The sequence below is a fragment of the Onychostruthus taczanowskii genome, unplaced genomic scaffold, assembly GCF_017590055.1.
Source record: "Onychostruthus taczanowskii isolate IOZ18803 unplaced genomic scaffold, ASM1759005v1 scaffold51, whole genome shotgun sequence".
NCBI classification, from domain to species: Eukaryota; Metazoa; Chordata; class Aves; order Passeriformes; family Passeridae; genus Onychostruthus; species Onychostruthus taczanowskii.
Genome location: NW_024502680.1, coordinates 4,720,265 through 4,840,264, shown reverse-complemented (window position 1 = coordinate 4,840,264; position 120,000 = coordinate 4,720,265). Strand labels below are relative to the sequence as shown.

The following is a 120,000-nucleotide window of genomic DNA, read 5'->3' as shown; positions in this document are numbered from 1 at the left end:
GCTCCCAAACCACACCATCACTGGTGTGCAGTGATACATCTCAGCCATAACTAGACAAACATCTGGTGGGTTCTTTGCCAGCAAACATCTATTGAAAGGAGCCATTCCCCAGACACCACTGAATATTTTGGTTCCATCTCCATGAACTATAAAAAGGGGGTCCAGAGGGAGCAGCTGAGATGCAGACACCAATAGGTTGCTCACTTAGAAGAGTGAAATGATCTACTCTAGATCCCAGGATCTCAGGACAAAAAGGCAAGTCCAAATCCTCAGGTGATATAAATTATCATCATACCCATTAAGTCAACACAATTTATGACAGCTGAGCATCAGGCCTTCATGGAATTTACTGCCACCCTGACATTGTGTTTCTTCTATTTTTACCCAACTTCACTTCTGGCAAATAAGGAATTAATCAGATTTGTGATCCAGAAATTTCTATTGAAATTACCTAAATTTGATGTTCATGCATTCTTAAATTTGTCCAGTCAAAACTAGGAGCAAAGCAAAGAGAAATAAAATTAAAGAACAATGTTTTTAAATAACTTGGACACTCCCTGGGATGGGGCAGCCATAGCTTCTCTGGGCAACAGTGCCAGGGTCTCTTCACCCTCACAGGGAAGAATTCCTTCCTAACATCTGATCTAACCTTCTTCTCTCTTATTTTAAAACCATTCCCCATTGTCCTATTGCAATCTGCCCATGCAAAATACTCTCTACCTCTTTTTTATAAGCTCCTTTAGGCACTGGAAGGGGCTCTAAGGTCTCCCCAGAGCCCTCTCTTTTTTAGGCTGGACACCCCCAGCTCTCCCAGCCTGGCTCCAGAGCTGCTCCAGCCCCTAGAGCATCTTCATGGCCTCCTCTGCACTTGCTCCAACAGCTCCATGTCTTTTCAGTGCTGAGTACTCCAGACCTGGACACACTGCTCCAGGTGGGCTCTCACAAGGGTGAAGCAGAGGGGGATCTTAAAATTTATATAAATCGGAGCCGAAGGAGCTGCAAACCTACACACACCAAAGGTGTTCCCCATGTGGAACCATTCCCTCAGGGAACTCTCAAGCATCCTGCAATTGCCTACCAGCATAAATCTCCACATGGATGAACAGCAGCATAGGCAGGATTACACACATAAACAAGGTGAGATGTAGACAAATGGATGCTCTAAAGAATTAGAGTTGCTCATAAAGCGTGGTTTCATTTCCCCTCTTCGTGTACCTGATGCTCCTGGCTTAGATGCAAATAGTTTTTTGCCAGGGGTCTGTGCCTCACCCAGCACACTCAACACTGGTCCTTCCATCAGCAGCTCCTGGATATTCTTTTAGGTTTTAGCATCATCACAGGTGCAATCATCATCTGTGCTTGCACCATGTTAAGATCCTGCACTGTCTAAACCCCAGTCATTTCCAGTGAAGTGCTTCTGTTTGCAGAGCTGAACCAAACCAAAACATCTAAACCAGGTGACAATTTTTGACACTACAGCCAAAACAGTTCAGCAAATTTGTCACAACTTGATGTGCTTTGGGACAGAAAAGATTCAGAGGGAAGATCTCCCCAGCCTTGGAGACAGGGTAAAAATTATGCTTGTAATGATGGTTCCTGAAAGTTCCCACTCTCAGGACTCGCCTCAACTCACCTCTGATCCCAGGGAAGGAGGTGTAGGCACAAAGGGCTATGGACTGCTCCTGCAGCCAGTTGGGATGGGCATACTGGAAGCTGTAAGACCTTCTAAGGATTTACACACCTCACTGTATAGACAGTCACCCTTTCCTCATTCATCTCCTTGGATGACCCATTCTGCATTCCCCTCCCACCTCTGCTCAGAAATCCTTGTCCTACACAATCAGTGTGTTTGCATCCCTATCCTGTGAGAAATGCTTTGGCTGTAGAAAATCCACGCTGCATTCTCATTATTCCAGGGCCAAACCACATACCAGGGTGCCAGCCTGCCCTGGGAAGGAGGAATCCTCCTTCCTTGCTGAAGCCCTGGGCTGCACAGACACCAGACAAACTTCAGGGCAAACCTTCTCTTCTCAGCACATCTGCAGAGGCATCTGTCTTGGCCAAAACCAGGGACTTTGAAAGAGTTAAAAGTCACAGATTGGTCCCAAAGCCAAATTTCAAGCCCATGTGAAAATAAAAATAAAGCATGAAAGCAACAGAATTTCTCAGCAATGTGGGTGTTGGATTTTTTTCCCTTAAATAGCTGTAAAACAATGCCTTTTCCCTGTATCACACTCTTGGATCTGGTTAAACTCTATTTCCCTCCTGTTTCCTCACACACACACACATATTCATATACACAAAGCCCAGCCCAAGCCAACGGCCTGCAACTGAAAATTTCAGCCTGAACTGTTCCATGTTGGCAAGGATTTAGCATTGGAAAAGAGAATCTTTTAATGGGAAATGTTTGGCAACCTGAATTGCAGGCAGCACTGCCAGCTTCACCAATAATTATAGCTCAGTTTAGCGATCATCTGTGTGCTAAACAATATATTTAACAACAAGAGCATTTGCCAGTGATACTCAACTTCCAACTGACTAGGAGACAGCCATGGGATGCAGGAATGACCTTGCCCTCCCTGTTTGCCTCCACACCTCTGCCTGAGCCACAGGGAGCTGTTCCGTTGGGTATTTTGGACAAGTCTCCAGGATGCTTTGTCTCCCTTCCATCTCTAACCTGCCCCAGGCAGAAAGAGAACATCTTATCTTTATATATAAGGTGATGCCTTATTCCCCATGGACAACCAGCAAGAAAATCTCTTGAATCTTCCTGAAATTTGGAATGGATTCAGAGAAGGCAAACAACAGTCTCTCTGTGCTGCACAGCTTTCCAGTGGAGCGAGGCAGCTTAAAAAAATTTTCTGTCTGTGCACAAATTTCAACAACTCCATCCAAACTCTGCCGGTTTCTGCACATGACAACCATTCTCCCACTGGAAGGCTCTGGCTGAGAGCTGAACCTGTCCCTGTCTGGCTCTTTACCACTTTTCCAGCTGCCAGGTGTCTCTGGATTCATGGAGCACCAGCCACTGGAAGCCAATTCTGGTAATTCTGATGGCCCTGGTGGGTCTCCATCAGCCACCTCAGCAGCCTCAGCCCGAAATACCACAGTGCACAGAGCCATGAAGGCATGTTGGAGTTCTCACCATCTGGAGGAACCTGGATGAGGCAGTTGTAAATTAGATAGTGGGGAGAAATTCTTCCCTGTGAGGGTGCTGAGGCCCTGGCACAGCATGCCCAGAGCAGCTGTGGCTGCCCCTGGATCCCTGGAAGTGTCCAAGGCCAGGTTGGACAGGACTTGGAGCCACCTGGGATAGTGGAAGGTGTCCCTGCCCCTGGCAGGGAGCAGCACTGCATGGGCTTTAAGGTCCTTTCCAACCCTTTATGGGATTCTATGAACCTCAAAGAAGAAAATGCCGAACAGTGAATATCTCCAAAGAATTAAATTCTCCCAGACCTCTGTCCCTGTCCCAGCACCTTCCATTTGTTCTGGGCTCCAACCACACAACCATTTTATTGGTCTCCATTGCTCTTGCTCCAGTCTGGCAGCATCTTTTGAACTGGGGTCCCCAAACTGCCCACCGTATTCCAGATGTGTCGTCACACTGTTGAAGAAATATCCCTTCTCTTGACCTACTGGCCATGGCAAGGTCCTGGGACCCACCCAGCTTTTGTGCCTTAACAATTAAACTGTGGCCAAGGGCCAGACCTGTATGTGAGGCCATCAGCATCCAGGCAAGCCTAGGATACACCTCTATCCTGCTCAAGTTTCTAATTTTACCACTACATCAGTGGTTAAAAACCAAACAAACAAACAAACAAATGCAAACAAAGGGAAAGCCTTTGATAACTGTAAAAACATTCACAGCTAACTCACATTCAGAACATAGTGAGTAGGGAATACTATGCTTTGAAAATGTTTATTTTTTGAGATTAAATAATAGCTCCTCTATGCCTTTCCTGGTTAGAAACCAGACAGACAATAAAAAGTTTTACCATGGTTAAAAATTCCTTATTCAACACTGAGATTTTCCTTTCAAAAGTTTCCTATTCTCACTTGAATTTGGCTTTTCCCTTGAGGCACAAGGATTCATATTCTTTCCAAAGGATATTTATGCAGGGATTTAATCCTGTCCCTTGTCATTTGAGTGGCTCTTATGATTTGGACTAACACACAGCACCCTGCCCTCCCAGCTCCAGGAAGGCCCTGGCACAAGGGAACACATTATGAGATGTCTGAAATCAAGTTATTATCTCTTCCATGAATTGAAACCTTCTCAGAGACAATGTTTTACAGATAAACCTTATTTTTAGGTTTCAGCTAATATTCTAATACTATTTTAAACCCAAACATTCTTAATTCTTCCTTTTCTTGTCGATATTAGCAACTCCTTTGTCCTTAATTCCACTTTAATAACATCCTTTTTTTAGAATTTCCATGGGGTTTAAATATTGTCTTTAGCATTTTAAGCCAATCTCCAACACTTGCCAAAGTTTTATAGTCCCTGGCAAACCTCCTGGGAATCTTGTAGAGTCAGAAACCCGGGTGTGATTGTGTCTCACTCACCCTCCCCATCCATCCCAGCTGGACATGGGTGTTCATTGTTCAGCCCAGGGAAGTTGGTGTCACCAGTTAGAGAGGGGTTTTTGGCTCATGATTTGGGCACAAATTGGCCAAGCCAAACTGCAACCACCTGTCCTGGGCATCTGGAGCTGGGTGCCTCTGGAATTGCCCAGCTCAGAAGTTGGCAAAAGCAGCTCAGCAGGGAGGTACAAGCAGAGCCTCTCTGCCCATGTGCAGGTGCAGGGGACTGAGGGGTGGAATCCTCTTTGAGGAGCACTGGACCAGGATGTGGGAGGGCAAAGGAGGTGTCCAAACCATACAACTCTTTGGGATGGAAATGACCTCCAGGATCAGAGTCCAACCATTCCCCCAGCACTGCCAAGGCCCCACTGGCCCATGTCCCCAAGTGTCACATCCACACAGCTTTACAGTTCCTCCAGGGATGGGGACTCCAGATGACCCTGGACAATGTTCCCAGGGAGGTGTCATGAGATGCCCAGTAGAGCTTAGCATATGGACACAGCATTTTCATTACTGGGAAGGGTGAGAGCATTTTTCCCTGCCTGTGGACCTGCAGGAGACACCTCTGCAAGGACACAGAGGTGCCCTTTGATGCTCAGGTGAAGCCACTGTCACTGCAACTCAATTTCTTCATCTGTAATTAACAGTCTCAAAAATTTTCCAACCCCTCTCCCACCTTCTTGGTACCTGGTGATGTATAACAGGTGTCAGTGCAGGACAAGACTCTCTGGAGCCTCCTGAGCCTGTAATGCACGTTCCTTGTCACCCTGGTCCCATTTTGCATGATGTTGTGATATGTAAATCAAACAAAAGCAGCCCTGCTTTTCAGGAGCACTTTAAATTTAGTATCTCAGGAGCATTGCATTTAGGCTTAATGAAAGTTATGATATGTTGATTAAATACTAACTGAGGGCTGAAAGAGCACTTCCTGAGCTTTAGAGGGCTGCAGGCAATAAATTGAGTTGCCACCTAATTATTCTGGCTGACTGGGATCTCCACAATGGATCACAAGGTATATTTGTCACAACGCTGGGGAAGTAGGGCACTGGCCCTTTTAAACTTTAAATTTTTAGGACCTGGGCTCAATCCTACTTCTGCACAGGCCATAAAGCACAGAGACCTGCCTGCTCTACCAGGTTCCCAGCATATGCACTGCAGAGTCACCACATCTTGCACAAGTTCCCTGGGAGATTTATTCAGCCCATGAATTTCCCACCCTGAACCAAAAACAGGACAAATTTTGTCCGTAACAGAACAAATTTGAGCCCTGTGTATGATGGAGACCAACGAGGTGTGTGTATCATCCACCAGCCTTCTGAGAGAAGACAATAAACCTTCTCCACTGCAGACAACTGGTGCAGCAAACCTCCCCCAAAGCCCTAGCTCAGGGCTGGACAAGGATGAGCATCCTCACACACTGACATTACACCCGTAACACAGCCAGGAGCTCTCCTGGGAACAGGGAAGTTCTGTAAAAGGAAAAGCCCTTAATCAATCTGGATTATCAAAACAGCTTTCTGTGATCACTCACAATCCAAATCCATCTGCCTCAGACCCCGAGGAGGACATTTCTTTGTGGGAAGGACCATGTTCAGCAGGGATGGGAAAACATCTTGGAATAAAACTTTAGGACACTAAAAACAGGTCCCAGGCGCAACTCAGACTCACTCTTGCACTTGGCAAGCCATTTATTCTTCTGAGTCCAAACTTTCACCAACAAACCTGTTTCTATTCCTTAATATATTCACAGGATATCATTCCTCAGCATATTCAGCCTCAGAGTTGGAGTTTTTCTGCATGTGCAGCCCCTGGGACAACACAGACCCAACCTGTTATCCCTGTCATCAGGAAAACAATTTATCCTGGGCATGCAAGATGATAGAAAGAGCTCTTTAAACAGGGATACAAAGAGTTGATTCATCCTGAATGAACCAATCCTTTCTTTATTTGGATACAGCTGTAATCCTCTCGTTCCATGTCAGAAATCTGCTGCACACTGGTGAGTGCCAACATCAGCTCTCAAAGTACTTAAAGACAGTTTTTGCCTCTCCATGGGGAATGTGCCTCCAGGCACATGGATCCAGCCTCTTTTCCACACAGAGCAACCCATTAATGCCCAGCAAGAGAGGACTCAGCATCCTGCTTGGGAAGCTTTTGGGATCAGCCCATGCCCAATGAAGCAACAGTTACAATGGGGCTTCTTCCCATCTCGCTCATTCAGGGCTGGGAGCAGTGAGAGGGGAGAATGGCATTGGTTTGGGCTTTTAACACCCTGTAATAACTTCCACATTCCATGTGTCATTTCCAGATCAGGTAAGTGGGAGTCTTTACCCATTGGCTGCCAAATCATTCAATCCCTGAAATGCTGAATTAAAACAATGCCACAAAATGCCATCCTGGAATCACACATAACATTATCCTGGATTTTCAAGTGCACTCTAGCAAGGGTGAAAAGTGTAAGGTGATCCAGAGCTGGGTGTCAAGCTCTGCCACAATAGAATTCAAAATAATTGTGCTGTTGTTTGACAGGCAGTAAAATTCATGGTGGTCTATTAAATCAATGGCAATGTAATGTGGAACACTGCAGATTAAAAAGAAAAAAAAAGGCAGAGTTCACAAAGGGAGGCCATTGGAAAGAATCCCTTTGGAGCTTCTAATAGGGTTGATTTGTGGCAGGAAAGGCTGATACATGCATGACAGAATAGAGGGAATGGAAAACGAGACTGGGAGAGAGAAGCAGAAAGAGAAAAAGCAAAATAAATGTAAAAGAGGAGATGAGTGAGGGGAAGAGGGGAACGAAATAATTGTAAAGAAAGTACTAACAAGTTGTTATCATATATAGATGCCTCATTCTTGGCACCTCTCACGCCTTGTGCCTGTTTTGTCATGGCCAAGGGTTCCTTCGGCCAGCTCCTGAGTACAACCTGCTCCAGCTGCCAGGAAGAGACAGAAGGATTAAGGTCAGAAAGTGAAATCTGCTTCTATTATCTTCAGCAGAATTCATCCCAAAGGCAGGAAAACCCCTCCAATTTTAGAAAAGGAACTTCAAACTTGTCTTAAAGCCAGGCTGAGGCACAGTGGGTGTAAAAGTAGTGTTGGAAGAGTATGACTTCCCATGGCTGGGTGTATCTTCTCCTGGCTGGAGACAAGTTTCCAATCCCAATAAACACCCCAGGGTGTTCACACTCTCAGGGCCAGTCAGGCATTACAGCCCCCTTGTGTTATTCCTGTTTTAAAATGCAGCAGAGACACCTTGTGCCCAGGCATTCTGGTGGATCTAGGATCTGGGAAATCCTTTTTCATTAGATCACAGTGGCTTCATGAGACTTTCCTTCCTGGTTCCAGGGAAGCAGCTGTGCCAAAGGCATTTGTGAAGAGGGGTGTGGGTTTGTGCCTGAATGCATTACCTGAAGTAAGTGGGAACCAAGCCTGCAGAAGGCTGTGCTGGCCATGGGGACTACAGAGTTTCACCTCCCAAGTGTAGCAGTAGAAGGATTTCCACTTCCTTCAGAGAGCTGGAGCCTGTTCCATGGCAGTGGCTGAACAGGAGGGAACCTTTCAGAGAGCACTTTTGTCATGAATAAAGAGGCAAACAGTCCAGAGGGATTCAGGAGAGGCTGCTCCAGCAGTTAATTGCTCTCACTGTCAGCATCTTATTTTCCTTGGGAATTTACCATACTTCAGCCCCACCAAGTGCTCCCGTTAGGAGTCTCTGTTTTAGGAGTTCAATGGGAAGTGCTGGGTCTATCAGAGCAAAGATACTTCAAGCACCTGATGCAGGTCTTGACATTGAGATACCACAGTCAAATTACCCTCTAGAGCTTACTTTTGTTCTCCTGACTCCATTTCATTTGCAGGTGTTTGCTGAACCCACAGCTTTTGATGCACTTACGCTCCCTCACAGTGTGTGTAGGCCATATCTGAGTCCTGCCTCCCAACAAGGACCATCCCAGCTCCATTAGCGGAGATAATGTCCCTTATTTGCTCCAAATCACTCTGCCAGGTGTCACAAAACTCTCCATGTCTGGGAACAGCAAAAGGAAGGACACAAAAAATCCCTTCAAATTCAAAAATCCCTTCAAATTCACTGCTTCCTTTCAGAAAGATATATCTAAATTATAACCTCCTGGAGCCCATCATTGCTTCCTAATCTTTCTTGCTATTTGTTCTTGCATTTGATGGCATTGAAAAGTACCTTGTTTGATTTGGGTCATTTTGGATCAATCAATACATTTTACTAATTCATACAGCCTGGACGAATTCTATAAACCCATTTTTTTATCTCCAACCAGAAAGACCCACAGCAGTAACACAGCAGATTCCAGCCTTCCCATTCAAATATTTTCTCTTTCTCTAAATTACAAGATGATTTCACCAAATGGTTTTTAGGGGAGACCTTTTTTCCTCATAGCAATGTTTCCTTTTTGTTAAAAATTCCATGCAGGAATACAAAAAAGTCTTTAAGATATAATTTGGATTAGTCTCACTGGTCTCTACCAGCCCATATGCTGCCAGTATAATAAAACTGTAAATGAATTGCATCTTTATTGATAGCAACAATCTTTGTCTTGTCAAGTAAAACTTAGATCCTTTTAGCCTTCACTTAAGCTCTGCTGAAACCTGGAACACTTGGTTTAGTGAAGTTTTCAATGGTTCATCCAATTCTGCCTCAGAACAAGCTCCATCCTTGTTAAGGTAGATCCTCAACAAAGAAACAGCTTCTCAACATTTTCCCTAATATATTAAAAATAACTGGTGTTTCATTTTGACCTTAACCCCTGAAATTCCACGCTCTGTTTCCTTGTGATTTAACTGAACAGCACTAACACAGTCACTGGTTTTCCCTCTCCATTCACCAAGTAGCTCTAGAACATCCCACTCCATCATTCCTGCTTAGAACATCCTGCACCATCATTCCCACTTATCCAAGGCTCTTCATCTCAAGGGTGTTTTAGTGTCAAAGTTCATCCACTTGACACAAACTGTGCCAGCTCTCACATTTCCCTGGGTCAGAGAGAATCCAGAATCTGATGTCGTGAAAGAGCTGTTTTCCCAAAGCAATAAACCATGTGCCAATTATGGCATCATTTAGGAATTAGTGAATTCCACCATGGTTCCTGATGGGGCACAGCAATGCTGGGAGCACTGGGAGAGATGAGGGAGAAGAGATGGAGAGAAACATCCCACTCCTGACACAGCATAGCCAAGATCAACCAAGGCTTTGGGTCATGTCCCCAGTATAAAAATTCAGCAATAATTATAAATCCCACTCAGTTTTAACAATCACAGCAAAATACATATCCCTTCTTTCCCACCACAAAAATCACTGAGGTTGGAAAAGACTTCCAAGACCATTGAGTCCAACCTCTGACTGATCCCCACCTTGTCAGCAACCCAGAGCACTGAGTGCCACATCCAGTCATTCCTTGGACACTTCCAGCCCTGGAAGCTCCACCACTCCCTGGGCAGCTCCTTCCAGTACCCGACAAGTTTTTCCATGCAGAAATTCCTTCTGATGTGGGGCCCTAACCCAGGACACTGAGACAATCAAGGTTTGTCCCTTTTTCTGGGACAAACAGTCAAGGCAACAAAGATGAAAGAGATTTCTACAGCCTCTCTCAAAGAGTTAAAACCCTGGGCTGAAAGAGAAAGGCACCACTGGAGCTGCACAATGGTGTGAGCAAACCCTTCTTTGAACAGGCCTGAGTGTGTTCTCATCTCCAGTCTTGAACTAAAACCAGGTGAAAGGCTGGGAGAGTCGGGATTGTTCTGCCTGGAGGAGAGAAGCTTCAGGATGACCTAATTGTGGCCTTCCAGTGCCTGAAGGAGCCAAAAAGAAACATGGAGAGAGACTATTTCCAAGGGCCTGGAGTGGCAGGACAAGGGGGAATGGCTTCCCACTGCCAGAGGGCTGGGTTAGATGGGATATTGGGAAGGAAATTCTTCCCTGTGAGGGTGGTGAGGCCCTGGCACAGGGTGCCCGGAGAAGCTGTGGCTACCCCTGGATCCCTGGAAGTGTCAAAGGCCAGGTTGGACAGGTCTTGGACCAACGTGGGACAGTGGAAGGTATCCCTGCCCATGGCAGAGGGTGGAATGGGATGGGCTTAAGAGTCATTCCAACCCAAACCAGTAATTCTATGACTCATTATCCTTTCAGCACAGGACTTCCAAAGAAACAGTTTAATTTTAATTGTTACACCCCCATGATTTCAAAGAAAATTTGGTTTGCAACACGTTCTTTTAGACTTCTGCTGAAAGCAATCACCATGCTTCAAATCTCTTTTGCCCTTTTACCAAATTCCCTACAGATGAACCTTAAATTCTTCCAAAATTATAATTAACTTACCTGTGGGGACACGTCCAAAGAGGTCTCAACACAGAAGATGCTTTGTCCTTCCACAAACCTCCCTCCCATAGGTTCAAAAAAATCAGGATTCCTGTCAAATCCACACTATGCTTCTGCCCAAGGGCTCTCAGGATCTCATGGCTCATTCAGCTATGAATTCACTCTTCACCTCTTATTTCTTTTCACTCTGAAGGGCAAATCTCAAAGTTGTTCAGGTGAGTTTCCTTGTTTTTAGAGATGTGTAAGGCTTGTTGTATAAAAATTTATGCAAGTCTCAACATTACTCCCAAATAGACATATTTTGAATAAATACACTTGAAACGCATTATTTGACTGCTGCTATTTCCTTTGACCACCAATGAAAATGGAAATCTAGAGTTTCCAGCTTGTCAAAAAAAAAATTAGAAGCAGTTCAAGGAAAGATTTTTTTTTTCTTCTGCAATTGTTCAATCAGGACATCATGGACAAGGAAATACAGCTGGGCTGAAAAAAGATTTTTAGGATTAATAAATAGATGTAGAATGAGGATTTGCCTATTTTGTAGTCCTGAAAATCAGTGGAATAACCCTCGTGGCAAAGCAGACAGAAGATGTATGGATCAAGGTATTAAAGATAACCAGATAGGAGCCAAACAGCTCTGGTAACTGAATCACTGTGTGAAGAGTCACTTGGGATTAGGTATTAGGACTGTGCTGTGTCACCCCGACTAAAGCAGCAGTGTAACTATCCAAGGAATTTTGAAGAGACTTAACACTGTGGATTATAAAGTACTTCTACTTTTGTGTCTCTTTTTTTTTTTTTCTTTTTTTTGTAAATGCATTTTCAGGCGTGCTTAATTATATCATGTTTAAAAGTCAGCCAAGTCCTGAAGTTACATTCCACAACAAAAAAAATTAGGAGTTTAGCAAATGAATGTGCTGTCCTTTGGATCCCACTGCAAAGAATTCCTTTGGTTTAACAGAGCTGTTGTCAGCTGAGAATCTGTCACTCGCTAGCGGTGTCCTTTCAGCACCTATAAAACACAATTCATACAATAAACCCAGGTATTGCAGTGGTAATTAAAATCCAAAAGCAATTAGCCTTTTGTTTATTTCACTTGGGAATCTGACTAAAACCTAAATGAGAAAACCAAAATAAAAAAATCTCCAGCTTAGGCATAGTCCCAGATGCCTGAGTGATGTCCTAATTAAGCTGTATTACAGCATCACAACATAAGCCTGCCCACGTATGAATGTATAGATGTACGTGTGTGCACTTCATTATGTGCTGCACAGCCCTGACAGCCTCAACAACTCATTCCCACCGTCCCAGCAAGTGGCAATTGAGGATTGAAGCACCAGAGGGGAAAAAAAAACAAAACCAAGTAACCTACCTAAGGCTTTCCTAGAAGGACTTGGAAATGTGCACATTCATCTGTGAGAATGTGCACATTCCAAAGGCTCTGGAGGCTCCTCTTGAGGGAGATTCCTGCAGGATTGCAGGTGTTGAGGTTAGAGGCAGCCAGGTTGTGCAGAATGAGGGGATGATGCGTCCAAGCTTGAGCAGGGAATCACCCACACAACCTTCTTCAATTGGTAATGGTCTCTCCTTGCCTGAGATTTCTCCCTCCTGACCCACAAAGGAAGGTGGGAAATCCTCTCTTCAGACCCTCAGAGGTGACCCCACCAATGGAATTTTCATCCTAGTGTGGCCTGGGTTGGAAGGGACCTTAGAGCTCATCTCGTTCCAACCCCTGCTGTGGGCAGGGACACCTTCCACTAGCCCAGGTTGTTCCAAGCCCTGGTCTTGGACACTTCCCAGGGATCCAGGGGCAGCCACAGCTCTGGGCAGCCTGCGCCAGGGCCCCCACCCTCAGAGGGAAGTGGGTTCAAAAGTCATTGGACATCATCATATGAATGAACTCCAGTATTTTGGAGTCTACTCCCAAAGAGCATTGGTTTCACTCTTCCAGAACCTTTTGAAGTTGGAGCAGACCAGGCTCTTGGCAGGAGTTGGAGACATCCACGACTAGGTTCTGGCCGTGGGTGCAATGTCTAAATAGAAACAAGATAGGAGAAGGGCTGTTTCCAGCTGCAGCTGTGCAGACCTGGAAGCAGCAAAAAAGGGAAATTAATTATTTCTGAAGGACACCAGGCCCAAAAACCCCTCTGGAAATGCTGTACTCAGCCTCAGACTAAATAATACATCGATGACATCAACTGCTTGACTATGGAATTCAAAGTCACACACAGAAATATTCCCATGCATAAAAATAACACCCAGCCTGTTCCTTGTGCATTATTAATACCAACCCCTCGATCTGCATAACTGCACAGTCCACACGTGTATGTCCACAAATTCACCTGCAAATGTCTCCAGGAAAATGGCAGGATCAGTGTTTGCTGTCAGTCTGGAGTGAGGAGTAGCACCCAAATCCAGCAGCCAAAAGAAGAATAAAACTGGGGATTGTTAACCCTAACAGAAGCATTCAGGGTTTATATTTGTTTTTACAATGCTATTTAAATAGTTCAGCTGCAGTTAATAAGTCACAAGTAAAGGGAACACCTTCAGCTTACATCATTCTTTCAGGACTTTCACAGATGCCAAGCAAGGAAGGCACCAGTGATAAACCAGTTGTCCCATGGGAGAGGTGGGAAGTTCTCACTCCTTCCTGTTATGGCTGGGAAAGAAAGGGAGAGGGATAAAGTGTTGGACTCACCTGATTAACCCTCCCCAAAGGGCCACTAATGACCCTTTTAAAGGAGCTGCCTCCTCACACAGCAGTTTGGTGACAGATTTTTTTGTGTGCTGGATCCACCCAACCACAAGCGATGACAGTGTCACCTGTGCCACACTGGTGACTCCTCCAACACTCCACTCGGGTGTCACTGTGCAGAACAGACATTGCTGGCAAAAGCACATTGTGTTATCAGCTCCAAGCCACTCTCAGATCCCCCAGCCAGGAGTCTGGCCCTCGTGCTCCAGCCCTCTCCATTCCCCAGCACCCTCTGCCTGTGGCAGGCATCCAAAACCGGCAGCAGCATTCCAGAGGGAGAGCATCCATCTGGCTTTTCTGAGAGGGGTTTAAACTGCTCAGATGCTTTCCAAGAAGTCTTTAGCAGCCCAAACAAGCTTGACTCCCTGATTTTTATAGATGTGCCCCAGTTACAGTTCCCACTTCCAGCCATTTTCCCCTCTCTGAGAGTACCAAAGGAGCCTTCCTCATAACTCCATTCTCATACAATTACTTCAATGCTTGTAATTTGTGTTGAAAGCAATCAACTCTTTGTCCTGTTTGTTACAATCCCTCCTGACACATCCTTCCGCCTCTTTTCCTGTTTTCTTCCTGAACTGGCCTTAAGCAGAGGTTTGGGATGCAGGAGCCAGCCCAGCTCTGATCAGGACACACACATATGGCACCACAGAAGTCCTTTGCACCCCGAATTATTTTATGACTGGTTTTAAATAAGCCTCAATCTCCATGTAGCACCATCCAATGAGAAAAAATAAAGGCATTTTCCCTGCAAGGCCACACACTCTGTGTTTTCCCTGCCTCTCCTCAGTGATCAATCCTCCTTTTCTAATGCCAGGAGCATTTCAAGGCACAGGAGAAGCCACCAGCTATAACGAGAACATGCCTGGTGAAGCTTCCCCACCTCCCAGCCAGCTGGGAGCCCATGCAGCAGCTAAGCCCTATGCAGGGGTTTATGTGAGCCTTTGTGCTCCATTTAGCTCACAGTGAACCTCCCAAAGGACATTTTCAGGGAGTAAATGCACCAAGAGGTTCGTGTTTGCAATTCCATGAAGCCCAGTCTCGGGGATCTCACAGCACTACCTGCTACTCCCCATCCAGAGCTTTATTTTCACACCCTCTAAAAAGTCAAATTAGCTTGAGCTTCCACCACCCATGAAAGAATTAATCCAAATCACCTGGATGTGAGCAAAAAAATCCACCAAACTCCAAAAAGATCCCAGATATTATTGCAGCTTTTCCCTCTTCTGTTTCCTCCATCTTCCTCCACCTCCAAAACATTCATTTTGCTCTTCTCTTTGATGGAAGAATGAGCTCAAGCTGAGAAAGGGATAAAATAAACCCAAATAAAAAAAAATAAAGAAAATAAAAATAAATCCATAACAAACCCCTCTCAAATACTCACCCTTCAAAAGGATAAAATGGTTTCAATTTTGGGCTGTCTCGTTCACTTCCCTCCCCCCTCCCTCCCTAGGTGTATATCCATATCTGTAGATTTAGAGAGGGGGTTTTTTTTAGTATTATTATTTAGTTAATATGAATTACAGGCCTCAAGCTGCCTCCCCTCTAAACCCAAAATGAAGCAGCTCTCTTTTTTCTCCCTCTTTTTTTTCCCCCTCTTCTTTCCCCCTCACCAACACGATTTACATTCTCAATGTAATGTATTAAAAAGTTGACAGGGCCGAAAGGATTCACATGATGTCGGCTAAGAAACCCAATTTCCATGATGAATTGCCCGGAGCCCCTGAATCACAAACCATTTTTTCCGCTGCTCAGAAGTTGATTTTTTTTTTTTTTAAATCTTCTTAAAGCTTCTCTCCTAATCTTCGGCTAGAAGAGATGGGTGAAAGGATTTTTTTTTCTAAACTAAGGAAAGTATTAGCATCTTGGTTGTTGTGCATCAAATTTGAAAATGCAAGGTTAGTAATATTTCAAATCGGCTACGGTCCAAGCCACTTGATAAGTGTGCTTGCTGTCTCTGCCTGGCTCTCCCCCCTTCCCAAGTTTCTCTTGGCAGGAGCACAGCGCTACGGCAGCGGCCGCGTGCGCAAGTGTGTGCTGGGCGTGGGGAGGGGTGCTGGGAAAGGACAACCACCCCAACTCCACCTCTCCCTCCTCTTGCTTCCCACTTTTTCCAGCACGGGAGACCCGTCCCCACAATCTGAGATGTGGCAGATCAAGCAGCACCCAAAAAAATGCTCCTAAATGAGGTTTTCCTTTCGAAAAAGAGCGCTGAGCTCTTCCCTGGGTGCTGGGATTGAATCCCGTGCTGGAGAAGTGTGTCCTGCAGGCACGCTGCTGTGAATATTTGTTTTTAAATGAACTCCTTCCCTCCACGGAGTTCCTGGGAAAAAAAACCTGCAGAGAGGAAACTAGTCATTTTGCCCACTCTAATGAGCTATCCAGCCATTCCCAACAGCAAGGTCTTTAATGAGATTTCCCTCCCTGCTCCCTGCCTTCACCAGCATATGAAAAACAGGAGGTGATCAAGGACTGAGTCTGTGGATGAAGGGAAGGACAGTTTCTTCCCTCGGTGCTGCTGCTTCCAAACTGCAGCGTTCCTATCTCTGTCATTTCTAGAGTGCTCCTGCTGCTTCCCCATGCAGGGGGAAAACCTTGGCAGCCAGAGGATGGAAATGCTGCCCAAATGCTTGAGGCTCTCGGGAAATGGCTCACGCCCCTCGTGCCAGATCCAAACCCTGGGAAGATGAAGAAGCACAAACATTAAGGACTCCCAGCAACAAGTTCTGCATACAAAGAGTGGGGTCAGGGACAGGGCTGGCAGAGTAAGGCTTTTCCAGGGAATGCATTGCATTTCCTCTTTATGGTCCAAGAAAAAAGGGATTTGAGGGACACCCAGAATACTGTTGGGATCTAGTAGCGGCCATCCCCTCATACCTGGCTTACCAGAACAGTAGCTCACACAGGTAGCCCAGGAATATATCCCACTGCATCCCAGCACAGACACGGGGTGGCCATCCAGGGCCATTAGAGCCAGCAGCTTAAATACACTCAAAGTAGCACATCCAGCTCTCCACTATCAATCTGCTCCCTTTTTAGAGTCTCCTTGCATCAGCAGCGATCCCAAATTCCCCTGCCTTTGGGATACAAAGATATTGTAAACCTGCTCCTGCAGTGCTGTCTCATTTTGGCCACAGCTCTCCACACCTTCCTCCCTCTGCACTCACAACCTCTTTTAGCTCTTCCCCTACATGCCTAAAGGCAGGGAGTCAATTGTATCCGTCATTTTGCATATAAATTTCTCCCCATGTGGAATAAAAAACACCTCTGCTCTGCCAGAAGAGAAGCTGCCTCAAATGCCAGTTTTTTTCTTATGGGGAGTGGTTCTGCTATGGCGTTATTGGCAGGAAGGTGCTGGAATGGGCTGAGTCTCATGACCTTGGTAGAGCTGCCACATGAGCCTCTACTACCTCTGGGCCCCAATTAGTCTTTCTAGAACTGATTGCAGCAGCCTATTTTATTTTTACTCATAAAATCCCTCCCTGGTCACCTCCAAGTTGGGATCAGCTCTGGGAGCAAAGCCAGAACCTCAGGCAGTCACCATCAGTGCACAGAGACCTCAGGGCATCACAGATTTGCTACAGGTATTGGAAACAAGTCTGAGGACACGAGAGAGGCCACAGTGGCCTCTGGGATCCATCTGCAGTTGAACAGGAGGAACTGGAATCAATGACCTTGGAGACCTCTGCTCATCCCATGTTGAGTCAAGGTGCTGGAGAGGGAATGTGCAGCCACTCCTGTGTGCCAAGAGCATAGCCTCAGACCCTGCACTTCCTCATCAGCTGTTCTCCCACTTACTCTGTGGATTTACTTTCCAAGGTGCTCCTCTCCCTTCAAATACCTGCCTTCTTAATGAGGAAAACATCTCCTTTTCTCCCAAATCCAGGTTCTGTATTTCAGCACCCATTTCTACCCTTCAGCACCCAAATGCCTGGGTTTTGGAGGTTCATTCCGAGGGTATTGACAAGACTCTGGACTGAGGCTTCCTGGAACCTCAAGCAAAGCCAGTTTTCTTTTCCAGGGCCAAAGGTTGGACTCAATGATCTTGGAGGGGGTTTCCAATCTCTGTGGCTCTGTGTCTGTTGGTCTTATGTAGATCCATAAGATCTGTGCCCAGCAATCAGCTTCTTTCCCTGGTGCCAACATCACAAGGAGGTGATTCTGAGGATGAGGTCCAAAAGATAACCCTGATATTCCTTTTTTCCAGGGGCAGAAGCTGATTTGAATGCACAGCTGTCCATGTGTTGGGCAGCTCTTAAACTCAGGAGCATCATGAGCAATTCCAGCCCTTACAGGTTTAGGAAAACACAGGAATTCAGCAGCCAGGCTTGGGAACTGATCAAGCTGAGCTCCACTCCTGCAATCATGACACTTCTCTGGATTTAGCACCAGGAGCATGCTTATGAAGCAGCAGCAGGAGAGTGATGACCCCCTAGGCATCTCGAGGAGCTAATCCAGTCTCCTCGGGCTGCTGAAGGCCCCCTCCTGTGCCCTGAGCTCTCAATCCTGCATGGTTCTGCCTCACAGAGGGCTTGGGACAGACTCCATATCCCACTGCCCCTCCCGCTCCCAGCACAGAACTCACAGCCACCCCCACACCCAGACAAGGGCATGAGAGAGCTGATGCACATCACACGAAGATGATGCAGAGGCTGAGCTTGAGAGGATGGTCAGGACACCTAGAGAAGGTGAGAAACACCACCTGTGATTGCTGGAGCTCGGCAGACCCCACACACTGAAAGCATTTCATCATGAGACTTGTGTAACTTAAGGAATTTTCCTGTATTCCAAGGGCTTGAGCAAATTACTACAGGCAAAAAAAAAGCCCAGAGAACTGACTCAATTGAAGTCACCAAAACTCCATTTATAGCAGGGAGAAGTATGGAAGAGTTTTTCTTAAATGTAGTGTGTGTACTGCCATCTTTCAGGGAAACTGTGCCTCCCACTATCCCAAGAGCCAAGCAGGTAAATGCACATTCCCAGCACCCTGACAAGCTACAGAATCTTTTCAGGACATTTTTTCCTCTATGGCTGAAACATATCCTCTGATTTTTATTATTTGCCTGCTCTGCACTCACCAAATCCTTGCAAGCTCTTAAAAAACAGCACAGCAGGAGTCATCCTTCTCCAGACAACACCATGGAACTTAAATGGCCTCTGTTCCCCATGGGATTCGCCAAAAGTATCACATTTTACATAATACATTCACAAAAAGCAGCTGGATCATGAAAGCATAAGTGACATCATGTCCATGAGAGAAATGAGGTCTCTCCATGTTTTAAACTAAGTAAGAGATATTTGGATTGGATGTTTGCAAGAAATTCCTCCCTGTGAAGGTGCTGAGGCCCTGGCACAGGTTCCCCATAGAAGCTGCCCTGTCCCTTCAAGTGTCCAAGGCCACGTTGGAGGGGTTTGGAGCAACCTGGGATAGTGGAAGCTGTCCCTGCCCTTGGCATGGGGTGGAACTGGATAGGATGATTTTTAAGGTCCCTTCCAACCCAAACCATTCCATGATTTTATGGCTGGATGTCCAACTTAGAATTTGCTTCACACCCAAGCTTTAAATTTAGTTGGATTCAGAGCATGTCCCATCTGAGTTATGTTTTTCATCCATAAATTTCAAAGTAGTGGGAAGCCCTTAGCTTGACAACCAGCAAGTCACACACAGCAGGGTCATTCCAATGAGGTTGCACCTGCACCACACAGCAGGAAGCTCCACTACTGTCCAAGGTGGGATGAGCTGAGAGCCAAGGGTGATCCAGAACAAACAGTGCCCTCACCAACCTTGGCACAGCCCCTCAGCACCACAGAGCCCACCCAGTGCTGGCAATGGACTCCTGACACGAGGGGCTGGAGCAGCCCAAGGCCCACCCCAAGAGACCCCTCAAAAGATGGGACAAAGACAAGCTAAACCCAACAGACATTCCAGCCCTACCCAGGAGAAAGGCAAGGCTGGAGACAAGCAGAATGCAGCAGGGCCTACACCAGGTGCAAACACCCAGGTCTGGGCTTACATGGAGTTCCTGAGGCCATGGGCAGCTGGGTGTGTGTAGGGCAGGGTCCCAGGGGAACCTGCTCAGGGCAGTCAAGAGGCATCAGCACACTCAGGGCTCTGGCTGTCCACAATACCAGGGCTGGCTCCCTTTTAAACAGCTTCTAAATCTGTGAAAATGCACAGAGAGCATTGAAAAGACTGTATTTCATATTAAAAACATGCCTGGGCACTGAGAGGTTGGAAGATCATCCTTCTTCAAAGTGTGGCACAGAAATGCCTCTTCCTTCCCAGGAACCCAGGATCCCTACCCTTGCCCTCTTTCCTATGAAGGACAGAAAGGCAAGGAAGGAGAATGTTTCCCAGCTCAGCCTCGGGCTGCTGGGGGAGAACCAGGAGCCTCAGTCTCCTGTCCAGCCGAGCTGGCCGGGCAGAGCTCCGTGGGCGCTCCGGGCCGCAGGCAGCTGCCGGTGACTACAAAGACAGCAGCAGCCTCCAGTGGCCAGCTGGCAAACAGCACCAGCGTGGCAGCGTGGCCAATGTGCCACACAAATGCCAGTGTGGCCTCATGGACAGTGTCCCACAGTCAGCACCAGTGTGGCCTCGTGCCAGCGTGGCCTCATGGCCAGTGTACCACGGTAAGCACCAGCATGGTTTCATCCCCAGCTTCCCACAGCCAACACCACTGTGGCCTTGTGTCCAGTGTCCTGCAGCCAGCGCCAGAGTGGCCTTATGGCCAGCATGGTTTCATCCTCAACACCCCACAGCCAGCACCAGTGTGGTCTTGTGTCCTGCTGTCTCACAGCAAAGACCGGTGTGGCCTGACACCGAACACTCGTGTTGAAGGCCCCGCGGCCAAAGCCAATGTGGCCTTGTGTCCAGGGTCCTATGGCCAACACCAGCGTGGTTTCATCCTCAGTGTCCCACTGCCAGCACCACTGTGGCCTCATGTCCAATGTCCAATGGCCAATGCCAGTGTGGCCTCACTCCTGATGTCCCACAGCCATCACCACCATGGTCTCATGTTCAGCATGCCATGAAAATGCCTGTGTGGCCTCACGCAGCAAACACCACATCAATGTGGTTTCATCCCCAGTGTCCCAAGGTGAATTCCAGTTTGGCCTCACACCCAACAGCCCAAGGCCACTATCAATGTGGCCCTGTGTCCACCATTCCCTGGTGAACACCAGCGTGGCCCCGTTCCTGACATCCCAAAGCAAACACCAACAGGGCCTCGCACCCCAAGCCCCACGGCAAACACAGGCGTGATTGTGCACCCTGTGTCCTCCACGTGGCATGTCCCCACCATCCCTCCCATCACATCTAAGCCCTCAGGGGCTCACAGTTGGCCCAAAGCCAGCAAGGTCTCTCATTGAATCATGGAATCACTAAGGTTGGAAAAACCCTTTGAGATCATCGTGTCCAACTGTTCCTTCAGCACCGCCAAAGCCACCACTGATCCATGTCCCCAGGTGCCACATCCACACAACTTTTAAACCCCTCCAGGGATGGGAACTCCACCACTGCCCTGTGCTAATGTGCCAGGGCTGGACAACACTTCTGGGGATGAATTTTCCCAGCTAACCAATCCAAACCTCCCCTGGAGCAACCTGAGGCCTTTTCCTCTTGTCCTGTAATTTTTCTGGGAGAAGAGACCAACACCCCGATGAAACCCTTTTTACCAAAAAGGCAGCTTTTTATGGTGAAAGATGACTCTCAGTCCTCAGTGCCACTGTCTCACCAAGGCCCTCTGTGATCTCATGACACTGCTGTGCCTGCTCCAGGTCCCCAGGTCTTCACCCTGGTTTTCCCTCTCTGCTGCACAGGGAACACCTTGCAGAGAAAGAGCCCACCCAGGTGCCTGGACAAGCTGCAAAAGAGGAGTGGATGAGCTGTTTTCTTGTTGTCTGCTTTCCCCGAGTCCTTTGAAATAATCACAAACACAGCAATTATTGCAAAGATAAAATGCCAAGGATTACAGAATCCTCACAGGCAAAGCTCCCCATCAATTAACTAAACCAAGGCTTGCTGTAAAATATAATCCACTACAAGAAGCCACAGCAAGAGAGAATTAATTTTTTTTTTAAAGGCACAACAAATAAATATTTGTGGAAGAAATTGATGGGAAGGATAGAGGAGGGATTTTTGTTAGAGATCAGTATCATTTTGGGTGATTGTATGTCACAAACAGGCATCAAAAATATCTCAGCATGGAGCAAGCCAAGGCACAGTTTGAGGTTTCAGATGTAACTGAGGAACCTGAGGGTGTAGTGAGTTTTGGGATAGCACACACAAAAAAGATGGATCACGGTTTTTAAAGGTAGTGCATAAAATTGGGGTACTCGGTCCAGTTTAGGGACACAGAGCTGGAATAACTCTCTGGGATAATCAAGTCCATCCTCCCTCATCCTGTTGTTTCATCCTCTCCTTATTCCCCATGTCAACACAAACTTTGCTTCTCTCCAGGGAGGGATGAGTCTGGGGGATGATGGAGGGACTCCTCCCCAGGCCCCTGCTCTGCTCTCAGGAATTGGTTGAAGGAACTGAAGCTGAAGTTTCCGCCCAGTTCAGCCCCATTTCTCCCAGCATCATCATCCTCTTGGATCCAAGTGAGCCACCAACCACTCCAGTGCACTCTGTCTGGGAGTAGAGGAAGCAGCACCCAAACCTCCTGCTGCAACTACAGGCTGAGTGAATAATTACTATTTCAGTTAAAGTTTTGCCTTGTAATTCTAGTCATGAATCAAACATCAATATCATGGAAGCAGAGAATCATGGAATGGTTTGGAAGAAACATTAAAGCCCAACTCATCCCACCCCCTGCCATGGGCAGGGACACCTTCCTCTATTCCAGGTTGCTCCCAGCCCTGTCCAACCTGGCCTGGAGCACTTCCAGGGGGAGATGTTGACCTAAAGTGAACACATGTCCTTCTGGAGAACCCAAAAGCAGCACACCTGGCAGTGGTGGGCACTGATGAGCACCACAAGGCTTTGGAGACACATCCACTAAAAGCTGTGGGCTCCTGTGACACTTGGGATTGCACCTGTATGGAAGCCTGTATGGAAGTTGGGGTGGATTTGCCACACAACCTCAGCACCAGGCTGGTACCTGGAATAAGGATAACTGGTCCATGTGTGGCCAGATTTGGGGTTATGGCTCAGATGATCCTCCCACTTCTCTTTCTTTTCCATTTCTTTGTCATCTGCCAGTGCTGAGCACAAGAGCCCTCAGTACTGGGAGAGCTCTGGGCCCTCCGGGCAGTTACAGCCACATCCCAAACCTCCTCTTTTGCTTTGTCTTCCGCTGGAAACCCCAAGCTCTGCTGCTGCAGCGGAGACAAACCATAAGAGACAATCAAATAGGTGAACAAAAAAGTTGGAAACAGTCTTAAATGACAGCTCAGGCTGGAAATGTGAGTGTTCAGTTTGTTTTTCTTTGTAGCCCGCCCTGAATATCCCTGCTAATTTTCTGACTATTGCTGGCATGTACAGAAGAATTGCTGATGACACATTTTCCTAACACACACATTACACAAAAGGAGATTATATTTTAGCCTCTTTTAGGGACTATAAAATCAGATTCATCCTAACGAAACAGCAAATAAAAAGGGGTTTCCCTTTTCTTCCTCAATCTCTTGGCATTTTTCCTCCTGTGGTTTTATTCCTCTCCTCCCCCCCTCCTCTTTCTCCCCCGTTATCTGTGTTTCCTGCTCATTCCAACTTGATGACATGTTGCTGGGACAACTAAGTCTCGTAACCTTCTTAACTTTGCCATTGTTACTGCCTGGAGTGTATTTAGGAGGAGTGTTTTAATTTCTTTTCGAATGCAGAGCGCCTGCCCCGTCGGAAGATATTAGAAATGGGGAAAGTGGGGGGGGAAGCTTTTCTTCTCTAAATGTCTGCTATTCAAATCATCTCTTTTTTTATTTCCTTTAAACCCATCATTTGTATGCTGTAGGTCGCTACTTTAAAACCCAGCTCGCTGTTGCTGAAAGGATCACCCGTATAATGATGTCATCCATATTCAGCTGGAATCTTGGCTCTGCTGGAGCCCAGCGCTTCCCTCCTCTCCCGCTGGAAGCTCAGCCACAGGCTCCCCGCTGCTCCGCGCTCACCTGAAATTTCCCAGTGGGAATGAGCGGGCTCGGATGGGGATGGGGATGGGGATGGGGGAGGAAGGGGGTCCTGGAGGGAGGGGCATCAGGAACACAGAAAAACGCCGTGATGTACAGATTATAGAGCAGGAAGCAGTAAAAACACCTGGCTTGGAGACCATCCTGGTGGAAGGTCCTTCCTTGGGGTCATCCCACACAGGAGAAGCACCTGCTGTCACTGACATCACAGGAGAGACAGAGATGGGGGTGTTCCCCTGGAGAAGAGAGGACTCCAAGGAGACCTTAGAGCCCCTTCCAGTGGCTAAAGGGCCTCCAGAAGAGCTGGAGAGGGATATTGGACAAGGTCCTGGAGTGACAGGACAAGGGGGAATGGCTTCCCACTGCCAGGTGCTAGGGTTAGATGGGGTATTGGGAAGGAATTCCTGGCTGTTAGGGTGGTGAGGCCCTGGAAAAGGTTGCCCAGAGAAGCTGTGGCTGCCCCTGCATCCCTGGAAGTGTCCAAGGCCAAGCTGGATGGGACTTGGAGCAACCTGGGATAGTGGAAGTTGTCCTTGCCCATGGCAGGACATGGAACGGGATGAGCTTTAGGGTCCCAACACAAAGCATTCTGGGATTCTCTGTCTGGGTCTGTCCTGGCCATGCCAGCCCTGCCAGCCTGGGAAGAGCAGGTTTCACACATGGAGCAATATCTCAAGCCTACCTTGGATGCCTCCTGCCCACTCTAGCTTTTCTTTATTAAAATCCTAATTGTACACATGTCGTGCACAAAATCCCCCAGCCCCTTCCGTGTCAGCCCTGACACACTCATTGTACCTGGATCAATGCTCTGTTAGCAACTAATTGATCTTTTATTAACATATAATAACTTACTTATTAAATAGAAATTAAAGACTTAATTGCAACACTTAATCTAGAGTGGCTCAGTATATCACCCTCATAAGCATAATGTATAATTTAATTAATTGACAGAGCTGATAATAGCATGTCATCTGTCACCAGCTCTCCTGACCTGGGAGCTGGTTGCAGCCAGAGGTGTTTGCCACAGATGCAAATACAGGGCTCTCCCAGGAATGGTACCATGGGATTTGGGATATTCTGGCTCATTATGCCCAGCGCAGACACCTGCAGGTGATCCTCATCGTGCCAAAATGCACTCAGAGAATGTGGCCACTGGCCAGGGTCATAAGTCCATTCTGAAGTTTATCTGTGGAGAAGGAGAAGGCTGATGGGATGGACCAGCTCATCCCAGTGCTCCCCAGTGCTGGTGGGGGAGAATGCAAGGACATGGCTGTGCTGCCTCTCTCCTCCCTCCAAGCAGAGATTACTTTCCAAAAACAGGATTTGGGCAGCATCCCCAAGTGGGGAGGTGGCCCCACATTCCTTGGACCAACGAAACAGGGATTTATTTTCCCACTGGTCACTATTCCCTCTGTGCCAGCTAAAATTTGGGTCCATGCACCATTTTTCACAGCCAGGCACTTACATCTACTCCCCCTTACCCATCACCATCTCCCAGCAATAAAGAATTTCATTTTAAAAACTGAAAGATTTAATTTAAAAATACAAAATGGCAAAGGGAGGGTTTTTTAAATAAAAAAATAAAGGTAAAGAGATGATGGTTGGAACAAAATGTTCTAGAAGAAAGCTGTTCCCTTGGGGTTTCTTTTCTTTAAGCTTTGCATATTACAATTTGAAATTTTTGTAAAGAGATCCCCATTTTATATTCACACTGGTAGCCTGAATTTAAATATCTCTCTCACCTGAGATTAATACAGGCTTCACCCTGAATTACTTCCCAGCTCTGAAGTACAGCTCTGGAGAGCTCAACTCTCCACAAATTCACTTCTCTTTTAGAAGCATAAAAGCTTATGAAATATATGAAATATTAAAATAGCATGTGTGCCAGGGCAGAGAGGGGGAAGGGAAGACTGGGTCAGTGCAGGGGGGCTCCTTTGATATGAAAACACACTTTTCCCTCAAATGAAACCACGGATCTGTTAGCGCAGGACGAGAGCCCCATTAAACACTGGAGGCAAAGATTTGAGCCCACAGGATGATCCTTTTCTTTATTTTATTTAATTATTAAGCCTTGCAATCCACGTTGTGTGAGACAGAAATCATCGTTCCCTTCCACAATAGAAAATATCAATTTTCCCTGGAGCAAAACAAAGTATTCCCTGCAAAACAGGTTATAAACAAACTTGTAAATGCTGACTCCTTGTCAGGCCAACTCAATAATAACCAAATCCACCTGAAGGAGGGAAAATACCTTGTTTAGATGCTGAGTACCCATTAGCTGATTGCCAAAGAAATCCAGCAGTTTATAAAAGGATTTAAGCCCTGAGGAGCTGTCAGGCTGGTGGGAGAGGCTGGCTGGCACAGCAGCAGGGTGGGCAGGGCAGGAGGACATCCTGGTACACCCACATGGATCTCCTCTCCTCCTGGGCTGTGGATTCCCTGTCTGCTATCCTGGTTTTATGGACTGGAGGATCGTGGTGCTGTAAAAACCAGCCCCTGCTCACCCTGGGTTTCCTTTCATCCTCTGTATCTACAAAGAAATCAACTCCATCAAATTCAGAGGGAGGTGATCTTTTAAGTCCCTTCTAACCCAAACTAAGCTGTTTTCTTCTCAAACACGTGCTGCTCCCTGGTAGCTCCTTTCACTGTCCCCATCTCTCCTTTTCCCCTCCTTGGTGTCTTTCCATGTCCTTTCCCCCCACCAGCCTGCACAGCCTAAAGCAGGAGCCCTGTCTCCAGCTGGCAGGGAGGACAAGAGCCAAGACAGGTAGGGTGATGCAAGGTGGGACCTCCTGGAGACCCAACACTGCTCAAATAAATTCTCAGGAGCTGGAAGTCATGCAAATCCCTGTTTCCTCATGAGCCTTGAGTGGAAGATGGTAGAATCACAGTCACAGAATGGTTTGGGTTGGGAGGGATTTAAACTTTATCCTCTCCTACCCCTGCCATGGGCAGGGACACCTTCCACTATCCCAGGTTGCTCCAAGCTGTGTCCAACCTGGCCTTGGACACTTCCCGAGATCCAGGGGCAGCCACAGCTTCCCTGGGAGCTTCTCTGTGTATTTGCAGTGAGCACCAAGCCCAGGAAATGGTGGCCCATCTCCAGCTTGGGACATTCTGGATGTCCCTAAAGTAAACATGGTGGCTGCCAAAGTCAACTGGACAGGCACATCTTGGGAGATGTCATGATGTCAACACAAGGTTTGCTCTTGAGAGGACGAGAAGAAATAGTTTCAAGCTGAATCAGGAAAGGTTCAAGTTGGATGTTGGGAAAGGTTCTTCGTTGAAAGGGCTGTCCAGCCCTGGCACAGCTGCCCAGGGCAGTGGTGGAATCCCCATCCCCGGAGGGATTTAAAAGCCATGTGGATGTGGCACTTGGGGACATGGGTTAAAGGTGGCTTTGGCAGCGCTGGGGGAGCAGCTGGACTCAGTGATCTCGCTGACCTTTTCCAAGCTAAACCTCTCTATGATTCCATGATTCTACAGTGGTTTCTCTTCGCTTCAGCATTTCCCAGGTGCCCGATGATCCATGTGAGCTGTTCCTTGGGAATGTCCCCAGTGCTGCAGCACAACAACTTCAGTGCAGCTGCTCCATTCTGCCAGCTGCAATAAATTCCTTTGCTGGCGCTGTTCGTCTGAATCGAATATAGTTTATTTCATTTTAAGAAGTCCTTTTTCTTTTTTTTTTTTTCATTTCAGGAAAATGAATGTTAGAGCCAGATAAGAAACTATAGTCTGCTTTCAAGAAGGTTACAAGAAAACTGCATCTTGCATTACTAATCCTTTATCTTTCATGTTAACAAAAAGATTACTGACATATTTTTGAATGAAAGAAAATAAAATAGCAAACGCATCTAAAGAACTGTGTAACTTTCATGCAACACACAAATCGGTTGTTAAACGGGGCAAAAAAAAGGAGGAGAATGAAGGGAAAATTCATAATACATTTCCCTTTGTAAAGTGAGCAAATCAACTTTCTATAATAAGAGAAAACTAGTGGAGGACTAGAAGATGCTCCTTTCATGAGCAGAAAACCATGCTATTTTTGCCAGAGGCTGGATTCAGGCAGCAGAGGAGGAAATCTCCCTTGCCCAGGTTTTCCAGGGAGGGGATCAGGAGATGCCAGCCCTGGTACAGCCATTCTGCTGCATCCCACAGCTCCTTCCAGCAGCTCTGCCTCCAAAGAGCTGTAGATCTGCCCAATCTCAGAGGTGGGGGGAACATGTCCCACCACAGGGGCATGTCCAGGACAGACAGCCATCAAAGAGAGCCTGGATGGTGGCAGATGGAGCTCAGAGCAACCCAGCCTAGTGGAAGGTGCCCCTGCCCATGGCACGTTGGAATGAGATGAGATTTAAGGTCCTTTCCAACCCAAACCGTTCTGAGATTCCATGATTCAATGATCTCTGTCCCCCCTGCACCAAATCGACCCGGAAGGAGCTCTCTGGTGCTTCTCTCCCAGTCCTAGCCCTGATCCTCGGCCCGGCTTTTCCAGAAGAAAACATCCCCCTGCCTTGGCACAGAGTGGTTCATTAGGAAACCCATAATTGAATTCCCTGACCATTCAGTTCTAAAACCCCTTTGATCGAGAATTAGTTAATTACATTGGGCCCGGTCTATTCCTTGTCACAAATTTTGCCCATGTCCCCCAGATATGCGGCGGCAGGATCCGCTCCGCATTGTGTCCTTTGAAATGCATTTAGGAGCCTTTGAAGCTCTCCCCCCTTAATGACGCATTGTTCGCTAATAAGTTGCCTGTAACGTTTCCCCATTAGGAAATAGCTGTCTGCGGCTCACTTGGGCTTCAATGAGGAATAATAATCCAAATGTAATTGATAATGTTGGAGAATAAACGGGGAGAGGCTCTGCCTGGGGAATGGGCTGGAGCGGGGCGCAGGGGGAGAGCGGGGTCCCCGCAGCCTCCCCGCCACCGCCCGACCTTGGGCGCGCTCGCCCCGCCGGAAAAATCCGTTTGACTTTGAGACAGGGGCTCGATCAGGACTCACGGAGCCTGATAAGAGCCAGGGAGATCACAGGTGGGGAGTCTGGGCAGCCGGCCCTGCCCCCAGCACGCTGGCTCTCCGGGAAGGTGAGAGGAGATAAGGAGCATCTGGAAGCGTGGCAGGAGGGGAGGCAGATCGGGAGATAACGCTGAGATGGGCAGATCGCGCCGCGCTCGTCTCGGCAAGGACGGGTTTAATGAGGCGGGTGGGGGGCTCCGCACAGGAAGGTGGGGACGACCCTTCCTTCTTCTCCTCTAAGAACAGAGCCCAGTTGTGCTTTCTCCAAGCAGAGGCAGCTTAACACAAAAACCTATGCCAGACTCCCAAAAAAACATCAATTTTTTCCTGAGGTCGCACCCCGCGGCAGCAGCACCGTGGTGGGGCTCTGTCCAAAAAACCCCCAGAGCTGCTTCCTGGGGTGCTCGGCCCTCCTCGGCATCCTGCCTGTTCCGGCCACCTGCAGCTCCCAGCCACAGGGATTTGACCCTTCCTTTTGAAATAATTTTTGTTCCCTTCCCGCTCCCCCCCCCCCAAAAAAAAAAAGAAAAAAAAGAAAAAAAAGAAAAAAAAGAAAAAAAAGAAAAAAAAGAAAAAAAAGAAAAAAAAAGAAAAAAAAAGACGAGGTCTGAAGCGGGAATCTTCCAGGAGTGACTTCCCCCTGTGGCTACGCTGATGCCCTGTCCTGCCTGTGAGGGCAGCTGTAGGATCACACTCCTGTCATGGAACACTTTCCTTATTAAACGTCCCTGTGTGACTCCAAAGAGTTTGCACCAAAAAAAAAGCTTTAAAACCCTAGGGAGGTGACCTGGATATGTAGGAAATCCATTTGGGAATACCTGCATAGCCAGGCAGGAGTGTGCAGGGAGCTGGAACAGAGGGCAGGAGAGGAGCTCCTACCCAAGCTCTGTCCCAGCTGGTCCAGCAGCAGGAAGGTGGAAGGGGATGCTGTTCCCAAATCTTCCCTGCACCAAGGACAAATGATCCAAATTTCAGACCCAAGAGCATGAACAACAGCGGAATGAAGAGAGAAAAACAAGAGGGATGGAACTTCATAACCTAAAGCTGTAACTGGACAATTAACTTCAATATGAAAACGGACCACAAATTATAAAAGTGTGAGACCTCATGACGTGGTTGCCCATTCTGTGACCATTTTGGGTTCATCTAGGGTGTAGCCCTGGCTGGGCTCTTGCACTGCCCAAATTGGATCCATGGAGGCCTTTTAATAAAACCCTACTTTGTTTTTTAGTTCTGTCTAGGCTCTGTTCTAGGTCAGCCTTCACAAGGCATCACCTACAGGCTCAGAGCAGGATGGAAGGAGCATCCTGAAACCACAGCTGAGCCAGGGCCAACAGGGAAGGCACAGGGTGGGTCACATATAAAACAGAGGAAAAACAACATCTGGAAAGCGTTTTTGCCAAAATCAAAGTGGGGGCTGCACTCATTGGGGAGGACCTTCAGACTGCCCAGGCAAGATTTGAGGAGAATCCCTCATTCAGGGACTTGGGCTTCAGTGAGCAGATGGTGGGAAATGCAGGATCTGAAGAGGCAGGGCTGCAAGGGATGGCAATGCAGTGCTGCCCCGAGTCACAGAATCATGGAAGCACAGAATCATAGACCATAGAATCATGGAATTATAGAATCATGGAACTGTGAAATCACAGAATTATTGAATTGCTTAAGTTGGAAAAGTCCCCTAAAAGCACCAATTGTTCCCCCAGGACTGCCAAGCCCACCCCTAAACCAGAAATCAAGAACTGAAATCAAGAAAGTTTAAACAAAAGGATTAAACATCTCCTTTGTCCATCCAACACCAAAACCATTAATTTTGCAGTTTTGAAAACATTGGTTTTCTTTAACTCCTACCAAAGTGGCCTTGAATTTCTCTGGTGTGCCACATCTCTGTCCCTAAGTGCCACATCCACACACTTTTTGAGCCCTCCCAGGGATGGGAGGGAAGGGACAGTGGCTCTCATTCAGGAGTGATCTTTGCTGGCAGAACAAAGATGCATCAAGGTGCTGACACCTTGAGACCAAGGAGAATCAGCAACACCAGGGGAAGACCCACAAAGCCCTGAGGACCTCGGGAAGAGGAGGGAAAATGGGAGCATGGGCTGGTTGGGGTGGCTGTGTCCCACTGTCAGGGCCTGGGAGCAGTTTGGGGGGGGAGCAGAGCTGAGTTAATCATGGAAGCACAGAATCATAGACCATAGAATCATGGAATTATAGAATCATGGAACTGTGAAATCACAGAATTATTGAATTGCTTAAGTTGGAAAAGTCCCCTAAAAGCACCAATTGTTCCCCCAGGACTGCCAAGCCCACCCCTAAACCAGAAATCAAGAACTGAAATCAAGAAAGTTTAAACAAAAGGATTAAACATCTCCTTTGTCCATCCAACACCAAAACCATTAATTTTGCAGTTTTGAAAACATTGGTTTTCTTTAACTCCTACCAAAGTGGCCTTGAATTTCTCTGGTGTGCCACATCTCTGTCCCTAAGTGCCACATCCACACACTTTTTGAGCCCTCCCAGGGATGGGAGGGAAGGGACAGTGGCTCTCATTCAGGAGTGATCTTTGCTGGCAGAACAAAGATGCATCAAGGTGCTGACACCTTGAGACCAAGGAGAATCAGCAACACCAGGGGAAGACCCACAAAGCCCTGAGGACCTCGGGAAGAGGAGGGAAAATGGGAGCATGGGCTGGTTGGGGTGGCTGTGTCCCACTGTCAGGGCCTGGGAGCAGTTTGGTGAGGGAGCAGAGCTGAGTGTCCCACTGGGGCTGTGCAGTAAATTCCAGGCCAGATCCCAGAGAAGTGCTGCTCCATCACAGTGGCATCCTTGCCACATGCTGGGCCACCACCAGCCAGCTCAGGAAAAGAACAAATTGGCAGCATTCAGAGGAATATTCTGTAGGCACACAGTTTGTGGTGATTGGGATGGGGCCCAGCCTCATCCCCAGTGGCACAGCTGTGAGCAGCAGGTGAGCAGCACTGACAGCAATGAGCCATGGAGTGCCCAGGGGCACTGACCAACATCAAAGGGAGCAGAGGGCACACAGGGGCAGGGCATCAGCATGAGGGGATAAAAGGCTGGGACAAAGAACAGGAAGGGCAGACACAGCTTTCTGAAGTGGTGTGGTGTTACTCTGTATGGGTTGAGGCTTTCTGAAATTGTGTGGTGACATTCTGTGTATCGTGGCCATCTCTACTGCAACAACATTTTTCATTTCCAAGCACATAATTTCTGCCCTCTGGCAAAATAACATCCCCCTCTGCTTTTGCATTGTGTCAAGCTGAACCCAAGGTGGAAAAGGGAAGAAACTGGAGACCATTGGCCTTTGACAGCTGGGGAGATCTCTGCAGCAGAGGTGCTGTGGGGGCAGATTGAGGCTCCCCTGTCTGCCTCCAGAGCTGGAGGGAAGGGATGGGCCAGCAAGGACAGGTCAAGGAGCCGGAGAAAGGACCAGGATGGGATGACCAGCTCTGAGGGGGGTGTTCTTTCCTCCTTCAACACAGTGCCACTTCCCACCATTGCCCTATCCCATCCAGGCCTTCTTTCCCCAGCAGCTGGAGAAAAATTTTGGAGGAGAGAGGCACAGGAAGGAAAAGAGGTGAAAATTACAGCAGGTCCTTGGGCACCAAGGGGATGGAAATGAAGGTGACTTCAAAATTTCCAAACCAGCCGGTGCTGGGCAGGCTGAGGAGGGGGGACAGAAAGACAGCCACCTCTGCTTCTAGGAGTCCTCACACACCCACCAGATTACGGATGATGGAGGAGAGGAATGCCTCATACCAATTAATTCCCAAAGTGTAATTAACATCTGGGCCTGCTCCATGTGATCCCCAGCTGTTAATGAAGCATGGCACTGCTTTAATTCCTGCTACGCCGCACCATCTTCTCATTAAATCCAGGAGCAGGTTCCATCACATTTCCCTTAGAGGAAAAAAGGGAAAGACAGAGAAATGGAGCAGGATTTGTCTCAATGAAATATGATAGATTAGAGTTTGCTGGATAAAGAAAGTAGGGATGGGGGGAGGGCATGGAATGGGAAATTTCGTAGGTGTGTGCACATGGGCATGTGGAAATTCTCTCTCCCCATGACCTCCTTACACCCCATCCATCAGCCTGGGGTTGGCTTATTCCAAGCAGCAGAGCCTTTGCTCGTGTCTAACAGGCCCACCGGACACAATCTGCATGCCAATTACTGGAGCAGACCCCCTGATACTGGGGAATGGAAATTAGCTGTCAAGGAAAACCCGGCATCAGCACGGCTGTGCTCACGTTGCTGTGCTCCCCGCTCATCTCCACGGGCACCCTGCTCCACTGTGGCAGGGGAAAAATGGAAAAAGTCATCTGGAATCACAATAAAATAAAAACTAATGGTAAAAAACCACCCAAGTAGCAGTTTATTGTTATCTGTGTCAGTTGCAAGTGTTGAGGACACAATGTTCACCCAAGGGCAAGAGCCTGGAGGACAAGGAAAAGGAGGGAAGACTTGGGGTAATTGGGTTTTAAAAGTGGGGAGATCAGCAGTGAAAGGGGAGGACATGGGAAAATGTTACCTTGAGGACAAACCAGATCCATGTCTGGCTCCTCCAATGCTCCAGGGTGGATGCATACCAGCAGCCACAGAGCTGGAGCATCCCAAACCCATCCAGTGCAGGGCATGGGGAGAGGGGGACATTGCCCAAAATCAGGGTGGGAGGTGGCTAGAAATGCACTGGGTGGAGCTCACCTACCTACAGATTTTTCATCCACAAGAGAGACAGCAACAGGCTCACTGTCACAAAAACTCAGGAGCCAGGCTGTGCTCAAGCTGCTGTCCTTGGAGAGCTTTGCCAGGAGCCAGGGGGGAAAGGGGAGCTGGAGTTGAGGGCTGGTTGGTCCTGGAGAAATATTGTGGGGAAAAACACAGTGAAACCCAGCCATGTTGCTGGATCATCTGCATCCTGTTGATCTGTGATGGAGAGGAGTGAGGAGGGATGGCAGTGAGTGAAGATGCATCACTGTTTACAGGGGAAGGCTGGAATAGGGCAGGGTGCTAAGGGAGGGGGTGACAGCAGGGAGAGGAGGAAGAGGAAGAAGCAGAAGGCGATTTTCAGCTCATCTTTGTGCCGGGGGAAGTCCAGGGGGCTGGACTTGGCAGCTCTTTCTCATTCCCCACCTGCAGCAGCTTTCCCAGGAGGTGGCAGCCCTGTGGCTTGACGAACATCCCTTCCCCTGGCTCCCTGCTCTGTAATAACCTCATACATCAATGGGAAGAGACTGCAGAGCATGGCTGGGAGGGCTCTGCTGCCACCTCCAGCCTCATTGTCCCAAAGCCCCTCGGCTCTGTGTGCAAACAGGCTGCAGCTTCCCAGGGTTCCCAGGGGAAGAGTGCCCAGCCATCAGTTATTCCTGCCCAGGAGGCTGTGCCTGGGACCTGCCCCTCCTCTGGCAGCACAGGGTAAAATGGGATGTTCCTGGTGGCAAACTGGGCTAACTGGGAGCCCCCTTTACTCCCTGCACATCTCAGGTGTCCAGGGAGCTCTTCCTGCCCTTCAGCAGCCATCTCCCAGGGGAACTCACTGCCTCTATTCCACATCCAGTCTGCTCTCCTGCTTCCAGCTCCTGGCTCATTGTGGTGCCCAGCCCCAGTTTAAGCAGCTGAATCCCTTGGCCCACACCTCCAGGGGACATCCTGTACCTGACACGCTGGGCTGCCAGTGTCCCCACCATTCCCCAGGGAGATTATGGCTGTCCCACTCCTGCTCCATCTGGGATCTCCATTTTGTCCCAGTCCTGTCACCCTATGCATCATGAGAAGCACAAACTCATCCAGTACCAGGACAGCAGCTGCCTGCTCAGGGTGTCCAGGAGGACACATGGCACAGACAAAAACCTCATCCCTTCTCCCAAGCCACCATGGAGCAGCAACAGAGCAGGCAGGGACTCCACAGGGACATGACAGACCGAGCCACTCACAGCCACCACCGAAAACTGGAACCCAGGGATGTGTGGCCCCACCACTCCAGTGGGATGGCCAAACACTGGAGCATGCCTCCAGAGCTGGAGGGAAGGGATGGGCCAGCAAGGACAGGTCAAGGAGCCGGAGAAAGGACCAGGATGGGATGACCAGCTCTGAGGGGGGCAGCCACCACCGAAAACTGGAACCCAGGGATGTGTGGCCCCACCACTCCAGTGGGATGGCCAAACACTGGAGCACAAACTCCAGCTTCAGGATGGCTTTTTCCTAAAGGATCAGTGGGACAGAGGACAGGGAATGGGGAAGGGAGTGACAACGAGGCAGAGAAGGCTCCGCTCCACCCCAGCTCCCCAGAGGCAGGACACGTCGCATGCAAATCCCGGGAATAAGGAGGACAAGGCGGAGCTGAGCGACTCAGTTGCTTTATTGGGGGGGTGTGGCAGCCCTCCGCGGGGCTGGCTCACTCGGAGATGCTGCGGAAGGACTGGACGGCGGGGCTGGCCGCGCCCCACTCCACGGGCTTGCGGTACTCCCCCTTGGGCAGCACGTACTGCCGGCCCCGGTAGTTGGGATGCTCGTAGAACACCCAGACGCCCTCCAGCACCCTGCAGGCGTGCACCTCACGCATGTGCCACTCCTCCATGATGGAGGGGCAGTCTTCGGTGGCTTCGAACATCTGCCCGCCAAAATCTCCCTTCTCAAACACCTGGATGTGGGTTCGGCCTCCACTTGGCTAGGGGGGAAAAAAAAAAAAAAAAGAGAGAGAGAAAATCGAAAATCATAGAGTCATGGAAAGGAAGAGATTTAAAGATGATCCAGTTCTACCTCCCTGCCGTGGGTGGGCACACCTCCCACTATCCCAGGTTCCTCCAAGCCCCATCCAACCTGGCCTTGGGCACTTCCAGGGATGGGGCAGCCACAGCTGCTCTGGGTGACTTCATTGGCAACCAGAGCATCAGATGGAGGCACTGACACATCCCGACTCTGACACTGGGGCAGAGTTTGGGCACAGCCAGACTCCAATCAGGTACCAGCCACCCCAGCACACCAGAACAGGGCTGAAATCTTACCTCAGCCTCCAAAAGCACAGTGGGAAACAGCCGGGTAAATTTTAACAGAGCATCACATGCAGAACAGGGATAAGCTTGAGTCAGCAGTGCTGGTCTCACTATCCCGGGCAGCCTTGAACCCCTCAATGCTCCTTATGTGCATCAGAGAGCCAGACCCCCTCCAGTCCCCTCTCCTCCGGGCAGAGAGGAGTTTAATGAGCTGCTGACCCTGGCGGGGCCGTGTTGCTGCGGAGGCAGCGCTGGTTCCCACCGGGATTGGAAGCGCTCCTTGCCCGAAGGCTCCATGGCAGCGCCTGATGTGAGCTGCCTGGACACCTCTTCCCTGCCTCCCCAGCCCACGCCCTCCTTGCCAGCCCCAAGGCGAGCTCTGCAGGATCTCGGGGTCTCCCCAGGGCAGGGGAAAGCCAGGATCAGGTGGATATGAAGGATAAGGCTCCCACATTTCATCCTGGTGGAGGAAGCTGTGCTGCTCTTGTGTCTCGCACGTGTTTTGGCTCCATGTGCTGCTCTTGTGTCTCGCACATGTTTTGGCTCCATGTCTTAAGCCAGATCAGTGCTCTGAATGGGCTGAAAACTCTCCTTGCCCCATGAAAAGGGATTTAGACCCAGCTCAAAGCCAGAACAAGCTCAGAGGGCTCCCAGGCAGAAAAGCAAAACACTTTCTCAGTTGTGAGACCTGCCCCATGCAGTGGGAATTCACAGCCGTGCTCCAAGTCAGCAACCCGTGGATCGCCAGAGCCTGCCCCACTACTGGAAAACCTCAGCAGCAGCAGCACCAGTCCACACATCCACAATCCCAGTTTTAAAGGATGCCCCTCCCCACAGGCTTCCCAAAAGGATCATTCCCTCTGTTCCTTGCTCCCATCATCAGTTAGGAGGAGATGAGCACACCTTCTGTGCTCTCCTCACACCAGGAGGAACCAGGCTGCTCCAAGCATGGCCAAGGAGGGCTCCAGGAATCCCTCCTGTTCCTGGGCACTCCAGGCTGCTACTGGGCTTGGTCCCTCCACACCCAGAGGAGTTTGATGACACTGATTCTGTTCCCTGTATTGGAAGGGAGCCCTGGCTTGCTAGAGAGGAAACTGCCCCTCATTCCAAATGTTCCTGCAAAGTCTGCATTCCACTGTTACAGGCCTTGAGCCTGTTGGATCAGTTGGTTACACATCAGGGAAAAGGTGAGAGGCAAACTTTGGAGCAAACTGCCTGGACACTGAAATCCCTAAAGGAACATCCTGATGAAACTACACTGCTTTTCTTACGAAAACTCACCCACACTCAAAGGGATCTACCTTTTCCCACTGCAATCCAGAGTGGGAGACATTCACCTCTTCCCCACACCAAACACCTTGCTACTTCCAGAGTGGGACTGTGGGAGCAAACCCCCTGCAGCCACCCCCTGTGTGACTCCCCAGAAGATGGACACCACATTCCCCCAGGTGAAATCCTCCCACGGTGGGAGTAAACGGCACATGCCCTGGGAAGGGGCGACACCTACGATCTGGATGTACTTGCAGGAGCCCAGGCGGTCGTTGAGGCCCATCCAGTGGTGGTAGTCGGGGTACTCCCCGTGGGTCAGCACATACATGTTCCCAGCATAGTTGGGCCTCTCGTAGGCCACCCAGGTGCCTCCATCCACACGGATGGAGTTGCAGCGGTTCAGGTAGCTGTGGAAATCGGGGCAGTCGCTGTCGCACTCGTAGTAACGGCCCAGGAAGTTCTTGTCTTCATAGAAGGTGACCTGAAATGAGCAGAGGGGGCAGAGTGGGGAGGTTCCTCATCCAGAACATCTCTATATTCCAGCCACATCACGGCAGGAAATACCTGAAAGCAGAATCCTTGAGATATCAGAAATCATCAAGCCCAGCCATGGAATGGGACCAACTGCAGTCAGTCAGACTAATTCACCTGTCTGACCCCAATGCCTCCAGCTGCCACCAGTGTTCTGCCCTTCCCAGACCTTTGTTCTGTCCCAGTCCAACACAACACTCCCACAGAGAAGTCTCTGTCCTTTTTCCAACAAAACACTATCAAAGCAATTGTCTCCCACCTTCTCTAGATCAGGAGTTACTAAATTATGGCCAGAGAGCTGTGAGAAGTCAATGGAATGTACAAAGCAGGTTTCTGGGGAGATGGGTGGGTCTGGCAGCACTGGGTTAGCAGCTGGACTTGATGCCTTTAGAGGGCTTTTCCAGCCTTGACAATTCCATTATTTATGTTGACTTACTGAGTGTTTGCAGCGAGATCTTTACTGATTAGGAGGTGGAGAAGTCTCTTTCCTCCCAGCTCATGTCTTCAAGCCCATCCTTGTTCCCACTAGAACAACCCAAAACTTCCTTTCTCAAAACTCACTGCCCAAAGCTGGACACCACACAAGCTTTGCCCATGCCAGAGAAACTAAGGGAGCATTCCATGTGCGTGGTGGGGAGCAGTTTTATGGATATCCAAGGATTGTATTTGCAGTTCTGCTTTGGTTGCTGCAAGTCCATGAAACCTCTGACAAATTCACCATCCATCCCCACATTTCTTTCCCAAGAGCTGCTCTGTAGCCAGGCTGCTGACCCCAAAGCACTTTATCCTTGGTCATAGCCTGGCTTGAAATGGTCTTGGGAGCTGATTAGTGAATCCCATTCCTCCCACCTGAGGCATCCCCCACCCAGCCAGCCCTGCAGAGGAGACCCAGTTTTCCTCAAAAATCCTTTCATGAAAATATTGCCAAGCCCTAGAGCAGACCAGTCTTTTCTCCAGCCCCATTTTTAGATCCTTCCAGGTGACAATTACTCATCAAACGTTGCTCTTCTCCAAGACAATTCCCAAACCATCACATCTATCTTGACTACATCCCTTGCATGCTCACGACACCAGATGGTCTAGAGAGAATCTTTCTGGCCACACCCAACACGCAGTGGTCCACAATCCATTTTTCCCATGTTTTTTTTCCATACTTTGAGTATTAAGATACACCTCCACCTGCTATACTTCACCTACAGTGCTTCGGCTACTGGTATTGATGTAACCTCCCTGCTCTTAAAAAATCATTCTTTGTCAGTGTTTCAACCCAAATCCAGGACAACTCTCTCACTTTTTATTTTTAATCATTTGTTTTGTGCTAAAAATTAAATTAGCCGGAGTTTTCCTGGAGCTGGTTGGACAGCGTGTCCCACCAGCCTGACCAAGGGATCTAGGGAGTCAGACTGATCATGCCAGAGGATTCATGCTCTTGATTTTGTGGCCTGTTACTTGACATTTATTAGGATAATGCTATTTTCCTCTTAATTTCAGGGACTGATTTGCCAGCACAAAGCAGTTGGTGCACACAAAACAACCTGTCCCCTAACATCCTGAGAAAGCTCTTCCCACCTTCAGTGGAGAGCTGGGAACCACTCTGACCTTTCCAGCAGTGAATAAAGGCTGGAAAGGAGAGCACTGAATGCCCAGTTCCTGTTTTCCCACTCTTGGGCAGTTAACCACACAGGCCAGGTCTTCCCAGCCACAACCCACTGCCTTTTCCAGATCCTGCTTCTGGATCATTGTCCCTAAAGATATCACTCAAAAAATCTGCCAGCCTGACCCAAAGGCAACACTGAAAGCTCTGCTCACTGGGTTTGGCAGTCATGCATCACCACTCACCCTCTTCTTGAAGCCAGTGGTGAAGGAAGCCACAGCACCCCTGGAAAACCCTCTGCAGGGATTCATTTATTCCCAGTGTAGCATTATCCTCTGCTGGGATGGCTAATCCCTCTCTCCAGCATCTGTCCCCAAGCTCTGATCCTGTCCCACTCCTGTCCAACGTGGCTGATGATGAACTCTGCCCAGTGTGGATCTGCTTTCTGGGCAGAGAGAGCCTGGAAGGGCTCAAGGCCAGGTTGGATGTGGCTTGCAGCAACCTGAGATAGTGGAAGGTATCCCTGCCCTTGGCAGGGTGGAACTGGATGGACTTTAAGGTCCCTTCCAACTCAAACCATTCTGGAATTCAGTGATGTTCCTTCCCCACCCAGCCTAACACAACCAAACTGGAGCCTGGCAAAGCTTCCTAATGTTTCCAGGGGGGCATTTTCCCTATAAAACTACAAAGCCAAAGAAATCCAAAGGCAAGTTAAGGATATGGCTGTTCCTACAGAACTGTGTCCAAACTAAGTGCTGCTCCTTGGTTTAATTTCAGAATTCAAGGGGTCCTCCCCACCTGTTCTCCAGCACAGCCCTTCAGACACACCCTCAGCTCCTTTCAGACCTTTGCTTCCCAGCTTTCCTGCATGGATTCAGGCACCAACAGAGCAGGTTGATGTCTTCACCCAAGAATAATTACAGATTCCAATTCCAGATTTGCAGCTTTGTTTCTGTCCCCTCTCACTTGCAGGGAAATCGCTTTCCTTCAGCCAAACCCTGCAGGAGCTCTGCTCCCAGCACTCCCCTGTTAACCTCTCCATGCCCAGACCTTGCCTTTTGGGGGTTACCAGGCACATACCACATTTGCCAGAGCAGATCTTCCTTGCAGGAATGTAAAACTCTCACTTTGGTTACCTCACCTGAGTTATCACGTATTTCTTTTCAACAGTAGATTAGGTAGAAGAAAACTCATAAAAAAATATACAGTAGTGCCTCCTCTGTCAGCAGTGATCCCTTTCCAGGGCAGATCACTCACCAGGGTTGTGAGCAATGGTGTTTAATTCCCTACTTTGCCCTTTTCTTCTCCCTGGAATGTGCTAAACAAAAGCACAGCATAGAGAAATAGGAGATAGCTCCTCCTGGCCATCTTGCTACCCCCCAGCAGCACATATTCCATTAATTCCCCATGCCACACTCCAAGGGGACACGGCTTTCAGCAGGGGAAAGGCAGAATGTGCTCAAGGATTTCCAAGCTAACAGGAGACTCAAGGATGGAGCAGTTGCAGTTCCTCAGCACCTTTTTTAGGTTCAGGTAGAAAAAATTTGCACCCCAGGATCCAGGAGCCACCAGCACACCCTCCAACAGCCCAAGTCCTGAGAGCCACAGAGCAGAAGGACATGGAAAAGCCAGGACCAGATCTCCCATGGCATTGCCCAGTGCCTCCAAACCCACTGTGCTTCCAAAGCCCCTTGGGTCTCACAGCCTCCACAGGCTAAAAGGAACCCAGCCCAAAAGCTAAACTCAGATGAAGCTCTTCCTGCAGCCTCCTAACAGTGTTTGGCATTCCACAGGGGACACTGACCCAAGTCCTCACCCTCCTTTCCTTTCCCAGCTGTTTCTCCCTGCCCAGTCCCAGACCCAGTACGAGTTCTGTGGGATCAGCGATCCAGGAGCCACCAGCACACCCTCCAACAGCCCAAGTCCTGAGAGCCACAGAGCAGAAGGACATGGAAAAGCCAGGACCAGATCTCCCATGGCATTGCCCAGTGCCTCCAAACCCACTGTGCTTCCAAAGCCCCTTGGGTCTCACAGCCTCCACAGGCTAAAAGGAACCCAGCCCAAAAGCTAAACTCAGATGAAGCTCTTCCTGCAGCCTCCTAACAGTGTTTGGCATTCCACAGGGGACACTGACCCAAGTCCTCACCCTCCTTTCCTTTCCCAGCTGTTTCTCCCTGCCCAGTCCCAAGTTCTGTGGGATCAGACAGCTCAGCTCTGCTAAACCCAAGCCTGAGGAGCTGGATCCCACCTGAGATGTCACTCCAGCTGAAGCTGAGCTTCCCAACCTACCTCCTTCTCCGATTTCAGTTCATCCCTGCCGATTGCACCGAATCCCAAGGCCAGTGTGCATCCCTCAGGAAATACTATTCCCTTCGGTGCCGTGGCCATCCATGGAGCCCTGCTGTCACAGCACACCCTCTGCTCCACCATGGAAAAGGGATGTGGCAGCTCTGCTGGTGCTGGCAGTCAGGCTCTCTCCAAGGGAGCCTTCCATGAGACCCCGCTCTGCAGGCGCAGCGATTCCCAGCTGGCACACGGGGCCCCTCCACCCCCAATTCCCAAGGCACCAGACCCTGCTGGTTTAGAACCATTTCAAAATGCCTCCTCACCACTCACTGTGCTTGACTCCATCCTCTGGCAGAGCCACACCTAGAGGAACCAGCCAAAATCTGGGAAAATACTTGGGAGGGCTCAGCTCCAGCTTCCCTCCACGTGAGGAGGGATTTCAAGCATCTCCCCCTGCCCACACACTGACAGAGGAGGAAGCTGTCAGCAGAACAAAGAAAACAAAGTTTCTCCACAATTCATCCCTGCAAAATTCTGCACTTTTAGCCAAAATCATGAATACACTGCAAACAAGCTTACCTTGGTTCCAGCTCTGGACATTTTCCGTTCCAGCCAAGCTCCCCTGTGCCGGAGGAACGTCAGCAGCTGTTACAAACAGCCAGGATCCGAGGTGCCCTTTTTATAACGGGCTTGTTTTAAACCAGACAGCCGCTTTGTCATGAGAATAGGATCCAAAAATTGAGTCAGTGATTCTGAGGCTATAGCCGATTTCCAGAAAAGCAAACAGGATTATGGAATAAAGGAAGGCTTCGCCATCCTCCCTTTGTTACCATTTGCTGAGTCAGAACACCAAAACTCTGCCAAATGCACTCAAAACACGCAGCCCCCTGCCAAGGACGGGCGGTAATTTGGCTGCTCCCTCCCTTCCAAGCTTGTTAAACAAGAAGGAATCCTCGTTGGCTCTTGGAGACCCACCCCATTTGTAAGGAGGGCACATGGTATTCATCAGGGAATGTTCTGTGCAGTGAAGGATGCAGTTAAGGAATGACAAACGTGCTCAGAGCAGACATCAGAGGCTTGCAAAGGCCAGCTCTGCATTGAAAGCTCTCAATGGAGACATCTGTGCAGCAAAGAGGCTGCAGATTTTCCTGGGACACCCTCAGCTGGAGCCACACTACTCCAAACACCTCCTGACGTAGCGGGTAAGGAGGATGTGTGGCCACCTCCCCACCCCCCACAGAGTGATTTCACACATCAAACAATGCCCAAATTTCTGTTGTCTCTGCAAGTGTCACAAATTCAACCCCAACTCTCAGCCCAGCACCTGAGGTTGGAGCAGAGGACTTTTCCCTTCAGCCACACTCCGGCCCTGGGAGCGGGGAGGCCGAGGATCACTGGCTTCCACAGCCACCCCCCCCGCCAGTGCATTATGAAAAACCACCTCTGCAGCTATTCAGTGCCCCAGCCCAAAGGCTTAGTGAGACAAAGGGACACGAATTTGGCACAGCAGTGCCCGAAACACGCAGCCCCTCTTTCAAATCTGTCAGGACAAGCACTCTCGCAACAGCAGCTCTGTAAATGCAGGCAGATGGGAGAGCCTGGGGCACACACAATCAGCAGCTGCTCCTCTTCCCATTTTAGGAGCCTTGAATCACCCAGAGCTGTTGCTCTCACTGAGGCCACTTGGATTGATTTAGTTTTTAACTCCTGAAGATCACAGATCAAGCACAAGCTGGGTTCTGTTACCAGGTTCACAGCTCAAAGCTGTGATCATTTTTTGCACATCCCTTTCTTTAGAGGTTGGTTAAACACAATAAACTTAGATTACATAAATAGAATAAATACAACAAACTCACCTCACCTGCCTGCCCAGGAGCCAAGGGAGACCTTCAGAGGAATTCTGAGGCTGTGCACTCAAGAGCACTGTGCCTTCCCCTCACTCTCAGCTTGGATTGCTCTTCCCAAGGCACCACCAGCTGCTGCCTCCACTCATCCATGCAATGCCTTTGCCTATTTTCCATGCTTATTTAAGTGCTCAGCTATGAGCACATCTCCCCAAAACACATCCCACCAGCACATGAGAATGGTGCTTATTCAAGCTGATAATCTTTATGAAAATTATGAGAGATAGGAATAGGGCTTGTATCAAAACATTGTGCCAGGGCAGCCTTCAAAACCTTCAGCTGCATGGCTGAAGCTTACAGGAGTTTTACTTTCAGCCTGGCAGAACTACATTCCTTTTTTTGCTCCACTTTCCCCATAAATTAGCAGTGTCTCTCTCTGACAGGTTCACATCTCGTTAAGATAAAAGATGCTGTGTCCCCCTAAGACCAACTGTACAGGTAAAACCCCTTCCCCAGGACACGTGCCAGGTTTATCCAACAAATCTGGTTTATTGACATTTGTCAAAACGATGCAACCATATACAAAAATTAATCCTCAAAAAGTGCCACCTTCATATTAAAAAAAAACCTGTTTGATTTCTCTCATTAAAAATTTAAACATTTCTTTTTCACATTTATAAAAACAGCACCACTGGTTTGTACCATGAGGATGCAGGTGATGCCCAGGGCCTGCATCCAGCTTTGTCCCAGGAAACCTGGTGTGCTGGACACCATGGACACTAACTGCTGTGACAGCTCTGCAACAAGGCACACTTCATCTTCCCCCAGTGCCAGGCACCTCTCAGTCACCAACAGGATGGCTACAGCACATTCCTGGGAAAGCAGCAATGCTCAGGAATCCCACAGCAGCCAGGCAGTCCCATCCACACCAGGGCTGGGCGTCAGATCCAGTGGGTGCAGGTGGGATGGCACAAAGTCTTAATGAGAACTGGGCTGAGTGGATCACTGGCTGGTCCCAGAGCTCTGGAACAAAATAAAAGGAGACAATTTTACTTCTAACACCAGGAAAAAAAAAAAAAAAGGAATTCAAAGGCTAAATCAAAAATAAAACAATTTTCTAATGGTTTGAAACATGCCATGGCAGAAGAGCCCAATAAGGGCAGGTCTCCAGCCCCTAAACCACTTCTGCTTGGGAAGAATAATTGAGAATTATCTAAAGTCTTATTGTAAGAATTACCCAAAGTCTCACTCAACTCTCTTCAGCAAAAAGTGAGATGGGTAGACATCAATACAGAGTTTCTTTGAAAGAGCAGCTATTCCAATCAGTTTTATATCACATTATGTGCAATTTGCCCATCTGCCTTACAGATGCCTCCAACAAATCAAACTTTGCAACAAGCCCATGCTGAGGACACAGATTTCAGCTGAGAATGGGTTTTGTCAGGAAAGTAAGAACTAAACCCAAATGCCAGGCTCTTGTGAGAACATTCACTCAGACTGAATACCTCTGCCTTGGCTGTGCACACCAGCATGGGACAATGGGACAATTCTTGGAAGAAGCAAGAGAAAGAGGCCTTTTACTCACCTCCCTTTCCTTCTGCTGCTCAGGAATGTTATCCTGCTGCCTGCTTGGAGCCCAGGGCAGGAGGGACCAGGCTGTCCAGCTGCTGCAGGTTCCCTGTCTGAACCAGCCACTCATAGAATTTGTTTTCTACCACAGTCTGGAACTGTTTCCTCTGATCCCTGGAACAGACACATCAGCAGGGAAATACAGAAAAATCACATTTATTCACAGTATTATACTTCTACCAGGTCTTCACTATCCAAACAAGCCTCCAGATGTATCAGGAAGAGCCAGGCTTGGCTCCTGAACATTGCAGAGACAACCAGAAAAGGTTTTCACTGAGTGAATGTGATGCTAATGAACACCAAAGGCAGAACCTGGTGGAGTTGGAGAAGTCATACAAAATTCCCCATCCCACCACCACAACCACCCTGCTCCAGGGCTGCCTCCACTTTCCCCTCAGGGCACAGCTGAAAAACTGTCTGAAAAGGGAGAAAACTAAGATTAGCAAGCAGTGCTTAAACACTAAGGACACGAAATTCTGTTCTGACAGCACCAGAGAGGATGGAGATCAGGGAAAAAAATGCACCTATAAACACATCTCACATAATTTCTGTTGCTCAAATGAACATTTGAGGTGTTTTTGGCAAGCCTAACAGGGTGGGCCACTCAGCTCAGGCTAACAGGCACTGGTCAGATGCCCAAAAGTATCTCCAGAACAGCATCCCAGCCCTCTGGGATCAGCTCACATTGCAATTTCTTAAGCCAAAGGTGGCACAGGTGTTGAGTAGCTCCTGATGGACTTTTCCAAGGAGTTTACACAATTAATTTCTGAACACCAATGAAATGTGAACATTTTTCAATATTCTGGAGGTTTGATGTGGGTTTGCTTTGAACCCATTCCTAATTTGATGTGCTGACCCCATTCTGTACTGGGAAAAGCAGAAAACCAGCTCCAGAGGAGACCACAAAGGGGAACAGAGGGATGGAGCACCCCTCCTCTAAGGAAAGGCTGGGAGATTTGGAATTGTTCAGCCTGGAGAAGAGAAACTTCAGGGTAAAATCACTGTGGCCTTCCAGTGCCTGAAGGAGCTACAAGAAACATGGAGACTCTTTGAAAGAGCCTGAAGTGACAAGGGAGAATGGCTTCCCACTGCCAGGACAGGGTCAGATGGGGAATTCCTCCCTGTGAGGGTGCTGAGGCCCTGGCACAGGGTGCCCAGGGAAGCTGTGGCTGTCCCTGGATCCCTGGAAGTGTCCAAGGCCAGGTTGGACAGGGCTTGGAGCAACCTGGGACAGTGGAAGCTGTCCCTGCCCATGGCAGAGGGTGGAACCTGGTTGGGTTTTTAAGATCCTTTCCAATTCAGGCCATTCTATTCAGTTTTGCCCTACTCACCCCCAGATAGGCTCCATGTATCCACACTCTTTTTTCAAGTTAAGGCTGCTGTCTGTATGTTCTATTCCATTTGAGCCATTCCCCAAAAAGCAGGGGTTTGGAACACAAACTAACCCAAATTCCTCCCCAGTGAACACAAAGGCAGTCACTTCTTTCTTCCCTTGTGGATTTATCTTCTCCAAGAGCTTTTTCTCTACCTTGATCTGCTACTGACCCTGAAAGACTTTCTGTCTGATACGCTCAGAAAAATGAATAAACAGGATTTTATGCTTTTGCAAGTTGTTCCTCAAGCTGTCTTCTTGGTCCTGTCTTACTGAGGTTTTACTTTCAGCCTGGCAGGATTTACATTCTTTTTTTGCCCCAGTTTCCTCAATCAGACAACATCAACTTCTTGAAAGATGTCTTCTTATTTCTAACACTCTCTTTCACCTCCCCGCTCGAGCACAGCAGCTTTTTTCTTTCTACAAGCCTGATATCCTGTTTGCTCTAAGCTTCCTACTTGTCTCCCTTCTTGTTTCCCTGCCTGCAGGAGACAACAGACATTTTCCACTGTCAGCTGCCCAGTTTCTTTTCAACAAGCCTCTAAACTTGCCAGAGTTTCCCCCCTTTTACAGAATAAGCAGCGAGTTCTTGCCTCCTGTGACTACAGCAGATGACAGCAAATCTAAGCACATCATCCCTATTTCCTCACATTTCTTTCACAGGAAAGTTCTGACAGGCCAAACTCCTTCCCAAAACTGTGGAGGGAAGCAGCAGCCCAGGGAGAACAAGAGATGTTTGAAATGGGGTTTTATCCCCATTCTGTGCTTGCCAAGGAAGCTGGGCAGAGGATTCCATGTGATTACTCCAGAGGAATTTCAAAGTTACTGCCCAAAGGTGATCTGCTGCAATGATGCACATGCACATTCCCAGCTCACCTCAGCAAGGGCTGGGACAGCCATTTACAGCTTCAATCCCAAGGTGAAGGCTGGGCTAAGAGGGACCCCAGGCAGCCCAGGGTGCACACCCAGCCCTGACCCAATCTACTGCCAGGGTGGATCCCTCACCTCAGCAGCACCTGGGAGTGCTTTTCCTGGAGTCACACAAGCTGGGAAAATACAGCCATGAGAAAGCCCCTCCTCAGGAGCAGCGTGGGGGAGGGAGGGGATTGTCCCCCTTCACTCCACTTGGTGAGGCCCCATCTGCAGAGCTGCCTTCAGCTCTGGGATACCCAGCATAACAAGGATGTGCTGCTGTTGGAATCCAGAGGAGGCCAAGGAGGTGTTCCAGGGGCTGCAGCACCTCTGCTCTGGAGACAGGCTGGGAGACCTGGGGGTGCTCAGCTGGAGAAGGGAAGGCTCCAGGGAGACATCACAGCACCTTCCATTGTCCAAAGGGGCTCCAGGAGAGCTGGAGAGGGACTTGGGACAAGGGACAGGACATAGGGGAATGGCTTCCCACTGCCAGAGGGCAGATTTAGATCAGATATTGGGAATAAATCCTTCCCTGTGAGGGTAGTGAGGCCCTGGCACAGGTTGCCCAGCGAAGCTGTGGCTGCCCCATCCCTGAACTGTTCAAGGCCAGGCTGAACAGGGCTTGGAGCAACCTGGGATAGTGGAAGGTGGCCCACAGCAGGGGGTGGAACAGGATGAGCTTTAAAGTCCCTTCCAACTCAAAGCATTTTGGGATTCTACAACCCTGAGCTATGCCTGTGAGCATTAGTCTTCCCACCTTACCAAACAGAATCCCAGGATTGCTAATTACTAATGCTCTAGGACTGGCCTGTAAGACATGGCTCACACAACCCAAGCCATCCTTCAAGGATTTCTGTGGAACCCCATCAAACAACCCTCTGTCCACGTGGCTGAGCTCTGCCCTTCCTGGGGGACACTCACCTGCTCAGCCCTGCCTCCTTCACCATGCGCTGCCACACCTGCACCTTCTGCTCCCGCTGGTTCAGCACCTCCTGGTACTCCTGGGGAAGCCCCCCGGGGGTCTCTGTGGTGTCTCCTTCCATCTCAAAGGGAATCACAAAGGTGTAGAAGTCTGAGGGGGGCAGGAGCCGGAAGAAGCTGGTGTCACCGCTGTCCCTGCACACCAGCATGGGGCTGTCCCAGTAGTTTGGCAGAGTGGCCAAGCCCACCTGAGCCATGTGGTCTTCCAGCATGGGATAATGGGTGTGGAAAGGGGCAAAGCTGACTGCCCTGTTCCCCGAGAGGATGAGGGGCTGCGTGGGGGTGAGAGTGTGGAAGGTACAGCCCGTGGTGGACGAGAGGGACAAGCGATGGCAAACCGCGATGACCTTGACGTTGTCACAGCTCTGGACGTGCACCGATGTCCCCACGGGGCCCAGGACAAAGGTGCTATTCCGGCACTTCTCGATGGTCACGGATCTGCCAGGGAAATACAGGACCATTAGGGTTGGAAGGAGCCTCCATCCAGTCCAAGGCAGGGTGACCTGCAGCAGGTGACACAGGAATGTCCCCAGGTGGGAATTGGGCTTGGAATGTCTCCAGAGAGGGAGACTCCACCTCTCCCCTGGGCAGCTGTTGCATTGCTCTGCCATCTCAATGGAAGGAAGTTCTTTCTCATGTTGAGGTGAAACTTGTTGTGTTTATGGCCATTGCTCCTTATCCTGTCTCTGGCACACCTGGAGATCCGTGTATGGATTGATGGGATCCCCTCTCAGTCTGGTTTTCTCCAGACTAACCAGCTCCCAAACCCTTTCCTTTCCTTGTCAGGGAGATGCTCCAGCCCCTTCATCATCTCCATACCATCCACTGGACCCTCTCAGGAGCTCCTTGCCCCTCCTGGGGAGCCCAGACCTGAACACAGCACCCCAGCTGTGCCTCACAGGGCTGAGCAGAGGGGCAGGATCACCCCCTGACCTACAGGGAACGCTCTTCCTAACACCCCCCAGGATCCCACTGGCCTCCTGGCCCCCAGGACACACTCATGGTCAGCCAGGAGTGCAGCTGTGTCCCAGGAGAGCCCAAACTCACCGCAGAGGGGACAGCAGGTAAATGAAGGACTCGTTGCAGCGATGGATTCTGACGTGAGCGCCCACCAGAGTGTCTGAGCTCTTGGCCAGGGTCTGCCTGTACACCTGGCTCATGATCACCATGGGGGACATCTCTGGCACCAGCCGGGCACTGCAGGCAATCTTGGCTCTCCTGGTTGTTCCTTCCACTGCAAAACAAAGCCCACAGAAGTTCTGGGTCCAGCAATCCCTCAGGAAAATAATCAGCCTCAAAGTTCAAGGATGGTACATCCCACAGCAGTCACACCATCCCTGATGCCTCCTGGGCAGGTCAGCAGCACGAGGCACCAGAAATTTCAGAAACTGAGAGACACTGAAGGATCAAAACCACTTCAAGATTACTTAGGAGCAGTCAAAGCCTCCCACAAGCAAAGAATCTCCAGTTCCACTGGAGATGAACGCAAGACTCACCTTAGCAAGAAGATCCTAAGGGTAGGTTTTAAGCAGGAATTGTGTGTTTTAAAATGGGAAATGGACCCTCTGGGACACAATCCTTAAGCCCTTCCCCATCCTCCCTAACCCACAGCCCCTTCTGGGATCCCACAGTCAGGGAAGCAAAACATTGAGTTAAATTCCTTATCCTAAGGGGGAAAGTGCCTTGGCTCCACTGCCATATCCCTGAAGAAGAGGGGCTGGATTGGAGACAAGGAAACTTAGACCAGATCCCTGGTCAGCAACAAGAGCTGAGTTCCCATTTCTGGGGTTATTTTTCCTTAAATTTTTATTTACACTATTTATCTAGATTTATTTTTCTGTATTTCTAAATTTATTTCTGTATTTCTAATTCTACTTCTATTTTTTTGATTTCTCTATACTTTTGTATTTCGATTTCTATACATTTATGAACAATTCTGCTTCTACTTTTCCATACTCCTACTTTCTGTAATTCTGCATATTTCCATATATTTCTATTTTGCTCACATATTCCCATTTCCCCCCACACCCCAATGTCTCCCCACATCCCCATTTCCCCTCATATTTCTGTCTTTCTAAGAACACCCTCCCAGCGGTTTTACCCACCTTGCTGCGCCCACGCCAGCTTCTTGCCAGCCTTGATGCAGACAGACACTCCCAAGGGATTGGCAGTGAGGGAGGAGCGCAGCCAGCTCTCCAGCTTGGGCAGGGAGAAGGTTCTGGAGCCCTTGGAGTACCCATTGAGGCTGTGGCAGGGCTGCCTGAGGGCCAGCTCGTGCAGGGGCCGGACGATGCCCGAATTGCTGACCGTGCCCTCCAGCAGGAAGCTGAGGGCACGCACGGCTTCAAAGGACACCAGGCTGCTGCAGCTGGAATGGGAAGAGGCTGAGAGCTGCTCTGGCTCCAGCAGCAGCTCCAAGATATCCAAGAGGTGGCTCTGAACAAAGGCAAGGTGCTCCTGGTCGTTCCAGTTCTGGAGAGGCAGGAAAACACACAAGGGGGTGAGTTCTCCAAGCTGAGAAGCTCCATGGCCATCACACCATATCATACATACATATCACACATCATATCACATCATATCCTTCCAGAAGAAGGAAAGCCAGTCAGGCACAGTGCTCACTCCTGCTGCTCTGCTCTCCCAAAGCTGGAAAGACACATCCTCCCAAAAACTCAAAATAAAGCATTTCATTCCAACTCAAGCACCAAGTATTCATTCCAGTTCTGGAGGGGAAGGAAACACATGACGGGGTGAGTTCTCCAAGCCGAGAAGCTCCATGGCCATCACACCATATCATATCATACATACATATCACACATCATATCACATCATACAAATCCTTGCTCAGAACCCTTCCAGAAGAAGGAAAGCCAGTCAGGCACAGTGCTCACTCCTGCTGCTCTGCTCCCCCAAATCTGGAAAGACACCTCCTCCCAAAAACTCAAAGCATTTCATTCCAACTCAAGCACCAAGTATTTCTTTCTAGAGAGCAGCACCAGGCTCTTCTACATCCCACAGAAACCCTGGCCACTGCTGCTGGCATTCAAAGGGAGGACACAGATCAATAACTGACACTCAAGGTCTTGGAGCTGCTCCACTGGAAAATCCCTGCAGCTGGGCCAGACCTGCAGCCAGGATTCAGTGCCAGGATAAAAAGCAGAGGGTCATTTCTCCAATAAACCAAACCCTCTGAAAGAATCCTTATTTCAAATTCTAAAGGGCTCCAGCCCAAAAAAGCACGAAACTGCAATTGTGGCAGAGCTTCATAAAGCTGAGTTTTGCTGAAGGAACACAGGCCTGTGATTGCACCTTGTCCTCACCACTTTTGTTCAACATTTCAGGATAAAGTTATCCAGCTCCTATTTTTAATCACTCCAGCTTGCCCCAAGCTACATTTCACCAGCTCATCCTGCTCACAGCAGCACATCTGTGCCAGAATTCCAGAGGTTGGCATGGCCTTACACAGGGCTGCAAATTATAATGCATTCTCCCACACAGAGCTGCCCACAGGACACATCCAACTCACTCCTTTCTAAATATTTGGCAGTATCTTAAAAGGAAACAGCGTTTCCACATGGTTCATCTACCTCTGAACAATCAACTCCCCTCTCAGAAACAGAGTGTGGCACCCCAGAATCCAAAATTCCACACTGGATCACGGGAAAGGCACTACGAGCATGAGGAGAGCTGCCTGCTTGACTAACAAAGCAAAAAGGTTGTTCATTCTCAAAAAGGAGACTTGCCAAGACTCTCAGGGAACATCCAGTGGGCTTTGGACTCCAGAAAAGCCTCGTGGAAAACTTTGAAAAACCTTTTTGTCAACTGTAGAGACCAAAACAGCTTCACTTCGCTACTACGGAACAGGAATTCTGCAACTGGACCCTTGCTCACAGGAGAAACCCTCCCAGGAACAAACCAGCCCCTCTGCAAGCCCCCTGAGGGCAGTTCCTCCTGCACGGGGAGAATCCCGGAGGCACGAGTACCTTATTGCTGCTGGCCGACTTCCCCGGCAGCCTGGGAGACTTGGTCCTGGGGCTGGGCCACTCGTCGCCGAGCAGAGAGCGCCGCAGGGACACATTGTGCAGCTGCTGCACGTACAGGAAGAGCAGGAACTGCAGCGTGTCCACGGAGAGCTGGAGAGCACGGGAGAGAGAGAGCTGTCAGGCCGGGCCGGGCTGCCTTGCACTCGGGGCTCGGGGCCGGCCCGGCCTCTTGCCTTGCTCCGCTCCCGCTCCAGCTCCTCGGCGCTGGCGCAGGCCGCCTCAGCCTCGGCCCAGCGCAGGCGGAGCGGCGGGGCGGACCCGAGGAGGCTGCGGAAGAGCTCGAAGTAGAGCCAGGCGATGTCGAGGCTCAGCTGCAGCTTCCCGCAGGCGATGTGCCGCCAGCAGGGCCAGCGCAGCCGCGGGAAGCAGCCCTGGTCCGCCCGCGCGCGGGCGTAGGCGGCCGCCTTGCGCAGGTAGTGCGGGGTGAGGCGGGCGGGCGGCGGGGCCGGCAGCGCTCCCACCAGGAACGGCTCCGTGCGCACCCACAGCCGCACCGGCCCCGCCGCCGCCATCGCCGCCGCCACTTCCGGGTTCCGCCGCGGGCACCATAGAGACGGCTCTTCCCGCCTGCCGGGAGCCGCTGCCCATTGGCTGAGAGTGCCGGAGCGGGGGAGGGAAGAAGCTGTGCGCTCGCTGATTGGCTGTTAGAGAGGAAGTCACCCTGGAGAGACGGCGGGGCGTGGCCGGCGCGCTCGGCGGCGACGCTCCGGCAGGCGATTGGCCGGCGGCGGTGAAGTGTGAGCAGCCCATTGGCTGGTGGGGCGCGGCGGCGCGCTCGGATTGGCTGGCGTGGAACCCCCCGCGCCGCCATTGGCTGGCGGCGGCCGCCGGGGCGCTGCGGTGCCGCCAGGACGCGCCGCTCCCGCCGCTCCCCCTCAGCCGGCAGGGCCGGGCCCGCCATGGCCCCCGCCTGGATCGGCCGCCTCTGCCTCCTCCTGCTCTGCCTCTGCGGGGAGGCCGCCGCGGGGTGAGTGCGCCGCGCCCACGGGCCTCGGGGGTCCGCCTCAGCCCAGGCCTTCCCCTGCTCGGGGTCGGCGGCCGCGGTGCTGACGGGACCCCGCTTGCTTCCCCTCATCGCTCTGCTTCCTCTCACCCTTCCCGTCTCCCTCCCATGCCCTCTCCCTCCCCTCTCTCCCATCCCCGTTCTCCTACACGCTCTCCCCGTTCCTCTTCCCTCACCTTCTCTCTCCCCCCACAGGAGAGACTTCTACAAGATCCTGGGGGTGTCCCGCGGCGCCTCCATCAAGGACATCAAGAAGGCCTATCGCAAACTGGCGCTGCAGCTCCATCCCGACAGGAACCCCGACGATCCCCGGGCGCAGGAGAAGTTCCAGGACCTGGGCGCTGCCTACGAGGTGAGGCCGGGAGCCGGGAATGTCCTCCCCGGGCTGGGAAGGGTGGATGAGGCTCACAGTAAAACAGGCTGGAGCTTGGCCTTTGAGACTCGTGAGGATTCATCCTGGAGCGTTCAGGGGGTGGGAATGGAGGTTTGTGGGGAGTTAAAGGCTCTTCCCATAGGATGCAGCTAGAATCCGGCTTTTCCCTGTTACTGTGTGAAATTCCATCTTCCCCCTGTTAATATATTGAATTCCATCCCACATCTCTTATTATCACAGAATCCCAGGATGGTTTAGGTTGGAAGGGGTCTCATTCCATCCCTTTGCCATAGGCAGGGATCAAATTCCCTTTCTTCCTTCTCCTTCTCATCAATTTCCATCCTCCCCCTATTACTACACCAAATTCCATCCTGCCCCTGTTAATACATCCAGTTCCTCTCCCACATGAAAAACAAGGATCCAGAGCATACCAAGTTGCTTTATAAGGGACACTCAATTCTGGTTCCATTTCACCCAAAACAACCAAATCAACTCACTGTGTCCCACAGCTAACTCAGCAGAAGGATTTCCAAGCTCTCCTGGCTAAACACAAACACCTTGGAAGGTAGGACAGGTTGCTTTCCATCCTCTCCCTGTAAAGCCAACCTGCCATCTCTGGCTTTTCCAAATATGATCAATGGGGGAGGAAGGGCAAGGAAGACTAAATGTGACCAGAGACTTCTGGATCTCTGAGGCAGGAAAGAGCAAAGATCAAAACTTAGGAAATAAATTTGATGCTTAAAAGTCATGGCTGAGACATAGAAATGGTGGTATGTAATGGTTTGCCTCAGCATGTCCTACTTTGTAGAATTTGAGTTTTCCTTCTGATTCTTTTTTTAATATTTAAGATAAACTCAATGTTTATGTTTTCCAGGCTTCTCCTGCTTTTTTTAATGAATGAAATATACTTGTTGTGTGCTTAACTTTTCCAGACAGCACAGCAAGCAGGGCTCCTGTAGAGTCCCCAGGGAAAAGTGCTGGGGGCCCTCAGAGCCTTGTCCAACACCTCCCCTCAGCTCCAGATGAGCCTTTCCTCCATCCCTGCCTTTTCCAGGTGCTGTCAGACGAGGAGAAGAGGAAGCAGTACGATGCCTATGGAGAGGAGGGCCTGAAGGATGGGCACCAGAGCTCCCACGGAGACATCTTCTCCCAGTAAGGAGTTTTAACCCTTTTGGGCTGTCCTGCAGCTGCTGCTCTGATTCTGTGATGCTCAAGCACCCTTTTGATGGGGTTTTTACCTGGCCCAGGGTCTCTGATGTGCAAGTTGAGAATTTGAAAAAATACATTTACAGTGGGTATCCCACATGCAATTTCCAGTTTTGGTGTGCCCCACTCCTTGCTGCAAACAGGAACCAATAAATACTGCCCACGTGGGCACCTCTGGCCACTGTGGGTGATTTTTCAGGTGCAGCACCTGCTTCAAACATGTGGAAGCTTTCTCAGGTTATCTCCGTGTGTGACTGGGGCTTAACCTGTTGTCACTCATCACTTTGGGGACACTTTTCCTTCTGCAAAGTAATGCTGTGGTTACTTGCACAGCCCCTGTAGAATTTGGAGCATTAAAAACCAAAGGCACTTGCACATTGCTTGGACAGAGCCTGATTTTCTGCCCCTTTGGATAATGCCCTGTAATCCTGGGTGAGGACTTGCACTGCTGCTCTGCTCTGTTCTGAGGGACCATGTGCAGGATTCCTAGGGAGTTTTCCTCATCCTTCTTCTCCTCAAACTGCTGTAAACCATCCTGCTAGCAGTGACTTGTAGTGCTACTCAGAGAGTTTACAGCTTTTGGTGGTGGCAGCTGAGCAGCAGTGCAGTGTGGAGAGGTCAGATTTTGAGTGTTCTGCTCCAAATTTTGGTGGTTTTAGTGCAGAAAACTCCTCCAAAATGGCTGCTGTGTTTGAAGACTTCAGTTGTGTTCTGTAGGAGCAAGAAGAGGTTCTTGGGTTTACTCTGGAGCTTTAGGACTCTGAGGAGGCTGCTTTTTAGTGGAGTAGAAGCATTTGCCCAGAATTTCTTCCTGACCTAACCAGTGTGTTTAACTCCAGTTTCTTTGGGGACTTTGGATTCATGTTTGGAGGGAACCCTCGCCAGCAAGACAGGAATATTCCCCGAGGAAGTGACATCATTGTGGACCTGGAGGTCACACTGGAGGAGGTGTATTCAGGAAACTTTGTAGAAGTAAGTTCACCTCTTGTTCCCAGGTTTGAGGTGCCTGACCAGAGTTCAGAATATCTTATCCCAAAAATTAGAGCTGAAATAGATGCTCCTCTTCTGTGTCTGGCAGTGGAGGATGTTGTGGTGCTATTTCCTGTAGTTTATTGAAGAAAACACCCATTTATTCACCTTTTGCATCTGGCAGTGTCTCCATAAAGTGTGATAATACTGATTTGTTGGTTGTCAGTCACCAGCTCAGCTTGATTAGTGCAGCAGCCCAGTTGGAAGAGGTGTAAATTGTCCCTCTGTAGAATGTAGGGATATTTGAGGGGCTGCTCATAAGCTTCAAATTCACTTTGCAATTCTTGTAAAACCACATTGAGGATTTTTCAGTCTCCTTCTAAGGCCAAACATGTCACTGCAAGTTTCCAGATTATATAACTGAGAAAAGTATGTGGAAAATTATTATCTTCTTTCAAGCAAGCTCCATCTCTGGTGCTGACAATCCCTCCTGTCTGCATGTTGGCTTCCCCTTGGTTGATTTTATGCTGTGGCTGTTGGGGGAACTCCAGATAATTTACTCATTGTGTGGGACAAGGAAGTGTCATAACCAAAGTGTGGGGTGTTCCATCCCAGTGTTACCTTTCCTGTGTGGAAAAGTGTGGAAAGAGAATGGCAATAGTGATGTCAGAGAGAGTTTTTTTGGTGTTTAACATGTGATCACAAGGTGAAAACTTGTCATTGTTTTGCCAAGGCCACATTTGCAGCTGTTGTGGCAGCACCACACGAACAACATGTCCCTGCCCATGGCACAAGGCTGGAATTAGGTGATCTTTAAGGTCCCTTCCAACCCAAACCATTCTCTGTTCAGAGAAATCCAGACCCTTATGGAGGCCCAGGAACACTGACATCAGCCTCTCCCTCTTCCCTGCAGGTTGTCAGGAACAAGCCAGTGGCAAGACAGGCACCTGGCAAACGGAAATGCAACTGCAGGCAGGAGATGAGAACCACCCAGCTGGGGCCTGGGCGCTTCCAGATGACTCAGGAAGTTGTTTGTGATGAATGTCCCAACGTCAAGTGAGTTTGGTGCTCGTTCCTGCTCCACAGAATCCTAAATTCCGTGATTTTATGTGGTGACATCAATATAGGGATGTGTATTCCAAAACCCACCGCTAGGTGGGGGAACGCGCCTGTGTTCCCAGGGAGAGCCGGGGACTTTGGGAAGGTTTAACACCGGCTTCTCACTTCCCGGGAGCCGCTCTTGATTCTTGCATCTGTTGGATGTAGAGCTCCCCAGTTTCCTCTTCCAGCCTTTTATTCCTTGCACAGTCACACTGCAGTGGAAGTTCCACAGCTGAATCTGAGTGGGAAGCACGCAGCTGGGAACAGCTGGATATGGAATGCCATGCTGTAGTCACACCCCCTGATGCTGACTGTGTATTTGGGAGCTTACAACTTCACCTTCTCTACTGCCTGAGTCTGAGCTCAGCAGAAAGGCAGCTCTGACTCTCTTGCTTTAGATGTGAGCAAGGAGAGCATGTGTGAGCTTGTGGGGGTGTTCTCATTGCCCCAGGGACACAAATTAAAAATTGAGATGAAGTTGACATAAATAAATAAAGCTGAAAACTGAGTGCTGGGCTGCTCTTCCCATTTTCAGGCTGGTGAATGAGGAGCGGACGCTGGAAGTGGAGATAGAGCCGGGGGTGAGGGATGGCATGGAGTATCCCTTCATTGGGGAAGGTGAGTGTGTGCTCAGCTCTGAGCTGCTCCTCCTCCGTGGTTCTCTGGCACTGGCAGTGCCAAGCCCCCCATGTGGCTGGAAGTGCTGTGTTCTCTGCATGTGCTGAAATCCAGGAGCACGTTCCTAGTCTGGATAACACAGTTCCACTCCCTTAGCTGGGAGTGGGGACATGCACAACACCTGAGCATCTGCTCCAGGCTTGAGCCTTTGAAAGGATCCCCTCTTGCCCTTCAGTGACTAAAGGACATCATTAACATGCAGACAGGTCTTCCAGAAAAGCAGAGGTGTGACCTTGCTGAGGCAACACCCATAAAGCCCTAAGCTCTTTAGGAGATGTTTAAACAGAATTTTGGTCATGTAAATGTCAATTAGTTGGGTTTTTTTTTCCTTTGACTTGTGAGTTGCAAGTCTGTAATATCCTGCTTGTCTCTCCACTCATGCTAACTATTTTCTTTAAACAAAACTTTTCTTTCTCCCCCACAGGTGAGCCCCACGTGGATGGGGAGCCAGGAGATTTGCGCTTCCGAATAAAAGTTCTTAAGTAAGTCTCCAGCCTAGTTAGGCTCTTGCTTTGCCAGATGGAGCTTGTCATTCAGCAGGGCAGGTGCAGGTCTGGCACTCAGGGCTGTGCAGGATGCTCAGCCCTCGTGGTGCTGGAGGAGCTGGACTTGATGCTGTTAAAAGTGGAATTATCAAAGTATTTTATTTTTTTGGCTTGAATTCGCCATGTGTGATTCAGAATAAATATCTCATTTTTTCTAGCACACAATCTTGTAAGGAAATGCACTACTAAGAAAATTGCTGTGTGAGTCAGGACTTCTTGCCACACCTCACCACTCAGTGCCCTTGAAATAGAAAAGACACTTATCAGTGCATATCTTACACAGGAAAATGAGGCTAAATTTGATTCATTCCTCACTTCCCCTCCTATTTTTGATTTCTTCAAACTCCCAAATAGAAGGAAAGGAGCTCAAGGACCTGTTTCCCCTCTGGTGAAGGAGTAAAGTTGAATGGCTCTTATTTCCACAGGCACCCAGTGTTTGAAAGGAGAGGAGATGACTTGTACACAAACGTGACAATCTCGCTGGTCGAGGCACTGACAGGCTTTGAGATGGATATTGCCCACTTGGATGGGCACAAGGTGAGGCCCAGGGTGTTGTGTGCATCCCAAATTCACCTGCAGCTCCGTGCTGAGGGTTGGCTTGCTCAGGGTCTGGTTATCTACAGTATTCCCTCTGTTGGAGCATTCCAGGCCAGTGGAATCTCTGTGAGGGGTGCACAGTGTGTGCCTCACTTCCTGTGAGCTGTCCCAGCAGAGGGTGGTGTTAGTTCTGGCATGTGTCCGGTAAAACAGCCTGGACCCATGGGATATCGCTGGTTTTGGCAAGGAATCAATGCCAGTTGGAGCTTTCCAGTGGGTTGGAAAGAGTGTTGGAGTATTGGAGTGCACACACATAACATGGGCTGCCCAGGGAGGTGGTGGAGTCCCCGTCCCTGGAGGTGTCCAAGGAACATCTGGATGTGGCCCTCAGTGCTGTGTTGACAAGGTCAGAGTCAGTCTTGGCTTGGACTCAGTGATCTTGGAAGTCTTTCCCAACCTCAGTGATCCTGGGATCCTGTAACACCACTAATGTTCTAAATTTCCTTTTCTCTCCAGGTTCACATTGTGAGGGATAAAACCACAAAACCTGGCGCCAAGCTGTGGAAGAAAGGAGAAGGTCTTCCAAACTTTGATAACAACAACATCAAAGGCTCCCTAATAATCACCTTCGACGTGGAGTTCCCCAAGGAGCAGCTGACGCCGGAGCAGCGGGAAGGTGCGTGCCCAGAGCCCTCAGCCTGAGCCTGGCACAGCCCCTCCAGGGGCTGGAGCAGCCAGGAGGGGCTGTCCTGTCCCTGTGCCCCTTGTCCAACATATCACAGTTGGCTGATGGCCTGTGATGAACTCCCACTTCCCTTGGAAGAGAGGAAGCTTGGCTGCTGCGGTTGTGGCTGAGGTTGGGATGTGCTGCTGCTGGAATGCAGCTCTTGGCAAGTTTGCAGGTGTTTTGTTTTGGTGCTGCCCATCTGTGTGACCCCACAGCCTTGCTGGGCTCAGCCTCTGTCTGCTTTGCCTCGGCTGGAATGGGATCACAAAGGGTTTTCCAGCCCCTGCCGCTACTTTCTTGGAGGCAAGACTTGTGGAAATGCCTCTGCTGCTGAGGGTAAGGAGTGTCACACTGTGTCAGGAGAAGGGTTGTTCCTTCCCACAGCTCCTTCCACCCTACTCCCTCTAGGACAGATCTGCTGCTCAGCTTCAAATAGAAACCTGATGAACCATGTAGGAATACTAAAATTGCCAGAAGGGTAAATCCTTAAATCCTGTACTCCCAGCAGGGGGAATTCTTTGCTCCAGCAGCCTCTGTGGTTCTGCTGTTCCACATCAGAGTAGGAATCAAGGGCCTCATCCTCTGCCACAGGACAAAGATATTCCTGGCATGTACTAGTGCAGCTCTTCAGGAAATCCCCATCCCCAGAACTTCTTCTAGAGCTTCTTCTGAAGTGGATTGACTTCTTTAAGTGGATTTCCTGGACTCCTCAAGTTTGTAGTGGGAAGCCAAGCACTGGGTGGGTTTTATTCCGCTGCTTTGGCCACACTCTGCCAGCTGCCCTGTGCAGTCCAGTTGGTGGCTGCAGCTTCAGATGTCCTGAGGCTCTTCCTGCAGCTGTTTGAGCTGGGAGGTGTGTACCTCTGGGCTGGGCTTAGAGTGATCCTGCTTCATGGTTTTATCCCTGGGCTTTCCCTCTTGTTCCAAGAATGTTGTACAGGGCACAACGGCCTCCTCACTGTGGAGTCTCAGTCCAGGCTCTGCTGCCCTTCCAGAAGCTTCATCAGGCAGTAGCAGCTCTGAAACAGATGTGAGGTTATTCCAACTGTTGCTCTTGGCAGTTTAGAGGACACTGGGCAAGGAGCAGTGACAGAAGCCTCCGTGTTTCTGACAGAATTGCTCACACACCTCTGCGGATATCCGGGAACAGGGATGATGGCACTGGCATGGGTGTGTTCAGGCACAGGGCCTTGGGTGTTTATTTCCCTCCCAAAGCAATTCCACATTTCCCTGGGGAAGCTGACTGGATAGGCAGTCAGATGCCTTTCTGTGTGCTGGGTATCTCCAAACATCCATGATATCAGGAGTTTTATGAGGGAATAGGTCTATCCCTGTGTGTGGCAGCAGCTCAGTGTACACAATCAATGGAAAACTGTGGGCTTCAGAATTCAAAACATCCCTTTTTTCCTTGTTGTTGGCAGTGGTCCTCATTTCTTATCTCCTGACCACATATCCAGCTCCTGGGGCTGTCAGAAGATAACTGCCTCCAAGAGCACCACCCCCAGCTTTGGAGTCACAGAAATAATATCCCTTCTTTCCTGCAGTGGGACTTGATCACTGCTGATGAGAGCTTCCTCTCCCTCTGTATTGTAACCTGTCACTTTTAGTTGGTATCAGCAACATCTCAAAGGAAAAATTGACTTCAGACTCCAATAAAAAGTGCCTGAAGTGCAGTAGCACCAATTGTTAGGATGCCTGGTTGGAATTCCTGATTAAACCTCGGGTACATGTTGAAATATCCTGTGCACTACTGAGGGTGTTCTGCCAGAGGTGTGGGAGCTGCTGGGAAATGAGGTGTGGGATGGTGCTAATCCAAATTTTTTCAGGGTTCCTGGAGCACACCTTTCTCCAGTTACAGCCTTCCTTTTTAAGAACCAGACATCCAGGAGCCACATCCTGTCACCCACCAGCTGGAAAGTGACTTGGAGGCTCCTCTGGATGCAGGAGAGGAAGTGAATTTGCCTTGGAGAATGACCTGTTCCTAATAATGAGCAGCTTCTAGACAGGGGTTCACTTTGTCCTGGTGTTTGTGAAAAAAGTTCAGGAATCTCTGGTCATCAGGCAAGGAACATGAAAAGCTCTTGCCTGGCAGAGAGATGTCATGCTTCCAGTTACTACTTCCAGGGCAGTTTTCCAGTACTTTAACAAAGCTACTGTGACCCTTGTGCATCCCATCACTGGTTTTCAAGGACAGTAGAATGTGTAGGCAAAAAGGCTTAAGGATAGTCAAGCAGGACAAGGGTTGCAGGGAGACAAATTGTTTTTTAGCAGGATTTCCTGAAGGATTTGCATGCCTGAAAGGTTGGAATTTTCTTCTGTACAAGTAAATTGGTTGGTTTCATTACTGATAGTCAATCTAAACCTCCCCTGGAGCAACTCGAGGCCATTTCCTCTCATCCTGTCCCTTGCTCCCCTGAGCAGAGTCTGACCACCCCCGGCTGTCCCCTCCTGTCAGGGAGTTGTGCAGAGCCAGAAGGTTCCCCCTGAGCCTCCTTTTCTCCAGGCTGAGCCCCTTTCCCAGCTCCCTCAGCCACTCCTGGTGTTCCAGCCCCTTTCCCAGCTCCATTCCCTTCCCTGGACACGCTCCAGCCCTCGATGTCCTCCTTTTAGTTATTTGAAGGTTGCCCACAGTGTTGGGAGTTTCCCTCTGTTTTGGGCTCAGTGGTTTCTGAGGCTGCTCTGAGCTGTGTCCTGAGGGGCTCCAGGGCAGTGAGTGACCAGGCTGAGTTAATCAGAGGGGACTCCCTCTCTAATCTCTGGAAAAACAGTGACACATCCACCCTTGCCACTCTGCTTCCTCTGCTCCATGTGGGCTTGCCCTTTAAGCAGCAGTGGAGACCTGCCAGCCCTTCCCTGTCGTGCCGACCCCAGGAGATGAGCTATTATGGATTTAAGGGCTGACTCACTCCTTAGCCTGTTTGGTAACAATTTGATACTGACAAATCCTTGAACTGCCCATTCCTTGGAGTGTTTCGTGTATGGGATTTCAGGAATGGGGAAGAAGTGCTGGAAGAATCATCCTGACATCTTTGCTGTGCTCTGCGTGTGACGCTCTCCCTTCCTTTGCAGGTCTCAAGCAGCTGTTGAAGCAAGGATCAGTGCAGAAGGTCTACAACGGATTGCAGGGATATTGATGTGTGGAAAAACTGGACTTCCCTGGAAATGCAAAGTCAGATTTGTTTGCAGTCTTTTCTCCTGCCCAGTGTAGAAGGGGGAAGAGGGAGGGGGGCAATGGTTGAGGTTTAGCTCATCTTTGGTTTGTAAATTATGGAAGTGCTCAGAGTTTGGGGAAATACTTTTTCAGGACATAACTGGTGCTGCCTATCATGTTCCACGTCCTGGAACAACAGAGATTCCTTGAGCAGGAAAACATAGGTGGGGAAAGGAGTTTTAAATTCCACACAGATTGGAATTCCGGTTTTTAAATATATTTTGATGTGACTTTTCTTGGCCATCTCAACATATTTTCATAGCTGCTCCTGCTTTTTATGTCCTTTGTGTAAATTTCTTCCAAATTCCTGTTGTTTTGGGGTGATATTTTTAAGGCCAGCCCTTCCTCCCCTTCCCCTCTGAGTCCAGAGTGCGGTACTGGTTGAGAGTCTGGTTTTGGGGCAGGAATACTGATGCTGTTGGAAGTGCACTGGACTGTGTTAGACCCCAAAACCGATTGGGAAAAGAGTCTTTCAAGGCCTCTGTGGGCTCTCCTAACTACCAAGTCCCAAAAATTGGTCAGAAATTTGAAGTTGCACCAGTTTAACAGAGACTCCTTGGTCATGGTGGAATTTGGGAATGGCTCCTCATGGCCTTGGTTGTCCCTCGTTGCCCCCACATGGAACCAGTCTGGAAAAGCTCCCTCCCCTCCTGCGCTCTGTCCTCCGTGAGGACGGGTGAGGCTGATGGGAATAAAGTGTTTGTTGGAGTTGGAATGGCAAAACCTCCCTGGTGATGTGTTTCTGGGACAGACCTGGGCTTCCCTCTGCCAGGCAGCAACAGAAATCATGGAATCAGTAAGGCTGGAAAAGCCTTGTGAGGTAAAGTGCAACCCAGCATTGCCAAAGTCACCTTTAACCCATATCCAAAAATGTCACATCCACACGTCTGTTAAACCCCTCCAGGGATGGGGACTCCACCACTGCCCTGGGCAGCTGTGCCAGTGCTTGACCACCCTTTTAAGGAAGGAATTTTCTGTCATATCCAATCTAAACCTCTCCTGGAGCAACTTGAGGCTGTTTGCCTTTGTCCTGTTGCTTGTTCCCTGGGAGAAGAGCCCAATGCCACGTGGCTCCACACTCCTTCCAGTTCCTTCAGGGATCTTGGGGGCTGTAAAGTGGGATCCTTCCAGCTTCTCCCTACCCCAATTACTTCCCAATTATTTGGGAAATGGATAGGCTCTGGTTTGCCTACAGGGAAGTGTCTCCTGGGGAGCAGCAGATACAGCCTCAGGGTGGTTTTGTTTTCAGTTTATTCCCTGTTTTCCTTCCTTGGGAGCAGGAAGCAGCTCGAGGTGGGCACAGCCCCTGTGTCCATGCTGCCCTTGGTCCAGCAGGTCCCACCCACCCCTGCAGCTCCAGTGGGAGTGACGCAGGGGAAGCAGCAGCCCCGGGAAGATTTCCTGTTGGATCCTGTGTACATTTGCCTTGGCAGAGCACAGCAGGGGCTTGGGGAGCAGCTGAGACAAACCTGCAATGCCAAACCCTTGGTCTCTGCTTCTCCTCAGAATCCATAAGGATACAGTGGTAACCCCAGCTGAGGCTGCTTCCTCTGCCCACAATGCCCACTCTTTTTGCCTCTGCTCCCCTCTTAGTTCAAGTTTCTAGGAAACCTCAGATTTCAAAGAAATTCCTTCCCGTATCCCAGTGCATAGGGCTGTTTCCTGTTATTCCAGCCACTTGCAACCCTGCTCACCTGTAGTAATAAATCCAAAAAGCCAGGATTTCACCCCTAAGCTCCATTGTGTAACCTCTCCTACCTGCACCCCCAGCAGCAGCCACTGGGTTTATTTTGGGCCTGAGTCCTTGTTCCCACTGCTGCTTTCCTTTCCCTGCTAATTCCTTTCCTTCCTGTGGTTTGTTTTTATTGCATTGTGGGGCCAGACTCTTTGGAGAACACAACAATGGCTGCAGAGCCCCTGCTTGCACACCAGCATAGAGAAAGACAGGAAAAAAAGCCCCAAATTCCAACCAAAAACCCCTGCTTCCTTCCACCCTTCCCCCCCTGCTGTGGGGTGTGTTTGGAGCCAGCTTCCAATGCCTTTCCCAGCTCCAAAGCTTCCAGAGCTTCCATGATTTTGCCCAGCAGCAACAGCAGTGCTTGCTCAGACGTTCCCAGTGGTTTTGGTCCTGGCCCGCTCACAGGGTGCTTGTTTTAGGATTATGGAATATTTGTCCTTCAAGGATTGGGGGTGTGGAGGGTGCTGGGTGTCCATGGCATTTTCTGTCCCCTTCTCCTGTGACATGGAGCTGGTGGGAGTGAGTCATGGCAGACATGGACTCCTTTATCCATAGAAATGCTTCCCACGAGGTTTAGGTGTTCACATCTTGGTCTGGCAGCAAGCAAGGATCCTGACTGAATCTCCAGGGTGGGAATTCTGTAATGCACAGCTTGAATTTCCAGTCCTTTCTAAACAATGCCATTCCCAAACTGGAACAAATAAACACAAATTTCCTGGGCCTCTTTTAACCTAAATCCTTGGAATGGTGAGGATTCAGATGGAGGCATGTAGTTCAATTCTTCTAGGAAAACACTTGTCCTTGGAATGCACTCCCAGAAGTCCATGCTGCTTTGGGAAGGCCTGGCTGAAACAGGGTCCTGGTTTATTCCTGAAGGGAATGGCTTTCAGCACCTCCAGGGGCTGTGTGTGTTCTTTCAGAGCCTCACCACAGGCTGGCTTTTAGATGTCATCGCCTCCATCAGCTGTGTTCCCACCCTTTGGCTGGATCCCTCCCATCCCAGGGGAGGGGAAGGAGCAGATGGGATGAGGATTCCATAGCAGGTTGATGATGGGAGGGAATACAGGCCTCATATCCATCAAGCCCTGCAGCCTTGCTCGTGTCTTCTGTCCCTCCACAGCGTGGGCTGGCTGCACCTAGAGCCACACTCCCCATCCCAGCCTGGATGGTGAAGTTTTGGAGCTGCTCCAAGGAGTTTCAGCCCTTAGTGTGGGGGTCTTGGGAGGAGGGCTTTCCTCCCAATGGCTTCATTCACACCAAAGGCTGCTCCCAACTTTGGGAAGTGGGTGAAAGTGTTCCCAAACAGGCACTTTTCCAGGGAAACGTCTCTGAAGGCGCAGTGCAAGCAAGCTTGGGTTTTTCCAAAGAAAAATCTTGTTTTTTCATGTCTCTATCTCCCTCTGAACCTTTCTGCTCCAGGACTGGGCAGTGGAGGAGGAAGGGAGAAGGGACTGTTGCCAGGAGAAGTTTGCTCGCTTTGGAGTGGGAACCTCCAGCTGGAATGGGAAGGTGAAGCAATGATTTTTTGCTGGAATCCTGACTGTGATTCCCAGCCAGGAGTCTCCATCCCTGCTGGCCTGCATTGCAGGAGCAGGAGCTGGTGGAGCAGCCTGGCTTGCTCCGGAGCAGTCCCCAGGGAGAGGGCAGCCCTCCGGGGCAGGGCAGAGGTGTGGGATGGGTGGTACCCGCTGCCTTCATCCCGCCTGCCATGGATCCCTGCTCCTGGCCAGCAGCCAGCTCTCTCCTCCCGTTTCCTCCCGCTGACCTGGGAGGTGAGCAGGAGGGAAGAGGGCAGCGCTGGGCACCGATCACCCTGCGAGGAGGGAGTGGCCAGCACGGCCCTTCCCTGTGCTGAGAGGCTTCTCCAGGGAGCTGCTCGTTTCCATGTGGGAGCAGGAGGCTGCTAGGAGCAGATCCCCTCATCCCCAGTGCAGCCTCTGGTGTTAACAAGCGTGTCCCAAAGTCAGGAATTAAAACATCTGTGGCTGTGACACTGTGACCTTTGGGAATTTGGAAGGATGGGGTTTGTTTAGTCCTGAAAAGCCACAATGACACCAGTGCAGGCTCCAGTGCGTAAGAGGTGTTTACAGGGATAATCCCACTTCCTTCCAGATGGATCCATCAGCCCCACTTTTTTCCCCCCTCCCACCCCAGCAGGCACCAGAGCCCATCACTGGTTTTGGCACAGCAGCTTCCAAAGGACACAGATGGAGATACCAACCTTGCAGAGGGAGCTGATGTCCAAAAGGAAACAGGTGACCTGCCCATCCCATCCAAGTTCCCCATGGGATGGGTGAAGGAAAGAGCTGGTGCACATGGACATTGCCTCACTGGAACAAGTGAGGATCGTTTGTTGGACCAAGGCTAGGGCGTCTTATCTGAGCCCTTATCCAAGACAGCGGCAGCGGAGCGGGCTGATGGAAACCACACGTGGAAAACAAAGCCTTGCCCGGCAATCCCCGCAGATAACAGGGATGGGTCGCTCTGGGAGCTGGTTAAAGCTGCCAGAAGCTTCCATGAGGGTTCATTCACCCTCCTGCAGAACCCAAAAGTCCTCCAAGGAGAAAATTGAAACCACCCCTCGCTGATGGATTACGCACTGGCGCCTGTCCCGAGCTGTGATCAGGGAGGAAGAGCAACCAAATTTGGGAAAGGATGAGCCGTGCATGTGGCTGCCGTGTTGGAGCGGTGGTGGAACAGGAGCCCAGCTCCCAGTTCTGAGGCAGCTGGGCTACTGTCCCCCAGCTGTCACACCCAGCCAGGCCTCAGTGGCCCCACCATGAGGCGCTTGAAGGTTTTGGGGAGAGGAAGAGAAATTCTGGGGCTACGATGTGTTGGAGGTGGATGCTGCCACCATAACTCCTCTGCTGCTGGCCACCAGGTCGGACACTGATGTCACGGCCAGGGAGATCCCTCAGGATGGAGGTGCCAGGTTTGGGTGTGTTGCCCATGGACACCAATGGAGATGAGGCTGTTCCTCAGGGTTCTGCACTTTTGGGGGATCCCCACTGCCCAGTTCCTTGTGGAAACTCAAGAGCAGCAGCAGAGTCAGCTCCGTTCTGGAGCATTCTCCAGACACACACAGGGAGCTCGGGGGCAGGAAAAAGGCTTTTCCAGAGATGGATGAAGTGGACAAGCTCAGACTAGCTCATCTGTCCAAAAGATGACACATTTCTGGAGCAAAAAGCAAAGCAAGCTCTGCTGTTCCAGGCCTCCCCCGCAGTGCTTGTCACCTGGGTCTGTCAGTCCTGGGTGCCATCCCTGCTCCATCACAGCCATGGGCATCCCACAGCATCCACACTCAGCCATCCCAGCCAGAGCAAGGAGCTGCAGCCCAGGGAGAGGGGATTGAGATCAGGAATCACTCCAAGTCTTGGGACATCTGCAGGTAGCAGAGATGCCCTGAGTCTGGAACTCAAAGCAGAGCTGGGAATGCAGTGGTTTCTCCCAGCTGGAAGGGACTGAATCCCTTTGCAGACAGCAGATGCAGCACGTGTGACCTTGGGCACTGCCCCGGTGTCCCTGGATGCTGGCGGCAGGGACATGGAGCGCTCGGCCCACAGCACAGCTCCTGCCAAGGGCGCTGCTCCAAGGGCCGAGCGATGACGTTCCCGTGCCTCAGCCGTGTTGTTTTGGATTCTCCGGCCTCTCGGAGCCCGCCAAGGGTGGGGAGCGCCCCAGCCCCTGCCCCAGGAGCCTGGGGGAGGTGGGGGCCAGGGTGATGAGATGTGGGCTTTGGAGACCTCCTCCTCCATCCCTCCATGAGGACAACCACTAAGGTCATCTTCGCATCCCTTCTGTCCCTCATCTCTTTTCCCATCTTCCCTCATCCCACCCTGTCTTGCTCACGGGGTGTTTAGAAAAGAAGGAGCTGGAAGCTAATCCAGGAAAGCCTGTGCTGTCCCCAGCCAGCTCCTGGCTCCCTTCCTGCTGCCGGAGCAGTGGAGATGCACAAGAGAGCTTAAAATCCCATTTTGGGTGAAAGGGAAACGTGGCCAAGAGTTTCTTATCCATGCAATCAAAGTATAAACAGTCAGAGTGCAGGTTTTAGCTTGGATTTGGGTTGTGGAAAAGGAAAACTGTCCCCTCACAGCTGTGTGTACTTGACCTCAGCATCTCAGACCGAACGAGAAAATGAAAAACGTTGAGAAAATTACTTAATTGAGTCAAACCAAAGCTGGGAGAGGGTTGAAATGAGCTTAGGAGGTGCAACACCCTCCTGCAAACACCACCAGTCTCTTTCCAGAGACTGGAAAACTCAGCACACAACCCACGGTCTGGCACAGGGGCTGGCAATGACAACGAGCCCACCCAGCACCAGCAGCTGTGGCCAGGATGGATCCACAGCCCCACATGGTGCTGCCAAGGGGAACAAGAGCAGCCAAAGGTGTGGTGGGAGCTGATGGATGGTTTTATTACCCAAGGTGTGACATCCTCCCTCCATCCCCACTGGAACAGGGATGAATGAGGGTTTAACAACATCCTTTTAACCACTCCATGGCAGTTTCTCCTGCTGCTTTCCCCACGCCTCTCCCCCCCATTTTTCCATGCATGCCCAGTGTTTCTGTGTGGAGTCTCAGTGTATTGCCTGGTGTGAGGACCGTCCACAGGGCTGGGGGCTGCTTGAGGCGTCAGTCCAGCTGGGACAGGACTGGGAAGCCACCAGTGTCCTTGGGGAGCAAAGCCTGTGGCACTGGGGACACACATCCCTTGTGAGGGATGGGCTCAGTCCCTGCCTCCATGGAGGGGTGATGGATCCATCCTCTGTCTCCATGCAGGGATGATGGATCCATCCTCTGTCTCCACGCAGGGATGATGGAACCAGCCCCTGCCTCCCCAGGGTGATGATGGATCCACAGAGAGTTGCTGGATCTTTGGGAAGATGATGGATCCATCCCTGACTCCACAGGGAGATGATGGGTCTGTCCCCTGCCTCCACGGGGTGGTGATGGCTGACGGGGAGATGCCAGCTCCGTCCCCTGTGTCCATGGGGTGACATGGGACAGCTGCCCACGCTAGCAGCTCCCTCCCGTGCACAGGAAGATGCCCAGGGCCAAGCCCAGCAGGCTGAGGCTTCCCAGGACCAGCCCCAGTACCAGCGGAGTGCGCGATCGGCTGCTGACCTTTCCTGCAAGAGGCGAGAGGGATGGAGGTGACGACTGGGCCACGCCACCACATCCCTGTCCCCAACCCCGGCCCCACCACGGACCTGTCCTGGCGCTCTGAACCTCCAGGATGCTGACACAGGTGGTGTTGAGGAAATACTGCAGGTCCTGGGTGGTTATGGGGTATTTCATCAGTTGTTGCTGGGCGAAGGCGGCCACCGGGAGCTCGCCGGGCCAGCGGCACTCCCAGGTGGCGCTGGGGACGTGGAAGCTGAGGAACGCCGTCCTGTTGAGGGTCACCTCGTAGAAGCTCTGGGCTGTGCCGTTGGGGTAGAGGCGGCAGCCGAGGTGGCAGCACAGGTGATGGGTGACTGCGGGGACAGAGGGGACAGGGTCACCACACTCCCACCCTGAGCACCCCGTGGCCCTCACCAGCAGCAAACCGGGCACTGAGTTTGAACAGCCTCAGCACCACCCAAGCCACCCACAGCTTTGCTTCGCCTCGGTTTGAGCATGGCAGTGGCTTTTCCAGCGGCTGGGACTATTTTCCCTCCCTTATCTCCACACAGCAGAGCTCTGGTTCTACAGAGAGGGAGGTTTTGGGCACAGAGCTGCCTGTGGCTCTGGTGGATGGAGCGAGGCACCGGGACAGGGACACCAGGAGGGGGAGGGCGGGTCATGCCAGAGACTCCGCGGTGACACTGGGCTCCCCAAGGGTACAGGAGTGTGGGGCTGCGGCAAAACCGGTTTGGGGGTAACCAAGGAAAGGAAAGGAAAGCACACCCCAGGCAGGAGCAGCAAATGCAGCAGGGCTTGTGGGGCAGAGCGAGCTGGAGCACAAAACCATCACCAGCAGCGTCCCTCAGCTCCCACAGGCTGCGGGATGCAGGCAGGGTGCCAGTGGGATACAGCTGGGATGCAGGCAGAGCACAGGCAGGGAGCAGACAGGGCTCCTACACCTCACCACCCCACAGGCTGCAGCCCCCAGCCCTTTTCATGAGGAGCAGCAACAGGTTGAGCATCGTCCCATTCCCGGGGTGTGCTCCGGGTAAGAAATTCCCGGCTCCACAGAAGGGCTCCCTTTGCTCACAGAGAGGTTTTGCACATTGCCGTGTCCCCATCCCTTTGCCCATCTGTCCCTGCAGAGCCACCCCCGTGCCTGGCAGCGCAGAAGAGGCTCCCCTCCCGGGGCACCCACCCCTGTCCCCCGGGTACCACTCACAATCGGTGGGTCTCTCCTTGTTGAAGAGCATCACCAGCTGCCTGAAGTTCTGCAGGTAGGTGATCACCTCGTTCTGCCGCCGGGCCCAGGCGTCCGGAGGCTCCAGCGGGAGCACCTGGGTGACATTATTCCCTTCCAGGAGATGGCTGAGCTGCCCATTCAGACTGGCGTTCCCCCGGAACATGGAATAGCCCTTGTAGACGCGGGTCAGCTGGAGCATGGTGAAGGCGAGCGGAGCTGCGGGAGACGTGGGACATCAGCCACCTCCCCGTCACCCGCCGTGAGCCCCGTGTGTCCCCACGCCAACCCCGGTGTTCCCAGGCACCGCCGTGTCCCTGCCTTACCCGCCTGCTCCGCTGCGCAGCCCAGGACCCCGCCGAGCAGCAGCAGCAGCAGCCGCAGCATCGTGGGGACGGGCACGGCGCTGGGGACACGCTGCTGGCCCCGGGGCTGGCCCGGCTCGGAGCTCAGCCTGGCACCGCGCTGGGGACACGCTGCCGGCCCCGGGGCTGGCCCGTGGGATGTTAAGCGGGCCGGGGAGGTGGGGCTGCGGGGGGAGGAGAGCGGGACTCCGGCCAGGTCTCTCCCATTTCCTTAACCCGAGCCACCCGCACCCCTTCCCTGCCGGATGTGCCGGGCCCCGCGGCGACTGAGGATGCAGGATGAGGCTCCAAGCTCCTCCCGGCACAGATGAAATTGGGCGAGCTGCCAGCACCTGACTCCGTTTCCCCATTCCTTGGGCAGGGCCCTGTCCCACTCCCCTGGGGGATGTGGGAGAGCAGGGGGACACCGTGATGGGGACCATTGCCAGGGAATGAGGAGTATTGGAGGGAGCAGCCTCCCAGCACCACACTGCACCCACCAGGATCCCATTCCCTGGAGGGTGCAGGGTCCCATGGGGTTCCCCCCGCTCGAAGGGACACCTCAGGGTCACCTGTAGGATCCCTTCCCCTGTGGAGAGGATATCCAGCAACAGGACTCCGCTTCCTGGAAAGGGGTGACACTGGGTAGGTGAGCTGGACAGTGGGGATGAGAAATCAATGGCAGGGCCACACCGCCATAGGTTTGTTTTCTAATTACACCTAAAATAATTATAAATTTAAAATTTTAAAATGTGACATTTCTGCTAAAAGCTCCAGCTTGTCTCATTGGCAGAGCATGGCACAGCCTGGGGTGGTACATAATAGCATCCATGCTATGGCATGGAACACAGGCATGGAATGCTGGAAGGGAAGGGATATGAAAGCACAACTCATTCCACCTCGTGCCATAGGCAGGGACACCCAGGTTGCTCCAAGCCCCGTCCAACCTGGCCTTGGACACTTCCAGGGATCCAGGGGCAGCCACAGCTTCTGTGGGCAGCCTGTGCCAGGGCCTCACCCCCCTCACAGGGAAGAATCTTCCTCTGGCAGTTTGAAGCCATTCCCCTTTCTCAGGGCCCTTGGGAATAATCTCTCTCCATCTTTGTTGGCTCTTTCAGGCACTGGAAGGCCACAGTGAGGTTACCTGGAGCTTTTCCTCTCCAGGTGAACAAACCCAGCTGTGCCAGCCTTTCCTCCCAGCAGAGCTGCTCCATCCCTCTGCTCACCCTGCTGCCTCCTCTGGACTCTCTCCAGCAGCTCCAGCTCCTTCCTGTGCTGGGCCCCAGGGCTGGGGCAACTCTGCAGCCGGGGTCTCACCTGAGCAGGGCAGAGGGGCAGAATCCCAATCCCTTCCCTGCTGCCCATCCTGCTGGGGATCAGCCCAGCACAGGGGGGTCCTGGGATGGGGCATGGCCAGCCCTCACCACCTGCACCCCCAGGTCCTTCTCCAGGGCTGCTCCCTCTGCTCATCCCCAGCCTGGACTGATCCCGGGGGTTGCCCTGACCCAGGGGCAGCACCAGCACCTGGTGGTGTTAAACCTCATGAGATTCCCATGGGTCCCTTCTGGAGCTTCTCCAGGGCCCTCTGGATGGCCCTGTCCTTCAGGAGTGTCACTGCACCCTCAGCCTGGTGTCACCTGCACACCTGCTGAGGCTGCCCCGAACCCTCTGTGCAGTGATGCAGATCTTAAATACCACTGGTCCCAGTACAGACCCTGGGACACCACTGGTCACTGACGGCCACTCTGAGCCACTGACCCTCTGGAAGTGACCATCCAGCCAATCCCTTATCCATCTGACAGTCCATCCATGGAACCCAGCTCTCTCCAATGCAGAGAGAAGGATGTTGGGTGGGATTGTGTCCAGGCTGTATAGAAATCAGGATAAATGTCATCCATGACCTTTCCCTTGCCCACTGAGGGAGTCACTCCATCAGAGAAGTCCACTGGGTTGATCTGGCAGGCCTTGCCCTTGGTGCAGCCGTGCTGGCTGTCCCGGGTCACCTCCTGTCCTCTCCGTGCCTCAGCAGAGCTTCCAGGTCTATCCCAGGATCCTCCCGAGCACAGAGGGGAGGCTGACAGACCGTAGGTCCGCGTCCCAGGCTCCTCCTTTCCACCCTTTTTGAAGATGGGAACAAGGACTCCGTTTTTTTCCAGTCACCTGGGGCCTGACCGGACATCCAGGACCTTCTAAATATCCTGGAGAGCGGCTGGGCAGCTCCCTCAGCCGATTCCTTCAGGACTCAGGGACGCACCTCCGGCACGATGGCGCGGTCGGGGACGGCGGGGCATGTCCCCACTGCCCGGCACCATGTCGCGACACAGGGCGACGTGTCAAGCCGTCTGTCGCTCCGTGGCGGCGGGCTGGGCGTGTCCCCTGGGTCGGGGCGTGTCCCGGGGCGTGTCGCCGGTCCGTGCGTGTCCCGGGGCGTGTCGCCGGTCCGTGCGTGTCCCGGGGCGTGTCCTCGGCGGCGGCGCCGGTGCCGGGAGCGCAGCGATGGCGGCGGCGGAGCTGGAGCGGCTGCGGATGGCGGGCGCCGGGATGGCCATCGCCGTCCTCACCAGCGGCGGCGACGCGCAAGGTGCGCCCGGCGGGGCGGGGGGCTCGGGCCGGGCCCGCCGCGTCCCCGCGTGTCCGTGCCCGCGACCGCGACCGCCCGGGGCCGGAGTGCGCGGCCCGCGCTCCTCCCGGGCGGGAGGATGGGGACCCCCCTCCCGTGTGCCCCCCGCCCGCGCCGCCTCCCCGTCCCCGTCACCCTCGGGCCGTGGGAGGGCAGGGGTCCCACGGGGGGAGCCCCACGGAGGGGGTGTGCCCGTCCCTGTCCCCATCCCCGTCCCTCCCGGGATAAGCAACTCGCTCCCGGCAGTTTCTCGTCGGCGGGCCCTGCTGTGCGCTGAGTTTCCCCGGTCTCAGCCCACGTGGCTCCCCGCCCACTCAAGGGGACACCTCAGGGTCACCCATCGGGTCCTGTTCCCTGTGGGGTGCAGGGTCCCATGGGGTTCCCCCCACTCGAAGGGACACCTGAGGGTCACATTTAGGATCCCATCCCCTGTGGGGCGCAGGATCCCGCGGGAATGCTCCAGCTCACGTATCACCTTTCCAGGCATGAACGCCGCTGTCCGCGCTGTCACCCGCATGGGGATATACGTGGGAGCCAAAGTCTTCCTCATCTATGAGGTTGGGGTTCCCCCCCTGCTCCCCATCATGGCTGGGGGGAATCCACCCCCCCTGTGCCGGGGTACCTTTCACCTCCACCCTCTGCTTCTCCACAGGGCTACGAGGGGCTGGTGGAGGGGGGTGACAACATCAAACAAGCCAACTGGCTCAGCGTCTCCAACATCATCCAGCTGGTGAGGGTCACCGCGGGGCCACGGGACTCCAGATCCCAGCCCCCCAAACGTGTGTGACAAGCCGCGTGTCCCGTTCTGTTCCCAGGGCGGGACGGTGATCGGCAGTGCCCGCTGCAAGGCCTTCACCACGCGGGCGGGCCGGCTCCGGGCCGCCCGCAATCTGGTGGAGCACGGCATCACCAACCTGTGCGTGATCGGCGGCGACGGCAGCCTCACCGGCGCTGACATCTTCCGCTCCGAGTGGGCTGGGCTGCTGGAGGAGCTGGTCCGAGATGGTGGGTGAGCCCCTCCCAGCCTCTTTGGGGTGTGACCCGGAGGGTCACCCCGGTGCTGTGACCCCAAGGAGGCCTGGGCACCAGCCCATGACGGTGGGGACGTGAGTGCCCTGAAATAACCGGTGTGGTGGCCGTGACCCCCGCAGGGCAGATCAGTGAGGAGGTGGCGAAGAAGAACTGCCACTTGAACATCGTGGGGCTGGTGGGCTCCATCGACAACGACTTCTGCGGCACCGACATGACCATCGGCACCGACTCGGCGCTGCACCGCATCATGGAGGTCGTCGACGCCATCACCACCACGGCACAGAGGTGAGGGGATGGGGGGCTGGGGGCTGCAGCTCCCCGGCCATTGCATCCACCCACCTCCTTCTCTTCCCACCCGTTGTCCTTGCAGCCACCAGAGGACGTTCGTGCTGGAGGTGATGGGTCGCCACTGCGGGTAAGCCCTCATGGGTGGGGAAGCCATTGGTGGGATGGAATGCCACATTTCAGGGCCAGTGCTGCCACTGCTGTGTCCCCCCAGGTACCTGGCACTGGTGTCCGGCCTGGCCTCGGGCGCTGACTGGCTCTTCATCCCTGAATCTCCTCCGGAGGATGGCTGGGAGGACCTCATGTGCGAGAGGCTCGGGGAGGTGAGAGGCGTTCCTGCCATCCCATCCCATGCCCTGTTCCCCCCACAGGGGCCTGGGCTGAGTCCTGCAGCCGTGCCCAGCCCCTGGGAAGCTTCGGGAGCTGCCGCCATTGTCCCTGTGAACCAGGGCACTCAGCAAATCCAGCCCTCGCATGCCAGGGGCAGCGCTGGCTTGGGGGCTCAGCTGCCCGTGACCTGAGCCACCCCCAGAGCAGCACAGAGGGTGGGAAGGGGAGGGCGCTCACACAGGGCCCACGGTGAGTTTTGGCTGAGCCGTGGTGTCCGTTTGTCCTCCCCTTGTGGCAGACACGCAGCCGGGGCTCGCGGCTCAACATCATCATCATCGCCGAGGGCGCCATCGACCGCAGCGGCAAACCCATCACCTCCAACTACGTGAAGGACGTAAGGGACTGCCCCGGCACCACCCTGGCACCCACGGACACCGGCGGGTCCCCAGCGTGATGTCCCCTCTTCCCCACAGCTGGTAGTGCAACGCCTGGGCTTCGACACGCGGGTCACCGTCCTCGGCCACGTGCAGCGCGGAGGGACCCCGTCCGCCTTTGACCGTGTGCTGGTAGGTCCAGGGGAGGGCACAGAGAGGGGAAACCCACTCCTACCATCCCTCTGCCAATGGGAAGGGGTGAGACTCAGATGGGCTCAGCCCTGCTCTGCCATTTCTCCTCGTTTACTCCAAATTTCATGGCTTTTTAAATAAAACCATCAGCTTTCCAGCAGTGAATCAGCAGCCGCGTGGTTTCCAAGCCTGTGGGAGCATCCCTGAGCATCCCACCCAGCTGGCACTGGTGGCCCCAGTGTCACAGGTGCCCCTGTCCCTTTGCAGAGCAGCAAGATGGGGATGGAGGCGGTGATGGCGCTGCTGGAGGCCACGCCAGACACCCCGGCCTGCGTGGTCAGCCACTCCGGGAACCAGTCGGTGCGGCTGCCACTCATGGAGTGTGTCCAGGTGGTGAGTACCGGGGAAGTTGTGTGGGAGTCTCACTCCCCTCCCTGTGAACGTGGGTGTTATGGTGCTGCATCTTTCTCCCTGCTCAAGACAAAGGATGTGCAGAAGGCCATGGATGAGAAGAGGTTTGATGAGGCTATCCAGCTCCGTGGAAGGTGAGGAGCAGGGACCAGGACCGGGGGTGACATCCCTCTTGGACAGGGGCTTCTCCTTGTGGGGAAGCTGTTGGCTCTTGCAGCAGAAGGGTGTCCCCAGTCACACCCCAGGGGCACTGGGGAGACTGCCCCTTCTCCCAGACGTGCCCTGGGGACACATCACCGTGTCCTTGCAGGAGCTTTGAGAACAACTGGAACATCTACAAGCTGCTGGCGCACCAGAAGCCAGCTCAGGAGAAGGTGAGGGGTGATGGGGAGCAGCAGGGTACACCATCCCTGCTCTGGGGACACGTGGGGATGTGCTATTCCCATCCCTGTCCCCGCAGAGCCCCTTTAGCATGGCCATTCTGAACGTGGGAGCGCCGGCCGCCGGCATGAACGCTGCCGTGCGCTCGGCCGTGCGCATCGGCATCTGCCAGGGACACACCATCTACGTGGTGAACGACGGCTTCGAGGGCCTGGCCAAGGGGCAGGTAAGGGGGACCCTGAGCCTGGGATGTCCTGGAGGGTGGGGTTGGGCTTGGGGGAGGGGGGCTCTTCCCACCTCTAACCTGTTGCTGGTGCCCGCAGGTCCGCGAGGTGGGCTGGCATGACGTGGCAGGATGGCTGGGCCGCGGTGGCTCCATGCTGGGCACCAAGCGGTGAGTGCAGCCCGGGGGACAGGGACATAGGGAAAAGGTGTCCCCACCATCCTCACCCCACTGTCTGCCCCCCTTCCCCACCACAGGACGCTGCCCAAGACCTGCATGGAGAAGATCGTGGAGAATGTGCGCAAATTCAACATCCAGGGGCTGCTGGTCATTGGGGGCTTTGAGGTGCGGCGGAATCCTCGGTTCAGTGCGGGCTGGGGTGGCTCTGGGCATCCCAGAGGAGTCTTTCTGGGGTGTGGATCTGGCTGCAGGGCCAGCATTTCCCAACTCCTTGGCTGCTTGCAGGCGTACGAGGGGGTGCTGCAGCTGGTGGAGGCACGCGGGCAGTACGAGGAGCTGTGCATCGTCATGTGCGTCATCCCCGCCACCATCAGCAACAACGTGCCCGGCACCGACTTCAGCCTGGGCTCCGACACGGCCGTCAACGCTGCCATGGAGGTGAGGGACACGGGCAGGGACAGCTCACGGGGCCGCCGTGCTCCACCGCCTTCCGTCACGGCCTGGAATGGCCAGTGACCCGTGCTGGGAAGCAAAGGTGGCTTTTCCCTGGTGTGACCTCGCCTTCTTTGGCACAGAGCTGCGACCGCATCAAGCAGTCGGCCTCGGGCACCAAGCGCCGCGTGTTCATTGTGGAGACCATGGGGGGCTACTGCGGGTACCTGTCCACGGTCACCGGCATCGCCGTGGGCGCCGACGCTGCCTACGTCTATGAAGATCCCTTCACCATCCATGACTTAAAGGTGAGCAGCAGGAGCGGTTCTCTGGCTAAAATGAGAAGGAAAATCGGGCAAGGGAGGGCTCCCGAGCAGGGCAGGAGCTGGAGGACATGGCCCTGCTGGACTGATGTCAGGACAGGATGGCTGTGGGATGGCTGCCGGCATCTGGGTGTTCATCTTGCAGGCCAACGTGGAGCACTTGACTGACAAAATGAAGACAGATATCCAGAGAGGGCTGGTGCTGCGGTGAGTTGGGGGTCCTTGGGGACAATTACTGCAAACCCCAGCCCTGGGGCAGGGAGCAAGGCTGGAGCTGAACTCTTTCCATGGCCAGAGAGGGGTCCTGGGCATGGTGAGGTTTGGCACTTGGCCCTGGCGACACTGGATGCCTCCGCTGCCATCCCCATCCCAGCCCCAGGGTCCTCCTGGGGGCACAGACTGGGACTCTGGGCCTCAGGAGAACAAAAAAGTGTTATGGGAAACAAAGGGGGACCCCCTGGGCATGCCAGGGGAAGGAGCAGCCCCCCAAGCCCTTCCCTCTGCTCCTCAGCAATGAGAAGTGCCATGAGCACTACACCACCGAGTTCCTCTACAACCTTTACTCCTCTGAGGGCAAAGGCATCTTCGACTGCAGGATCAATGTCCTGGGCCACCTCCAGCAGGTACAGGGGACAGGGTGACCTGGGCCCTGCTGGCCCTGAGAGCTGGGCAAGGCATGACATCCCCATTTCTTTGTCCCCAGGGGGGAGCCCCAACCCCCTTTGACCGCAACTATGGGACCAAGCTGGGAGTGAAGGCGGTGCTGTGGATGTCAGAGAAGCTGCAGCAAGTCTACAGCAAGGGTGAGCCGAGTGCTGGGGATCCCACGGGGGGTGGGGAAGGCTGGTGGCTGCTGCTCCAGGCTTCCAGGCTTGGCCCCCAGTGAGGTGGCCAAGGTCAGCAGTGTCCCCCTCCCAGGACGTGTGTTTGCCAACTCTGGAGACACTGCCTGTGTGATCGGGCTGCGGAAGAAGGTGGTGGCCTTCAGCCCTGTGACGGAGCTCAAGAAAGTCACGGATTTTGAGTAAGTCCCCATGCCCCAGCGGTTCACCGGCTCCCGGGGGAACCTTCCTGGGCTGTCTGCTCTAGAGCTGTGTCCCTGCAGGCACAGGCTGCCCCAGGAGCAGTGGTGGCTGAACCTACGGCTGATGCTGAAGATGCTCGCCAACTACCAGATCAGCCTCACCGAGTACATCTCGGGGCAGATGGAGCACGTCACCCGTCGCACCCTCAGCATCGAGAAGGGCTTCTAGTCCCACCAGCCCGGCCCATAGCCCCCGCCGTGTCCTCTCTGTGCCCACATGCTGCTGGGGGAGCACTGTGTCCCCTCTGTTCTCAGTAGCCCTGTAGCTTTGCCATCGACCCCTTACAGCAGGCAGAGCCTGGTGCTGTGTCCCAGAACGGCACAATCCTGCCCCGAATCACTGCTGCGGGTTCTGGTCCCTGTGCGGATGCAGAAGAGTTGCTTGAGCCCAGCCGCACAGCCCAGACCCTTAATCTTCCCTTAATAGTTTATTATTATTTAATGATGGGGTATTTTGAGTCCTTATTTAGCGGCTTGACCGCCTGAGCCAGCTGCTGCTGCTTGTAGTCGCCTGCCCCACGTGCGGGAGGGGAGTGAGGAGGATGCAGAGCCATCCCGGAATGGGTCCGAGCAGTTCCCAGGGGCTTCTGGGTGCCCCTGTGGAGCTCCATCCCCCGTGGGGGTCTCGAGGGCTGAGCACGGGGGTCCTGGCGAGCCCCTGTCCCCTTGCATGACGCTTGGCTGCGACCGTCACCGCGTGGCTGTGGGCGCCGTGTCTGTCACCTCACTGCTGCTCTGTGATCCTGCACCGCCCGCGGCGCTGCTCCTCTCCTCTAGAGATAAAACCTGCTGGAGCCAAACCTGCCTCCTGGAGTGATCATTGTGGGGGGATGGATGGCAGGACAGGGGTGGGGTGGAGGGAATAGCAAAGCCTGATGGTTTTCCCAAGCTGGGTTAATGCTGGGCCAAGACATTCCCTGGTTTTGTGCATCCTCAGAGCCTGGGAGAGTGGGACCACAGGCAGCTTCTCCCCCCTGTCCAAGTCATGGTGGGTGCAAGGTCAGCATGGTTTTGCAATCGCTTCACGATTCCAGAGAAAAATCACTATGTTCCCACCTCCAGAGGAACCACACAAGTGCTTTAGGGTGGTGCTGTGCTTGTTTGTGAGGCAGTTTCTCAGAGCACCGGCCAAGTGTGCGGGCCTGGCCGAGCTCCGCGCGCTCGGGCTGCGCCAGACGGTCACAGGGAGCCCCTTTCCCAGGCGACTTCCCTCCTGGGGCTGCTGGCTGACGGCTCCAGCCTGCGGCACAGCATCAGCACACATCACAGTCTTTGGGGTCAAGCATGCTGTTACTTTGTCCTCCCCATGGACTTGTCCCCAGCTGAAAGTTCCCCCTGACTTGCCCCCTGCCTTTCTCTGATGGAGTGACTCCCTCAGTGGGCAAGGGAAAGGTCATGGATGACATTTATCCTGATTTCTATACAGCCTGGACGCTATCCCACCCAACATCCTTCTCTCTGCATTGGAGAGAGCTGGGTTCCATGGATGGACTGTCAGATGGATAAGGGATTGGCTGGATGGTCACTTCCAGGGGGTCAGTGGCTCAGAGTGGCCTGGGACCAGTGGTGTCCCAGGGTCTGTACTGGGACCAGTGGTATTTAAGATCTGCATCACTGCACAGAGGGTTCGGGGCACCCTCAGCAGGTGTGCAGGTGACACTCCTGAAGGACACGGCCATCCAGAGGGCCCTGGAGAAGCTCCAGAAGGGAACCTGGGCTTGTGAAAAGTGTCCCTACCCCAAAACCATTCCATGATTTCAGGGCTTTTCCCCTAACCGAACACATTTTAGGCTCTGGAGGAAGATGCTAACTTTTGTCTCCTCCCTGGACCCGTAAGTGGCAGATCTTGCTGATGGAGGCAGCATCACCTGACTGCTTTGGAATGTCTGCTTTGGAGACCCCAGGCAGACCTGGCATCTCCTAGAGCTCCTTTTCCTGGGTGGGAAATGGGCTCTTCCACTCTCCCATGTGCCACTCCACTTTTGGGGAGTCCCAGCCCACTCCTTCCATCCCTCCCTCAGCCATGGACCTCACACCTGCCTCACCACCAGCCTCTCAGAGTCTCTGAGGGTGGTTTGAAGGGAAGTGGCTCAGTACAGCTGCTGGCATTTTCCAGAGCTGGAATCATCTGAATTCACCGCTCGATATTCCCGGCTGAGGCAGGGCAGGGTGACAGCAGGTCATGTGGAAAATCTGTCGGCAGCACTGCCCTGCAGCAAACAGGTTTAGGGTGTGAATGGGGACAGGGGTGCCCCCACGCTCAGACCAGCTGCATGTTGAGGGACAAGAGTCACTGCAGCCCCCACACCTCATTTCCATCTAAAAAAATACCTGGAGGGCCAAATTCCTGGGAGAAAACTGAGAGGCACAGCCACTGAATTCCAAGGATGAGCAGGAGGGGAGTGACTGTGCTCCCAGACTTCCCAGCACATCCAGCCCACCCTGAAAAGAGGGCAGAGCAAGCCTCCAGAATCATCCTGCAGGGGAAGGCAGGCTGCCAGGGCCCTGGAGGGGCTGAGCTCCCGCTGGGGTTTGCTGGGATGCTGCAAGGAGCAGTTGGGAGCCCTGAGGGCAGCACCAGCACCAGCCAAGGATGACAAGCACAGCACGTAGGCAGCAAATAGCCCAACTTCTCCAGGAATTGTGTCAGTGTGGCCTCAAGGGCACAGTGATTGCTCCATCAGCCCCATGAGTCCTGATGGACACTTCCTTTGATCCCTTGCATCCCAGAGAAGATGGGGGTCCAGCTCACCCCAACAACTCCCTTGTTCCTTGACATGGACAGGCCAGGGCCTGGGAGAAGACTTGCACTCAGCAGGGTGAGTCTCCCAGGCCCTGGATGTCAAAGAAAGTCTGGGACATCATAAATCACACAACTGCAGCTGGGTTTAACGCAAAAGGCAAGAACAAAGGTCTTTCGAGGAGTTAAAGGCATCAGCAAATCTCCCCCTGAGTGTTGAGGGTCAAACTGTGTCTGTTCCCACCAAGGTCAGGCAAACAAGTTTGTGGACACAGGGCTGTCACCATCCCTGAGGAGCATTCCTTCCTGGTAGCACAGCCTGGACACTGCACAAACAGGGACAGGGGGCCATGTCACCAGTGTGGCACTAGTGTGGCACCGGGAGACATGGAGAGTTCATGTCCTGTATCTCAGGGCCATCATCCTGCCCAGGTAGCTCTGCACTGAGCTCTCCTCAGCACCTCTTTTGCTCCCTGCCTTTGCTGTGGTTGCAAGAAGGTTGCAAGACAGCCCAGTGGCCGTGCAGAGCAGTGCTGGGAGCAGGCTCACCGTTCCAGAGGCGCAGTGAAGCGGGAAGGCGCGGGGCTCCCAGCCTTCCTCCCGCTCACAATGCACTCCCTGAACCAGAGGTAATGGAGCAGTGCCCCCAGCCAGGCCTTTGCTGAACTCCAGCCACTACTTACACGGCCTTGAAGGATAATTTGGTTTATTTAGTATGTCATAACAGTTTAGTTTGTACTTGACAGCTCTATAAAACTTGGTAAATGCAGTTTTATCAGTTAAAGAGCAACACCCACCCCTGATGCCTGTGCAAACCAGGCAGAATGCTCAGGGCCTTTTAACTGGGATGTTTCTTTAAGCTGCTCGAATGCCTGCAGGGAATGTTGGGGTGAGAGGACAGCTGAGCATTCAGGATGTGGGAGTCATTCCTGGTTCACCTAGGCTGCTCTGAGCTTTCCTTTGGGCTGCCTGACCAGCAGGCACTGCGTGTGCCAGGAAGGACCTAAGGAAGTCAGCTAGGAGCTGGAAAATAAATTAACAACGGGACATTGACCTTCACCACCTGCACCAGACAGCTCCTGGTGACCATCTCAGGCAACGTCTCCCTGTCAGACTCCACCGAACCAGATCTCTGTGGTACAAACTGCCCTCAGAGGTGCTGTGCACCCCCGGGCTGGCTGAGGGGTGGAGCCCCTCCCAGCCATCAGCAGGCTCTGCTCCCCCTCGGATCACACAGCACCTCTGGCTGCAGCCCTGCTCCCTTCTGCTTTGCTCATTTGCCTGCAGCTCCCATCCAAGAGACCCAGCCACCCAGGGTACAGTGTCAGAGCCTGCTGCACAAGCAGGAAATCTCCAGTGAAGCAGCATCCCATCCCATGCCCTCGCAGGGGAAGCAGACCCAGGAGCACCGAGGCCTGCAGCCAGGGGTGTGGGCAGGACAGTGTCACGGGGCTGGGGCTCCAGTGAGGTTGGAAGGGGGATGGGCATGGTCACTCCTCCTGCAGCTCCTTCTTCTGGAAGGCCTGGAGCCTCCTCGCCACCGTCTGCTGGATGATCTCCAGCCCCTCTGCGTCCAGTTCCTTCATGAGAAGCAGGATGGCATTCAGGACATTGTTCTGTCGGGATAAAGCACACACTGCTTTGTACCAGCCAGCCAGGACTCGATTTTCCATGCTCTTTCTAGGAACTCCTTCCACCACCACCACCACCACCACCACCACCGGCAGCAGTTTGGAACAGCCACCTGCAGCCACGGGACCGGGACTAACAACCAAGGCCTCGGGGCAAACACAGGCGGAGGCGCATGTGGCACGTGAGGAGGCTGGAATGCAGGACAAACCCATCCTGCGCCCAGCCCTGTGCCGGCTGCCCACAGCCTCTGGCTGCCGGCCACGCTCCAGACTGGCTTCTGTCAGGAAAAGCACTTTCAGGAGCGGCTGCCCTCGCTCTCCAGCATGTGTAGGATGGGAAAGGACACGAGGCCCCTGCTCTGAGGAATGAGGAGAGCTGGTGCTCTCTGCAAAGGACTCTTGAAGGTCCCCAGCCCTGTCACCACCACAGGACCACTGCCAACAGCAGGCCATGGCTCTGTCAAATCATGTCCTGAAGAACTCCAGGGAGAGATTCCACAGCCTAAATAGCTGTCCTTCTAGGGAGAATCTTTCGCCCAACATCCAACCTGAGCATCTTCAGCTACAATGGGGTACCACTTCTCCCCTCTTTAAAGGTCAGAGCTTGTGGTGCTGCTCTAGGCAGCTATGGCAGTGTGGGTTACATCTTGCTCTGCTGATTGATGCAACGGCACCGAGTCAAGCACTCTGCAATTCCCAGATGAACCACCAAAATTCAGGTTCATCCAACGCTACATGATGGAGGGGGCTGAGGAACCATTTAAGCTTCTTGTTCAGCAGCCACTTCCCAAGGTTTGACCCTCCTCTTGCTAAAGAAACACTAAATTCTAATGTCCAGTCTGAACCTCCCCTGGCACAGCTTTGAACCATTCCCATGTCTCCTACCACTGGATCCCAAGTAGGAGAGCTCAGCACCCTCTCCCCACATCCCCACCTCAGGAAGCTGCACAGGGGCATGAGGTCACCCCTTGGCCTCCTTCTCTCCAAATCAAACAACCCCAGAGCCCTTAGCTGCTCCTGGACATTTCTTCCAGCCCTGGCATCAGTTCTGTTCCCCTCCTCTGGGGACATCCAAGGTTCTTCACGTCCTTCAATGCTGGAGCTCAGCTCCACATACAAGGAAAAGCAATTTGGTCTTTAAAAGATACTCACTCTCTTGCAGCTGCAATCTGTCTCTTGAGGGGAAAAGGAGTATTTATCCCTGGGAACAGGCTTCATATCAATCTCCTCCTGAGTTTTGCTAAAAAACAGGGAGGAAAAGCAAATATTATTATGATCAGGTGGGAGAACCTTCCTCTGCCAGGCCAATCCTTCCTCATCACGGGTAACCATGCACGGAGTATCTAGCTGGAGGACCCCAGGGAATGGACTGAAGCTCCCTGATCAGAGAGGATCCACCCCTGCCTGCACATGCAGCTGATGAGCTCAAGTCACCCCCCACAGCAGAGCCTGTTTGGCAGACACAGAAGCAGCCCCACTGAAGCAGCACAGCTCCACTGCAGCAACCACAACAATGGGAACCTGCACCGGCTGCGAGCCTGGCCCCTGGAACGTCAGGCTCCTTCCCTGCTACACACGAACTCAGCCCAGAAATGCTGGCAGCTGCCCAGCCCTCACTTGGTCTCCTCCAGGCTGCAGCTGAGCAGCTCGCTGTCGGGCTCGGTGGTGGATCCGGCGGCGCTGGATGCGGTGGACTCGGACCAGCCGTTCTCCACGCCGCTGCGGGCCGGCGGGGCCGTGATCTCCACGCCATCCACCAGGGCCTGCGACAGCTCCTCCTCTGTCACAGCTGCAAAGGCCACAACAAATGCCTGTTGCTATGAACTGCAGCAGCCCAAGGGGATGGCATCTCTAGCGGGGCAGGCTCTGCTGCTGCAGAGCAGTTCCCAAGGGGTTCGGTCCAAAAATTGTCTGGCATTTTGCTCTCACCCTTCTCCTGCAGTGAAACCTGCGCAGGAGAATGTTGGAAGCAATAACCAGCCTCCCAAAGTGAGAAGGGTATCAGAGAAGGATGCAAACATGCTTTACTATTTCTTGTCTCTAGAGAAGGCTCCAAAAGCAACCAAATTTCTGCTACTGGATGGAAAAAAAAAACCACAGAAGCTTTCCCACAGCAGCAGATCCAGTTATAGAACCTTTGTCTAGCCACAGAAAAGAGAGAGCTCTGAAAACCACTAATTAGTGGTACTGTCCAAGCTATAATGAGGCACTTGGTCCTGCTACCGTAGGGAAGGGATAGGGAAAGGATAGCCAAAGGAAAAGGCAAGGGAAAAGGGGATAGGGGAGGGAAAAGGGGAAAGGGGAGGGAAAAGGGGAAAGGGGAAGGAGGAAGAGAAACAGAAAGGGAAAAGACAGAGAAAACAGCTTAGAAGCACTGGATCTAACTCAACCCCTAACACCTCTGACTTTAGGAAAACTCAAAGGACGCCCTTGGGAAGGGCCAACACGTCCCCATTTCCCAGGAGGCGCTGGCAGGGGCTGTTTGCAGGTGACCGAAGCCCACCCTGGTTGTCGAGCTTCTGCAGGCTGGGCAGGTTGCGCAGCACGGTCATGCGGTAGCGGTGCGGGTCGGGCCCGCAGCAGGGGTTCTCCGCCAGCCACAGCACCCGCAGCCGCGGCAGCGTCTTCAGGTAGAACAGCTCATCCAGGCTCCTGATGTTGTTCCTCCTCAGGTAGAGCTCGCTCAGGTTCTGGCACCGGTGCAGCGGCTCCAGGTCCGAGATGCCGTTCACGCTGCGGAGACACGGTCAGAGCTCATCCTGCCCTCGCTGCCCCATCCAGGGGGGAGCACAGCACTTCCCAGTCCCTTTTCCTGCACTGAAAGGGCACTGAAAGGGGCGTTCAGCCCATGGCTTGTGGCATTTCATCTCTGTCAGCAGAGGGAAGAATTGAAAGAGCCGTCTCGCTCCACCCTGCTGAGAATGACAAAGAGCCTCTTCTTCCCCCAAACCTGCCCCCTTTTCTGTAGCAGCTCCTCAGACCCACCCAAGGGGAACCCATGTAAGATTCCCAAGTTAAAAGGCTCAAATTTGCAGAGCATTGGCTCCATGGGGTCCCCAGGACAAGTGAAAGTTGAGCATATTATGGAAAGGGAACGCTCTGAGAGATCCACAAAATATTTCAACAAGTATTTTAGAAACAGGCCACATAGAGAGGCTGACAAGATCCCTGTCGAAACTATTGAATAGAATTCATTTCAGGAACAACAATCTTAAGGGGTTTTATCACTTGTCAAGTCAGAGAATATTTTCTCAAGAGCACGGGGAGTAGTGCAGAGGAGCTGCTGAGGAATAATCATTTCTATATCTCTGCTGCTTGAGAAATGGGGCATGAAGAGCCAGGCAGCTCACACAGCAACATGGGAAGAAACCATCCCCAGGAAAAGGTGATTTCCCTGGCCTCTCCAAAGCTGGCAAACTGCATTCACCTGAACGTGATCACCTCGATGTTGGGCAAATCCCGGCATATGGATATCTGGGCAGGAAGAGACAGAAACAACAAGTTGGCACTCGTGGGGGAAAATATAAATAAACCAAATTGAAATCACAAAAAGCACCATCAGGAATCTGAGTTTGCTTCAGTCTAACCCGAGCTTAACAACACCAGAGATTTTCTGACACAGCGAGTGCAGCGTCAGCAGCTCCTCCAGCCTCTGCTCAGGAGTGGAAGTGCAGATACCAGCCAGTGTCACATTGTTCTTCTGCTCCAGCAACTCTGCAGCCTCCACACGCAAGAAACGCTCCCTCCCACCCCTGCCAGCCCTCCCCTAGCGACAGAACCTCATCCAAAACCACCACAGAGGTAGGACTCAGGGTCCTGCTCTCCGAGGCTCCATGCTGGGCCTTGGAGAGAAATTTTCCAATGTGGAAACAACAGCAATCACTTTTTTTTTTTTTTTTTTTTTTTTTTTTTTATGGTGTGAGATGCTAATCAACCCTGAAAAGCCCTGCAGCTCACAGGCACCAGGCCAGCCTGGAGCCAGGCCCTCCCCAGTGCCCTGCCAACCCCATGGCCTCCATGGTGTCCCCGCTGCAGCTGTGGGCCCAGGCTCCTCTGGTCCTCCAGTACTTACATCCGTCAGGTGGCTGCCCCTGCGAGAGGAGAGAGGGGTCAGGGAGAGCACGGCAGGGCTCAGCCTCCCCCTGCACCTCCCACAGCCGGGTTCACACCCCAGTCCCCAGCCTGGCCCCACCAAACTGCTCCAGCAGAGCCTGCCATGGGCCTTGCTGTGCCTCCCTTTCCTAGCCCTGCCTGTTCTCCCTCACCCAGCCCTACCTGACCCACTCACCCAGCGCTGCCCTCCCATCCCTGTCTGACACCCAGCTCCCTCCCTCCATCCTTGTCCCCCCTCCCCATCTCTGCCCGTGTCCCCCTCTCCATCCCTGCCTGTCCCCTCCCATCGTGGCCTGCCCGCCCTCATCCATCCCTGCCCGTTCCCTCTCCTGATCCCAGCCTGAGCCCGCAGCCCCAGGCCTGCCTGTCCCCCCTCCATCCCTGCCTGTCCCCCGGCCCGTCCCTGCTGTCCCCCGCCCACCAGCAGTTGAGGCGGCGGACGCCGTCGAGCGCGGCGGCCTTGGCCTGTGCCAGCACGGCCGCCCGGCTCAGCCTCATGCCGGGCCGGGCCGCGCCGCGGCTGCAGGGGCGGCACCGCCGGGCTCAGGCCCCGCCCGGCCGGGGCGGCTCCGCCGCTCCGGGGCTGGATTCGCCTCCTCCCGGCCCCGCCGCAGCCCCCGGGCCCCGCCGCGCCCCGCCCGCCCGAGCGCCGCTACCGCAACGGGCGCGCGTCCGGGTGGTTGTTCGTGTTTACGGGTAAATCCTATTAGCAGTTTAATTATGTCTTATTAGAGGATGTTTTGTACACAGAGCTGCGCCTTTGTGGATGTATATTTACGTGGAAGGATCGTGGAATGGTTTGGGCTGCATGGGAAAAGCCCATCTCATTCCAAACCCCTGCCACGGGCAGGGACACCTTCCACTGTCCCAGGTCGCTCCAAGCCCCGTCCAGCCCGGCCTTGAATACGTCCAGGGTTGGGCACACGTTGCTTCTCTAGGCAACTTGTGCCAGGACCTGACCACCCTCACAGGGAAGGTTTTTTTCTCTAATGTCTAATCTAAACCTACTCCTTCAATTTGAATCCATTCCCCCTTGGAATAACACATGAGTGCGTAATTTTATATCTGACTTTACACATATATCCCCATATACCCCTCTATCTATACATGTATGCAGTGTGCATAAATAAAATATATCTACATTTTCTATAATAAATATATAATTTATGCCCTCTCACCCATTCCTGCCTGCTCCCCATCTGTATCCTTGGCCCCTTCTCTCCTCAATCAGTTCCTAAACATTCCAACAGATGATAGGTCAGCCCTTGAACTATTGTACAAATAATAGTTAATGACTATCTCAAGAATGACTAATACAGCTCTACAGTTTTTTACTCCTCTTATCCTATGTGGCAATAAGAAAACTAACATTCACCTTTGAATCAGCCTTGGGACTCAAGTGGTTCAGGATTCATTTTTACAGAGCCAAAGTCCTTTAGGAATCTTCTGGATGGCTGGGTTTCTACATGCTGATGTGGTTCAGGAAAACCTCCAGTTTGTGTCTTCAGGGGTGTAACAGCAGCAGGTGGTTGCATGGGAGGGCTGGAATAAAAAGGTCTGGAGAAGCAGTGTGCTTAGCCCAAAACAGATGGATTAATGCCGTGTTTCCCAGTGTTTCTCTGTGTGTTTCCACCTTATTTGGCAACAGGAACAACTGCAGGATGGGGGTTGGGTGTTCGTGGTTTGGTTGTGTGGGTGTTCGGGTGCTGCTGCAAAAGGAAGGGTTCAGGTGTGTCAGTGGGACACTTAGGGACATAGTTTACAAAATCACAGAATCACTGAGGTAGGAAAACACCTCCAAGATCATCAAGTCCAACCTGTGAGTGATCCCCAGTGTTGTAGGCACACAGTTTGTGGTGATTGGGATGGGGCCCAGCCTCATCCCCAGTGGCACAGCTGTGAGCAGCAGGTGAGCAGCACTGACAGCAATGAGCCATGGAGTGCCCAGGGGCACTGAGCAGCACCAAAGGGAGCAGAGGGCACACAGGGGCAGGGCATGGGGGATGAAGAGTATAAAAGGTTGTGCTGTAGAGCAATAAAGAGCTGCAGATGCTTGAAGCTTTCCGAAGTGGTACATTGTTACTCAGTATGGGGAGATGCCGGAAGGCTTCTGGTGAGGTAAGGTGTTACTCTGCTTGGGCAGATGTTTAAAGCTTTCTGGATTTGTGTGGTGATACTCTGTATATCATGGTCCTCTCAACTGCAACATATGCTGTGACACCCCACCTTGTCACCCAGCCCACTGCCCTGAGTGCCATGTCCAGGCATTCCTTGGACACCTGCAGGGATGGGGACTCCAAACCTCCCTGGCCAGCCTCTTCCAAGGCCTGTCCACCCTTACAGTGGAGAAATTCCTCCTGATGTCCAGCCTGAGCCTTCCCTGGCATAACTTGAGGCTGTTTTCCCCTTTTCCTGTCCCTGTTCCCTGGGAGCAGAGCCTGACCATCCCCAGCTGTCGCCTCCTGTCAGGGAGGTGTGCAGAGCCACAAGGTTCCCCCTGAGCCTCCTTTTCCCCAGGCTGAGCCCCTTTCCAGCTCCCTCAGCCCCTCCTGGTGCCCCATTCCCTTCCCCAGCTCTGTTCCCTTCCCAGGTCACCTCCAGCCGCTCCATGTCCTTCCTGAATCGCTGGGCCCGGAGCTGTCCCCAGGGCTGGAGGTGCCTCACAGGTCCCAGCACTGCCCTGGGCTGCTGGACACCCCGTCCCTAATATGAGCCAGTGGTGAACATGGTGGTGCAAAGTTAATGGTTGGACTCAAAGTTAGAGAGCTTTTCCAGCCTTAACGATTCCATGATTCTATGGAACACCTGGAAGTGAACCCTGGTTTGTGGTGATGGCCTTGTGTTGGGAGAGGAGGTGGGTGGCACTGAACTCCCTCCCCTCCTGATTGCCACACTTCCAGATAAGGGAAGAGCTGAGGGATGCATTGTTTGGGATCAGTGGGCACACACTTCTCAGGAAAAATGTGGGATAAACATGTTAGGCAGATCATCCCACTGCACTTCCCTCTCTCTGTCTCAGCACTTAGCTGCCATCACACCCCCAGACAGTCAGGACACAGGTGGTGTGTGAGGATTTTAGAGCTGGATACACAAGTGCTCAGAGGCAGATGCACCAATTCTTGGGTTTTCTGCATGCAGCTGGCCTGAGGAAACTCAGGATCAGGGCACTTGGGCTGTGTGTTGGTGAGGGCAGCAGCAGGACTTGAGGAAAAGCAATATCCAGGACTTTGTGGTACTTTTATTCACCGAATCCCAGGCTGCTTTCACTTCCACTGTAACATGAAATATCCAAGCATTATTCCAACCACCCAGCTCTGAAACCCCAGCCCTGCATTGCTGCACTGTTGGCAGCCAAGCCCATCCCTGAGACAGGCTAAGGAGATTAAGAAATCTTCTCTAGATGCCACAGAGAGATTTTTGTGCTCATCAAGCACAGGTCAGTAAGTTTTACTGGCACTGTCTGATCTGAACCTCTCCTGAGACAATCAGGCACAAGCATTTATTTCATTCAGGTTAATTAAATAAAATCTATTTTAATCCACAGTTTAATTCTGCAAGCAGTAGCAATAATCATCTCAGGCAAACCTCTGCTCCAGTCTTTTAAAAAGAGAGCAGTTAAATAATGCATTTAGGCTTGTGAAGTGCATGGAGGGAACAGGAGAACCCCTGAGGCCTGGGAGCACGTGGCCTCTCCAGGCTGCACCTACAATCCATGGCACATCCACATCCTGCTCACAGCCCTGCGGTGTCACTAATGGATCTTTCAATGTTCCAGAGCAGGGGTCAGGTATCCCCACAGCCCTGACGAGGCCCCACCTCATTCACTAATTCCTGGTGGTAGGTTGTGGTCATTTTTTGGGTCTGTGGGAGCCAGAGAGCAAAAAGCTCTTTGTGCACTTGGGCTCATATCTGAAGTGCCTTCAGTCAGGTCTGTACTATGCAGCAGCCTCACGTTTCCTTTCCAGCTTCATATCAGTGTTTTATACAATGAGCCTATTAGAACCTGTTTAATGACTTTATGGAGGGTGCAGGAAAGCCATTTCTTGCATGTAAATCTTGTATGTATTTTTTCCTCTCATTTCCAACCAGGACATTTGCTGTGATCTGTGATTCCTTTATGCAGGGTCTCACAGCTCACTTGTGATTCCCACAATAGCCTCAGAAGGAAAAGGTGGAACCTCCCCCTACTGAACTGAACCACCTGGATGTGGTTTGGGATTGCTGTTGGAGTGGGAGTCACACACAGGGAATTTGAATTACCTGAGGGCTGCCAGTGGTATGGATGATTGCCCTTGCTGCCAGTGGTAGCCACATGTCCACGCTGCTCTCCAGGCTTGTCAGTGTCACTGATGGGTGTCTGCCCTCCCAGGTATCACAGAATCATAGAATCACAGAATATCCCAGCTGGAAGGGCCCCACAAGGATCATCCAGTCCAGCTCCTGGCCCTGTGCAGCACCCTGTGCATCCCTGAGAGCCTTGTCCAAATGCTGCTGGAGCTCTGGCAGCCTTGGGGCTGTGCCCATTCCCTGGGGAGCCTGGGAAGTGCTCCACCACTTCTGGGGGGAAGAACCTTTTCCTATCATCCAGTCTAAATCTCCCCCCAGCATAGCTTCCTGACATTCCTTCAGGTCCTGCATGGGGTGGTTTTGTCTTCCATTGGCCATGTCAGATCTCACTAACACTTTGTGGAGATGCAGATAGAAGGCAGTGCCTGTATGGAGACACCTCTTGAGTCCTGGCAGCTGAGAGGGCAACCAGAGCCACCCTCTCCTGATGCAACCCCAGAGCAGCTTTTTGTGTTCCAGAAGCTGATCCCTATCAAGCACCATCCTGGTTGAGAAAAGCTGTTAAACACGATAGAAGGAGCAACATAGCTTTGGGAGAGTTTTATTTTCCTGATATTCTGGACAGGTGCTCAGCCCTTCTGAGATGGATTCTGCTCCTTGCCCTTTCCTTTTCCTTTGAAAAGCCTCATGCGTTTGAGAATGCCTCATTTCTAAGCAACAAGTTGTTCCTGTAACTGTTGCAGTGTGGGGTCACGGCAGTCTTGGCCATGCTGCAGTTCTGAGGATGCTCATGGCAGCTCTCCAGCAGCTCTTCCACCCACAGGACACTCCCTGTCTGCAGCTGTCACTGCCCTGGGTCCACAACACCATGTGGGATCACTATTTAGATGCGTGCAGGGAATGCCAAAGTTTGGCAAGAGCCAACAAAATCATTATGTCATTGTGATGGATGGAGACAGACATATCACACAGGCTCTGTTGGTTTTCATTTTGGGAAACATCCCCTCTTTATTCCCCCTCAAGAGCCAGCTAAGGGGAATACCTGTGTCTACCAGACACTTCCACAGCTGGGGAGGCAGATGAGCACTCCAGTGCCAAATTAACAGAGGAGCTTCTGCAGAATTTCTGGGGAAAAACTTTGGAGAAGATTTCCAGGAAAGCTCCTGCTCCCTCTGTTGTCCTGTGGTAACACCAGCACTAGCCCTGTTTTACCAGAAAGCAGCTGTACAGTCACCACAGCCACACCTGAAGCCACCTGGGGACACAGCACAGCTCAAGTGGCCTGAGCAGGAGAGGGAATTTCCCAACAGACAAGATCTATCTCACCCAAGAAATATGAATTCCCAAGGCAGATATCCACAGTAGAGAGAAATCACAGCCAACCTCATAAAATGAGTATTGAGGGGCTGGTGTCAGTCCAGAGAAGGGAACAGAACAGGGGAAGAGGCTGGAGTACCAGGAAGGGCTGAGAGAGCTGGGAAAGGGGCTCAGCCTGGAGAAAAAGAGGCTTGGGGGAATCTTCTGGGTCTCCACAACTCCCTGATGGAGGGGGGCAGCCAGGTGAGGGTCAGACTCTATTCCCAAGGACCAGTTGTGGACTCAGCAGTGTAAGGCTGATGGTTGGACTTGATTTTTCCAACCTAAATGATTCTGTTCTGCTCACTTCCCTCTGCTCTTTCTGCAGGAAGTTGAGCTGGCACTCAGGGATAAAAGTTACTCCTAGCAGGATGGTTTCTGTGATCCCCTTGCAGCAGGGAGCTGCACAGGTGCTGGGTGTGGCAGAGCTCTGGGCAGCACAGAGCCAGGAAAGGCTGCAGCAGGATGGCAGTGGAAAAGATGCCACACTCCACGCTCCAGGGAAAAGCTGTTTGAGAGCCTGGTCCGTCCCCCTGGGCAGCAGAGCCACCAATGTTCACTGCTGGTTCACGAGCTGGCTCACTCCCTCCTGTGGTTCCTGTTGCTCTGGAAGCCTGTCCATGTGCTGTGTGGGTGGTGTGGGGGAAGAGAGGTGGAGAGGAGCAGGAGCTGCCAGGCTGGCTCTGCAGCTGCACACGTGTGCTGCTGGAACAAACAAACTCCTTCCCATAACTTCCACAAGTGGGGCTTTTTCAGCCTGCAATTCAGTAGGCAAATGCCACAACCCAGCTGAGCATCCCTGTTTGCCTTTTACGTGGTAAACATGGCAAATATAGCAGGTGACTCATTCCATTGATCTTGAAAAGAAACTGTGCAGGTGGATTTGAGAAACTTCCAAGGTGGACTTGGAATCAGGAATTTAAGTAATACCCACCTTTGTTTTTATGTTGTTTGTTTTTGTTTTGTTTTTTTGTGGTGTTTTTTTTTTGTTTTTTTTTTTTTTTTTGGTTATCTGTTGAAAAAAAACCCTGAAAAAATTAATATCAATCTCGATCAGCATGGATTAGCAGGACCTATGGATGTACTTCAGCATCTGCTCAGCCGAGGAACAGCTGGAAAGTTTCCACCAGGAGTTGATTTGGATGTAGTCAGAGCAGCCCAGAGACCTCAACAGGGCAGGCACGAGGCAGTCTTCTCCACTTGGGATCAATTTTGGGGATTACACATAACTGGATAGGGGGAAATTGCTGTTCTGGGAGCTGTTACTGCAGCTCTGAGCCACAAATGCTTTCTACTCATGACTTTTCACTCACTCTTTTTTCCTTATCTTTAATCTTCACTTACATGTTCTTAATCGTCACTTAATCGTTGTTCTTGCCTGACACTGACCTCCTAACGGGGGAGGTGAGGAAGGAACAGGATTAAGAGGTGAAACAACTTGGCTGCAAAGCAGCATTGCCCTTGGTAGATCTGGGTGGAGAAAAGTGCGGGTTCAGCTCCCTGTGTCTCTTTGTGTCCTTCTCCAGATCCTTTTTAAATTCCCTACATCTCCCAGTCTGTTTGGGCTCCCTTCACTAAATCCTCAGAAAGAAGGCAAGAGGGAGCCTCCTGGCCCACCCTGAATCTAATACTCTGCCCTTTTCCCATGTTTTTTGGTCTCTTTATAAGGGAGGGACATATCATCCTGATCCCTTCAGGCTCCTTCCTGTGCATCTCGCAGCGTGACACACTCTGCATAAAGAAACATATTTTACTTTGATTTGCAAATCAGCAGGTACCCAATTCCTATGTAAATGCATTTACAGGATGCATGTTGTTGGCAAAAGGAACTGATAACAACTGTCTCTACAGAGCACTGGGTACAGTGGAACTTGGTCCTTATTCTAGCATTTCAGCTGTAGCCACTATGCTGTTTCTTCTCGGGAACTGATAACAACTGTCTCTACAGAGCACTGGGCGCAGTGGAACTGGCTCCTTATTTCAGCATTTCAGATGTAGCCACTATGCTGTTCCCTCTCATCCTGTCCCTGTTCCCTGGAGCAGAGCCTGACCACCCCCAGCTGTCCCCTCCTGTCAGGGAGTTGTGCAGAGCCACAAGGTTCCCCCTGAGCCTCCTTTTCTCCAGGCTGAGCCCCTTTCCAGCTCCCTCAGCCCCTCCTGGTGCCCCATTCCCTTCCCCAGCTCTGTTCCCTTCCCTGGTCACCTCCAGCCCCTCCATGTCCTTCCTGAATCGCTGGGCCCGGAGCTGTCCCCAGGGCTGGAGGTGCCTCACAGGTCCCAGCACAGAGGGGCAGTCACTGCCCTGGGCTGCTGGACCCACCATGGCTGGGACAGCCCAGGGGCCATTGGCCTCCTGCCCACCTGGGCACACCTGGGCTCGTGTCCAGCCGCTGTCACCAGCACCCCCAGGGCCTGTCCCAGCTTTCCAGCCACTCTGTCCCCAGCTTGGAGCTGCATAGGGTTGGTGTGTCCCAAGGGCAGGACCTGGAACTTGGCCTTGTTGACCCTCACCCCGTTGTCCTCAGCCCACAGATCCAGCCTGTCCAGATCCCTCTGGAGAGCCTTCCTGCCCTCCACACTCCCACCCAACTTGGTGTCACCTATGAACATACTGAGGGTGGCCAATCCCCTTGTCCAGATCATGGATAAAGATATTAAACAGTGCTGGGACCAACACTGAGCCCTGGGGTGCCCCAGTGGTGCCCAGCCCAAGTTGGTGTAACTCCATTCCCACCATTCCCTCTGCCCAGCCAACAGCCAGGTTTTTGCCCAGCAAACAGTGCACACATTGAAGCCATGACCAGCCATTTTCTCAGGGAGAATGCTGTAGGAAACAGCATCCAAGGCACAGGTGAGACTGTTAATTTAACTGCAAAAGGTGTTTCATAAACTCTGGCAGGAATATGTCTGTGGAGACATGGCCAGGAGGCCCCCAAATCCAGACTGACGTTGCAATACAAGCTGGAAGTGGCCTAAGCAAACAGAAAAATACCTCTCCAACCCAGCTGCACTCCCTGCACAAAAGGCTGCCTCTCTGGGTGCTGCTGGGAGCAGGGAGACAATCTCCCTGGGATCATCTCACACGTCTCTGTGTCACTGCTGCAGAGGCCAGGCACAGCAGGCTCAGGTGTTCCCCAAAGGTAGGGAGGCTTCCCTGACTCCTGGTTACTCACATTTAAATGTGAGGGAAAGGATCAAAGCATGCTCACATCAGCTGTTTCTTTTCTTCCATGCCCTCTTCTCCTTCTCAGAGTATTTTTGGGAGTATTGAGTGTCTGCCACTATGGGATAGGGAAGAGGCCCTCATTCCTAGGAAATCCCAGATGATTTATCCCTGCTGGTGTCCTCTTGTCCCACTGGTAAAGGGGAAGAACTTGAGGAGAGGTGGGCAATGCCTTGCCCTGCAGTGAGGGTTGTAGGCAGTTCTGGGGTTTGCAGTCTCTGAGGTTCGAGCACTGCCTAGATTTGTAAATACAGACCAAGGACTGGAAAACAAATGTCCATTAAACTTCCTGCAAGAAAGGCAGGAGGAGCTGAGGTCACTTGGTCTGTTCAGCCTGGAGAATGAGGGGCTGAGGGCAGAGCTCTTCAGGGGCTGCAGCTCCTCCCAAGGGGCTGCTCTGTGACCACACACAGGACCCAGGGAATGGCTGGAGCTGTGTCGGGTGAGGGTTAGACTGGATAGCAGGAAAAGGTTCTTCCTCCAGAGGGTGCTGGGTGCTGGGCACTGCCCAGGCTCCCCAGGGAATGGGCACAGCCCCAAGGCTGCCAGAGCTCCAGCAGCATTTGGATAAGGCTCTCAGGGATGCACAGGGTGGGATTGTTGGAGTGCCTGTGCAGGGCCAGGGGTTGGACTGGATGATCCTTGTGGATCCCTTCCAGCTCAGGATCAGTGTGTCAGTAACAAGCAAAGCACTGAGATGAAACCACTGGCATAAAAACCCCCTGTGGTATTTTAAAATCAGCAAAAGCTGTGAAAATACTGTCCACCTTCCTCTTTATCTGATAAATTCACCTTTGTGTTCTGGGGCTGGCAGGGGGAGGGAAGGCAGCCAAGCAACCTCTGGCTTGTCTCTTCTCATGAGTGTCAGAGGTGATGGAAATGCAGCTGGGGTTCCCCCTGGGTGTCTCTGTGGTCATCACCTGGGAATGCAGGGCAAAGCCATCAGCGATTTGCTCTCTTCCCTTTGCACTTTGCCTCCAGCCTGCTCTCCCGCCATTCTCAGCTGCTACTTCTTCAATCCGTGTGGGGAATGGCACCATGAATAACACTGGCGGCCAAAAATCTCACTTGGAAGAGGTCCAAAACCCCCCTCAGAAGAGGTACTGACCTGTTCAGGTGTCTGCCTCGCTGCTTTTTAACAGCACAATGGGGCAGGCAGGGCATTACCCCACCCTCACTGCACGGGAAATGCATTTCAGTGAAAAAAAATACTGCTGGGATGGTTACGGAAGCATTTCTGGAGCAGGATTATGTCCTGCAGCAGCAGCTCGTGGGATAACAGGTGCACTTTCTACTTGAAAGAGAGTTGGTTTAGATTAGATATTAGGGAAAAAACGTTCCCTGTGAGGGTGCTGCGGCCCTGGCACAGGCTGCCCAGAGCAGCTGTGGCTGCCCCTGAATCCCTGGAAGTGTCCAAGGCCAGGTTGGACAGGGCTTGGAGCCCCCTGGGACAGTGGAAGGTGTCCCTGCCATGGCAGGGGGTGGAAATGGATGAGCTTTAAGCTCTCTTTCAAACCAGTCAATTCTGCAACTCCCTGGGATGAGCTGAGCAGGTGCCATGTCTCCTCCTGTCTCCCAGCTCCAAGCCTTGTGCGGTGTTGTGGTTTGAAAAGCACTGAAGAAGTCGGTATTTTGGTTAAACCACAGCTGTGTGTTTTAAGTCCAGGTGGTCCTCTCTGTGTGGGTGTCCTTTGCTGATCCATGCACGGTCCTGGCCCTTTGGGGCTGCCTGTGACATAAAACAGATGCAATGGAGGTGTTCCTGACGCTCCTGGCTGCACGTTTTGTGGAGAAACTGCCAAGGACGAAGGAAAGCCCGCCATTCCAGCGACACTCTGCTGCCCTCGAGCGGGTGCCTGAGAAATAGCCCGCTCTTGCCTGCCCACGTGCCCTGAACTAATGCTTCAACACTCGAAAAAAGTCCCTCGCAATCACATTTTTAAACTGTTTCCGTGGCCTGGGCGAGGGCCGCGGCCTCACCTGGGGAAGGGGGCGGGGCCCCACCTGAGGGCGGGGCCTCACCTGGGGCGGAGGGGCGGAGCTTCATGAGGGCGGGGTCGTGGCCGTCGCCTCACGGCTGACGTCAGGGGCGTGGCCTCAACTCGAGAGGCGTGGCCATCGCACCCGGAGCAATGAGGGCTGAGGGGCGTGGGTCGGGCCAAGGGGCGTGGTCACAGAGGGGGCGTGGTCACGCCCAATGGGCGTGGGCTCTTCCTTAAGGCGTGGTCTAAGGTTGGAGGCGTGGCCTTCCCTTGGGGCGCGGTGACGTGTGGGGCGTGGCTCTGGAGCGCGGGCGCGGCCTCCGGCTCAGGGATGTCCCCCTGGGGGCGTGTCCTGCCGAGCGCGCGCGCGCGGCCTCGCGGTCTCGTCACTTCCCGCGCGGACGGCGCTGTCGCCGAGGACGGTCGTGTCCGGTTCGGGCGGCGGCGGCGGGAGCAGTGGGACGGGACGATGAGCGACAGCGGGGAGCAAAACTACGGCGAGCGGGTAATACACGGAGCCCCAGCACGCTGCGCGGCCGGGCCTCCCCTTCCCTTCCCCACACACCCCTCCACCGCCTTCGGGTGGCGCCGGTCCCCCCGTGTCCCCCCATGTCCCCTTTTGCGGGTGGCGGAGCCTCCGCGGGAGCGGAGAGGCGGGTGAGGCGGCGCGGCGGGGTCGATGGCGGAGGGGCCGCTCCCCGCATGAGGCGCCCGGCGCCATCTTGGGCCGGGACCGCGCGCCCGGGAGGGACAAAATGGCGGCCCCGAGCCCTCAGGGGCCCCGAGCCCTCCATCCCACCCTGCGGAAGGGCACTCCTGTTGTTAGCCTCTCTCCACAGCCGCCTTGCAATCCACTCTTGATTTGCTCTCTAATTTAGACCGCTTTTCGCTCCCTCTCCCCTGTGACGATAACTGCTCCTCCGGCCTGGCGTCCAGGTGTCTCGGGCTCTCCTTTAATTTAGACTTGATAATGGAGGCAGCCCCTTGGCTTTGTGAAAGCTGCAGCGGATAGCTCCCAGGGCTCCTAGCTTCGGAAAGATCTCACTGTCCAAAAGAGTTTTTATTAATGTCGAAAGAGATGACTTGCTAAGCTTCGCGTTTGTGATGCCCATCTATAATTGCTTTTTATTTACTGGATCAGCCTTGTTTGCCTTTGATGCCTGTATTTAGGGTCACTACTGTGTTTTGGGGATTTTTTTAGCATAATTCATGTATTTTGCTGCAGCAGCAGAGGGGGTTGTGGAGGTGATAAGTTCCTAAGTTTTAAACTGGAGGGGGCAAGAAACATTAGAAAATGTAGTAATTCTGAGCAATATCTTTCTTAGAGTATGGTTTTGTCTTATTAATTCACTATAAGAAGGTGTCATATGTGAGTGTTTCTACTTCAAGGTGTAGGTAAGATTAGAAAAGATTGGTCTTTAGGGGGCTAAAAATGGGAATGAATGGTGAAAGACAGGGATTAAGGAATAGGGTCGTGCCAGCACCACCAGTGTTTTCATTGGTATCTTCATTCACTCTGAAGATTTTTTAGTGAGGGGGTGTTTTTTACTCAGGGTGAATTGTGTTAGTTTTTATACAAAGATGCTTTAGTTGTTGTGAAGGTCAGACTGGAAGCCAGTGTAGTCTTAATAAAGTTTGCCAGGATAAATCTGCATTATATTTTCAGTCAGAAAGAGTGGAAGTGATAAAGCTTCTATAGCAAAGTCTTTTTGTGTGAAACAGTCACGCAGAGTACTGGGGCAGAAATGGTTGTCTGGTGTTTTATTGTATTTTTAATATAAAAAATGTATTAAAGCATTTTTAGGCAGTCTTTGCCAGTGTCTAGAATGAATTATGTCTGAACTTTTGTGACCTTTAAATAGGTAAGTTGTTTGAAATGGATGTGTTTGTAAAGGTGAAACCATAGAGCTACACACCTGCTATTCCACACTGGAGCAGGGATTGCTTTTCCTTCTGCTCTTGCCAGTGTTATTTTTTTGCTTATTTAAGGCTTGTGTTTTACTGAGTCAATGACTTTTGTGCTTTTCCAAGCTGGAGTCTCTGCAGACTTGAGTTAGTGTTTGGATAAATAATCTGGAATATGATTGCAACTGTCTTTACGCTGTCCCAAGTGCAGGCTGCCAGCAGGAATTGAGCTCCTGCTCTCCCGTAGTGGTGTTCCTTCAGCCAGTCAGATCTGGGAATGCAGTCAGCTGGATCTTGTTTTACTCCGTTTCCAGCTGCATTGGGTTGCAGGCCTGACTTGACTGAGCCCTCGTGGCAGCTTTTGGGATGAAGAAATTCCAGGTGCTTTCGCCAGGAATGGGACTTGTTTAAGCAACAGCACGAATTTACTCTGGATTATGGCGTTTTCTAAAAGGGGGAGGAAAGATAAGAAGAAAAAAAATCCCCACTTGAATTCTCTTTTACAGCTTATGTCCCATAGGGGGATGAACTGAAGAAACTGTAAATGGTTAAATACTGGAATATACTTGAGATGCTGTTGTTATGCTGCAATGAACTGAAGAAACTGTAAATGGTTAAATACTTGAATATACTTGAGATGCTGTTATGCTGCAATACCATGGTTTTCCAACTTAATTTTGTTTTCACTGAAATTGTTCTCACTGAAGCACGTGGGATTCAGGCTTGGAGGGGTTGGAAAAAGACGAGTTAAAGGCCAAATTAATGACTCCTACCCTGTGAATTAGTTAATTATGATAGTGATGGCGTGGTATGTGGTCAGAAGCTGTTCAACATGCAAATCAGGGTGGGGGGTTTTGTTTGTTTGGGGTTTTTTATGTGTAAAAGCCCAGTTTACAGGTCACTGACAAGGTATTTAATACATTTATTTTCAAAAAAGAGTGGGTTTTTTTTTTTTATTACTAAATTGTGTGAGAAGGAGGTCTGAGGAAGCAATTTGAGATGAGCTGATCACTCAGTGCCACCAAAGAGATGGACCATGCCCTGTGTTCCTCCCTCACCAGCTGGCACTTGATGGGACCTCTTGGGGAGCTCGTTCAGTGCCCAGACCTGTCAGAAGATAATTTGGGTTTTGCTGGTGGATTAATTTCCTTCCAGCTTGGGCACTGGAGGAGCCCGCAGAGGCGGTGGGAGGGAGCTGTGGCCTGATTTTTCAGAACATGCTGTGTTCTTTCTGTGGAGTTTGGAAACCTGTGGGAAGGGATGGGTCTGCTCTCCCTCCAGTGAATGCCCAGCTCCCCCAGCAGTGATCTCGTGTCCCTCAGGGGAAGGGAGGCAGCTTCCTGAAGGGAGAGGTTGGGGAATGTGGAGTCAGCACAGTGACATCTGGAATAAAGAGGCTGCAGATCTGATAGTGTCATGTGAGGCTGCACCTTTCCTTAGGAAAACAAGTGGAAATTCATAACTTCATAGAAAGAATGATCATAAAACCTTAAGAGTTTTATTTCTCTGTATCTGACATTACTGACTGAAATCTGTAACTCCCATTCCTGTGAGGAAAACCTGGATCTCAGAAATCCAAATAACTCTGGCCATCATCTACTTTCCAGCTGCTTCTGTCCATGGAAACCTTTCCTGCCTACTGCCCCCCAAACAATCCTGCTTTGGGACATTCCCTGCTCAGAGTACCTGGCTGGAAGGCTCTTTGTGACTGTGCTTAGAGCTGGTAAAATCATCCCAGCACTTGGTTTGAAATGTGCTCGAGGTCTGGAATGAACCATTTGGAATCCACAAGCCTGGACTTCAGGGCTTCCACATGCATTCCAGAAGTGCCTGATGAAGGGGAGGAACTGTTGATAAAGACCAAGGGATGTCGGGAGGGAGGTTAAATTCACACTTGACAAACTTCAGGTTGGGGGGAAGAAATGGTTGTTATTTAGTGAATACCAATGTGGATCTGCTGACCAGCAGTGCTGGAATATAGACAGGGTAAAGAAGGGTTGTTTCTTCCCTCTTTTCCAGTGCCATGCCAGGACCACTCCTGGATGTTTTTCAGTAATTTAAAATTCACAGAGTGAAAGAGCAAAGAGTAGGAAAAGAAAATACAAGGAACAACAAAAAAAAAGATGGGAGAAACAAGCTGTGGGAGTGACTGATGTGAACCCTCAAGGGTGTAAAATAAATTTGCAGTGCTGCAGGCCCCTGGTACTTGGAATTTTGGATAGGGAGGATTTCCTGGGGCTTAGGGTGGAAAAGGGGCAACGTGGTAATTTTGGAGGTTGTTACCAGTGCTGGTGATATCCAGAGCAGGTGAGGTGCATTGAATTCCTTTAAGGCTGCCATAAAGAAGTGCAATAATCCTGTAAAATTGGTGGATTGAAGGATGACTGGGGGAGAAAAGCGGATTTTTAAAGACTGGGAAATGTGAAATGCAAAGCAGTTGAATGAAAATAGACCAGCTGTTAAATTGTTTTGATTTTGGTAGGTAGTTGTCTTTTAGACATTTTCTTCCTGCTCTGCTCCTCAGTGTCCAGATTCCATATCAACCATAACATAATACATCAGAGATTGCCTGAAAAATGTACCAAATATATGAAGACTTGCCTGTTCTCTACTCATTTCTTCAAAGCTTTTTGACTTTTTAAAAGTTCTGAAAAAGGGTTTGGGGTGTGTTTGTGGGCAAAATCCTCCCAACTGCTTCCCTCCGATCCTGCATTTCTCCTTTTTTTTTCTGGTCTCCACCTGTACTTGGACGCAGCTCCTTCTGTTTAGCCCAGATTATCTTTTGTGAATTGAAGCATTTTTCCTCAGGTGAAAAGCAGCCTTGCTTTGGGTTTTAGTCTTTCTTCAATCTTGCTTTCTCTAACTTTGTTAAAGAGCTATGGCTTCTTATGGCAAAATTAATATATTAACTCAGAACTCATCTCTGTGGAGTGTTTTCTTTGGAAGGTAATAATGGATTTAGGTTAAATTAGTTAATTGTAACCTAAACTGTTCCTAAATACTCCCCCTTACCCTTTTCAGTGTTAGTACCTGGGAAGATGTAGTTAGAACAAAACCTTATTCATCTGTATGAAGAATACAGCCTTGGCCAGCTTTGTGTTATTTCTGTTGCTCTTGGGATTAATTGCAAACTTGCTTTGTCCTGTGCATCATGTTTCTTTCCCCTGTGTGGTAGGGAATTGTAAAATGGTAACATTTGGTTGGAGATGTATGGAAGTGATTGAAGCGTGTGAATTTTGGGTTAGCAAATGAATTTCTGAATGCTTAGTACAGGATTCCCATGAAGTTAGTGTTCAGGTTTAAGAGATGTTAGAAAGATAAAACAGGGGATTTTGGAAAAAAATCTGGTACCCAGTGTCATTGGTGAGCTTTCTTCATCAGAATTTACACTAAATTTAGAAAGAAGTATAATTCTGCTGAATTTTAAGTTTTCTCTTATATCTTGAAATGAAGAATACTTTCTACTCGTGTGTTCAGGTGTTTAAGGCACATGATTAAAGCCAAGCATAATACTGATTTAAAAATAAAAATACCTAAGTTGAAAGTGCTAATTAGGTCATGTCACTGCTAGAGGAGATTGCCAGTAAATGAGAGAGTAAATAAGAGCAGGTGGGGTGTTGGTCCAGAGCAGTTTGGAGTGTGGGGCTCCAGTGCCGTTCTGGTCAGTGGGGAATGCAGATTTCTGTGGAAACACAAAGCCTGCACATGTAATCCCACTTGTGCAGGCAGCTGGGGGGGTGTGCTCCTAAACCTTCACACCAGGGCTGCCAAACTGCAGAAGGGGCTCAAAATTCAGATAATTGGAGTTCATGGAAGGACCAAGCGTGCTGTGCTTTCTGCATTCAAAAGCACATCCGTCAGTGGCCGCAGCAGGACCTCACTGGAGTCACTCCTTGGTGATTTTGTCTCAGTGCGTGGCTGACAGTGCAAATTATTTTGAGTTTCCTGATGCTACAATTCCTTAGCAGGTACTCACTTGATCCAGTTGTAGTTGCTGTTAAATGTAGGCATAAATAGTAAATTCAGCTACTTAGGGCTAAGTTAAACATGAGTTAACTGAACCTGTTGATAAAATTGTAGGGTTTGGTAGATTCAATTCTTGAACTGCATTTATAGTAAAAGTCCACAACACTTTTTTTTTTCTAGTTTCAGTTTTGGCACTAGATTTTATCCTGGAGTTCTTAAATATTCTTCATCCTGTTCTTTTTCTATTAAGGTTAATGTTGAAGAAGGAAAATGCGGAAGTCGCCATTTGACAAGTTTTATAAATGAGAATTATTTGAAGCTCAGGAATAAGTGAAGCTGAAATTTGAAAAAAAAGAAAGTGAATGCATGCTAATTATCAGACCAGAAGTCCCACTTGTAGAATATTGAGCAATTTGTGTGAAGTGGGGAAGATGAAAGAAGTCAGAATTTGAAACGGAAGAATGAAGAAAAGGAATAAAAATGAAGTTAAGATAAGAAGTAATCTGGAATCTGAAAGCACTACGCTAAGTAATTACTAGTCTGTTTATGTGTCCCTGTATATTTTGCTAAACATGCATGCATTATCTGTTTAATAGCAAAAGTACATGCAGGGTAAAGAAGTGTCTACCAGGGAAAAAAACCTCCTTAAAAATCTAGGCAGTGCTAATGCCAACTGCCCGGACGCATAGCTATGAATATTTACCATTTATTTCACTGGAGCTTGTTTACAGCCCGTAGGTGAACGAGGAATTGTGTACAAATTAGGCTTTCAATATCTGCGTGCAGGAATCCCGTTCTGCTTCCAGAAGCGGAAGTGCTCATGGGTCTGGCAAGTCGGGGAGACACACCCCTGCAAGATCTCGCTCTAAGGAGGATTCCAGGCGCTCCAGGTCAAAATCTAGATCCAGGTCTGAATCCAGGTGAGTTTGCTTCTTTTACCTCTTCCTCCTCCTCACGAGTCAGATGATTGTCAGAGGTGGCCCAGCTTAGCCAGCTCTGTTTCCCGAGTTAGTGGATCTTCTGTGGACTTGGAATACAAAGGGGCGTGTGTGGTTTCAGGATTGGGAAAGCCTAATTATATCCATTCAGATATTTTTGCTGCTTCTTCCAACAGTTAAATCAGTTATGTACGTTTGTATCCTTGCTGATACACTTTGGAAGTGCCTGCCTTTTATCTCTTGGAATACTGACTCGTGTCTGAGAGTAGAGTACTAGGAACTCTGGATCTTAGGTTTTTTGTGCATTAACAGAGTTTGGTGCATCAGCTGATTTCCCATTTTAAGGCACATTCATGTATTGTGTTTCTTCACTGGAAGCAGTGATGCTCCTGGAGTAGTGGAAAGAAGCAGTAGAGGTAAATGTGAATTTCACAGTCACAGAAATTCACACTGAATTTTCACAGACATTTTAAATACCTTTAACTTGAAAATTAACAGGGTAGGAAGTTTTGAATATTAGACAGCACTGCAAGCTCTCCAGAAAAGTTGTGGAGAACTTGCTTATTGCATTTGTCATGTGGCAGCACAAACACCCACGTGCCTGTTGCACTGTATTACCTCTCCTGATACTCACCTGCCAAAACAGGCACCTGCCCTGTGTGCAGGCTCAGAATCCCTCTAAAAAGAGTAGATAGTTGACTGCTGATTACAGAAATTAATGTGTTGATCGTTTCTTTACTCATTTGTAGGCATTCAGGCTAAAAAAAGTGAGGTTTCAGCAGTGTGGTTTTCAGGTGAGCTGTTCACAACACACTTTTAGTGTGAACAAGTAGTGAATTGCCAAAGCCTGGGAGGCAGGCTGAAGGAAGATACTGTGCTGTCAGCAATCAACCAGGGTTGAAAACATAATCAAACAGTGTGCTAAATCTTGCAAGAACAAACAGAGAGGCTTTTGTGAAAAGGAATGTAATTGGGAAGCTTTGACAGCAGAAGAATGAGGTTTTTTGCTTAATTCAGGCACAGTCAGAAGTGTCATATCATGCACCCGGCAGTCCCTGTAATGTAAGAAGAAATGTGTCAAATAAAAGGAATAGATACTTGTTAGAGTTAATACCATTAGTGAGTGTGGAATGGGAGTGACCTGGGGAGTGCCAGCAGTGAGAGATGGTGGGGCAGCTCAGGAAGGGCCCAGTCCCAGATCCTGCTCAGGGCTCTGGGCTCAGACCCTCCTCTCAGGGCTTTATCCACTTGGGGTTTGAAAATCTCAGGGGAGGGAAGCTGCAAAGCACCTTTGGGGAACCTTTTAGTATGACAACAGCAGAGTCAGGACACTTGCCCAGGATATTCTTCTGCCCTTTCATCCATGGGACTCCAGGGATTCCATACTCCTTAAAACATTTCCCACTTGCAGAATAACCACTGAGTAAAGGTGCAGTCAGAGGTGGTACACAGTTCTGAGGAAGGAAATACAAGATACGGAATTTATGAGAGACCTGGCAAATCTTACTTTTGCAATAAACAGTGTTTAAGTAATACTCTGGCAACTGGCTTTTATTGACCAAAAATTAGAAGTTTATAACTACCATGGCTTCCTGAGCATTTAACAGCTGTCTTGAAGATGCCTGTGGCTGGAAATAATGGAATTATGTGCCAGACTTAGTGCTGATTAGTAGATTTGGACAGAATTGTGTCGAGGCACATATTTAGAAACAACATACTTTAATCTCTGTTTAGTGCTGTCACACACTGAGATGTGGTCATGGGCAGATCGTTGAACTCTGGCTTTCCCCAGTGAAATAACCCTGTGATAACTTCTATATTTCTTGGTAGTTTCTGTTGCAAATGTATTTTCGAGTTACCAGCTTTATAAATTAAACTTTGATTTGGGAACCAACCTGTGTCCTGGTGTTTTTATCAGTTGGGGTGTGGATGTACTTGATTTTAAAGTCTACTTTTATTGATGTTTGTAGCTCCTATCTTAGGCTGATACCATTCTGGTACCTGAAATATCAGTTCTGTGTTTCCTTAATTTTTTTTTCTTGTATCAGTGGCTGAAATGTGGCTGTGTGCATGTGTGGAGCTTCTTTTTATTTTTTTTTTGTTATTGATATTATAATTTCTCTCTTTTTTTACTGTTTCCCCAGCTTCAGGGAAGTTCTCTCTTTTTCTTTTTTTAAAAATTTTGTTGCCAAAAATAATGTTTTGTTTATAAATACGTAGTGAGAAGTGCTGTAATGGACGTGCTGAATTAATTTCTCCTGGACATCAATATGCAGTTTAAGTTGAGCCTCCCTGGCTGTCTCCTGATGAGGTTGGAGGTGTTTTTTGAGGAGATAGTTTGGACAGTTTGACTGCCTTGTGACACTCGGTGAGAAATCCTGGAAGAAGCTGTTAAATGCTCAGGAGTAAAAGCAGTTCGGGTTCAGAGCTTCCCTCACACCAGTGGGGTGGTGCTGCTGTGGAATTAGAGGAAGGGGACATACAAGACACAAGAGCCTGAAAATCAGGAATTTGTGACTCGGATCCATTGGCTGTTACACTGTTTATTGCACTTCTTAGCCTTGAGGGGTTTTTCTTTGGAGTGGTGTGGAGTGCAGGTTATTCAGTGCAGCCATCAGCACACCAAGATCAGGTGTAGTAGCCCCATGTGAGTGCCCAGCTTCTCTAGGATTGGCTGTTGGGAGGGGTGAGGCTTTGGGAGAAGGAATTGAAGAGGTTCAGAACCTCATGTCCACAGAGCTTGTGATGTAAGAAAATATTTTTGGGGAAAAAGAATTAGTGAGCAGTTGCACCTTTGCATAAATGCACTTAAGAGTGTGAACATGTAAATATTCATGGACAAACAGTGCCAAATAACTGCTGAAATACCAGCAGGTAAATGAGCCAGCTCAGGATTGATTTCTTCAGGTTGTGTTCAGCTCTGTTTTGGGGGCATTCGCTTTTCAGTGTCACCCAAGGCAGCACAAAGAGAGTGCCCCCCTTAGTGGTGCATGCTTTGTGTTAAGGCATATTTACTGTTCCCTTTGTCTGATACATATGAAAAGAAAGCCACCCCACTTGTTTTTACCTAAACACTGAATATTCTAAGCACTAGTGTGTCACACCCAGATAGCTTTGTTGAAGGAAGAGCTGACTGTGATCAAGTGCAAGTTCCTGGACTGCAGCAGGAATGCCCTGAGACTATCTGCAGTAATCTGATAGTAAAGATTTAGCACACAGTCCTTGAGAGTAGTGAGTAAATGGATTATAGCTGAGGTATGTGCTACTGCAGGATTTTGCAAAACAATTATTTGAGTTTTTTGTGACTGTCTGATGGATTTTTGAAATGTTGAACAGCCCAACAAGCCCAGCACTGTACCTTTCTCTTCTTCCCCTCAGGTCTAGATCAAGGAGGAGTTCCCGCAGACACTACACCAGGTCCCGCTCCCGTTCCCGCTCCCACAGGAGATCCAGAAGCAGGTCGTACAGTCGGGACTACCGGCGACGGCACAGTCACAGCCATTCCCCCATGTCTACTCGCAGACGTCACATTGGGAACAGGGTACGTGTGTGAGGGATGAGTCATGGTCCTGCATGCATCCTGCAGTCAGTCTGTGCTCTGAGAAGCACAGAGGGGTTTTGTGAAAGGCTTGTGCTCCTGTAGGTGTAATTTATTACTCTCTGTTAGCAGGTGACCCAAATCTCAGCCTCACCTGACAGTCGTAACTTGAGAAACTGACAGTCACAACTTGAGAAATACGTTGCGCTGCAAATAAACCAAATTTGATTTTAATATCTGTGTCCTTTCCTTTAGGCAAATCCTGATCCAAACTGTTGCCTGGGAGTGTTTGGGCTGAGTCTGTACACTACAGAACGAGACCTGCGCGAGGTTTTCTCCAAGTATGGGCCCATCGCCGACGTTTCCATCGTGTACGATCAGCAGTCGCGGCGCTCCCGAGGGTTCGCGTTTGTCTACTTCGAGAACGTCGAGGATGCCAAGGAAGTAGGTTGGGGTACACAGTGCTGGGCTCCGAGCTCCTGGGGTGTGTGTGCTGTCACAGGGTATAGCCAAGGGAAACTAATGGCCTGAAAAATACTTGGAATCTTGTAATCATGGAATTTGGGCTTACTAGTGCTGCAGAATGGATCGGGATTTCTGTGGTCACCCAAGCGGAGAACGCTACACTCATAGCAATCCTTGTAAAGCTGCCCTTTATGGGCTGGAACAAGGCTTACATTCTGCATAAACTCCACTCCAGAAAATGTCCAGTCTTGTCCACATCTGGCTTGAAGTCTTCCATTTTAGGTTGGAGCTTGATGTGTAGGTCCTGCTACGTAGCAGACAAAAAAAAAATCAAAGCATAATTTTTTCTGTTTTTTTACTTTTTATTTGTGACTCTGATACTATATTCAAGGTCATGGTAGTTTGAAGGATGTATTTGAATACCTTAGTGATGTTATTTTAACCTGTGTTTCATGTTGTGTGATGAAGTAGTTACATTTCCCTACATCTGCATGTTCAAAGGTTGCTCTTAATCATGTCAGAGGCACTGAAACAATTGCTCAGTGATGTTCTTTCAGGATTTTAATGCCACAGAAATCACATTTTCAGTGGTTACTGGCACTTAAGTCCAGCTGGCCTAGAGTATCTTACACGGTACATTCACTGCAAGATGTGACACTCAGACCTGCCTCCAAACTGAGCTGTGTTTTAGAACATTTTAACACTTGAAGCAGTGGTTAGAAATTCTTGTTGTTGCTGAAGTTTGTACGTAGACCTGATGCTCTTCTGTCACTCCTTAGGCAAAGGAACGTGCCAATGGTATGGAGCTGGATGGAAGAAGGATCCGAGTAGACTTTTCCATAACAAAGAGACCTCACACACCTACCCCTGGAATCTATATGGGAAGACCCACTTAGTAAGTTTTATCCATGGTTTGGTTGGGTTTTCCCCCCCCCAGCCAGTAAAGGATGGGATTCATTATTTTGTAAAATCTCCTGTTTCTCCTCTGAGAGACCTGATCCTGAGTGGTTTTCCTGGTTTCTTGGGCTTACACATTAATGTTGTGTTTCCTTGTTCGTGGCTGCTGTGCTGTACACCGAAAACACTAGACATGAGCATCAGTAGTAATGCTTGTGTCAACAGGAAGACATTTTGACTATTTCTAAATTATTTTAAGTAGTTTTCCTGTGTACCTTCAAATATTCATGTCCTTTGCAAGCTCAGGTTTTGAAGAGTAAATGAAAAAGTGCTGGTCAAGGAGCTGGGTGGATCAGTTAGCATTAGGGCCTAGCAGTTTGCGGTGTTCACACACTGCACTTTTGACTTCATGTTGCCAACAGTGTCAGTTGTTTTCCCAAGTCATTGCCCCGTTCATTTCCCAAGACTTTCAGCTTACTGATGGTTCTGGTGATGTTAAGACTACAGGTTTCTGATTTTTTTTTTTAGTCAGTTGATTGAACAGGAGCTTTTTCAGAGTTAAAAGGTGATGAAGACGTGTCTCATAATGGAATTCCTGTAGTGCCTGTGATGCCAAAAGGTTGAGAAAAACAACTGAAGGTTCAAGCATTTTAAAAAGCAGTTATTTAAGTAGTCCTGTTCCCACCTGCACTGATGGGAAAACAGGAGTGCTCACAATCTTCCAATTGTAAGGACGGGACCTAATAATACAATCTAGTTTAAAGAGGGTAAATTTACGAGACTGCAGACAAAGTTAGAGCTTTGTATCTTAGTAAATGCAATTTCCTTCACTCCCTGCAGTGGCAGCTCACGGCGACGAGATTACTATGACAGAGGCTATGACAGAGGCTACGATGACCGTGACTATTACAGCAGGTCATACAGGTGAGCATATTTGGAATATGTTGCTGCTTTCTAAACTCTTTCTCATCTGCCTGTGTAAGCACTAGGCAGTTCATCCTACATATCTATTCCAGAATATTTTTGCACTCGCTGTCGTTCTGGAATCTTCCTGTGAAATCTCCACCAAAATGATTGCTCAGTACGAATCAAATTGGTTGGATTGAGAAATACTTGGTGGTGTTTGACCTGTGGCCTAGCTTAGTCCAAAATGTTTTCTCAATCTGCACTAAGTTTTGAAGAACAAAGTGTGTTCTTTGCATTTTCATTTTAGAATCTTTAGTTGGTTCATCTGTTAGCACTGAAATGGAGCAGATTAGTATTTGAGTTGGTATTATAGTGTCAGCTTATATTTTGAGCACAGTGTAGTAGATAAAAAGTGGGAAATTTCTGTGGTCCCCAGTATCTCCTGCTGATAATTATGACACCTCAGATGTTGCCAAAAATAAGGAATTGTGGATTGGATATCTGCATTAAAAGGCTTTTTTAACATCCCTTGTCAGGTTGGATGTGTGTGTAATCATGATTGGTTTTGATGATAGCATTTTCCAGCAAAATCCTCAAAATTTCTGGGACACTGTTAAGATGAACACAAAAGAAGAGTTGATTTTTTTCTGTCTGCACTACCAAACATTCCTATGTGTTGCTGTGTTAAAGTTGTGGTGTGGGCCCAGGTCTTCAGTGCTTCAGTGGTGCCTTTTCATTCTGGCAGGGGTTTGTGGATGTTACCAGAAGCTGGGATTGGGTCAGGAGAAAGCCAGTGACAGTGACCTGCTCTAGTGGGAGGTGTCCCTGCCTGTGGCAGGGCTGTGCCTCTGCATGGTGTTTAAGGTCTCTTCCAGCCCAAACCGTTCTGGGATTCTGTGAATAAATATGGAGCCACAAATGCCTTGTGTGTGGCTAATTGAAAAATGTCATGGTGCTACTTTCCCCTCCTACAGACAGGGGTTGGTTGAGGAAGAGAGAAGTGTTGCTATGTTGTGAGGGCTTCCCTGAGGAAGGAAAAGTTGGAATTGTTCAAGATGCAGTGGAGCGTTGCATACCCCACCCTACAAATTCCACTGGTAACAATTCCTTTGCATTCCCTGCCCTCTGTGAAAATAATGCCCTAAGGGAAATGCAGTGTCAGATGGGAATTGTCCTGTTCAGACTTCAGTTTCTCCTTGTTGCTTTGGGAGGCTTAATTTTGCCTGAAAAACTGTCTGTAAGTAAGAGAATAAACTTTAAAAAAGCAATCCCCCAAAAACAACTGAGGAAGACTTGAAACTTGATTTAGTCTCTTGGCCAAGCTTTGCTCATCTGAATCTGAAGAGGTTCCATTCCAGACACTCAATATTAATGCTGTAAGGTGTTGTTTTTGTTCTCCATAACAAATAACATCACAGTTCTTGTTTAAATGTGACTCTAAAGTGTTAAAATGTCAGGATAGAAGGGTTTTCCCTGCCTCCACCTTGAAATCAATGTTTTTCACGAGTTGATCTTGCTACTCAAAAATAATAAGTGAAAGGGTTTTCCTTGAGTAGGTATGTGTTTAAAAATCAGTGTTAAATTAAGTAATTCAGCATCACCCAGTGTAGGAACTAATGTTGTCTTCATGTCATTTTCTTACTCTGATGATGGGGGAGTTTTGTACAGTGAACTTTTTATATTTTTAAATTCCTAAAAGTTGTTCTGCTTTTGTCCTCACAGAGGAGGAGGTGGCGGCGGCGGAGGAGGCTGGAGAGCTGTTCAGGACAGGGATCAGTTTTACAGGTGTGTACTGGATTAGTGGAACTAGGCAAGGAAACACAAAAGTTGGGAGTGCCTGGACTGGAGAGGTTTGGGGGTGTCTGGCTATAGCACTGACTGTAAGTCAAGAACATCTTCACCTTGGACAAGCAATTCAGATTAAAAGTGAAGGTGGGTTTGGCTTACCCTGCTTGTGTGGGATGCTCCTGGCTTCAGACTAAATTCACATGAAAGCAGATTGTGAGTGCAAGAGCTTGTATTTGTTGTGTTAGTCACAAATAATACTGGTAACAAAAAAGAATTCAGATCTTGGCTTTGTTACCCAGTAGAAACGTTGATCGGGTCTCCCATGCTCCTTAGCTTTCCCAAGTGCATTCCTGAGACCACGATGGGCTTAGAGCTACCCACATAAAGCTGCTGCCACTCACCTGTGCAGGTTTTAACAAAGGGATTGTTTGTGTCACCCCTGTCACAGGAGGAGGTCACCGTCCCCGTACTACAGCCGAGGGGGCTACAGATCCCGGTCCAGATCCCGGTCCTACTCACCTCGTAAGTAGCCATGGACTCAGGGAATGCTGTGGGTTGGGAGGGACCTTAGCACTTGTCCCATTCCACCCCCTGCCATGGGCAGGGACACCTTCCATAGACCAGGTTGCTCCAAGTCCCATTCAGCCTTACCATACCTGGGCCTAGCCCAGTCACAGTTCATGTTTCAAAAGTAAACTTCCCATTCCTTGAACTTCTTTTGAGCTTCTGTGTCCACTAAGATTGACTTTGGTGTGGATATTTTATTGAGCCACAGCTCCTTTAATGCTTCATTGAGAAACCTTGAGGACAGAGTAAATACTTAGGAAAAACCAAGTGAGATAACAGCCCTTGTTTTGAGTCTGAGATCCTGTTTCTTCCTCCAAAACTCTGTTAAAACAGGAGTTTGGGAGTTTGGTTACCTCTAGGACATCTGATAGAAGTTTGAGGAGAGGCAGTGGATTTAGCCAGAAATCTCTCAATCAATGAAGTCTGACTGTTGGGTTTTTGTCTTTCAGGTCGCTATTAAAGCATGACAGACACGTAGAGGAATTTCTAGCTACAGCCTTTGAGTTGAAATTGCGAGTTTGTGGACAATATTTTTTTATTGTCTCTTCTGTTTAACCAAGTGACAGTGCCTAGTGAATTAGGTGACTTTTACACCTTTTATGAAGACAACTTCTGTGGTGTTCAGTGCTGTTTCATTCTGCATATTTGTGTAGTTTGGTGCTTTGTTTCCAGTTGTGTTTTGAAAGGAGTATGTTTTGCATGTATTTTTTTAGTCTCCATTTTGACTCCTGAAAGGTTTCTATTGTAAAGACAAAAACTGTTCAGTAAGTTTTTTCTACTGATTCCAAGTTATTCCCAAGATCCAAACCTGTGTAAAATGCTTTCCGAAAGTGAGAAAATAAAATAAAAAGAAGTTTGTTTTTTTCTTTTCCTCCTTATTTTTGCCAAGAAAACAAAAGCGTGGAGGTAATCTCAGGGCAAGTGCCATCCACTCCTTCCAGGAAGAACCAGTCTTTTGGTGTCCCACAAGGAACTTGCACCTGAGGTGCTTCTCAAGTCCATTTCTCACTTGTGAAATCAGCACTGAGTCCCTCATTTGGGTGTTCAGCTGTCGCCTCTTGTATTTTAAAGCTTTTGGGCCAACACTTCACGTGTATCTGTCATACCACGTAGTGAATTTGTGCACTTGGATCTGTGAGCCAGTTATTTTTTAATCTTGTGTTGGAGGAGCTTTCCACACTGGTTTGTGGCGAGAATGTGGGGTTTTGTGGAAATAACAGAAATTTCTAGGCTCAAAACTGGTGATTTCTATGGATGTAGGGAGCAAAGTTTCAGGAATGGTGTGCCATCATGCAGAGGAAGAGACTGAGGGAACAGGCACCACCTGCTTCAGCTGCTTGGAGAGGAAGTGGCCAGCAGCAGCGCACCAGGTGTCTTAGGGATTTACAAATTATCCAGGTATTTGTTAAAACTTCCTTTTTACTCTCCAGAGTGGACAGGAGGACCATGGTAGTAGTAATTCTAAATTGTCAGAGCTGCTCCTGCTGACACATTTTGGAGTTGGCTGCTCCTGGTGACACATTTTTTGCAATGTGTCACATGGCCCCTGTGCCGAGTGTCCCAAATCCCTGTGCCAGGTCCACACTTGGTGTGAGCATTGCAAGGCCATGGTGCATCATGGAATCATTTAGTTTGGAAAAGCCCTCTAAGATGGACTCCAGCCACTCTCCAGCACTGCCAAGGCCACCACTCACCAATGTCCCCAAGAGCCACATCCACAGGGTTTTAAAATCCCTGCAGGGATGGGGGCTCCACCATCTCCCTCAACTGCTCCTTCCAGTGTCTGACCACCTTTCCATGAAGAAATCCCTCCTGATGTCAAATGTGAACCTGCCCTGGCATGGCTTGAGGCCATTTCCCCTTGTCCTGTCCCTGTTCCCTGGGCGCACCGCCTGACCACCCCCAGCTGGCCCTTCCTGTCAGGAAGTTGTGGAGATCCAGAGGGTTCCCCCCTGAGCCTCCTTTTCTCCAGGCTGAATTCCCCCAGCTCTGTTCCCTTCCTTGGCCGTGCTCCAGCCCCTCAATGTCATTGTGAGGACCAGGGCTGCTGGTAAGGCTCAGATCCAGATGAAAATTCCACCAAGGGTGCCAGAGGAAAGGCCATGAGCAGCAGCTTGTTGCAATGCACCCAATAACCCATGTTAAAGCTGTTCTGGGGTTTGGGGGAGCAGCTGCTGTAGCTGCCCTGGGGAGGAGAGCCTGTTGTCCAGCACTTCCTGCTGCTGAATCATTGCTAGGGCTCTCAGTCCAGGAACAGCCTGGACAGAGATGCTCCCAGGGTGTAGTGTTGCCCTGTGGCACGGCTGGCAGGTGGCTGTGGGATGTGTGCTGGACCCCACAGCTGGCTGGCCTGGTGCTCTGTCAGCAGTGAGGCAGGAATTATCCATGGGAGGGGGAGCCTACCCTGACCCCCAGCATGGATCCCACCAGGGCAGCGAGGAATCTCTGCTGGAGCAGCATCTGCTGGCTGGATATGACAGGCTGTGCCCTTTCCAGACCTGCTTTCCTGTCAGCAGAGGACAAATAAAAACCTTGGAAGCACGTGGAGGGGAAAAAGGAAACCAGGAGCTGTTTGTGCTGCTGTCCTCTCCCTGCACATGCAGGTGGAATTTCCTCTGGGGCAGTTTGAGCCTCTCCCTGTGCAGGGGAGGCTCCTGTCCCTGTGGCATCTCCTGGCTTTCCCTGGGCATGAGGAGGGGCCCTTGAGGGACTTGTGCAGTATGGAGGCAGTCATGGGTTCAGTACGTTAAGGCACCCCTTACGCAAGCAGTACAGTAGCTCTCTGCTCCTCATGGAATTCTGTGTGCTTCTAAAAATCCAATTTTTCCTTGCGTCTCCTTCATTGGGGTTCAAGCAATTTATTTTGCAGATTGATCCCCCAAAAGGCAGGTGTTCCTATCCCAATGGAGCTGCTTTGGAGCTGGGAGAAGCTGATCCTTTAATTTTCCTGCTCGGATAGAAAGTGTACAGCTCCACAGGACCCTCCTTGGTGCCCATCTCTGGCACCTGGCCTGTGCTCCACGCTGTGTTCCCACAGATCCATACCTTTGACGTCACCTCAGGAGAGTCAGCAAAACTTGGAGCTCCTGGTGCCTGTCCACCATTCCCATTGGTAACATATGAGTCATGCTCAGCCCCAGTGCAGCTGTAATTAACACAGACACGAATTTAATTACCCAGCCATGCCAGTGCCTCCACCTCGGCATTCCCAACTGTTGCAGGCTTGGAAAATTCTGAAATCACTGAGTAGTGAGTAGATTTTCACTCATGTCCCAGCAAAGGGTGAGCAAAACCGTTGAAAAGCAAGGATGTGTTTTCCAACCAAATTGTTAATTATTTTCTCAGCTCTGCTCTTCCTGAGGGATAATCCATCATCCCAAGGTGGGCTGCCTCCATCCATGCAAGTCCTTCATGCTCTTCCCTCACCTCCATAGCAGCTGCACCATTCTCCAGCTGGGAAGTTTCTAAAAGTCAAAAACCATTTCAGACAGTTCACCACTACATGAGGGAAATTTGGGATCAGCCCAGCCTGGAGCTGCCTGGTGGCTTGCTCAGAGTGGTGAGGGGCAGGTGGGAGCTGCTCTGGCAGCATGTCCTGATCCCACTGTGCTCATTGTGGCACGGAGTCATCTGCCACACGCTCAGGAAAACAAAGGACAACAAACCAAGTCCTTTCCTTAAGGAAATGGGTTCATTTTTAGGGCAGGGTTTACTCGGGGCTTTGTTTTGGCACTGCCTGATCTATGCAGTCTCTGCAGCCAGAGGTGTCCCCCATGGAGCAATGAGCAGCTGCATTCCCACCTTATTCCCAATCCAAACAGTGCAGGGGTGGGATGAAGCTCTCCTGAGATTCTCTGTGTGATGAATAGTGAAAAATATCCTTAAGGCTTCAGGGAAAACTTGCACATCAGAGAGGTGAGGTGGGTTCCTCCTGGGCCAGGTCACTGGGCTTTTCCCTCTTGGATTACTGCAGCCTCCACATCCCTGCTGGCTCGAGGCAGGATCCTCCCTCCCCCTGCTGTCATTTCTCTGTCCTGTTCCTAACACCCTCTGGGTATGTGGGATCCAAGGAGAGATCCCAACACAAATGCTCTGTTAGCAGAAGCCAAACCAGTGACCCGAGTGCAATTCCCAGTAAGACCAGTCTGCCAGAACAGGGTGATGAAACCTCGTGGATCCCAACCTGCCTGCTCCAAGACAGACTTATCAAAGGTTTGGGATAAAATGGAGTTGTGGGCCAGACTGTTTCTCCTGAGCTGGGAGGAGACTCAGGAACTCCCTGGGCTGGCCCCAACACGGATTTGGTAGTCCCAGATGTTTGTCCAGCCTCCTCCCAAAACCCCCAGCTGAGGAACACATCTCTTTCCTGTGTCCAATCGACCAAACACTGGGTTTTTTTCGTAGTTTGTCCTGTTTTTTCAAGGCAGCTCTTCTCACACTGTGGGTTATCCTGTCCTCTTCCAGACTAAACAAACCCTCCTTCAGCCCCTCATGGCCTTTTGCTCATTTTATCAGTCTTGCTGCTGCATTCCAGACTCATTCCATGCCAGCATCTTTTTCCAGGGAGGAATGATCTTGCCTACAAGGCTGCCCTTGGAAGATGCTTTCCCTTTCCTGCTGGATCCTGAACCACTTTTAGGACGTTTTTTCCATCTGTTGTCACCTCTCCAGCTGTTTTGTACCAGTGCTCTGCAGTCTTCCTCCCCAAAGCACAGACTTCCCTTGAACATCACATCTGGACCAAGACAGATCCACCAAAACTGGGAAACAGTGTCAGCTCTATGGGGTTGGGAAGGCATCTGAAGAAGTTTGTTGAGCTCTTTCTGCGAAGCCAAAAATCAGGGGCAGGAGGGATGAGCTCACGCAGGTAACGGCAGGAGATTCCTCTGTTACATCCAGCTCTAGCAGAAGGCTGATTTGAGGAGTAGTAAATGAGTATTGCATCCCGTGGGCACTAATTAATCCCAAAACCTCGTGTCTGTCCCACTGCTTCCCAGTAGCAGTGACCTCACACAATGAACCTGCAGCTTCCTGCCCCATTCCTGTCGATAGCTCGTCCCTGAGGAGGCAGGAGTGACCTGAACAAGTTCTTTGGAAAGGACTTTATCAACCGATTTCAGCCTAAAATCACCCCAAAAAATATGCTGGGGATGGAGGAGCCGTGAGCACCGGTGACAAATGACAGCCAGGCAGGAGCTGCTCTGAAAGCACAGCCGGAGAAATCGGAGGAGAAGGATTCTTCTGGCTTTGCATCATCGCAGCCCAACCACATCTATTTTTGCTGTAGGCATGGCATTGAGCACCCGTCACCGCTATTCCTACTCCATCCATCTCCGTATGCCAGGGAAGACTGGCAGTGGGATGGAGCAGCAGGAGGAGCGGTGGTTTAAGTGTCCTTAATTGCCTTAAAATCTGGGGAATTCAGATTACTGCCCTTCACCCCCCACAGCACAGGAAGGGACGCCTGGCCCTGGACACAACACTCCATTCCAAGAGCACAAGGCCACTTGTCACCCACCCAGCCAGGATTATTCTGCACCTTATTTCTGCCTCCAATCACGTCCTCGATGCAATTCCACAAGGATTATGCTTTTATTCTCAACAAAAGGAGCGAGAAAAATGTCACTTAACCTGCAGGTAGGCGGTGACACCAGCTCCTGGTGACCTGAGGACACCCTTCAGCAGAGCTCCAGAGGCTGCAGGAGCCATCTACCAGCGGGCAGAGAACGTGCACAGCTCATGGCTGGAGTGTCTGGCACCGGCTCGGCATCTCCTGGAGCCTTTCCGACAATGGGATCACACGCAGTGATGGCTGGTTGCATCTGGCTTGGGAAGGGTTCACACATTCTTGTTTTCCAAAAAAGCCTTGTAAAAACATTATTATTTATAATATTTATCATGTTTGTGTATTTGTTTAATTGTATTAAGTAATTATGTAGACAAATATATAGATATAAAGATGTATTTCTTATTTATTTATTTTCTTTGGTTCCCGAGTGAAACGGTTTCCCTCTCCCTGAAGGAGCTCCTGAAGGGTTGGGGCTGCTGGGCTGTGGTGGTTTCCAGGGCGAAGGGGTTGGCGCGGTGTGGGGCGGTGGGTTCGGGACAGAGGGAGGGATGGGGGGGGGGGGGTGGGGGGGTGGGGGGGGGTGCAGGGCAGAGGCCCGGGGATGATGGCAGGGTGCGGGGGTTTAGGGGGAGCGGCGTTCACTGGGTTCCAGGTCAGAGGGGTCGGGGTGCGGGGGCTCGGGGCTGCTGGGTGCGGTGGGTTCCCGTGCAGAAGGGCGGGGGGCACAGGGGCGGTCCCCCCCAGCCCATCCCGTCCCCGCGGGGGTCTGGCGGCTCCACCTGCCCCCCCGCGGGGCGGCCCCGGGGCCGGGCCGGGCCGGGCTCCGCCCGCCGCTGTCGGAGGCTCCGCCGGGCCGGGGCCGGTGGCGCAGAGCGGGACCCTCCCGAGCCCGCGTCCGTCCCGCTCCCGGGAGGGGAGGAGCCGGGGGGGCTCCCGGGGAGGAGCCCGGGGGGCTCCCGATGAGGCGCCGGAGGATGAACCAGCTGTACATCGGCAACCTCAGCCCCGCCGCCACCGCCCAGGACCTCCGGCAGCTCTTCGGGGAGCGGCAGCTGCCACTGCCCGGCCAGGTCCTCCTCAAGTCCGGCTACGCCTTCGTGGACTACCCGGACCAAAACTGGGCCATCCGGGCCATCGAGACCCTCTCGGGTGAGCGACCCCCCCCTCGACCCCCGCATCCCCCCCGCGACC

At 51.1% G+C, this 120,000-nt stretch overlaps 8 protein-coding genes across 12 annotated transcripts in view; 4 read left to right on the top strand and 4 right to left on the bottom strand.

Moving 5' to 3' along the window:
• Window positions 1-35,205: 35,205 nt before the first annotated feature.
• On the bottom strand, window positions 35,206-43,777 carry CRYGS (crystallin gamma S). 2 transcript variants are annotated; one of them, XM_041416342.1, is made up of 3 exons: window positions 43,769-43,777; window positions 37,340-37,586; window positions 35,206-35,501 (listed from the first exon to the last, which is right to left on the bottom strand). In XM_041416342.1, exons 1-3 carry the CDS (start codon window positions 43,775-43,777, stop codon window positions 35,239-35,241), a joined length of 519 nt encoding a protein of 172 aa, XP_041272276.1. In that variant the 3' UTR covers window positions 35,206-35,238. The 2 variants fall into 2 exon arrangements, with proteins under 2 accessions (XP_041272276.1, XP_041272275.1); XM_041416341.1 differs by lacking the exon at window positions 43,769-43,777 and adding an exon at window positions 42,096-42,116 and having other exon boundaries at window positions 35,206-35,511; window positions 37,344-37,586.
• A 116-nt stretch (window positions 43,778-43,893) lies between these two features.
• Window positions 43,894-52,807, bottom strand: TBCCD1 (TBCC domain containing 1). The gene is made up of 7 exons (XM_041416410.1): window positions 52,468-52,807; window positions 52,235-52,384; window positions 50,360-50,726; window positions 49,302-49,488; window positions 48,195-48,692; window positions 44,946-45,103; window positions 43,894-44,383 (listed from the first exon to the last, which is right to left on the bottom strand). Exons 1-6 carry the CDS (start codon window positions 52,804-52,806, stop codon window positions 44,974-44,976), a joined length of 1,671 nt encoding a protein of 556 aa, XP_041272344.1. The 5' UTR covers window position 52,807; the 3' UTR covers window positions 43,894-44,383; window positions 44,946-44,973.
• Window positions 52,808-53,098: 291 nt separating this feature from the next.
• Window positions 53,099-63,367, top strand: DNAJB11 (DnaJ heat shock protein family (Hsp40) member B11). The gene is made up of 10 exons (XM_041416387.1): window positions 53,099-53,261; window positions 53,493-53,649; window positions 54,725-54,822; window positions 55,716-55,848; window positions 56,759-56,901; window positions 57,482-57,564; window positions 58,049-58,106; window positions 58,595-58,706; window positions 59,223-59,382; window positions 62,503-63,367. The coding sequence occupies exons 1-10, from the start codon at window positions 53,194-53,196 to the stop codon at window positions 62,565-62,567; spliced, it is 1,077 nt and encodes a 358-aa protein (XP_041272321.1). The 5' UTR covers window positions 53,099-53,193; the 3' UTR covers window positions 62,568-63,367.
• A 5,408-nt stretch (window positions 63,368-68,775) lies between these two features.
• On the bottom strand, window positions 68,776-71,220 carry PROCR (protein C receptor). Its single transcript, XM_041416269.1, has 4 exons — window positions 71,054-71,220; window positions 70,710-70,946; window positions 69,592-69,858; window positions 68,776-69,510 (listed from the first exon to the last, which is right to left on the bottom strand). Exons 1-4 carry the CDS (start codon window positions 71,112-71,114, stop codon window positions 69,398-69,400), a joined length of 678 nt encoding a protein of 225 aa, XP_041272203.1. The 5' UTR covers window positions 71,115-71,220; the 3' UTR covers window positions 68,776-69,397.
• A 2,281-nt stretch (window positions 71,221-73,501) lies between these two features.
• Window positions 73,502-79,738, top strand: PFKL (phosphofructokinase, liver type). 2 transcript variants are annotated; one of them, XM_041416374.1, is made up of 22 exons: window positions 73,502-73,652; window positions 74,175-74,248; window positions 74,344-74,421; window positions 74,507-74,696; window positions 74,843-75,008; window positions 75,094-75,138; window positions 75,223-75,331; window positions 75,637-75,732; window positions 75,812-75,904; window positions 76,172-76,297; window positions 76,385-76,449; window positions 76,626-76,689; window positions 76,776-76,922; window positions 77,020-77,090; window positions 77,177-77,264; window positions 77,385-77,537; window positions 77,675-77,839; window positions 78,000-78,061; window positions 78,366-78,477; window positions 78,558-78,657; window positions 78,773-78,878; window positions 78,960-79,738. In XM_041416374.1, the coding sequence occupies exons 1-22, from the start codon at window positions 73,568-73,570 to the stop codon at window positions 79,105-79,107; spliced, it is 2,343 nt and encodes a 780-aa protein (XP_041272308.1). In that variant the 5' UTR covers window positions 73,502-73,567; the 3' UTR covers window positions 79,108-79,738. The 2 variants fall into 2 exon arrangements, with proteins under 2 accessions (XP_041272308.1, XP_041272307.1); XM_041416373.1 differs by having other exon boundaries at window positions 77,177-77,537.
• A 2,632-nt stretch (window positions 79,739-82,370) lies between these two features.
• CFAP410 (cilia and flagella associated protein 410) lies at window positions 82,371-87,964 on the bottom strand. The gene is made up of 7 exons (XM_041416279.1): window positions 87,844-87,964; window positions 87,382-87,400; window positions 86,737-86,783; window positions 85,813-86,042; window positions 84,927-85,098; window positions 84,462-84,549; window positions 82,371-83,294 (listed from the first exon to the last, which is right to left on the bottom strand). Exons 1-7 carry the CDS (start codon window positions 87,918-87,920, stop codon window positions 83,169-83,171), a joined length of 759 nt encoding a protein of 252 aa, XP_041272213.1. The 5' UTR covers window positions 87,921-87,964; the 3' UTR covers window positions 82,371-83,168.
• A 10,668-nt stretch (window positions 87,965-98,632) lies between these two features.
• TRA2B (transformer 2 beta homolog) lies at window positions 98,633-114,096 on the top strand. Of its 2 annotated transcripts, XM_041416201.1 has the most exons (9): window positions 98,633-98,775; window positions 104,928-105,061; window positions 108,458-108,620; window positions 108,873-109,061; window positions 109,862-109,977; window positions 110,820-110,903; window positions 112,608-112,670; window positions 113,122-113,195; window positions 113,690-114,096. In XM_041416201.1, exons 1-9 carry the CDS (start codon window positions 98,740-98,742, stop codon window positions 113,698-113,700), a joined length of 870 nt encoding a protein of 289 aa, XP_041272135.1. In that variant the 5' UTR covers window positions 98,633-98,739; the 3' UTR covers window positions 113,701-114,096. The 2 variants fall into 2 exon arrangements, with proteins under 2 accessions (XP_041272135.1, XP_041272136.1); XM_041416202.1 differs by lacking the exon at window positions 113,690-114,096 and having other exon boundaries at window positions 113,122-113,203.
• A 5,513-nt stretch (window positions 114,097-119,609) lies between these two features.
• IGF2BP2 (insulin like growth factor 2 mRNA binding protein 2) overlaps window positions 119,610-120,000 on the top strand; it is a 25,498-nt gene continuing 25,107 nt past the window's right edge. The window contains exon 1 of one of the 2 annotated variants that reach the window (XM_041416280.1): window positions 119,610-119,958. In XM_041416280.1, coding sequence (XP_041272214.1) covers window positions 119,769-119,958 — 190 coding nt within the window. In that variant the 5' untranslated portion in view covers window positions 119,610-119,768. The remainder of the gene's footprint in view (window positions 119,959-120,000) is intronic. The other variant, XM_041416282.1, reaches the window with a different exon arrangement.

Coding starts and splice junctions, on each gene's coding strand:
- CRYGS (XM_041416341.1), bottom strand. CDS start 42,116: ATGTCCAGAGCTGGAACCAAG. Junction 37,587..42,095: donor TGTCCAGAGCTGGAACCAAG/GTAAGCTTGTTT, acceptor TGCTCATTTCAG/GTCACCTTCTATGAAGACAA. Junction 35,512..37,343: donor CCTGCAAGTACATCCAGATC/GTAGGTGTCGCC, acceptor TTTCCCCCCTAG/CCAAGTGGAGGCCGAACCCA.
- TBCCD1 (XM_041416410.1), bottom strand. CDS start 52,806: ATGGCGGCGGCGGGGCCGGTGCGGCTGTGGGTGCGCACGGAGCCGTTC. Junction 52,385..52,467: donor TGGAGCGGGAGCGGAGCAAG/GCAAGAGGCCGG, acceptor CGTGCTCTCCAG/CTCTCCGTGGACACGCTGCA. Junction 48,693..49,301: donor TACCTGCTGTCCCCTCTGCG/GTGAGTTTGGGC, acceptor TTTCCCTGGCAG/ATCCGTGACCATCGAGAAGT.
- DNAJB11 (XM_041416387.1), top strand. CDS start 53,194: ATGGCCCCCGCCTGGATCGGCCGCCTCTGCCTCCTCCTGCTCTGCCTC. Junction 54,823..55,715: donor CACGGAGACATCTTCTCCCA/GTAAGGAGTTTT, acceptor GTTTAACTCCAG/TTTCTTTGGGGACTTTGGAT. Junction 57,565..58,048: donor GTATCCCTTCATTGGGGAAG/GTGAGTGTGTGC, acceptor TCTCCCCCACAG/GTGAGCCCCACGTGGATGGG.
- PROCR (XM_041416269.1), bottom strand. CDS start 71,114: ATGCTGCGGCTGCTGCTGCTGCTGCTCGGCGGGGTCCTGGGCTGCGCA. Junction 70,947..71,053: donor CTGCGCAGCGGAGCAGGCGG/GTAAGGCAGGGA, acceptor CGTCTCCCGCAG/CTCCGCTCGCCTTCACCATG. Junction 69,511..69,591: donor GGTTCAGAGCGCCAGGACAG/GTCCGTGGTGGG, acceptor CGCCTCTTGCAG/GAAAGGTCAGCAGCCGATCG.
- PFKL (XM_041416373.1), top strand. CDS start 73,568: ATGGCGGCGGCGGAGCTGGAGCGGCTGCGGATGGCGGGCGCCGGGATG. Junction 73,653..74,174: donor CAGCGGCGGCGACGCGCAAG/GTGCGCCCGGCG, acceptor TCACCTTTCCAG/GCATGAACGCCGCTGTCCGC. Junction 78,658..78,772: donor GCAGCAAGTCTACAGCAAGG/GTGAGCCGAGTG, acceptor TCCCCCTCCCAG/GACGTGTGTTTGCCAACTCT.
- CFAP410 (XM_041416279.1), bottom strand. CDS start 87,920: ATGAGGCTGAGCCGGGCGGCCGTGCTGGCACAGGCCAAGGCCGCCGCG. Junction 86,043..86,736: donor ATCGAGGTGATCACGTTCAG/GTGAATGCAGTT, acceptor GTGTCTCCGCAG/CGTGAACGGCATCTCGGACC. Junction 83,295..84,461: donor CAGATTGCAGCTGCAAGAGA/GTGAGTATCTTT, acceptor TTATCCCGACAG/AACAATGTCCTGAATGCCAT.
- TRA2B (XM_041416201.1), top strand. CDS start 98,740: ATGAGCGACAGCGGGGAGCAAAACTACGGCGAGCGG. Junction 98,776..104,927: donor AGCAAAACTACGGCGAGCGG/GTAATACACGGA, acceptor ATCTGCGTGCAG/GAATCCCGTTCTGCTTCCAG. Junction 108,621..108,872: donor GACGTCACATTGGGAACAGG/GTACGTGTGTGA, acceptor CCTTTCCTTTAG/GCAAATCCTGATCCAAACTG.